The sequence below is a fragment of the Anomalospiza imberbis genome, chromosome 3, assembly GCF_031753505.1.
Source record: "Anomalospiza imberbis isolate Cuckoo-Finch-1a 21T00152 chromosome 3, ASM3175350v1, whole genome shotgun sequence".
Lineage (NCBI taxonomy): Eukaryota > Metazoa > Chordata > Aves > Passeriformes > Viduidae > Anomalospiza > Anomalospiza imberbis.
In genome coordinates, this window is record NC_089683.1 from 40,103,340 (window position 1) to 40,247,518 (window position 144,179).

The window sequence follows — 144,179 nt, forward strand, 5'->3', positions numbered from 1 at the left end:
CTCCAGCTGTGCCACAACATATTTTTCCGTCTCTTCTCTGCTGTTTTGAGAATGCACTCCATTGCTAAGTCACATAATATAACCTTGGAGAAGAAAAATCCTTTGGGTTAAGGCATTTGAATAAGAGAATTAATCTGATTTGAAAATCCTGTCCTTCTGAGGGTCTACTTTTGTCATTTACTTAGTTTAGAAGATGAATATGGCAAAATATATTATTTATTAAAGTTGATATAGGCACTAGGCTGTGGCTTCCTTTACTCACACACTCATACATTAAAATTAATAGAAAAGAAGCTTCTAGCAGTTTAAACAGAATTTGCCTATATGACAGTAGGAGTAGGAGTCTTTTCTTATTTTTGTAAATTATTTAGCACTGATAGAAATATTTTAAACATCAAAATTGTGTATCGTCTTTTTTTTCTTGCTTCCTTGTTAGCATTTTGAGCACAATTGTAATTTCAAGTCCAATTGGTATTTCCTTAGAGAAGCCAGAATGTCTTTCTTGCAGCATCATAAAATCTATAATGGCTTTGAGTTTATTTTGCCAATACTGATTACAGTTGCTAATTGTTACTGCCAGAGAGGCGAAAACCTAGGCACTATAATCAGTGTATAGATGGAGTGAATTCTGGAGTTTTAATGTAGGCACCAGGTTTTTGGGTCTAGATTAAACAAAACTTGAGTAAAAGTGTTGGAAATTGTGTTGATAAATATACAGATGTGTGCTGGTCTCGTACATGGAAGTTTGTGTCTGCCATATGTTGATGAGAGGTTTGCCTCCTTTGCACTGAAGGAAAGTTAGAACTGTGTTACAGTCCACCAGTGACTACTTCTACTACAAGTGAAAGATGTGTTTGGGAATTCAGTTTTCTTTACTTTGAACTTTTTCAGCCCTCAAATATCTGCTAAACTGTTCACCCAATTTTTTTCCATTCCTCCTTAGTGTGAGACATCATGTTCTGCTAGAGAACGTGGTAACAATGTGCTGCAAAACCAGTGTAGAAGTCTAAGACTCAGTTGGTGAGTGTTACTGAAACCAGATGACTTGTTCCATAGCCTTGTGTCACAATTTAGGAGTTTGTCCTGTATTCTCTAAATATAAATATAGATACCTACATTTATAGGTTAAATTCTTAAGTAGTTCAAGTAGTGACCAACCACCTGTTTAAAATTCACCAAAGTGAATTTTAAAACTGTGATTGTCACAAATAGCAAGACAAAGTGACAAAAAAAAATAGCTTTTAGCTCTTAAGGCCTTTTTTCTGCCTTGGAATGGCACAGATCAGGTGTGGGTCACACAGGGCACTGTAGTCAGATTGTGTTCAAACAATAGCATGAGTTGATTTGGCCAGGACCTTCTAAACACACTGTAATTCACAGACCTCTTATGCTTCCCCAAGAGTCAGTGAAGTTTATCTGCGTTCTGTCAAATGCCTACAAAGCATCTAGGCAGTATGCAGGGTTCTTAGCCCTGCTTTCTAAATTCATACAATAAAATGAAATCTTCCACAGCAAACTGACCTCAGACATGGAGTCTGGTAAGACACAGTAGCACCCTATACGAGAGACAGCCTGGGATTCACGTTGCCCTCCCCTCATGTTACCCTACTGCTGCTGCAGCTGCTTGTCAGAGAGGAAAGGTGGAAGTAGGCCAAAGTTGGCTTGAGCTGCAACACGTGGAGAATCCCAAGCAGGCTGCAATAAACTTAATTTGGAATGGTTCAAATGTTTTCATAAAAAGGTGCAGGACAGATGAGTGGGGATAAAATAGTGTGGAATGGATAGAGAAGGTTTAGGTTCAAGATTCAGAATAGATTGTATATCTCATATGAGTGCCAACAGAATCTTTGAATCACTTTGCAACCATTGCTGTAGTGGCTTAGGGAAAAGTTAAACATTACTGGTTTCAGTGAAACATTTTTTTATTAATCCGGGACTATTCTCAGTAGAGAAATAACTCAGTATGAATCAAGATGCATATGCCAAATTTCCTACAGCAGAGAAAATGTATTGTGATGGAAATGTCAATGCCTTCTGTGCAGATCATCACACATCCCATATCCAGAAATGAATGCAGGTACCATTTCTTTGAAGTTATGAATGTATGTGGTGTTGCTCGTGTGTTTATACAGTATTTATTGGGGGACCAAAGGCAGGATAATAAAGGAAAGCGGATGGATGAAGTTCCAAGATATTAATAAGGCATTAATATTAAACTTCCTCTAAAAGACCTGTGGTTACCAAGTCCTGGTTTACGTTAGTGCCTGTATTTTACAGAGTCTGTAATGTCTGTCATTGCAGCCCGAGTGACACATCTGTGATACCATTTTAGATGTGAGCAAAGGCATGAACTTATAGTTCCAAAAGTAACCAGTCTGTTGGATACAAGTGCTGAGAGATAAGAACTCAATTTTTGTAAGTTCTTCTAGCTCAATATAGTAACCCACATATCATTTAGTTGATATATGCTGAAGATAGCCTGAATTTCTCCTCAATTTCAAGTGGCTGAATGATGAGAGCTAAGTGTCCTTCAGGAATCATTCACATGGCTAAAGACACAGAATAGGAAGTTGCCTGATACAACTTAGTAGGAGACACCTGACACGTGGGTTTGGTGGATTTAGAATGTCTGACTTTAAAGCTCAATGATTTCAAGTCCACAATCGTTTTCATTACATTTAATTATTTTCTTTTTTGCTAGCAAGTCAAAATACATATAGCTAATGCATGTATTTGAAACTCAATACAGCATTTAACTGACTGAAATACTGTTGCATTTTTGATGCCCTTCATTGATTCTTTGTTTCACAGAGATTCACAGTGAGGAAAAAGTGTTTCAAATTAATCTTAACAAGAAAGAGGTTTTGGTTTTTCATCTTCCTTCTCTGACAGAATACAGAAACTGTTGTACTTTGGGTTGGTTTAGTTAGGGATTTTAATAAATGTTAGTTAGATTGGTTCACTATACCCCTATTTTCCCCTCACAATGGTTTGCTCCAAGCAGTCTACCACGGGAGCTCTCACATGTCAATCTTGTAACCACTCCCTGCTTCTTCAGAGAAAGTTCTGTATCAATCACCCCACCTGTGCATTCCCATTTGTCCCAGAACACTGTACCCTCCTCTGTTATGTACCCATAGGTTGTTATGTTCTGTGTCACTCCCCTGTTGTCTGTCCCCATTAGGGTGAGGGGGTTTTCCACCTCTGTCTGCCCGCCCCCTATTTAATCTAATGCAAGTTTTTGTTCAGGGACATTTTGCCTTGCGCAGCGCTGGGAACGGCCGCGCAGACCACCGCTGCAACCACGTGGGAAATAAAAGTCCTCGCCGGCAAAGTGTGCCTCTCTCGTCCCTTTGTTGCCTCTCAGCGTGAAGCTACCAAAGCTGCTAACCCATGCTGGGACACTCCACAACCCTGGAGTGCCCGTCCACGTGGCAGCTACAGTCTCTGCAAGGGCAGCTCAAGCTGGGCTTTCCTGCTGCCTGAGGCCGTAGTGGCTAAAAGCCACGAAACAGTAATAAAATTAATGCATCATATATGAAAGTTGTAAATAAGAGCAGCCTTTATTTTCAGCTCCTTTATGTGACTTTCCCAACAACAGTACAGGGCCATAAGATTTAGCTGAATTATTTTATCGCTCAGCTTGTTAGAAACACCCACTCCACAAGTTCTGTGTCAAAATGATTTTGAAGTATCAGGTAGAGTTAGTCCTTATCCAGAACTAGTCAATGGCTTTGATAATGATTTGGATTAAAGAATAATAAGGGATTAATGTTTTCAGAAAATCAGAAGGTGAAATGGTTTTCTAGCACTTTTGAAAATACAATTTCGATTGAGTATGATCTTGACTGGAGCAGTGGCCTAAAGTAATAGTACAGAGTTGGGTAATGACAGAGAAAGCATGACAGCATGTGGAAGTTCTGCAGAAAAAAACCCTAAACAAACAAACAAGGCACAAAAAAAAAAAAAGAGGTGAGAATAGTACTCAGTCACAAGCTTAAATATGGATCAGCAACATCATAGTGCACTGACAGTCTTACGTGGTGATGTACAAGCAAGAATGGCATATATTGTTCGAATCAAAGAGATTCTTCCAACCTATTCACTGCTACTACAGCCTCAGGAGGAATATTATGTCCAGTTTTCAACAGCAAACATTAAAGATTTCGATAACAGAGACACAGAGACCTGTGAGCCAAGCAACAGAAATTTAGAAAATACAACTAAAGACGTATTGAAATACCTCTATCGTTCACTGAAGAGGAAACTCAGACCAATATTAAAATGCATCTGAGGTGGAGAAGAAAATGTAGGTAACAAAATACTTTTTATCCTGTATGGTTGAATAATTTTCAAGGGTTGCTCTGGAATATGAACCCAAAGGTGGAAAATGTAGCGATGAGTTCAAGGGTTTAAAGCTTCTGCATATGTAAGAAGAAAATCTGTATGAGAGGATATCAGAGCATGGGAATAGTTTTCCCGAGGAAGTTTTGGTATCTTCATTACTGGATGTTTTCAAAAATAACTTACACAACAATTCCTGAAATGGTTTAGGCTGTTCCTAACCTCTTTCTAGAACCAGCTGGATTCAATGAGCTTTATGTGATTTGAATGCTATGTTTAATATTGAATGTTGATACTAGCTGCAGTTGCTCAACTGTTGCTTTCTGTCTACCCCAAATTAGCAGAGCCTCTTCTGTGCTTCTCTCTTCTCTGACTTAATTTTTTCCCCTTTACACCTTTCTCCATTTTATAAACAAAATAAATGAAGAAGAAAAAAAAAGAGAAGGATTCAAGGTGTTGTAATATGTTCTATTTCTTCAATATTTTGTCATAAATAGGATGAAATACGGAGGGCAGAAAAGGCTTTTCTTTGTAATCTTCTGACACTAGTCTTCTTTCTAGTGTACCTGTGGTTTCCAGTGATCCCATAGCCCCTATGTTAATATTATTTTTCCATCAGCTTGATTGAGGCATAGTATCGTCTCCAGCAACAGTAACAGATTGCACAACATGAGTATTGTATAGCAGCTGATAATGCTGTGGAAATTGTTTCAGGGAGCTGGTGCAGTACAATGCTTTTGTATATACACTGTATCTTTTTTTGCAAGCAAATTTCAAAAGACCATGTTTTGACAGAATTGTGTGCAAATAATGTGTGTCTTGTTTTTCCCTTCCTTCCCCCCACTTTTAGCTGGCTGTGAGGTGGTTGGAACACAACTGCCGCTACCAGTATCTGGATGAACTTCTCCAGTATGTCCGCTTTGGCCTTATGGATGTGGATACACTGCATACTGTAGCTCTTACTCATCCTCTTGTCCAAGCCAGTGAAACTGCGACAGCGCTCATTAATGAGGCCTTGGCTTACCACCAGAGCGTCTATGCACAGCCAGTTTGGCAAACTGCAAGGACAAAGCCTCGCTTCCAGTCAGACACTCTTTATATTATTGGTGGGAAGAAACGAGAAGTCTGTAAAGTGAAGGAATTGCGATACTTCAACCCGGTAGACCAGGAGAACGTTCATATCGCGGGGATCGCTAACTGGAGCGAGCTGGCGCCTATGCCTGTGGGGAGGAGCCACCACTGCGTTGCTGTCATGGGAGACTTTCTTTTTGTAGCTGGTGGAGAGGTAGAGCACTCCACAGGGCGCACGTCTGCCGTGAGAACTGTCTGTCGATATGACCCCCGCACTAACTCCTGGGCCGAGATCGCTCCAATGAAGAACTGCCGGGAACACTTTGTGCTGGGAGCCGTGGATGAGTACCTCTATGCCGTAGGGGGCAGAAACGAATTACGTCAAGTGTTGCCCACAGTCGAACGCTACTGCCCCAAGAAGAACAAGTGGACCTTTGTACAGTCCTTTGATCGGTCCCTCTCATGCCATGCGGGATATGTGGTGGATGGTCTTCTTTGGATATCAGGTAGAAAACGTTTCACACAATTTGAGGTACTAACAAAATACCAAAATACTGTCTTGAATTAAAGTAATAAATCTTTGGTTTATATGTCATGATAACTTTTCTCTGTGTAGAGGACAAAGAACTGAAGCCTCATTAGGAGTATAGGAGCATAATGTATCTTATACGTTATACTCGGTATTTCAGAGATGCTGATATCATATGTGCTATCTCCAGTTGCCATTCATAAATCACAGTGAACTGGAATGATAATGCACTTTTGGAAAAATTTCCAATGATAAATTCTGTGTGCTTCCTAAAAACAAACTAAAAAAGACATCGTTTCTGTAATAGGATCTGGTACTTTTGACAGTCACAGGACCCGAGGGAATGGCCTGAAGTTGTGTCAGGGGAGGCTTAGGTTGGATATCAGGAAAAGGTTCTTCAGCACAGGTTGATTGGGCACTGGAACAGGCTCCCCAGGGAGGTGCTCATAACATCACCCAGACAAAGTTTGGGAAGCATTTGGACAGCGCTTTCGGGCACATGATGTGGTTCCTGAGCCTGTGCAGGGCCTGGAGTTGGATTTGATGATCCTTGTGGGTCCTTTCCAACTCAGAATATTCTATGATTCACTTATTCCTGATGATGAAATGAAAAATTAAGTGCTTGTTAACTTGTGTTGTTCCAGGAGTTGAAGGTAAATGTATTATTTGCTCCCACTTGCTCTTCAGAATATTCAAACAAACTGAGATGACCGTTTTTAGAAATCATCCATGACTCTGTCCATAACAAGTGCACAAGGTTGTCTGGATGTAATCATAGCTTTATGGCACAGATAGATGAATGTATAGACCCTATAATCCTAGAAGAACCTGTCATTTGCAACTGAATCTTTAGTTGTTATGTTCCATTGATGAGGGTGGGAGGATTTAGTTACCTCAGTCCTCATAGTGGGTATTAGTTATTTTGGAATACGGCCAATGCTGTCTGCAGAAGATTTGACAGAAAAATATTCCCCGTTTACTAAGAAGTGTGCCATGGAAGGTTATATAGTTATAATATTTATTAAGGAAGCTAATGAGTAAATGGGGGCAGCCCTTAAGGTAAATGTTCAGTGATTGGCATTTTCACCAGAGATACCCTCTGGGGATTTTAATATGGTCTGGAATGCCTCTGGTGAAAGTATGGAATATGAATGGAAGATTAAGTTAGCTTCTTAGGCCTGTTCTGTGCTTCTCAAAGTGTGTCATTTAGGGTAGCGGATGAACCTTTCTGTCCCTATGGATTAAGTGCCTTATGGGAATGGATTCCCAAGCATTGGCATGGAAATTAGCAGGTATCTCTTTTAATACATATGCACTAAAGTCATGAATGATGACTTTGGCATTAAAAATAGGACAGAACACGGCAAATCACCAAGATCCCTGGCAGGTACTGTGGGTCATTTTCTTTAGCGACCATCATTTAGGGAGTCTTGTAGAGTTTGTGCTGTGTGAATCCTGAGGTGAGACCCAGGTAGAGTAGAGGAACAGGATTTCTGCATTAGGCTGCCAGCTGGGTGTATTCAGAGCATTATTGTGTTTATTCACTACTTTTCCTATTTTATTAGCAGAGAGGGATGTGTGTCTGCAGTGGGCACTTCAAATACATGGATGTTACTATTGCTGTGTCTTGATTGCTGGGTTTTTTTTCCTGTTTTGTGGTTTACATTTGTCAGTATTTATGAAGAATAGGACCTTTTAAAAAATGATGTTACACATTCTCACATGAAATCATTGAATATGCAATAGAAATCCATCAGTGTGGTCTTTCCTCTAGTAAATGAAAAAAGTAATATTTTTTTGTCTTAATCTTGTGGGAAAAAAACTCTAAACAACAAAACAAGACAATCAAAACTCAGAAAGTATTTGATAGCAGTTTTTAAGTCAAACAAGGGGCTGGTTGAAGATTAAATTTAATCTTTACAGATTTGCTAGGAAAGGGGAAATTATCCTAAGGATTAATCATGTGCTTAGTTATGTAGGTGAAATGCATGCCTGTGTATTTTAAATTCCACTTTTGTTTAGAAAATGATGCAGTGTGATACTGTGTTCAAGGATATGCCTCTAATAGAGCTGTAGAATCAGTGGAAGAGGTAAGTGGAAGCTTACTGGATGAATTCTTTAAAACTGGGCAAAACAACAAAAAACATTTTATCAGTATTGTTCCATTTATATTTGAAAGTGCTACCAACAGTGGAATAAGGTAGACATGGCTTTTCAGTTGTATTTTGATAGGTTCTGAGAAAATGCTTAGAAAGTTTTGAGTTTCTCAATTATGACAGGTTATTATGAAGTATGAGAGCGCACTTACTGTGCTATACTTCAGTAGATATCGATCTGAATTTTGTCCTCTCACATTGAAACCTGGTTGTGTATTGAATAAAGTTATTTTGAAAAGAAAATTGGATGGAGATGTAATAGCTATAGCTAGCTTTCTATTATTAATTAATTGCTTAGGACCAGAATGTAGCTCGTGATACATGTACATTTAGGGGCAGGGGAATAGTGCAGAGAGACGTTTTATTGTATCATAGTCACTGCTGGAAAATCCACTGTTCATCATTGAATATAAGATGTTAGCATAAAAGTAATTAGTAATGCAGGAGGGAACCTAATTTTGAAGTATGTGGCCTAAAATTAAGTAATTAAAAAATTAGTCTGAGTTAGAAATGTTTCTGAGCTGTATCCCTGCTGCTTTTTCTGGGAAATACAGGCCATCAGCAAAGAGCTCTCAAAGTCAGTCTGCTGCTACCAGCTGGCAAGGGAACCATGGAAATGTGCCCAGGTTTTTAGTGAGAGAATAAATTAAATAGTGATAATATAAGTTTCTAGCCCTTCTATTTGTGGAGAGCCTCATCAAAGCTTGATCTGCACACTGAACATTTACTTACTCAATGCCTCTGCTACAGCCCCATGCCCTCTTAAAGGCTTTGCTGATCAAAAGCTAACTAGACTTAAGGAATTTCTATTATTATTGGGATTCATTTTTAGCTTTGCTTTGCTGCTCCTTTGGGACAAATATGACAAAGATTCAAAACTAATAGATAATAAAATCATGGCAAAGGCAGCAGGAAAGGAAAATGGACAAAACTGTATGAGTTTTATGCACTGGCAATAGTAGGTGGGTGGCTGGTGTTCAGATGACAGAGCGATTCTTAAGCTGCTACCATCTCTTTGGGGTTTTTAACCTGACAGAAGCAAATTAAAAGAGGGAGCCTTTTGCACACTGGAACTAGTCAGTCCCTCTGCTCAGCAGAAGTGGGTTCAGCCCTTGAGATTTTCAAGCTCCATATTTTCATATTTATGTCATTATTTATTGTTTTTCCCCCACAGTCTTCATTTTATTTTCTTATTTAAAGAAAAACAAAACATGAGAATTTATTAAAATAATGTTCCTCCTAGCAGCTAGTCTGGGCAATGTTTTGGATTTGTGCTGGAAACAGTCCTGCTAAAACAGGGTTGTTTTTGTTATTGCTGAGCAGTGCTTCTACAGAGAGAAGGTGTTTATTACTTCTCACCCCACCCCACCTGTGAGGAGGCTGGGGATGGGAAAGGGGTTGAGAGGGGACACAGCCAGGACAGCTGACCCCTGCTGACCAAAGCGATATTCCTGATCATGTGGTGTCACGCTCAGCATATAAAGCTGGGGGAAGAAGGAGAAAAGGGTGTTCATAGTGCTGATATTTGACTTCCCAAATCATCATTATGCTTGGTGGATCCCTGCTCTCCTGGAAATGGCTGAACAGCTGCCTGCTCATAGGAAGCAGTGAATTAATTCCATGTTTTGCTTTGCTTGTGTGCGTGGCTTTTGTTTTACCTGTTAAACTCTCTTTATCCCAACCCACAAATTTTCTCAGTTTTACTTTTCCAATTGTTTCCCCATCCCATGCTGGGGGAGTGAATAAGTGGCTGTGTGAGTTGCTGACTTGGGTTAAACCACAACAAATAAGTTCTCTGTACTGACATTGCATTGGGCAGATAGTTTGGAAATTTTATAGAAAGGTGATTCCTCTAGGCCCCAGTTAACATCTGATGCCATGACCAAGTTCACAAACGAATTGTGTGCCACAATGCTTGTAAAGTGAAGTATTTCAGTGAAAGAAGAACTAAGTACACTAAACACTTTGGAGTTCAACATGACTAACAATCACTATCTATAAAAGCGGGGAGATGTTTTCCATAAGTGCGAGGACTTGAACTATGCCCATTTCCCAGCATCCTCTGTGGAGTGCACATGCAAATCTGGAGACCTGCTTTTCTATCCAGTTAACCTTCCTCCACCGGTGTAGGTCTAGTGCCCCTGGGGACATCGAGGGACAGGGAACCTCTGCCAGGCATTCCAGCTCTGAGCCATTCCTGCACCTGCATCTTAGGATAATGACACTTCCCTTTGCCTTAGGTGCTCCAGAGATTAGCACATGAAAAGTCTTGTTTAAAACAAAGTGTTACACTGGTGTTTTGCAGAGGCCCATGTTGTCTGACCTTAAGTGTGTCAGCTAAAATAACATCTTGACATGCACATAGAAACTCAGCTTGGGGGAAGGGGGGTAAACAAGCCATCCTTCTACAGTTGCTTTGTACTAAATATAGGAGATAATTTTTTTTTTTTCAAAATTCAAGATTCATTCTTTTGGTTTTTATACTGTTGTTTTTTTCCCTAATGGTGGAGATTTTGACCAAGGAAATGATGGTGATAACGTATCTTGAAGAATTATTCTGAGTTTGCAAGATTTGGGATGAAAAGTATGATGTTACTATCAGCATGCTGTCGTGAAGTAAATAATTTTTTCTCAGGAAAAGTCTATAAAATTACCTTATAAAAAATAGATCTGGAATAATAGGAGTTTACAGAATCTATCCAAATCAAGTTTTACAGTGTGGCTGGCACAGGATTTACTGGGAATGGGAGGTTAACAAGTGCATAAAAATTGCCTTAGTGGCCCAGTCTTAGTCTCTATATGTTCCATATATATGCAGACTTAATTTTTACTGTATTTGAATGAATGATCTCATACCTTTCAGTGATGGACATTATTGGTTTGATGCCATTGATTCTTCTTAGATTGAATGTAAACATCCAGCTTTAATGATTTAAACAAAGCTAGGGCTTGTGCCCCTCTTGTTTGTGGCTCAATTGCATCTGGAGTCAAAGAGCACTAAGCAGAGCTGCTGTTGGCCTCTCCCAGGGGACTCCTTACCTTGAGAGAACATGCTCCAGCTCAGCTGTCCTCACTGCACCTGGGCTGGCTGCAGTAAGAGGCAGCAGGTTTACTTTGCATGTTGAGGAGGAATTATCTTGTGTTTAACACCCAGACACCTAAGAGAGGAGCGATTTCTGTTTTAAAATAGCAGAGCACCTTAGGGTACATGTCGTGGGTTTCTATATATTCCCTGGATTTGCTGGAAGGAGCACACATGGGAGCTCTTTGCCAACGTGTAATTTTACACGTCTCCCAGTGAACTCGGATTGCTGTGCACAGCCTCGCGCTTGGGGACTGCGGGGATGGTTGTGATATTTTCTGGGGGATTTGGATTGGATCAGATTTCTCAAGTCATATGGGGCCTTGCTAGGCCACGTTATAAATATGGCTTATAAATTGTCATTGAGGAAATTGTTGAATCTACTGCCTCCTACCCTTCTCTTTTTAGAAGTGCGTCTTGAAGGTGTTTCTCAGTGTGGTTTGTGGATTGTTTGGGAGGACTGTAATAAAACAAAATGTGTATCAAGTGTGGGAAAGGGATGGACAAAGTATGTTTTGGTATCTTTGAGCAATTTCCCCATGTAGAGGGGCACTGTTGCATGAACTGGGAATTTACAGGTCTTGGAAGGCTTAAAAAGCAACACTTGCAGCCTACAAGGGAGTGAGCAACAGTTATTGTGGCAGTGTAAAAACATTGTGAGTCCATGGGTTGGATGATGGCCTTTCCATGAGGGTGTGCTCCTGTCTGTAAGAACAAGAAAGACAGTCTTGTCCTGAGGATGCTCCTTGCCTCCCAGGAACTGGAGTCCTCAAAGCAAGCTGCTTATATAAAGTGGTGTAATCATCACTCTGTTTATAAAAACAGCAAATGCTGACCAAACTGTAAATTTTCTGTCATTTAACCAGGCAGACTTTTTTTCTCTTTCTCAAACTGTTAGGTTACTACCACATTAGCTGTTATTGCTTGACATCAAATTTAATAGCATAGTTTGTGTTTTTAATTGCTTTCTCTCATTATGATGGCTCTCTATCCTCTCCTTTCCTCACAGAAAACACAACAGAGAAGTGTAAGAAATTCTCTCAGAACTACCCCATTTATTTTCTGAGAAAGTATGTATTATTTTTAGTATAATTTAAACTCTTCTTCCCCTTCTTTTCTTATTTTTAAGAGACATGTTGATGCTCTTTTGCCCTTTCCCAGCTGTCTGTAGTATTTTAAAAAATAGTTCAAGAGGACATTGCAGACTTGTTAAATCTGAATTTTGGCAGAAAATTTTAAACTTTTGCTATAGCACTTCAAAGTTAGAAGGAACTAGAGTTTGAAAATTGATGCAGATATAAGATGGCATATTTAATGACAGATGTATCTATAGAAACCTGTTAAGATGCAGATTATCCCCCTGGGGAGGGGAGATCAAAACTGCCAATCTATAAAATATACTTGTTAGGGGAAGGCATGGAATCTATCTCTGCAAGCACTTTGATTGCAGGGGACAGTGTAGCAGCATGTGGCATCATAACCTAAGAGCAGACAAATCAGCTTGATGACTTTCAAAGCCAAGAATACTGCTGGAGGCAAGGGTACTCCAGTCTAGAAGAAATTAAAACATATAGAGACTGTTATTAATTCCAGATCTATTTTTGTGTAGTCAAATCTGTATGCAAATCCTTAGCATCTCATTTTGGCAGATTAATCTAAAAGTGAAGAGCGGTATGTGAAGGGAATGTAATGATAAAACACCAGAGATGAGCAATATTGCAGGGGAAAAGATGTAAGCTGTGTACTTGATGTGAGGGGCCCTTTGTGAAGAGAAGGAAATAATTTTACTTATTTTATTACTTTATGAGGTAACAACACTCTTCTTTCTCTTTTTCCTTCACATCTTTCCCCCCAAATTAAGGCGTCCTTTCAGAATGGAAACATATGACCCAAAATTGTGTTTCAAATGTGTCTCCTGTAGTTTAACATTCTGGAGGTAGTAATCCAAATAACTATGATTTTTATTTTTCAAAATTCTAATCTGATGTCTCATTTTAGACACTGTGCTGGGAGTGAAAATAAATGTATGTTAAAAAAATCCAATTACAAACCAGATATTAGAAAAGATTGTTTTGTGTATCTGGCTGATGACCACTAGGAATGTGAAGGCTGCACAACAGTGTAGAGACAAATAACAGATTGTAAGAACAGACATAGGAGTAGTCTTTGATTTCCAATGCCTGTTCTTGTGTGTGCATTTCACATGTGCTGTGATGGGCAGGGTGTGGCATAGTGTGATGGAAACAGTTTGGAGAGACTGCTCTCATCCCAGCTATGTCTTAGCCTGTGAGCATCTCTGAGCTGGGAGTTTGGGCTGCCGTCCCTCTGGAGGTGCCCAGCACAGGCTGCTGCTTGCAGAGATGAACCCAAGTAACAGCATCATTTCTCCTTGCTGCTGCAGTTGAAGAAAAGACTCTAAAATAGATACATATGTAGTCTCTGCTATAGATTCTTGGCCCCATTCAAGTTTTTTTGACTGATCAGAGGATACTTCTGTCAGCAAGTAGCTCAGCCCAGTAGGAGCAGATCAGCAGGTAAAACCTTGGCACAAAGTTCTCTGTGTTTACTCCACGTACACTTCACATTTTTTGCTTTGGGCTAGGTTTGTTCTGGTCTTCTGGCTCAAATGTTCCCAGTTCTCAGACAGTACAAAGCTGAAAGACCACTTATTATTTTGCACTCTTTTGCTCCCATTAGGAACTGGAGTATGGCTGGTGCACATCTGGAGGAGAGCTTCTGGTTAAACTTGAATGCACACTAGTCCCAACCTACAGCCTAAAATGACATGGGGGAGGTGGCAGAGTTGCTTCAAAACCACAATATGGCTCTGAACCAACATGCTACCTTTGACCTAGTTGGAGGCTGGCAAAATGAGAATACACCAGCACAGAGCTTGGGGATAAAAGGGAAAAAACCAACCCAGCAACCTTAGGGAAAATGGGCCATAGCTCAGCAAGCAGGAATTTAAGTCACTGTGCTGCTGTCCTGGCTGAAACAGGGTATGCCCTGACAAAAAGGGAAGCATCCACAAAATGAAATGTAATAAGATTAAAATCCTTCCTCTCACTGCTGCAGATTTTGTCCACTCTTGGTACAGGCCATTAAAACTGTAATATAAATAGTTTGTCAGTATGAGTGTCACTGGTGTGTGGCCACTGACATGCCCTAGTTCTGCCCAGACCTCGTGGCAGGATGAAGGTGAGGCGCAGCTTGCAGACATTATTTCTGATTCCATCTTCCCATGGGCCCAGTGTGGTGACAGAGGGGGACTGGGAACTGTGGCAGTGCTGCAGTGACACCATGTCCCCAGAAGGCTTGAGCACATTCAACATGTTTGCACAGGTAAGATTACAGACTGAAGAAGTTTTCTGTGTTTACTTAGTGAAATTGGCCATTGAAAACACAAGAAGAAAGGGATGTTGAGGCATTAAATGTCTCTTTACTGTGTTGAGGTAAACAGCTGGTTTGCAGCACCTAGTTGGGTCAGAGTCTATTCTGAGCCCTTCTGAGGTGCTTAACACCATGTTTTCCTGATCACTATTGAAAAGAAAATGGTAGGGCTGTTTCTGGTCACTGTGGAGGAACCTTCCTATCTAAGTTTACAACTAAATGAGATGTTTTCTATAATAAAAAGTACAGAATTTCTTTCAAATGTATAGATAAGCACAGTTGCACAGGCTTGAACTGTGCTTTTAACTGGCAGTGGTATCCCCTGTCATGTTTTTGGTAAGGCAGAGCTTCTCTCTGACCTCTTCCTTCTCATTGATGCAAGCCCACCTCCTCCTCTTTTAAACCCTGTCACACACTGTATTTTCCATGGAACACAAACGGTTTTATCTTTGTGTCTTGATGAACGTTGAATGCACAGTTATGTATAAAGAGATCAATTTTGTACTCATTTTTGGCCCATATAATTAGTTCTAAAAAGGAAGTGTATGGGGGCTGTTTATTGATGCTGTTCTGTGTTTCTGTATATTTGACAAATGGGGCTCCTTTTTTCCCTTGTAACCAGATTAAGAAGTGCAGTGGAATGTAAGCAGAAATGGTGGCATGCAATGTAATTTTTATCTGCAGATGAACTCTAGAATTGGTTATTTTGCTGTACCTGATCTTGGTCCTGGCTTTGCCTATATGAAAAAATTTAACCTGTATGAACTCTTTTACAGGAGGAGTAACAAATACTGCACAATATCAAAATAGACTCATGGTTTATGATCCTAAGCAGGTGAGTAGCTGTGTTACATATGTTCTGTTTTGCTTCAAACAGATCTCTTTACAAATACATACAAAGATTTTGTAAGGCTAAAAGTGCTGACCATTTGAATTAGTGGTGTTTTAAATTCACTTTGTACTGATGTGTGAGTTTACCAGAGTGATGGAGACCCTGACAACTTATTATGTCTTTTAAGCCTGTAGGAATTATAAACATCCTAGATTAAATACAGAAATGTGCTTTAAATCTTTAAATTTAAATCCCCTGTATTTATCAGTATTTATTTTACTTTCCTTTCTTTCCTTTTTTTTTTTTTTTTTTTTTTTTTTGTAATCCAGCAGCCCTGGGCAATGTGTTCTCAAAGCTGGTGTTCCAAAACCACTCCTTGTCATTGGCATTTCTGTTTTGAATTGCATATATGGGCATTTTTGTTTCCTGAATACTTTGAGAACTGTACTACCTGGCCATGGCTTACTCTGCTGACTGCAAGGGTGCCTATCATTTCATTACCCAAGCACCTAAAATATCTTTTAGGGATTATTTCATACATAATGTATGTGTTTTGATTAGGTTAGCACAGCTCAGTAACCATTTCAGAGGGTTAGGGCATGGTTATGCCCTCTTGCTTGTATTAGGAATTAAAAGTCCTAAGCTTGCAATCAGGGTTACATAGCCTGATTTACACCCATGTGGAAGAGTATTGACTTTTCTGATTGTAGGATAGGGGCTTTGATTGCTGTATTTGGAACAAAATTATGCGAGGAGATACTTCTATGTGGTTCCCACTGACTATTTAAAGCATAGCACATACAGGGCCTGAAGCAGAAAGCAGGAGATGACGCACCTGCCTCGTTCTTTTCGAGGTGCAGTTTTGTCATTGACTACAAATGCTGACTGTCCTAAATCCTAGTAGCAGTTACAGGCAGCAATCTTACTTTGCTTGTGAGGGGGACACACATTGGGATATCCTGTCTCTATTGTGTACCTTTCACTTGGGATTCTTCACTTACTGATGTGAAAGTTGCACCCCAAATTACCGGTGCTTGGGCTGCCTCAGAGTGCCCTGCTGACGGCGAGGAACCCAGCCTGGCGCGTGAAGAGTTACGGAGGATTTGTGCACTTGCATTCTTCAAACAACGTCTGCTTCGTGTTTGTACACACAGGCTCTTTTTAAAAATTCTGCTGGCATATTGTTTACAGTGGGTACTGGAAACCATCACATCTGCTTGCATCTCACACGGAATCTCAATAGCTCCATCACGGAGCCCCAGCGCCTGCTCCTGCGCGAGGCCTTTGTGGCGAGTCGATAATGCCTGCCATCTGCCACCGAGCACACAGCTACCTGCCAGCAAGCCGGCTGCGCTGACCTCTGCTTCCCCACCACTGATTAGTATTCACACACTGCCTTATTAGAAATGACCCTGCCAGGCCCCTCTGTTTCGCTGCCTTTGCAGTGCTTTGAGGCTCACCTGGCAGGCACTGCAGTGGAGGAAGCTAAAGATATAATCAGGGGATGCAGGCAGGCTTTGCAAAGCAGATGGTGTCTATAGTCTGGTGTTAAGAGACTGGACTACTAATGCAAACATTAATGCCTAATATTCAACTATTACACATTGAGATGTATAGCTATATGTTGTGAAAGTTAAAAGGCAGAAGGCTTAGAGACTCTGGAGTTGCTGCACATGTATCACAAAAAATTTCCTCACAGATTTTTAACTTCCTCCATTTAAATTAATCTTATCCCTTGCTAGGTTGTTTGATTTGGTAGGCATAGCAGAAGCAATTGTTTTCTCAGGTATAAAATACTTTGCTTTAATCCCTTGTCTTCCATGTCTTCCTGCCTCTCCCCTAAACAGGTAAAATTCTTGAATATTGTTAATGAGTAAGAAAAATATGCAAAGGGTTGGAACTTTAAGTTGCCACAAATAAAGGGTTGACATTAAACCAAATGAATCATTTGAGAAGATTCTTTAGGAAATTATTTTTCCTGTTGCTTTATTCCCCAAGGATAAGATCAAATAAGCTTCTGAATAACAAAAGGCAGAAGAATTTCTCTTCTCACATAACAGAGCTCATTGGTACAGATAATTTTAGCACTGTATACAAAGGAGACATTTAATAGTCTGGTTTAAGGAGAATTTGCTACTGAGTTATAAAGGGAAAAAAAGACCTTTGAAACCTGATGAGCTAGACAGAAAAAATAGAGCAAGAAATGCCATTAAATTAATGAACTTAAATGTGAGAACTATAAAACCATGTGTTGAAAGTCCACTGTCCTTATTCAGTGTTACAACCAACACACATGTCTAGCATATGACCAGAACCAGTATATGCACTTGTGATTCCTGACCAAGGGTAAGAAGAAACCAGTACTGTGCTGCTGTTCATTGCACTACCACTGTAGGTGTGCCTTTGCGCAGTGCTTAGACAAGCTCTTTCTCTTTCCAGAATAAGTGGTTAAGCCGTAGCCCGATGCTGCAGAGGAGAGTGTATCACTCCATGGCTGCCGTCCAAAGGAAGCTGTACGTGTTAGGTGGGAACGACCTCGACTACAACAACGATCGGATCCTGGTCCGTCACATCGACTCCTACAGCATAGACGCCGACCAGTGGACCCGTTGCAGCTTCAACATGCTGACAGGTGAGCATTGTACAAAAGGGGAGCTCACTACTGTTGAACTGAAACATCTTTTCCCTTTAGATGCCTTTAGTATGTGGAACTCCATGACTTTGCGACAAGTGCTTCCAATTTAGGGACCACTGTTAGCCAAGAAGACACTTTTCATTACAGTTCTGGCATTCAGTGGTCTACAAAACATTTGTTTTCGTACATTGTACATTATATTTTGAAGAAGGTGCAGATAAATTTCATTTAATTAAGCAGTCAAAAATAATTTGTCATAATATTACACGTACTGTTTTTTCATTCTCCAAAAGCTCGCCTGTGGTATTGGTTTAGCTCCCTGTGTGAGTGTACAAGAGACTGATGTGTCTTTACCATGTAGCATCGTTTTGTAGTGGTTTCTGCTGGCATTATAGGGCAAAGCTTTCACTGAAATCTGTTAACTCTTGCTTATTTCTAAATAGTATCTTCTTAATAAATTACCCAAAAGGACATGTCCTTGTTGGAATTCCATCAAGTCAGAAATTAATTGAGCACTTAGTTAACTACAGGATCTGTAAAGTTCTTCTTGATGTATTAGGAAGTACTGTTACAGCTGGAACTTGGAAAACACTGCAGCTCACTGTACCTGCCACCCAGTCCACCAAAGTTCACCTCAACCTGATACAATTCCCAGATGTAGTATCCCCTTGAATCCCAGGGAGAGACACAGAATTGTAGAATGGTTTGGTTGGAAGGCACCTTAAAGATCATCTAGTTCCCACCCCCTGCCATGGGTAGGGACACCTCTCATTAGACCCATGTTGCTCAAAGCTCCATCCAGCCTTGAGCACTTTCTGGGATTGGGCATCCACAACTTCTCTGGGCAGCCTCACCACCCTCACAGTAAGGACTTTCTTCCTAATACCTAATCTAAACCTAGTCACTTCCAGCTTGAAGCCAATCCCCCTTGTCCTGTCACTACATGCCCTTTTAAAAGTCCCTCTCCAGCTTTCTGGTAGGCTCTCTGCTGGTAGTGGAAGGCCACAATTAGGTCACACTGAAGCGTTCTCTTCTTCAGGCTGAACAGACCCCAGTCCTATCAGTCTTTCATCCTTGGAGAGGTGCTCCATCTCGCTAATCAACTTGGTGGCCTCCTCTGGACTTGCTCCAACAGGTCCCTATCCTTCCTGTAGTGAGGTCCCCAGAGCTGGGAACAGCACTCCAGGTGGGGTCTCACCAGAGTGGAGCAGAGGGGCAGAATCACCTCCCTGAACCTGCTGGCCACACTTCCAGACAGGCATGTGACACATTCTTAGAGAAGCACCAACGGTAGGGTTGCTTGGTTTCCAAGTCAGGCCATCAGAATACTTGCTGGACACTAGGGAGAGAGGCATAGATTAAAAAGGAATTGCACATGGTCAAACAGAACAAGTTTTTCATGTGTCTTCTGCTCACTAGTTAATTATTTTATTATGTGGAGGAACTGACAGCCTTTGAGAAGGATGTCATCTGATTTGCAACTGCAAAACCCTGGCACTGCAGGTGCCCTTCTCATTCTGGAGCTGAATGCTCCCACTGAATGCTGTGAGGCAGCCTCCTCTCCACTGCCTCCAGGTTGTTTCCACAACCTGAGCCTTAAGAAGCTACCTAAGCTTTTCTTTCTGTCAGTACAACTAGCAGTAAATATGCCTGGTGAACTGCGTAGTGCAGATTTTTTTTGAGGCCATATTTTTCCTTCAAAACTTCCAAACTTGTTGGGAGACCGTTGCTATGGGGATGAACTTGCACAGCAGCTCCTGTGATTTTCACCGTACTTGTACCTGGAGGAACAGAGCTGAACAGGTGTGGGCAGCACGGGAGGGGCACTCAGCGCTCTCAGCCTCTGTTTGGTTATTCGTGTCTTAGGTGGCTGAGAGGCAGGTGGGGACCGTGTCTGTCATCTGAGACACATGGGAGGAGGGAGCGGATGGTCCCCTGCACAGCCACATTAAGGCTCATCAGGGCAGCACCAGGCAGGGCTCCTGCAGAGAGCAAGGAACTGCCCCCCCATGCCTCACCTTCACTCCGACACGTTGGGAATTCTGAAACAGTCAAGTCACTGCCAGGAGTGTTTGCATCCCAACACAGAACTCCAGCATTCGGTGTTAAAAGGGTTAATTAAACACTGAAAGTGGTTTCTTTTTACTTCTTTGCTTTAGGTCAAAATGAGTCTGGAGTTGCTGTTCACAATGGTAGAATATATTTAGTTGGTGGCTATTCGATTTGGACAAATGAGCCTTTGGCATGTATCCAGGTGAGTGATTTAGGTTTCCCTTAAAGTCTTTTCCAATAATCTTGCAAGTATAAGTTTTGCACTGTTGTTATTAAAAAAGGAAAATACATGTGAAAAGGAGAGATTAAGGGTATTTCTTATGCAGCCACTGAACCTGCATAAACAGAGAAGAAATACTGTAGAAATTACAAGTATTTCCAGATGAGCCAATAGATGCAATTCCTCTAAGATATACCAGTAAACCAGGGGTGAATTGTCTTTCCTTTGGCAAGGTTTGGATAAAATAATGTGTATATATTCACTGGTTACACAATCGAGTTCAAAATTAAAAGGGCTGCAGAAATGGATGATGGGGCTAAGAATTTTTCAGCCCATATTGGGATTTTTCTTTTCTTTCCAATTTGTGTTTCTGAAGGGCAGCCAGAGTTAATGAGTTGTTCATTGACCAAGTGCAGTCAGCCTGCTACCCGCCCTACTGCTTATTGCTTTAAAGATTCAGTGGAAGATTTTTGATCCCTGCCCTAGGCAATAGGTTGTCCAACAAACTCTTCTGCTTTCCCATCTTTTATAAAAGCAGCTCACCCACAGATCCATGGCTTTCAGGTATTTTGGTATAGAAATTAGGAATTCTTATCTTTCTGCATGTTTCTGAGTGAAGCAGTTCTGCATCACAGCCACTGCTTTGTCACCAGCTGGGCAGTTAAAGGCAGAAACTCCTGTTTATATCTCAGTTTCTGCACTTTTGCTGATAAATAACATTTTTATTAGCTTCCAACATTTTGGATTTTAGAATTTCACCTCCAAACTGTCCCATAAGACTAGAAGTTAGGCTTAGCATAAGAAGGGAGTATATTAGGTTGCCAAGCTGCTGGTCTTATACTGAGCACTTAGTAGCATGAATTTGTAAAGATTAAGATAATGCAAGCTAAACAGTTAAAAACATGTTCTGGTCATTAGTATAACTGTGTTTTAGCAAGTTGTTGGACACCATACCAAAAAATTTATTGGAAAAAGTCATTCAGGCTGGCTTGGATATGGCTGACATATAATGCTTAGATGGAGTAATAGCACCGTATAGAGGTAGCAGCTGTGCTCCACCAGTGGGCTCGTTTATAATCAACAGGTACTCTCAGTATTGCACCTGGGTTTTAACACAGCTTAGTGACAAGTAAAAATAATCCTGGGATCTTGCTTTCTTAAATGGACATTTGTCCACATCCCCAGACTGGTCGTGAACTGGCAGCCTGCCTGACACAGTCCCCACATAAAAGGGAAACTAAATATAATGAGTGATTTGGCAGAGCTGTGTGTGCTGTCCCTCCTCAGCTGTTGGCAGTGTGCCTGACTTCAACCAACAAAACTAGCCCTTTTATCTTCCAGCTGGGGAATCCTGAGGTTGCTCTCCCCTTTGGAAGAAAAAATTCCACTTTTTCTTTAAATTTCTTTACTTACTGTAAGTCAGTCCTTTATTTGGCATTCCCATCTTCCATAGAGCTTCTGTGCCCCCTAAATACCTTGGAGCTGACAAATGATTTGTGCTCTGTGCTAACAGGAGCACTTCTGTGCAGAGTAACCCACCTGCATGGCTGCACATTCTTCTGCCAGGAAAGAAGGATCCAATGTCATTGTTTGCTCCCAAGTGCTTGAACACTCAGGTTTTGGGTTGGGTGACGATAATAGCAAATGGATCACCGGATACATAAATGATCTAAAAATTATTTTAAGCTACCTTTTCCGCTGGGATTAATAGTAAATATATGAAGTGGGTGCCAGCAAATCTGTTTCAGCTTTCTTCTGTGATCCCAAAAATATTTTGTATGCTTTGCCATGCAGGTGCTGGATGTTAGCAAGGAGGGGAAGGAAGAGGTATTCTATGGGCCTACGCTCCCCTTCGCTTCCAATGGAATAGCAGCTTGCTTTCTTCCAGCTCCTTATTTCACGTGTCCCAACCTTCAGACTCTGCAAGTGCCTCACCACAGGATCGGCACAATGTGACACATTCCTTGCGCTTCACGGAATTGGAAGTGAAGGAGGAAAACATTAAACCCTGTGTATAGAAGTGTTTCTCTGGGTCAATGAGAAGAATCAATCCACTTGGGCTGCTGCTTTACCATCACACATTTGTCTTAAAGTCAAATCACAGCAGGCAGGAAGGAAGTTCCAAAGCCTGCTGTGCGGCTTCTCTCCTCAGCCTCAGACGTAGAAGCAGATACGTGAGCGCGTTGTGCATTTCTGCCGGTGACCACTTGCTACGTGTCTTCTTCATTTCCTTATGCAACTTTGTCAGCCATCGTGGATGCTCTCAGCTCTTCCTGGGCCGCTGCTCTTTGGAGTCTGCACATTCAGTTGTTCACCAGTGGCGCTTTCAAAGACAATAAAAAAGCTCTGTTTATGTTGACAAAGATGATACAATACTGTGCTAATTATGCAACTTACTCAATACCTTTGGCAAAAAGAATAACAAATGTGTTGACTTCCAATTCTGAACTCCATCGTTTACAGTTTCTCATTTAATAATACTTCATTTGAAATTTAAATACTTCAAAACAGATTAAAACAAAAATAAAAAACAAACAAGCCCTATAGGATATGAGGAACACATAAAAATTGTCTCAGCTGAAAGACAAAGAAAATGAAGCCTCACGGCTAAACTCAAGTCTGAACTGAATGTGTTTGTCTGAGAATCTAAAGATTGTTTGAGATGTCATTTACCAAGGTCTACTACTAAATAAATGTTACCTTCTGTCATATGATCAATTCTTCCTGACAGCTGCAGTTTTTTAATGGTGGAGATCAGCCTCTTTACTGTATAATTAAAATGTGCCATTTACTTAATATTTTTAATATCCAGTTTGCAAGGGGTCACCACATTTACAATTACCAATGAACAGTCTCATTTTGTCCAACATATGGTCCCACAAATCACTGGTCTCCAGAGGCTAAACAGGTGTAGAACAATGTCAATATTTATTTATTTATTCTTTCATTTTTTATAGCCTGTCTCCATTCCACTCTCCAGGCATATGCCAGCTCACAGCAAATACTCTAACCTGGTGTATTTCAGCTTTGCTTGGCTACTGCAGTCCCTATCTCTTATCTCTGTGTTTTATTTATTGAACAAAAACGTCAATGTTTGTAAATATTAACCAAGCATGTAATTAAATCTTTATTTCTGATTTATGGATATTCTGCACTTCTCTGCCTTACCTACTGATCAGCTCCCTGCCACTGTGCTGCCTGAGCAGACCTATCAAATTCCTGCTGATGCTCCTGCTAATGCCACATGTGGAATGTGCTGCAGCAGTAGCCCGTGCCTGCTGGATGGGAACAGGTTTGACTTCATCCAGTGAGCAGTGCTTTCTAATCAAAACTATCTTTTACCTTTTAAGAGTCTGATTACAGGGAGGTAACTTTATTATCATTTATGTCTCCTGCTAGGCAGTGTATTGGTGGAACATCACCTTTCCTTTTCCATACTTATCAGGTTAGAATGTTTTATGGGTCGGGGTTTTTTTGGTTTTTTTTTTTATTTCTCCTTTATTTTTTTTTCCCCTGAGCTTTCTCACCTTCCTTGCCTGGAGCTGAGCTGCAGCTATACAGTCTTTGCCTGGCACACTGGCTCAAGTTGCTAACATCATCTCCCTCTGTGCACCAAGCACGCCTGTATCTAGGCAGGACTTTTCTCTATGCTGCATGGGAGCTGGATAGGCTGTACATCAAGACATATTTTAATTTCTTGGTTTAATTTGTTTGATCTCCTGGAAATCTGCATGCAAGGGACAGCTCTCTGAACAGTCCATTTACAGAAATTGTTTTCCTGTGTGGGCTGCAGGGCCCAAGCCAGGCAAGTATACAAACTTTGACTTAGGTGTGGCTTTCAGGGACACAAACAGTACGTCTCATTTTCAAGAGGAGGGTGGCTAAAATAATAACAACCTGTGCAGGGGCTTTGAGTGTCATCCTGGAGGTCCCACAGCAGGTGAGTGATCTGTTTTTGTTTCGGGGGCAGAACTGACACTTCCTGTTTGTAAAGCCCAGGGCACTTCTGGACAATTTTGCAAAGTGTGTTTTCTATGTCTCAGCTTAGTTTGGACACTTTTATTCCTAGGTCTCATAGCTTACCACAGCTATAGCTATGGAATAATTTCTAAACTGCTGCTTCTGGAGAGTGGGGGAGGGATTAGGATGGATCAGGATGACTGCTGAGCAGTAGCAGAAAGTGGCAGAAGTGGCCTGGGTTTGAGAAGCAGAGGGGGGCAGGGGGCAGGGAGCAGCTTCCTTATGCAAAGCAGCATGTGCCTCTTGGTTTGAGGTCTGAAAGGCAAGAAAGTTGTTTATCATGTTTGTTCCGCCCTTTAGACACTTCTACTGCTCTTCTAGTTGTCACCAATTGTCTGCACTGTGAATGGCAGTTTTAAACAGCTGTGCAATTGCATTATATTGGTTAGGGGTACCTCTGCCACAGAGCCTCAGGACAACACATATGCTCCTATTAGTGTCAGGATCCTGCTCTGGCTTTTAATCATCAGGCTCCACTGATTACAGAGGTCTTTCACAGCAACCTCTTAGTCACACTCTCCTATCTGGGTTTTTCTGCTTTTGTTGCAGGATCTACAGGACAGATGGAGGGTGCTTTGCTGCACCTGAAGTCAGAAAATGCCTCATAGCCCTTGCCAGATGAGCAAAACCCTGTTAATTATTGCCAGGTAAGAAAAGGGAGGAGTGTGGATGCAAGAGGAGACAGAGAGCACCCTGCTGTGGCTGAGGGGTCTCAGCTGGAAGGAGCAAGGATGGGAGAGCAAGGCTGGCTTCATCTGCCACCTGCACCTGTGCAGGATTCCTGCAAAGGCTGCCTAGTGAGCTGAACTTTCTGAATCACCCTGTCCTTGCTCTGCCATCCTTCCATTGAATATCTCTGGCTTCTAAAACTACCACGGTTGCAGAATCCTGTGTGTGATCTCCTGATCCACCTGTGATGTTCTAAATTTTGTACTATTTTGGGCAGACGTACAACTCTGAACCCAACCTTTGTCCCTACCCAGCCTACTGGTTTTGGTATGTACCTCTGACACAGTTTAGCTCAGGTTTTCCACACAACCTTAAAGCTGTCCAGAACAATAATATTATTTCCATACTTGCTGGTTCTGTTGCCAGAGTCTGATCATCACAGTGGGAGAGCAGATGCCAGCACAAGTCATTTATCCAGCTGGGAGTGTGCGAGGTAAGGGGACAAGTTGCAACCAGTGAGAACTCGCTACTGCTTCAGGGAAAGAGGTGTTCTTGCCAGTGAATAATGCAGCAGTCACTGACTGTCCTATTTGGAAGAGAGTGCAGTTCTGTGCCCTGAATTCCTTAAATCTAAGGAATTCAGGGCACAGAACATTAAGGCTATTTATATCTGCAGCTAAGACTTTTGGGCCACAAGGTCTTGAAGAGCTGTATTGAAGAGCTGTTGTCTGATCTTTTTCAGGCCACACCCATAAAGAATAATATTCTATCCTTTATATAGCTTTAATTAATTATATAAATATATACTTTACCTTTGAGTCCTAAAATGTGTTACCAGCTTTTAGCTATAAATAACCACAAGTGAATCAGCTACTTTCTGCTTTTAATCCATAAAATGCCCAATTTTCACAAGCAGCAGCAGCACCAACAGCTTCTTCTGCCACTTTGGTATCTCTTGAGCATTTCACACCCAAGTGCTGACTAAAGAAACACTCATGTTATGAGCCAGGGTGCAGCAATTCTGCTTCTGTACAGTAATGGTTTTGTAATCCTTTGACTTCTAGTTGTGGCTTAGGATTTTCTTAGTTTAGCAGCTTTTGAGCCAAATTCCTGACTCTAAGAAGAACTGAAACTGCTGTAACTCTTTTTCATCTAAATTCTGCCTTCCCCTGTTACCCTCCCCCAAACCTGTACAGACATTTAGTACATCAGTTGCAGAATCATGGAGAAACAGATAATGGAATATTCACACATGCAGAAACAACCCAGGCAGAATGTGGAACAATGTGGAAACAGGCTCAAAAAGAGGCGGCATCTGTTTATTGAAATTTAAAATGTAGAATAAATTAAGAGGGCAAGGTTAAAACACTTCATCTGCAGACAGAGATTGTAGGGGAGGAAGACTGCAGGAAGTTTAGCACATATGACTGTGTATAAAGGACTTAAGCAGTTCTACTTTTGCAAAATGAGGGGTTTTTTTCTCCCCCAAGGACATGTTACAAAGGGATAAAGTGTCCACAAAAAGAATGGTTTTCCAATAGAGATGATTATATATAGCAGTTTCACAGTAATGCCAGAATTAAAATGCTTAAAACATTAATGTTGCAATGCTTCAAGTACTGAAGAACAGAGCAAGTATTTTTAGCAACATGCTCAATTCCTGTAAGTAAATGCTGTGCTAACTCTCCACCAGTGTCTATGCAGGTCATGCTGGGCCTTTCTAAACCAAATAATGAATTGAGCCAATTTGCATTTTTAATGCCTGTTTTGGTGTCATTCTGCAAGAAGGGTAGAGCCAAGATATTGTTTGATGGACTGACAAATGCAGTGAATTTGGTTGTAATGTGGAGTTACTCTGCTGGCATTTCCAAAGGCCTCTAAAGATACCACATATACAAATAGAGGATCTGAGCTTTTGCTTTTTTTTTTTTTTTTAATTTTTTTTTTTGTTATTGTTGTTGCTCTGTATATACCTTTGCACTTTGTACATTAAGTTTGCAAAAGGTTTGCCACTTTGAAGCTGTTCAAGTAGATAAAAGCCATATCCTAGTCATTCATGATAAAACAAGCTTAATTATGCTAGGACATATTGACACTGCATCAGATTTTCAATCTTCAACATTATTTTATAACCATTGCTAACAGATGGGCTGATTACACTGAATTTGAGTTTTAAGTAATAGTTAAAAATTCTAAAATATGATTAAACTGGAAATACCCATTGCATACCTAATTTTCAAAAAGCTTCTGAAAGAAGGAAAACCAGAGTGCAGTAAAAGCTTTTTTTTTTTTCCTGAGGGAACTATATTGCATTTAAGTGCAGTTACCAAAGTTACTTAGATGACCAATCAGTTTATTCTATTGGCAGCTTCTCTTCTGTTCAATTACAACAGATCTTTTTCCTTCCATGGGTCTGCTGCTCTATTCTGGCATAAAATGTGTGAATTTTCCTATTTCAGAACCTCTTTTTTTATCAAAACATGTACCCCCCCACCTTTTTTTTCCCATTGCAAATGAAAGATAAGAGTAATTTAAATTAGCATAGTTCTGCTCTTCAATAACAATAACAAATGTAAAATTCTTGTGAAACAGAGGGACAGCTTTGTGGGACTAATGGAAGTCATATGTGAATTCTGAAGGGATGGTATTTTTTCATGTTATCTTGTTAAGGTTACTAAAGGAAAGATAAGCCAGACTTCCCTCTGCCTGCCATTGTTCATCATGTGCTGGACACATGCTTCATGTCACAAGGATGATAATGGGTCAGAGGTGATTGGTATTCTGAAATCTGGAGTAAGGGAAATATAAAGATTAAATACTGTCTATTTGGATCTCAATTCTATACATTGCAGGAAAAAAATGGGTGCTAAATATATATAAACACACATCACAAAAAAGTGTCCTCTTACATCCTAGAACAGTCCTGTGGCCAAGCAGAGCAGCATGGAAAATTCTGGCATGGCTTATGATGGCTTGGTTTCAGACAGGTATCCCGTCACCAGTATTAGCATTTCCAAATGAAAGGACATTTTGGTCACAGACTAGGGCAAGAAAAAGCATACTAAGGGCACCAGGTTCAGGGCATAGAAAAGCATACTGAAATTAAAAATTTTGTTAAAACTCCACTGACAAACAGTCATTCTATAGCTATCAGTAATTAACTAAGATGTCTGCTAGTTTTGGCTGGAGTGGAGTTAATTTTCTTCACAGGGGCAGGTATGGGGCTGTGTTTTGGATCTGTGCTGAACACAGGGTTGATAATATAGAGATGTTTTTGTTATTGCTGAGCAGGGCTTACACAGAGCCAAGGCCTTTTCTGCTTCTCATACTGCCACAATGGGGAGGGGGCTGGGGGTGCTTGGAAGGCTGGGAAGAGACACAGCCAGGAAAGGTGACCCCAGCTGACCACAGGGATATTCCAGACCATGTGACATCATGCTCAGTACATAAAGTGGGGGAAGAAGGAAGAGATATTTGGAGTGATGGTGTTCATCTTCCCATATTACATGCTACACTGTTAGGTGTGATGGGGCCCTGCTGTCCTGGAGATGGCTGAACACCTGCCTGCCCTGGGGAAGCAGTGAATTTATTCCTTGCTTTGCTTTATTTGCATGCCATTCCTATTTATGGCTTTTGCATTCCCCATTAAACTTAGTCTCAACCAAGGAGTTTCCTACCTTTTACCCTTTCAATTCTCTTCCCAGTCACACTGGTGGGGGAGCAGCTGTGTGAGGCTCGGCTGCTCGCTGGGGTTAAACCATCACAACATTCAAAACAGCTTAATACCACCAACTTTTCATTATAAAGATGGGTTTGAATAGTGAAATTTCTCTGAATTAGGTACTCTAGCTACAATTATTTTCAGGATCTTTTCACCATCTGTTGCAGAATTTACAACTGCAGGAAACGTTCATCCATGCAGCAGTGGTATTTTCAAACGTACTGGGAGACACCCTTGCCATCGTATAAATAAAACACCCCTGCAATGAGTAGCAATCTTCAGATGAGTGACATTGCTTAGAGCCTCATCTTACCTGACCTTCATGTTTCCAGGGATGGAGTGTCTACCAACTCTCTGAGCAACCTGTCCCAGTGTTTCACCATCCTCATAATAAAAAAAATTCTTCCATGTATCTAGTCTGAATCTACCCCTTTTTAAACCAAATTATTCAGTACAAAATAATATAGAAAGATTTAATTTAAATAATGTTTATTGCCTCAAGCAGCCTTTATACAGACAGCATCTAATAAGATATGTATTTTTTTAGCTTTTAGGTTTTTTCTATATTTTAGTTAAAACCAACATTTTCTTTGTTCCTCCTGACTGGTTTTGGACTTCTGTTTGGTGTGTGCTTGGTAAGTCAGCATAAACTAGCACTCTCCAAGTCTTCCTCTCACTAATATTATTGGAACTATCAGTCACATCTGCAAATGTCCATACCACCCATCAGGTCCCCCATTTGGCACTGGTTGATGGCTATGATGCAAAATGCCTTGTTTCTGTTTGCATTAACTTTGTGACAAAGAAGAATGGTATTTTCCAAACTGTTTAAATTAGTTTCTCATGTGCCAGAAGCTGCTGTGCATTTACATCAAGTCCTGTTGCTTTTTCAGAAACTTCCAACCACTACAGATAGTATTAAATATGTCTTTAATAACCTACTAAGCACATAATTAAATACTTCATTGTAATATCTGTTATATCCTTTAAAATCACAGCTTTTACTTTCAGGAAGTAATACTACAGTCAGACATCTGTTCTGGGATCTGCTGTGTGGTAGGACTCAAATTTCAAGGGCATCTCAATTAATTTCTCTTGGAGAGGGGTGTTTTTAATTTTTTTTAAAAAAGCTTTTCAGAAGCAGAATCCTCCTGGGATGAACAAACTCCCAGGTACATAAGCTCACAAGAAGCTACAATGCAGGTTCAATAAGTTACTTTCATAATGAAAGGAACCTCCATGTTCTGCACTATTAAGTAGCCTAAAGAGGCTTTTAGTTACTGCATTATCTGAAGTACTGATAGCCGATTTAGGCAAGAAGATTATCTAGTTCAACTTAATAAGATTACGGTAACGAAAGGGAAGCTGCTCTGAACAAGATTTTAGGGATTTTTGTGGAGCTATTAGGCATAAAAATAATTTTTCCATTCCATTAACATTGTAAAATTAAAATGTGAATAACTTTAAAAGTAAGAGCCTGCTCACTGGTGTTGCCATTACTGGCAAACCCACTCTGAAGTCCAGTAAGTAGTTTCAGAAATTTTCAGAAAGCTTCAAAGTATTAAGGGAAGTGAAAAGTGTGGATACCACAACCATTAATGAAAGTTTCTTGAGCACTTCAGGAAAAAAAAATGTAGAAAAATTTACAGAGCTAGATCCATCCTGGAAAGACCCATAACACAGCAAAATATTTGAAAAATCCAACGTTCCCAGCAAACAGTAATAATTACTATCCTATTATCAAATGATGAATATTTTAGTTGGAAGTCTGTCCTCTCTTCTTTTTCCCTCACACCTTTCACACCTAGTATAAGTGGATAACTAATAATGTCATGACCAATTAAAAAACCATTGGGACCCCTGGAAAATATAGATCAATTTTAAGAACATAGCATTGAAAACGAAGGGAACAGGAAATCTAAACCTGCCTTTTCTTATATTACCCATAAAGAAAACAGACAAGATTTTACAATGGAGTAGGAAATACTGAAATGTTTTAATACAGGTGGAAGTTAAAGACAGCTATATACATTCTGTGCAACATAAACATATTAAAAAATACTCTCTTAACACAAGCTTTATCACACTGGCACAACCCCTGGTGAATGCACTTCATTCAACAAGTTGAGTACTAGAGAGCACATGTTTTTCCCATTCTACTAAAAAAATAAATTAGAAATTACAAAATTATGATTTTCTTAAGAACAGACTGAGTAAGATTTTCAAAAGTACACTATTAAGAGGGACAGGTCTCATTCAATGTGAACTAAGTTGTGAAAGTCTATGAAATCCTCTCTTGTATGTTGCAATATAGGCTCTGTTCATACAGATATTTGAATCTGTAATAAATTAGCTTTCAATCTTTCCATTGCTGTTCATCAGGATATTGAGTCAATCTTCAAATGCATGACAATAATAAAATACCAACTTTTTTTTTTAATTAATACATAAATTGGGGAAAAAACAACCACAAAAATTGATACATGTATTTCCATTGTAAAGATAAAGAACTTGTCTAGTGTGTCATAGTCTGTAGTTTTAGGTACCAACAATGTCATAACGTCCAAGACGAAAGGATTAATCACCAGCACATTACTGATCTGTCTCATTTTCCAGTTTTTGTATCTCATTTTGTCCAGCCTCTGCAAGGTGAGATAAGAGTCTCTTATAGGCTTCTCTGTTGGGAGGAAAAAAACCAAAACATATAACATGTTACTTTAATAATCTCACACATCCTAGGAGTTAAAGTGTGTAATTCCTAAACACATTGTTTAGATATTGAGATATTAAACCATTTTAATTTCCCCCCACCTATTCAACTGCTTTTTTGCTGTGAATCTTTAGCATGGCTAGATCAGAGGAAGAATAGGGACTGCACTGTTTACAGGTAGAAGTGTAGTGAAGCTGCTTAGAAGCCTACTCGTTTAGTAAACTGCTGTGAAATATAAGTTCCTCATTTAAAAACGTGGAGTTTCCAAGGCCTAGATGATATTAGCGTTCAGACTTGATGATGCTTGCTCTCTCATTTCTGCCTAAGTAATCCCTGTGACTCTCACCACAGCACAGTGATGTGAGCCCCTTGCACTTGGGTGCAGCCCAAGCCCTCAACCAGATTCAGTCCACCATTCTCAACCAAGGACAATGACTGTTTTAAAATAAATCTGGAATTCAGAAAGGAACTGTCACTCAAGTGGATTTTCCAGAAGAGTGCATATGTGTTGATGAGCTTTTTCACCTTAAGTTCATTCTAATACTCTCCAACCCAGACAATGTAATTATTGTTAAAGCACTGCCTCTGACATTTAGTTCTTTTCTAATTATCTATTTTTGTCATGAAGTATTACCTTGAGCAAACAAAACTGCAGTTTTCATACTAGTTCCTTGCAATTACAACACTGGACATCACCACTAGAAGTTGCATTTAATGCAACTTCTGAACCTTACTTATTTTATAGATATGGATTTGCACTTTAATGTCTGCAGTAATTGCATTGAATATTTTATTATCATGTTATTTGGAGTCTGGGGCATAAGAGAGAAAATCAGGTGTTCTTGAAGAGAGAAAATTAGTGTTCTTACAATAAAATGCTCATGGATCACCTCAGCCTGCTGGGTAATGGAGCACATTCTAAATACAAATTACTAATAAAAAACATTGACAACAGATCAGCTAATATATATGGTTTAAGTGATGAGGATAAAGGAAATGTAGCTCTTCAGTAATCTCCAAGCATGTATTTCAGGAAGCTCAAACAACCTGCATGCTTTCAGCATTTTGTATATAATGGGATGAACGTTACCATATTAACAGTATTTAACAAAAGAAAAGCAAAAATTTTAGCTATGAAACACATTATCAAAGGATGAAATGCAGGTCAAGTGGAAATCCTGCATATAACGGTACATCAGGCTGATCCTGGGCAAATTCTCTTAAATAAAAGCCAATGCAGTTGTTGATAGTGAACAGTGTTGGTATAAAAAGTCAGTAATACAATTACAAATGAATTAAATACATTTTTCATTAAATGGAAGATGAATACCCTGTGAGTGCCCATCAGTGTCTCAAGAGTTATTATTGCACAACTCTGTCTTTTGGACTTTTTATAGCCCAGGCCCTGCCAACACACAGCTCAAAACTTCCCCAGTGTGAGGCATGAGTGGATCCTCCCCTTGGGAGTAGTCCCAGGACGTGTAGCAGTGTAAACACTGGGGCCAGTTCCTTGCCCAGATCACAGGAGAGTCATGGGCAGCCTTCCAGCGAGCAGCACTAACAGGAGAAGCTGCACACAAGGCAGAGAGCTTCCTGGAGTTTGTAACATTACTTGCATAGATGCTGACAGGTCAGTGCTGCATCTGCACCCAGACACCACCATCCCTGCAGAGCTGCTCTCCTCCTGTGCCATTTCTCCTAAGATGAAATGGATTCACATGTCAAATATTTCTGGTTTGAGTTCTTGGGGGGATAATGGAAGAAGTGTGAGCCTGCTGTGCCTATTGAAGCCAGCTTTTCCTGGACACCCACAACTCTTCTAAGTTTAGATTATGAGAGAGCTCTTGATATTAAGTTGGGGGGTATTTGTTTTCCAAGCACTCAGACCATACCTGATTATACTATAATTTCACATATGACCCATAAAATCCTCTAAAATGGGAACTAACAGGAAAATTTGTTATGTAAGGAATTCTTAATTCTGTTTTGCAACCTACATTGTAGAAACAACCTGGCTTCACATAAATTGTACTCTGTGGACCCTAGTATCAAAACATCTCTGAAAATATTTAGCAAATACAGATAGCGTAAAATCATGAAAAGCTTGAGTTAAGGGAGATTTCTGGCTGAAAACACAGAATAAACCTCTACTGTTCATTGTCAAAAACAGTATTAAATGAAAATCAAACCTCTGTGCAGCATTTCTTCCAAGGCCTTGTTTGTGCTCGGAATCCTTCAGAGACTGTGTGATTGTGGGAATCAGGCTGGTAACTAAAGTCTGATCCAAGACTGCCACTGTTTCCAGTATGCTGAAAACCCGGTGATCATAGACAGCAGTGTAGTCCTGGATAAACTGCCTGAGGGGGATACAGGGGCATTTAATGCAGGGTCAAAACTAGATGCAGAGAGCATGCTGACAACAGCTGAAGAGTCTAATCAGAACAAACAAATCTGGCTGCATAGCAATTTTCATATTGTTACACTGGAATACTCTGCCTGGAATACTTTCTCTAAACAAACCCATGGTTTTGAAACCCAATGCTATAAATTCCACACATTTATTTTCAAGTAATTTTGAAGATTCTGTGGCTGTTTCACCAGGATTACCTTGTTCCAGAGCACTTTACTTCGTAGTGATTCTGAATGCAAAACTAATCCATATATTTCTTATTTAATAAATAATTGTAATAAAACGACTAACAAAACAAGAGTTTAAGATTCAAATTTGCAGAAACAATGTTGGAATTTCATATAAAGCTCCCCTGGATCTTAAGTAGGGCAGACCATTAGATGGAAGCACATCCATTTGCCATCCTGAGGATCTGAGGACTTTATGGCTCACAGATTACATTCAAATCAAAATTAGCATCCTAGGGCTGACACATCCCATGAAAGTGATGTAGCACATACAGACTGGCATTCCCACAAATACCCATTCTTTTTTCAGCGAGTCTCTCTCAAGGCTTTCACCTAGACCTAGCCCAGTACAGCAGCAGTGCTTAAGGTTTGCAGAATGTCTTTGAGTGCCAGGTCATGCAGCTCGTCAACTGTATCCATGCAAGATACAGGATTCATTTTGCAGAGCTATGAAATAAGGATAATTTACATTATAATAATCTATTAGTGTCACAAAATCAAATAAAAACCCCTAAGCTTATTATATGAATATTAGCTGCACTTCAAATTAGGCACACACATCTTTCACAGCACCATCAGCATTCCCAAGGTGTTTTTTCCATTGCAGGAGCAACACACCTCCCTGCTAATATGCAAAACAGTACCTCATCCATGAGGAAGCAGCTATGCCTCTCACTTCTATTTTTCTGCTCTGGCTTTTTGGCAAAGCTGTGTTCAAATCCAGTGCCAAAAGTACCATTACTAAAATACCATAAACAAGCAACAATGCAGCATGTTAGGATAATTAGTTATTTTAAAAAAACATGTTTGCTGTCAATTGGCTTGCAGCAGCTTTGCTGCCAGTTGGCATATTTTCTGGTTACCTAAATACAGAAGTCAGCTGGGTGGCATGTTCTCCTCCTGACCCTGCTTGGCAGCCTTCTACCAAGTACTGTACAATGTCTGTGGATATTTTTTTAACTGCAAAAGAAAAATCACAATATTCACACAGAGCTCTTGAACTGACCATCTGGAGAATGTCTTTCATAAAGACAAAAATTTTTAAATGAGAAAAAAAAAGGTTTTATCTTTTTTTGATGCAAGTGAAATGATTGTGAGAGCACTTAGTTAGATTGGCTATAAAGAACAGAATGAGTCATGCGTTTATAGAAAAGTCTTATTTTCACCACCATTATCCTTTAAACAGATTTTTAAATACACTATGGTTTTTTAAAGTTAAAGCCAAGAGATATACATTTAGAGGAAACAGAGGTTTTATTTAAATGTAAGTTCTGTTTATATTCTTTAAGCATTTGATTCAAAAGAAAGGCCATCACAGCATTATATTCTGCTCAAAGCTATGTAGATCTACTCCATACTTTCAGTGGTGGAAATTGTTGTGAAATGCACCTTAATTCTTTTTTTAAGGGAGAAAACCCAAAAAACCCAATAACCTTCCCCACTATTTTCTCAAGAATTATTTCCAAATAAATACCCAAGTTGCAAGATACAGCTCTTCCTTTATAAAAGTGGAACAGGGCTGTAAGGACTTTTCTAGAAGGGTGTGGCACAGCCCTCTCCAGGCAGGCAGGGAGCTGGTGGCTACAGCAGCACAGGACTTCCAGCTCATTACCCGGCACATTGTAAGGTGGCTACTTGGCTTTTAGCTGATATGGCTGTGATGGCAAAAGGGGGAAGAAAATTGGTCATGACTGAGCCAATTTCCTAAGCACATCTTGTCCCTGAAACTACTATAGAGCAGAATCAAACAGTACTTTATCAGAGAAAATTCACAGGAGACATCAGAGGTGAATCCAAATTTTGCTTAATGCCTCTCTAGCAGTAAGAAATTGAAATTCTGAACTCAGGTACATTCGTTATAGAATGGTGGGGTAAAAAGAGTGCTGCATTCTTTAAGTACCTAAAAATAAAGGTGTTCTTGCTACAAAACAAAGCATGCTAAAAGAAGAAAGAAGACTCAAAGATACCTTCAGAGAGCAACATGCTACTTTTAATCCATTTATAATGCCTCTATGGGGAGAACATACACTAGTCTTATTTGGTCTCAAAACTTTATGTGGAAGAAAAGTGCCACAACTGCTAATGGAGGAGATTATATGGGAAGGATGGGGAAAAAGGAAATGCCTTCAGATTCCTGAGAAGTTGATTAGTTTATTAGAGAGTTAAATGAGGCAGGACTTCTCTGCCTGAGAGGCAGAAGTCCCAGAACAGTTAATGAAAAAAAAGCCTCATCCAGTTTAGCTGGCCAGATTGTTTTATTCACCTCATCTGAGAGTCTTAAATACTGGTATGAAAGATGCTCAGCAGGGCAGAAATCTTGCAGGCATGGAGAAATGTACTTAAAGCAAACAAACAGCTCACCTTGTAGCTCATTAACCAGTACCAAGCACTTCAATATGGCTGGGAGAACCAAGTCTATGTCACACAGTTCAGTGCTCTGGGTTCTCTGAAGTACTTCAAGAATGAAAGCAAGAACAGAGGCCAAGCGAGGAGGTGGAGCATGCCCTTTGAACTGCAGGTAGTTTTCCCTGGGAAGACAAAGCAAGCCGGAACAAAGCCTATGATTTGGGGTTTTTTTTCCATGCAATGCAATGCATGGAAATAACTTAAAATAACTGTGATATTTCAGCAGGAGGCCTATTACATAGATTTTTATCTTTATCTAGGCTTAAATAATGGCTTCTATTTATCTTAGTCGTAGCAATGACTCCCAGTTTGTCAGAAGACAGTGATATCTTCTGATTCTTCTGTTCAGAGAGGAGTGAGAAATACGAGCCATCATAATTACAGTTAAAAACCCAAGTGCGACTATTAAAAGCTCAATACAAAGGTAGCTTCCTAATATAATTGAATTCATGAAGGAATCAAGATTCTAAAATCCTAAACCAACATGCATAATACAGCTGTTATTTTAATTACATTATTTAGCTTTATGTGCTTTTGCAAACTCACAATCATACTTGTGGTAACAGCTCTGCTATTGCACTGGTACTGTTATTTTATTTTTGTCAACAGTATGTTGTAACAGGACAGCCAATGACTGATTTTGTTCTGTCAGAATTAACACAAACATCTCCAATATAAAATCTGGCACAAGAATAAAAGGTGATCTGTCAATCTGCAACAAGAGCAATTTTTAACATAACACACATGGAGTGTTCCAATTGTAACACCTTGATTTGTTCATTTTCCAAAAAAGAATACAAGAATATGAACTACTGTTGGTTTGGCACCACAAATTAATGGAATCTGAAGACAATAAATTTCGCAGGTGAAAGAGAACACAGCATTTATTTATCAGTCAGCAAGAGCACTCCCAGAACCTTCAAAAAACATTTTAAAATATTTAATATTAGGTACTGTTATCTACTCAAACAAGGCACATATGTTGGCTGAGCAATGCATCAATTAAAATCCAGCATCCTTATTAAAAACTCAGTTAAGAGTGCTTCTATAGCTTTCAAATTAAATGTGACTTTCAGAGCTCTGTGTACTTCATTGCACCGGTGTGCCTTGGCAAATGAAAGCTGTGACACCCACAGTTCTTGTATCGTGTGCTCCGTCTTATTTAATATTAGCAACTCTGAAATCTTCTGTCTCATTAATTACTCTGAAAATTTCCCACAACTTTTTTTGTGTGTTCTTCCACTACAACAGCTCTCTGAGTCAGACAGTCCTGATGGTGTGGTTCTCTTTCCTCTCTGCAGCAGCAATACATTCACTGCTTTCATACGGCCAAGAGGCAAACAAACTGCACCTATTTGTGTACAGACCCTGTGACTGCCTCATGACCACCCAGCACTTTGCAAAAAAGAGTGCTGCTGTTCTAACTCATTCTTCCCAGACCACTAAGGAATGTTTCACACATCTAAAAAATCACCAAGTGCTATTACACCTTCTGAAATTTCCACTCTCAATCCCCATGTTCATACATGCATGCACACATTCAAAATAACTTTAATAAGATGACAAAGTTTGGGTATCCAAAAATATGTCAGAACTAAGATTGTGAAATCTTAATTGACTCCCTTAATAGGTGATAATACGTGTTTTACTTTCAGATTGCCTATCATATTTACCCAAGATCAGCACTGACATTCTTTTTCTGATCAACATGTATACCCACTCTTTAACAAATAAAGATCCAATTACTGTGGATATAGGCCTGTATTTGAGGGGGTTTTAATCCTTTCCCAACATGGAGAAAAAGTACAGATTGTTCACTGTTCTGTAGTACATAAACCCAAGTGTCAGCCTCTAAGCAGCAGGAACAGATATTTGTAGCTGCTGCTGACATAATATGAGTGGTGACAGCGCAGTGAACAAATACTGTCTCCCTGCCTGTCTTCCTCCTCCCACACCCCCAGTTTTCCATGTACCCTGGGCAGCTGGCACACCTGTGTATGCCCTGACACTTAGAGAGCAACAAGGCCCCCCATGCACAGGTAACTGTGGCAGCTCTAAGCACTACAACTCTGTGCCCCTAAGTACAGCCTGAGATACATGTGTGATGATGTCTATTGGAGCACAATTTTTCTAGAAAAGGACTTGCTTTTCATGTGACCTCCTGCAATATATTTTGTTGTGGCCTAAGACTTTTATCCTTAATTACTCTGTCACAAATCTTTCCAATTTTACTCTCCTGATATATAAACACTCTCCTTCCTTTGCTCCTTGCCCAGCAACTCCCAGACTCTTCCAAGAGCCACCATCAGCTGAGAGGAAAGCAGAGGCCTGAACTCATGAGCTATTTGTGAAATCTGAATTTGAAACCTGAGTAAGTGATGTTTCATATCCCACTGGTCCTTACCTTATGACATGCAAAGTGGTCTTGCGGAGACGGAGCAGCTGGGGGGCTGTGATGGAGCTGCCTAAAGCAGTGAGCAGAGGATGCTGCCCGGCACCAGGCGCAGTCGGGGAGGAAGGGAGGAATCGTCCAAAATAATGGCGAATAATACTCCCAAGGAGTTGATTTAAATAGGCACCCTGTGTTTGGGACTGACAACATATGAAGGACAGGCCCTGTAGGAGAAAATTTTAGAAAGTGAGGAATTAAATAAATGTTTACCAATACAGTTGAATAAATCTTTAACAACTGTATGCTAAACACTCACTACATGCTGTGTAAACTGCTGCACACAGAGTAACTATGCCTGACAAATAAGCATCACTGATTTGCTGCAGATAGGATGATCTACAAATGAAGACAGAGGCAGGCAAGGCTTAAAAAGGAGAGAAAAATCTTTCACTAGACTAATATATTGGAAGACAAGCTTTGGGACATGCAAGTTCCCATTCAAATTCAAAATAAAACCTTGGCATTTCAGAACTGAGAAAGTTTCTGTGCCCAAAAGCTTTTCGTTTCTGTTTTCAATCCTGTACGTGGTCTGGTCAAAGTATGTTAACCAGGTAAGATTTAAAATGAGACAGAAAGAATAAATACCTCATCTGCTTGTAAAGGACTGTGTGAAATTTCTGTATAAATGATATAGCAGAAAAATGAGCACTTAGAATTGAGCTCCAACAAGAAAAGATGTACTCATAGTATGAACAAATTAGGGTAAATTAGGCACCATTTATAAGGGATTTAGAGGAGGTTTTAAACTCTGTTTAAGATAAGGCCAAACCTGCTGTGATTTATCCAATATAAGCTATATTGATTGAGAGAAAAATCCATAATGAAACTACTTGCCCAGAAAGTGCTTATCTGAACTCTACCTGTAGTTATAGAAAATATATATGGTCCATCCCTGAAAAAAAGAGTAGTATTCTTACTGGAATGGGTTCCCATAAGAGAAAGTTAAGATCTTGTTTCCTTCCCCCTCCTCTGATTACTGAGAGCAAGAAGAACAAATCACTAAGAAAAAAATAAAAAGGTCCCGTGATCTCCTATCTCAAGGGTCACAGTCAGCAGCACAAACAGAAGCCTCTTGAGAACTCAGTTTTCACAATAGTTTTGTCCAACAAGAATAATGGTGTAAAACAAGGTCAAGCACAGAGCTCCCTAGACAGCAATTTCAACAGTACTTCAAATTTCCATTAGTATTGCAATCCAGGCTCTAGTTTTGGTAGGTAGAGTATCTGTCTGAATATTTATGGTTGCTGACGTAAACTAATGCCCCGAATATAGGAATGAACAGATCAAGTCAAGCTGCTTTTGTTTTCCAGCTATGGAAAAAGTATATCTCTGTTGCTTTTTGTATAGAAGTCCCTCCCCAAAAACATTTTCATCTATACCTGTCTGTGTGAATGTGACAGAACATTCAGGGGGGAAAAAAAACAGGCTGAGGCATAGCTGAGGGTCCCACTGAATGGTAAGTTCCCACCTTTGGTTCCACAGTAAACAAACACAGGAAACATGAAATTTCAAGAACTGAGGTGCCTGAAGCTTTCTGTTGGTGGCTCTCGTGAATGCAGATTTGGATTAAGGGTTTCACCTCACATACTTCTGGGGCTCTTTGATAATTCTGGCAAGTCTCGATGATAAAAAACACTCTGAACTGAGGCTTTGAGTAAAACTTCACATTTTCTCCTCCTTTTGTGTACATACAGTAGATTATTGTAAGAAAAAACTGCTGCTGTATCAGAATTCTTAAAAAAAGAAGTCTGCTACTTCTTGGCAAGGAGCAGACTCAGAGACTGTTAGAGATGACAGACTATTTAGTGTGTAAACTTAAGTGTTTGATGTTTTCAGTAGGATATTGCAGCAGGCATAAAGAAGAGTTGCCTGTGCTTTCTGTAGTAAAGCTCATACAAAAAGACATATTATATTCCATAATCCAAATATCTGAACTGGCACCCTTAAGACTCTAGACTGTTTTAACACTAAAAAAACCCAGACATCTATGACAAAGTGTATTAATTTACTGGATAAAAGGGACACAAAGAACATCACAACCTTACAGAGGATACCTGCAGGAATACATGAAGAATGCAGCACCTCTGAAGAACTAACAATGACAGTTGCTAAAATGAGTTCTTCCAACTGAGGATGAAAAAAATGATACACAGTATCAAGAAAACATCAGTTATTAACTAGCAATAGTTATTGTTTTTAAGAATGATCCTAAACTTATTAAATAGCTGCAATAAAAAGAAAAGAATATTAGAATTTAGATGTCTGAGGGAATGCTGACTAATTTCTGCAGGTCTAATAATTTCATTTCAAAGTGAACCAAAAAACCTAGCCTGATCCTTCATAAAAGCATTTTCATTTTTTTAGGTTGAAATAAATTGATTTGGAAACTGAATCCCAAAGAAATTGGAAAAGAATTTGGATTTCTCATTTGAACAAAAAGGTCTACTGACTTCAGGTCAACGCTGTGTCCTTTATTTTGGACTCCTCCCTTTCCTTACAAAGTGCAGAGAGCAACAGACCTGGACATGGTCTGACAACCATATCCCAAGCGGCACAAGGCATGAATTACCAACACTGCACAGCCTGTGCAAATCTCCAGCTACAATGGCACAACATCCTAGGCAGTGCTGGCCAAGGATGTGATTGCAAGGTAATCACACAGAAATTTCTTCTTTTAAATCCCACCAGTAATTAAGTGAGATGAAGGAAGCTACCATTCAAATGAGAGAAAAAAAAACCACACGTGCAACTGGACTGTAATTCTGGACCAGAGATTTGAAATCAATCACATCAGGCCCCCAGGACAATCCCTACAAAGCAGATGGACTTTAAAGGGTTGATAGAGTTGCTGTCTTTTCCTTAACTATGCTCTTCAGCCATCTTCTGAGGCTAAGATTAAAAAAAAAAGGACATTTTAAGGGGAGCAGAGAAGCATGACATCATCTGCTCTTCATTTTAGCAGAAAGGCAATGGATTCCTGTGTGTTCACTGCAGGAACCTTTTGTGGCCAGAGCTGCCTCTTCTGATTTATCTGTATATCTGTAAATCACCTGTGGAGAGCAAAGAACCGATTAGTGTGGATTACTGGAAATATTCACTGCAGAAATGCCAAGCTACCTAATGATGACTTACACTGTAAGTCCGGCTTTTGGAATAAATCTGCTGTCCTCCAATTAATGTTGTACAATTCCTATTAAATACATATTGTAATTCACAAAATGTACTAATAAGCTTGCTCAAATATCAGACCACAGATGTGGCTCATGGGAGGGCTTTTAAGGTCTGCTCTCTGACAAATGCTGAGCCTGCACAGAGCCATTACAATCACTGGGAAGTGTATTGGCCAAGCACTACTCAGAATGAAACTCTTCTGCTGTTCTCAGTACTTAGACAGAAATCAACAAATCTTCTGTCTTTGGACAGGATTAACACTGATAAATCAAGCAGGGTATCTTACCTTCCCTGTCATCATGTATACAGTGCTTATTCCATGCACCCACACTGTATTCTGCAAGATATATTTAAATTAATATTTCTTCTCCAAAACAAGTTCCTTACACTGCTTCAGTTCTTTCCTATGGTAGATTTTAGCAATCCACTACCACACAAATCAACTCAAATTCTTTTTGCAGTAGTGAAATACCTACCGTTAAAATTTACATGCCTCACTATCTCATAATTAGGAACAGTCCCATACAATTGTAAAATGATTGTTCATTCACATTCTTCATGCTTTACTTTCCAAAGTCAGTCATTCAAATAATTCTGAGGGCAATTTTTATATCTCAATAAAAATCTTTCTTAGGTCATCAAGTATTATCAAAACAGATGTGCCGTGAAAGAAATAGTACCCAGACAGTAACCCTTTAGGCAAGATAAAAAACCCCAAAAAAAAAAGTTTAAAAGTTGCTAGAGCTAAGCTATTTTAACAAGGCGGCATCAGTGACTGAGTTTGAAAAAAAAAAAAAAAAATCTTGATAAGCTCCCTGTAGAGTAGAGACCAGACCAGCTGCCCAAAAACTGTCAAAGGCAGGGGTATAGCCCAAAGTTCTGTATAAGCACAAACATAACAAGTAAGCACAGTCAGTCTGAACTGAGGAGAGAGAAATGCAACATCCAGTCTTAATTAGTGCCTTTGACAATTATGTGTGCTTGTGTAAAATTAAACAAATAAATTTGTAGGTTTGGGGTGGTGAAGGACAGTGAAATACAGTCATTAGTTCTGATGAATTGTGTAGTAATAAACTACATTGTGTGGAGAGACAGAGCTTTGTATGTTGTCCTAAAAGATGAAAATACTGAGGAATTCTACAGAATTTCATAAAACTGTTGCATCAGTGGATATGTAAAATAAACTGCTACTAGGACTGACTTCAAACCCCTTTAAAACCCAAAAAAAGGATCAAGCAAACCAAAAAAAATAAGATTAGCTGTTAAAAACTATGGAAAGAGGGAAATTTTTTTCAGGTCATTGCTAGAAAAGCTAAAATGTTTTCTGAGATCTGAAGCAGTCTTTTTGAGCAAAGCTGGAGAAGCCTGCACTGTAGGAACTGAAGAAGAAAAAAAGATGAAGGAAAAAAAGATAGAGCCTGAACTTTTCAGAAGAAAAAAAAAATAAAAAAGGAAAGGCTGCTGAGTAGAAATTCTACTCAAGGGCTTTTATACTTTGACTACAAATAAAGAACTCGCATGTATAAAATGCTTTGCATGGTCTCCAAATTCCTGTTTCTTTATTTTCATGTAACTGTGAAAGGATTAAGTTGTAAACTGGAGTATTAACAGGGACAGATCTACAGAACAATGCTTGTCTAACATTAGGGTGAATTAAGGCTCCTGCACTAAAATACCAATGCTCTACCTCCACAAATGAGCACCAGGCACAGGGCAGGTACCCAAGAGGGGCCTCAACACACATTTCACCTGCAGTTTAGGTTAGTTAAGGTGAGGTTATTCCCAAAGAATTCTGTTTCTCTATCTTCTCTTCCATATATATTGTTTCATCACTTATCTGATATGCTCATTTGGGTTTTTGGGTTTTGTTTGTTTTGTAAGGCTAGTTACTATTTGATTCAAGTCACAAATTGCTATTCACAGAAGCATTAAAGCAAATTAAATGAGAATGTGTATGGTAGTGAACGGGAATGAATGTAGCTTTAAGCCATCTGTGAAACAATAACCTGAGATTTCAGAGAGTGCCTAAAATCCATTCAATCTCAAATGATCTCAGAAGAGTTATTTTTTTGTTGTTGTTTTTAAACTAATCTTGAAATATTTTTGTTTTGAGCTGATTCTAAATTGGAATTTTCCCACTTTTACACATAAAAGAGAAGGAAGTACTTTTGAATAAATGAAGCATTTTGAAACACTTAAAATATTGAAACCTTGTAAATACAAACAAAAATTAATAAAATTCTAAAGTGTCATATAGAAACAGGAAAAATAACTCACAAATTTTCCTTTTCTTCTCCCCAGAAGTGTTTATCAAATTAAAAAATTACTTGTTCCCTACAAGAAGTGTTTGTCTAAAATAAAATATTTGGTCACACAAGATCATCTAGCGTAGCTGAAAAGCACATGGACAATGCAATAGACTGATGAAGAGTACAAAAGTGAGGTGTGGAAGTCAGAATCTGACAAATAAAACAGGAAACAAGGGTACACAACACTCAAAACTTCAAAACCAACTCAAGTGGTTTCATCTGAAGACTACATCTGTCTGTGCCAGCTCCAAAGAAACGGGCTCTACAACTGAAATACCAAATTAGCAAATGGACACACAATCCAAGCTAATACCATTGTCCAGATGGCCCTACATGTACACAGCTTCTGAAAATACCTACAGAGCAATAAAGCAAAACATACTGTGCAGAGCATTGCATAACCATATTCACTTCCATACGACATGCCTTCAATCACAATGAACTGCTTTTGAAACTAATCAATTCAAGTGATGTTTACAATGCCACCACTACATTGTTTCACAATACAATCCTGCAAAATAGTGAGCTAAGACTGCAATCAAAATGAAGACTAAAGGAGAAGGGAAAATGGTAAGCAAAAAAGACACAGAGATTTATAAGGAAAACATGTCAACTTATTTATTTTAAAATACAGTCTTTTCTCTTTCTCACCAGCAGATATTAGTCTCTTTCTACAGCATCAACAAGCCTTACAGAGTTTCAAGAGTAACTGACAGGGTAAGTGAGGGAAGAGTGGGACAAATAATAGGAAAGAAGGCTTTAGTCATGCAATCATAAGCAGCAGGAACCTGATTTAGCAAAACATATTCTCCAAGTATTAAGACAAACCAGTGGCATAATACACCAAGGATTTTCTTTTGTTCCTAAGAGCAACAAAAAAGGGGTATCTCATTTATAACTATCTACAGTTAGCCAAGTCAAGGATGATTTAAAATACTTGTTCTGTATCTTAATAATTTTCTCAGTCCATGTTATGATTACTTAATGCACTGTTTGAGAAATCCCTCACATTGGAGACCAGTGTAACAAGCAGGTTGGCTAAAGGTTTACTATATGCAGTGATGAGACCAGAAGCTCTGGAGTGTACCACAGCATAGCTGCCTGCAATGAGGAAAGCCAAATGGGTGGCAATTTTCCTTTCACTTCTTTAAGAAGAAAACAACTTCTCTTATTGCTTCAGTAAATTCAGTCAATGCTGGTTCTGACTAGGGAAAAAGAAAACATCCCCTGCAATATTTATCTTTTCCTGAAGATTCATTTGTGTGCTGATAATAGAGCTGAGATATTTACCTGGAGATAAAGAGGCAGGCTTTCCTGAATGGCAGAGAACAAAGACACAGGCAGCTCCTTGTCCTGCTGGAGCACAGAGTGTGGCAGCAGTAAGCAGTCCACGATGCGAAACAGGAGTTGCTGTGCCTTGGAAGTAGCCAGTATCGGTGCACAGAACTTTACCAGACATCCTGTTGAAAAAAATTTTTAAAATTCCAAACCAATTTACAGTTAAGAAAAAAAATTAAGAAAGCCTTAAGAAGCAATTATGTTAAATTAGATAATCTGAAAGTAGCAAAAGCAACTGAATTGTCTCAAGCCTATGTACTCATTCCATGGCATCCCGTTAAAAAAATCCCAGTCAAAACAACTCAAAAGTCCATTTACAGTTCATCAAAATAAAATACTATATTGATTCAACACATTACAGTTAGAAGTTTTTAGGCAAGTGAAGATGCTTTAGGAAAAGTACGGCAATGCTAAAGATAGGATGAGTCTCTTGGATCCCTGCAGAAAACTTAATTAAACTTGATCCATAACCCTACTGCAATCAACACACGTGCACTTGAACATTTACCTTGCTGTGTGCATTCATTCCTTTTACAGAGAAATGCTGCCTTTGCCTTTCCTTTACATTTGTCTAACACCACTGTGGCAACACCACATCAGCAACTACTCACAGAGCAATTTAACATTAGCAAAACATTAAATACCCTTCAAATTGCATTTAATTTCAGCAGATTAAGAAGAACAAGGGGCAGTCAACTCAATTAAGTCTTGCCAGGTCTTTGTGGGCTGACAGTTCACGAACTGAGAGCCTAGAGAACCTCTTTCTTATTTTCAGCACAATAATGTATCACTTGCTCAGCTTTGAGCCAGTTTTAAGATTGTTCTTTTGATTAAAAAAAAAAAAAAAAGTAAAAAGGTGTTGATTTGTAAATACCCCAGCTTTGAAAAACATCTTTATTGCAGGCAAGGTGTATTCTTCTTGAAAAACTAACTCCATACTCAGAAGTGTTAATACTCAAAACACATATTAAATAAAACAAGATTCTTATGTCAACATTTTCAACTTCATATTTTATTAGAGGCAAGAAGAAGTTTTCTGGGTTGAAAATACAGGAATATCCCGAGGAAACATGTTTAAGACTGAAAATAATGGAAAATCAAAAGTAGGCTGTTACAAGATATTATTAATCTATAAAAGTCATTCATTATCATCTCTAAAAACAACACAAAACAACATTAATCTTGTGGAATGAAAGAAAACACAATGATCAATCATAGAGAAAGAGAACGATCACCTAACAATACTTGTAATAATGTTGTCTAAGCTTCCTGCTTTGAAAGAAACATGGTCATTCCAGCTGAAAGTACTCCTTCTATTATCACTGCTGTGATGTATGGACAGTACAAGACACAATCTGCCGACAGACAGGAGGTGTTTAGGTTTGTTAAGTTTTGTGCTTTGTCCTTATAATTTAACAAGCTCACAGAATGTGAAGCAGTGATCGAAATACACTTGAATATTTTTTTTTCTTTTAAACCTTCTTTATGTTTTCTTAAATAAAAAAGAAAGGACATTTTCTTGCACACAACAGCATGATTGAAGATTAATCGTTTCTTACTGCAAAGAACAAAAAGGACAATATCCATCTAAAAAGGAAAATACCAATCTAAAATTACTTTCCAAGGCTCCAACCCACATCTGGGTATCTAAAAATGTTTAATTTTATATACATCTTGTGTATCAAAGTATGCCAATTTTACAATATAAAAATTAAGTATTTTTATAAAACTCTAATTCCAGTACATTTGATGCACTTTCTGCATCTTGGTCATGTTTTCCCTGTGCTCCTTAGAATCACGATGTAAACTGTGTGTGCATGTGTGCATGCAAATCATTATCTCTGTTTTAAGATACATAAAGTTTACTCTGTTTTTAAAGCTAAGTGGGTCAGATTGGTACATTCATTGATAATTAAAGCACTCTTCTTTTTCCATGCTATCAGTGCTTCCACACTTAATGAATAAATACTAGAATTGCATTTTAGTAAGGTACAGAGTGCATGTCAGAGAAGCAGTTCCAAGAAAGAAGTGAAGTGCATACTTAAGCCAACTTGGCCACTAAGATAACTCCACTACATACCATGTAGCCTGTCATAATACTGCTTATCACAGAATATCCTCAGCTGAAAGGGACCCACAAGGATCACCAAGTCCAACTCCCAGCCCTGCCAGGACACCCACCAAAAGTCACACCATGTGCCAGAGAATGTTGTCCAAACACTTACTGAACTCTGTCAGGCTGCTGCTGTGACCACTTCCCTGGGGAGCCTGTTCCAGTGCCCAATCCCTCTCTGGCTGAAAAACCTTTTCCTAAACTCCCTAAAACCAGTTTTAAACTCTACCTTACCCCTCCACATTGGCCCTAACAAAATCTGCCTACAGTTTGCTGAATTCTATGACTCCTTGGCTGCACTTCCACTTCTACCTTAACTATTCAATGATTGAAAAAACCCATTCAAATAAGTGATTACTACAGTGTTTTCTTTGGTGAGTCAGGCTTTGCCCCATAGCAAGGATACCTAACACCAAAGCTGCAAGTTGTCTCAATCCATGTGGCTTAAATTTTGGAATTCTTTCAGAAGGGTGCACACTTACTTTTATGTTCTACTGGAACAATTCAGAGCTCATCACTCTGTTTAAAATTAGTGGGCAGAGGAAGGAAACAATAAGAGACCTCATACAAAAAGATTTCATGACCTTCTCTGGGAAGAGCGGATCTACTGTGGGTATAAATTGCTGTAACTTCAGGAACTGCTATGACTTACAACAATCCTCACTACAGCTAAAGAGCCAGAAACCAGCTCATGTCACTGTTTCTGAATTTGTTTAGGTAAAACAGGTGGTTTTCAGTAATGAAAAATGCAAAAACATCTTCCTTTTGAAAATACTGATTTGCAGGGATAATAAACAAAAACCACATGGAGGTTAGACATCAGGATCTAAAGAAAATCTGGAAAAACAATCCAACTGTAGCATCTTGATGACTTTCTTTTTTCGAACATTAAATAGTACAGAGCAAATATATATCTGGATAGTATAGAGGGGAAAGAAGTATTATGAATTTATTTTACTGATTCTTTAAAACTATTTCCCAAAAGATAAGAGGTATAAAATAATTACCTATGATCCAGTATGTAAGCTGCAGACCTTCTGGAGGTCCTTTTGCCTTCAGATAGGGTTTTACATACTTTAACACATCACCCAAATACTCCAAAGTCTTTGCTACCATGGCAGATTTCTCAGGGAGTGTCTGAAGACCACTGTAAGTTCTACCAACAGCCTGAGAAAACAAAAACATTGAAATAAATATAAATCAGTCTCTCATGAGACTTCTGCGAGTAATTTCTTTTTCAGCACTCTAAATCTGATAATAGTCTCTTTTCACTGAAATTGTCCTATGAAACTAACACAGGGTAGATGTACAGTACCTTAATGAACTGGACAAGAGCATTTTTTGGGTCTTGCTTGAAAACTGACTGTCCAACATTAGCCTTTAAAATAATGTTTTCTACTTCTGAGAGTTTAAAAATCAGTCTTGTCATTTCCGTCAGCTGCTCCATGTAGGCTTTTCCTAAAGAGAGCACATCAGTAAATACAGTATACAGTTATGCTTTTAGATTTAATTTAGTCCCAAAATCATGAAGTGAAGCATTATTTTAAAATATCTAAAACAACAACGATTTGGCAATCAACTGCATTTCTCCAGACAAATAAAAAATTCCATACCAGTTATACTTTTCTGATATAATTTATAAGAGAATAAAGAGTTTTAAGTATGGCTAACCAAGCTGATGGGTTTCTTTTTCTTTTTCGAAATCTGCAAAATGTCTATGAGAAATAGTGACTGGAAGACATGTTCTACAGATAATGAGAGCTGCAGTGGTTTTAGAAGAAGGGATGAAGTACTGCTCTAAGAAAGCAAAGTATTCCATGTAAAAAAGGGGAGAATTAATTGCAGCTAGGTTTCCCTACCCCTCCCTTTTCTTTTTCTTTTAGGCCATTCACAGCATGATTTCTGACTATTTGCTTCAGATTTTCACTTTTTTTAGAGCAGTTTCTCCATGGGGGAAAAATAACTTGTCTCCTTGGGAGCAAGTTTTTATTCTTTGCTTCCAAGGAAACAAGCTCTTTTATCTTTGTTTGTGATAAATTTGTCATATGCAGAGCAGGCAAACTATCAATAAATAGCACAAGCAGTGTAAAGAAACACATTTTGTAATTAGGTAAAAGTAAAGGAATACAAACAAAAATACATTTTGTAATTAGCTGAAAATGTTTGCCAGCTTTGCAATATAGCCCCGTTACTGCAAACATGAGGGAAATGTGAGCACTTACCAACTGTTCTCTCAGCATCTGTCTTAGCCAAGGTGCCACTTGGTTGATCAAGGAACATTTGCAAAACGCAGCGAAACCACGAACGTACTGTCAAAGCTTCATAGGATGTATAGCCCATGCTAGAGAAAGCTTCACACAGTGAACTGTGTAGGTGGAAGAGAAAGAAAAAAGGTACAGAGATCTAATAAAAGTAGGCAGAGAGGTGACAGAGTGGCTGATTTGGCTGTAGATGCATATATATACGTGTGTACATATGTTTTGGTTACAAGAAAAAACAGAGGGAGGAAAATTCACACAATGGGAAATACCTTACTGTAACAATAGATGATTTGACTGTATTATCCAAACTGACAATGTACAATGCTGGAAATAGTTTATCTGAATCAGCTTGGAACTTCATAGTGACACTGCTCACACTGCTCCAGCCTTTCATATAAAGCCAGCCCAGGTGTCCCATACTACTCTGAAATCTGCTTAGTTCTAACTACATTAAAGATGGAGAAGACAAGGTCTGCTTTAGCAAATAAAGATATGCCATGTTCAAAACAGATCCAAAGTGAAACATAAAAGGGCACCTTGGAGATGAGAAAGGAAACTGCTGTACTGCAGTACACTTACAGACATATTAATTTAGTTATGTATACACACACAAGTATGTCCATTCCCACACAAACGTGCTGTATATACTTTGAAACGCTACCATTCTACCAGTCAGTTGTCAGACCAGAGTCACTCAATGCACAGTCCCTGTACTTTATTGCTCTGTATTCCTAAAGTTTTATTTGCCTCACTACCAAGAATAGCTGCTGCAGTTGTTTTTCCCATGCATATCAACCTTGCATCATTAATTCTGGAGAAACTCCTTGCTAAAAGACAGCACATGTGTGCTGCACACTGTTCCCAATTACTATCAAATGAGGTGCATGTGTGCTTCAGGTCAGGGATAGTTCTTGAAAATAGTTACACCTTTTATTTGAGAGACTTCCTCCCTGGCCAGTCCTAGATACTTCAACTTTAATGAAAAATGCTTGTACTCTTTCTTGATATGTGTACATGTAAATCTACCTATTTTCTACTGATTTTTTACTCATGCTTACAACAGAATGTCAACAAAGGTCCAGATGGAAACCAAACTGGATTCTACTTCTCACTAAACAACATTGATGAAGTTGAGGGGTTTTTCTGCTTCATTTACTTAAAACCAGTGATATCTGTTGTGTATATTTAGTCTGAACATCCCTGCTGAAGTACTATTGACAAAATAAGTAAGGACACCAAATGAAAGCAAATAAAATAAAAAAAAAAAAACCACTGAATTCTAGGACCAAAAGAAAACAAATAGGTTGCCTATGGACTTAATGCTACTTGCAGTATCATGTAAAGAGGTTCAGTCTCGTGTAATCTTGATGTACACAGCTAGTCTACTTGGTCCCAAAGGCTGACAAAAAACCACTTTCTGTTATAGTCTCACTCTTGTTTCTCTTGTTTGCTGGTAGGTGGGCCACTTAGGCATCTTCCTAGAACTGGAAAGGAATATGCTCCTAATCCTTAGAAAGAAAGGAACAATAACTCCCTGCCAGAAGCATGGCAAGAGGTCCTTTTAAAACAGTGGGCTTATTCACCTGCTCAAAGTTAGTTTAGACAGGTTGTAACACTATCATGCACTACACAACATGGATCTGTCTGGAGAGGAAAGTTTAGGCTCTACTGCAGAAGAAATTCCAAAGCTCATGCATATGCTGCCAGAGCATGCAGGGTATAACGGTATTGGAAACAAAAGAATATTTTTACTTTTTACCTGAGAATGTTTGATGAGAAAATTATCAGAGCACAGTGACCATGAGGTCTTAAGACCCCAGCACTTAGATAATTTGATAACTTTTGCTATAAAACTATGTAAGGTAAATAAGTACATGAATCATGCTACAAAAAAGTGCTTTCAAGACAACAGTGATACCTCTATATTCTACTAAAAATATCTTGCCTTAGGTACTCACTGTCCTTTCACAAGGAAGCTGAGCCAGGATAACAATGTATCTATGTATACACTGTTAACAATATGTCAGGTGCTTAATGAATATTGGTGACAAATACTTAAGTAATTGCTTTCAAACACCTACTTGAGTGAAGAGAATTGGTAATTAACCTTAAGACCTAAATAAAACCAAAATTCAAGTTTAGGAGTCAAAATTTTTTTCTTGAAAAAATTCTTTTTCTCACCCAAAGAGCAACAAAATTCAAAATTACAAAATTCAAATTATAAAAGGAATTTATATGCCTCTTATTTCATTCAGCACATGCTAGGTATCTGCAACCTTGAATGAAACCCATCCTATAAAAATCATGAAAGAGAAATATAGCGGAGGACTGAACACTCCTTTCCCAAGCTCCAAATTGATACACAAGGAACTAAATTCAACCTTTTCTAACACCTCCCTGCAAGAAGGCCAAAGCCTCATCTTTGTCAATCACACTTAAATAATCTTTACCATATCCTGATTTACAGTTACTGTCCTTAGTACACTATGTACCCTAAAAATGTGCAACATTTTTCACTTTCAAATAGAGTCCGACACAGAAATATTCCCTCTTTCTCTCTCATTTCTCACCTCCCCTGCTTCTAAAACCCGATTCAGAAGTGGGCAAGGCAGGCAAAAAAAAGCACACAACAAAAACAACCACCTCCCGTCCATCTTAGGTTCACAGAGACTTACTTAGTGAATATAAAATTTATCAGGTGTATAAAAATTTGACTGGATTGTCCTGGGCAATCTGCACTAGCTGATCCTCTTTGAGAAGATGCAAAGAATCTGGACTATTTTAATGAAACATTACAGTCTGAAGCAAGATTTTCCTCAAGTCTAATGAAGGATGAAAAGGTACTGGAGAAACAAATAGTCACAATTTTTCACCTGTTTTCAATTAGATGACTTAGATATCTTGACACCAGCTGAGGCCACACCATGTCATCCCACCCAAACAGCCGCATCATTGACAGAACAGGCTGTGGCTGCAGATCTGACAAGGCTTTGCTGGGTATATCCAAAGCTAAGAGAGTAAAACCTGTTTTTAAAGAGAGAAAAGCATGGCACCATTTTGATCATTTCTCAGTATAATCCCTGTTCCATAAAGAGTACTGAAAATTAATTACAATTACTAATGTGCAGTCTGGAAGTACCAGAAATCTCAATTAAAACTGGGCAACTGTTCCAACAGTGATTGTTTGTATCCACGTTAAAAATGTAGTCTCTATCCCAAGCAGTTTGTAAATCATCAAGACACATGGGTGGCAAAGGAGGAAAAATAGATCCTAACACATGCAATTTTAAATAGATTCACAAAACCACAGTTTATAAATCCTGAAGGCATAGTTTTACCACCTCTGCAATGTCTTAAAACCTGCTTTTTCATCTTCTTGACTTCCTTTTCTTACCTCCATCCACTATATCTTGCCCTGTACACTTAAGTATTACTGTGCTTTACAGGGTTGAGTTTTATTTATTTGTTTAGTTGTTTTTACACACTTCTCACAGTGAAAAACTGTATCTGGAAAGAATTCACTCAGTAAAAGCTGGTACCTCTCTATTTTTAGAAGACTTTCATGTATCAAAAGTTACTGTATAAATAAAGCACTACAGAAAAAATTACTCTTGAAAAGGATCTCCATATAACTGCTGCAGATCTAGAAACTGGGGCAGTACTTTGTGCAGAATTTTGTTAATGAAGCATAACCTTTTGCTGTTTCTGTTAAGTCTATTATAGAATCTGTATCCAACAGTACCAGAATAAAAACATATAATGCATTATTAATACTGCAAATAACAAGTTCATAAAAACTCAGAAATTAGATGTAATCTTAAATGCTGAACAGTTATTGGGTTACAGGAAATGAGAAGCATCAAATGAGTCAGGAAAACTGACTTTGGAGGGCAGTGAAAAAGGGGCTCATTAGTTCCCAAATTCTCCAATTCAAATAAATATAAACTTGCATGCATTGACAAACTGACTTTAAATTAGACAGAAAAGGCTAGTTTTCAGAAACAACAATAAAATTGTTTTAATTAACAGTACAGGGACAGACTACCTTAAACCATGAAGGACTTCCCATTTCCTTATGTGCCTCAGAATAAACAATAAGGTCATACAGAGTCCCTACTCTGCCTTAGGTGAGGAAACAATTTGTACCAGCCTGCTTCCAGATTATCACCACGTTTCTGCAGCATCAGCCATAAGAGAGGCTGGGGAGAAATGGGAGGCAGAACAGTGCTGTGAGGCCCAGGCTGTTTGCCTGGCAGGGGGAGCAGGAGAGCTGTGACAGCTGCTCTCTCTCTCCTCTGGGCTGCAACCTTAAGGCAAGAAGCTCAAACAGCATGGGAAAGGTTTGCCCATCTCTGTAGTGCTACCTAACACATCTCCACAAAGCAGGTCACAACTGCACTCCCCTCCTTCTCAGAGGAGTTTATAATAGCTTGCTGCTCTTGCTATTTTACTGTGCTAATAAAAAATAGAAAAAAAATCTATGTCACTGTAGGAAATGAATGAAAGTTTTGACATTAACAACCTTCTCCTTTGATTTGTATTGCTGTTTCTCACACATGTTTCAGCAGTGTGAGACCACTACTGTTGCATGCTGCCTCTTTCATTAAAGCTGCCTCCTAACTACCACGGAGCTGCTTCAAATGAAGGGTCTTTTAGCTTTTCTATTACCAACTCAGTACTCCTGAGCTTGTAACTTTATCTAATTCATACCATGATGGGAAAGACTATTTTATGTTTCTCTCTTCTGAATTTTAGTTAACTGGATACAAGATTTCATTGTAACTGCAGAATGCCCTGTTAGCTACTGATGTGAAAGATCAAACTGGGATATCTTTCTATTCACTGCCAAGCTGACTCACTGCATGTGGAGTTCACACACATATGGAATGTTGTACTTCAAGATTAAAAGCCTTCAGTGTAAAGCAAGACAAATAATTAGAATGAATTATGAAATAGTTTTATGACCACAAACATAAGAGTTTGGCAAAAAGCAACAGTCAAGTAAGCAACCTTTTTAAAATTGCTTTCAAATGAAAACTACTTTCAAAAAACTAGTTTGACTCTCAACCACTGTGAACAGTTCAACACAAATAAACTTCTACAAAAACAAGTAAATTCTGAATATAGTAAAAAACAGTATTCTTATTTATATTTTATAACACTTGCATGTTGATTATAATCTGTGACTAGTAGTGAAAAAGAAGTCAGGTTTTTATAGCTTCAAACCCCTTTGGCATTCTCAATGTGTTTGTAACCTATAAAGGAATTCAACACTACAATACTTCCTTCTGTCAAAACATTCAGCACAGATTCTGGTTCTTTTCATTTATACACACTTAAGTTACTACATGGAAGGAGAAATATCCCAAAGTACAAACTCCTTGAAAGTTTGTGACCCAGAGAATAGCACCAAATCCAGTAAGGTCGCAGGCAGAGTCAGTGCTAACCTGCAGCTGTATCAGCAAGCTGAGGGGAAGGTGGCGTCTGTGACATTCTCTGGCTCTTCAAGTAGGGAAAGAAATTTCTCCAGAGAGCATTGGCGACAGCAAGGTGGTGCTCTTTAGCCACTAATGGAAGCTGTGCGTCTGGGGCTGTGTTTCCCAGTTGAGGTCCCTGGCTTACACGTTGGTGCACGCTCCTAGGGAGAAACAAAAAAACAATGTTTACGTTCAATAAATGAAAAATTCACATCTTTTAAAAACGCATTTACAGCTACTTTAAACTGTAGAGTCTGAGAACTGAAGGATCATTTTGAGCAATTAAAACCTTTATGCAAAGACATTATGCATACCAGTTATTTGATGGATGAATGATGGCATATTAAGCACCATAAAGTTAATGTTAATTACTAATGTCAACCATTAATTATATGCTTCTTAATATGTCAGATCAAAATGAGAAATTGGCAGCTTTAAAATTAATATCTGCATTTTGCAACTGTTAGCATGACAAGCAAGTCTGCTTCCAATCTAAATGCTGGTGCTTCTTTAAAATTTTTGTCACTAGGATTTTTAGGATTGAGTTGTGTACAGCAAATAATGGCAAATGATTTTGATCAATTGTAAAGCTTCCTTCTGAAATCTACTTGTCACTTGTAAAATCTCACGAGGTATGAGTTTAGATAAAAGATTCATTTTATCCTGATGCACTGCAGACAATTAGGTTTGACAGCAATGCCCACAGCTTTGTTAGTACAGTAAAGACAAAAGTTACCACTACACATAACTCCCATCTCTTCCTCAGACAATGTGGCATGAATTCAATAACACACTCAATTTTCTTTGATTCTTCTAGTACCATTCCTGCTACTTAATCTAATTTGGAAGTTGTGACTTTCTAGAGGTTTAATAGAGATATGTCCGCAGGGAATCAATGTTCTCTGAGAAATGGGGGGGGGGGGGGGGAACATTAATAAATTTGTCTAGTAGAGCAGGATAGGAGGCATTAAAGTACTGGGCTGATCAACTAAATAACATGCTTATTAAAAACAATCTGTAGGAACGCACTATCATTCCTGTTCCTATTTATCTTCTGGTCAACCCAATTGAGATTGTGCATTAAAGCACAAGCAGCATTATTACATTTGCTTTATTAAATTCTATAAACAGCACTGTAAAGTCAGAGTCAAGATATTTATAAGATAATGGCAAACCACAGAGGCATTTAGAATTGCCTTAACACTAACATTTCTAGACTACAATGTTTTTTTCTTAACTGCCATTCTCACAATAGCAACTGTTTCACAAAAAACTTCCCCTAGATCTTTATTTTATGCTTACCCTAATTTGAAATAGACCAAAACAAAAATAGAAAAAACTCCAGCTCCTAGTCCCCTTCTGGGAGCAGAGGAAAATTATGAAAGAATTACACAACTCACAGCACTCATTAGGACATCTGAAATGGAATAATTTTAAATAAAGAGTAGGTTGGCTGCAAGGCCTTCCTGTACTACAGTTGATATTAGAAGCGCATCTCATTATATCAAATTAGTATCCAAAAATTCTGCCCAACACATAATTTAAAACATAAAACATACTGGCTGTCAAAGGTAACGATACCTTATGCCTGCCTGCAGGCATTCATTAGTTTCAATAGGACAGACAGAGAGAATTGAGTACCAGCTACTTTTCGAATGGCTACATTTAACAGACAAGGAAAGGTATGCAGCATTAGGAGGAATCAAGGATTTCTTTGAGAGATGGCATAAGTCCAAACACACGAACAGAAGCCAGGAATTCTAAACCCAACATTTATTCCCTCTGTGGCTTCACATAAATCATACAGCCTTTGTTAGCCTCAGTTTCCCAGCCATGATATTTGGATAGTGAGACAGCTTACCCTTTAAGGATGCTGTGAAAACAATCAATGCTTAGAAACTGAGGATTATATTCAGTATGCCAGTTGGTATTCCTATTTACAAGGCATATTCTCCAAGTCAACATGAACTGAAATAGAAGCAAGATTAGCATAAAAAGTCAAGCAACACTTCTTTGGGAGCATCCCCTTATAAAAAATAGACAAAGAAAAGAGTGTAGAAACAGTGAGGTCTAGAGGTCAAATGATGAAAAGATAAAAGAAAGGCTAAAGACACAAGTAAAAAAATTATTTTCATCTATTGCAAAAAGAAAAAGTTTAACAGTAAAAACAAAGGGCTTTTCTGTTCTATTTTGTTAGGAAAGGGAACACGATGCCTCATAATGCAGAGACTAAAACTTCTGGGACCAAATTCTGTCCGACTTACACCCACACTACACTGTAAAACTGCACAAAGACCTTTTTCTCTCCTCTAAATTGCCTCTCCAAAGACGAGTGCCTTGCATCTCCTTTAGCCATCTATGCAAAGTAGAAGGGTGCACAGACTTCCAAAGTAAGGTAATATATCTCTGTGTCAGTGGAAGGGCAACACGTACAAATCAGTATTTATGTTTATTCATAGTAACCTACACAAATGCTGGCAATAAGGTAAATGCTTGGAATCGATGGGACATCAATATATGCTGCAGCTGATGCAGCCAGATACTTCTACAAACTAGCACAATTTTTAACTCCACTAAAATATGAATAAATGCAATTTTATTAATATTTTAGTAGAGTTACTTTTTATTCAGGTTTCTACTTTTTTCTAACACTAGACAAGCATACCATCAAACATTACTCTATTTCTAAAACTTTATACATTTAATTATCTATTCTGTTAAGAACTCTAGAACCACCAGTTGCCTTATTATTGGTAATCACTTGGTGTGATTTTTACTTCTTTTAAACAATGAATTTTCTATTTCTTTAAAAAAAATGTGGGTTTTGTTTTTTTTTTCATTTTACTATCAGATCAAATAACCCCTGGGTTTATTAAAGAAGGGAATGGCCTGTGCTACCTGAATGACGATTGTGCTGGATGTGTAGGTATATTAGTAGCATACAGGATTATTTTCTATATCCTACACCTAGGGTAAGGAATTGAAGCCATTTATCTGGATGTAGATACTGTAATCATAAAATATGCCCTTGCAAGCCTGCATTACTCAAAGAGAGCCAAACTTTAGGTCAAGCCAGAAGAGTAAAACACAAAACTCATCAGCCTGCCTATATAATGGAAACTTTCAAGTCACTACTAGTCTATAATCTGCACTGGATGCATAATAGCATCCAGACTTAATGCAATGTCATTTAATTTAATCTACAAGGGTTCAGTACTCCCCAGCATGAAAGAAGACCTCTCTCCTACCAGCATTTCCAAGGGCTACCACCCTCAGGGTCTCACTGGCTATGAATACAGATAGTGGTTTCTTCACAGATAGTATTCCCAGCTCCTTGACTCCCAGTCCAAGGTAGGCCATCCACAGTATCTACAAATCTCAGCTGCCCAGTACAGCCAAGATTATGCTCAAGAAAGTATTTTTAAAAACCTGAATGACCTTTTGATGTTGAAACAAATAAATAATTAAAAACCACCACCTGAAGGACCAACATGCTTGGATAAAACTAGGGAGATTGGGAAGAGATGTATGAGTATTTCTAAAATGCTGAATGGTTTTGATGCATAGAATTTCAACTACAGTCATCAGTTATTTCTAGAAAAACTCAGGCAAAGTGAAAGGAAGCAAAGCACCGTCACAATCAGATCCAAAGAGAGGTAGTATGTGCTTTGTGCCCTTTGCAAATCAACGGAACTTGCACAATATTTAGATTTTGATATTTCCCTTCCAAATATTCTCCCTCTTTTATATAATTAAGATTATCAACACAGTTCATGGAATCATAGAATTGTTTCGGTTGGCTGGGACATTAAAGACGATCTATTTTCCACACCCCTCCGTGGACAGGAACATCTCCCACTAGATCAGGTTGCCCAAAGCCCCATCCAACCTTGAATACTTGTGGGGCATCCACAACTTTTCCAGGCAAACTTTTCCAGTGTCTTGTCATCCTGCTAGTAAAGAATTTCTTCCTAATAGGAAACTTAAATTTCCCCTCTTTCAGTTTGTACCCATTACTCCTTGTCTTATCACAACAAGGACAGTTGCAGAGTGCCTCTCTGGCTTCCCTGTCGGCCCCTTCAGATACTGGAAGGTTGCCATAAGGTCTCCATGCTGTCTTCTCCAGGCTGAACAGCCCCAACTTTCTCAGCCTTTGTAGGGGAGGTGCTCCAGTCCTCTTGTCAACTTTGTGGCCTCCTCTGCCCTTGCTCCCACAGGTCCATGTCTATCCTCTGCTCAGGTCCCCAGATGATGCCATGATTGACAGGTCAACCAGGGCTTGGGGAGGGCCTGGGGGTGGAGTTGGGCACTGCCTCACCTTCAGCAAAGCCTGGCCTGCTCCTCCCACCAGACACAAGGATTCCAAGGTGTTTCAAGACATAAAACATCCAGTCTCTGACAAGCAGTACACTCAGCTTTTAGCAACCCAACAATACTTAGCAAACAGCATTGCAAAATTACTTACAAACTACTCATTCAATTACACTTTCTTCAAATGCCATAAAACACCCACACTTCTTTAATACCTCTACTGATTTCTTCCTGCCATACCACCAGAACTGCTATTTACAGTGACCAGAACTGCAAGCAAGGTTTCAGCAGAAGCCACACACATTTCCAGTAACTAAATCTCTCCAAGATTAAGCTGAAAAAGTTCCTTGTGTGCCCTCCATACACCTTTGAAAATCTAGTATGAGTATTCAACTAGTTGACTATTATGTCAATTATATGTTACAGAAAATTGCAACTATAGCACCTATTTCATCGATGCCTGTGGATACCAACTCTCATGTTAACAAACTTACTGTTCAACTTCTACTTAGTAATTTGTTCATAGGCATTTATTTATTTTTTGTCTGTGCTTCCAATATACAGTTAACACTAAATACATGTAACATTCCTGAATCACAACCATAAACTATCATTCAAGGTGTAAAGGAAAACACACTTTTAGAATGAGTTAAATACTTTTATACAGCATTTTTTAAAATATTAAAAGAGAAAAACTAACTTCAGCCTGAACTGTAGTACTGGCACTCAAAAAGGCAAAACCAAAATGGTTGCATCCAGGTTCAAGTCTGCTTTCAATGCAGTATCATAGCACTTTGCTAACATATAAGTAAAAAATTATGATCCTACCTCTTACAAATGCAGATTAATGCAAAAGAAATGGATCTGGATTCACAGAAAAGGCACACACTGCATGGTGGTACAGCTTAGAGAGTGGTGGCAAGTCAGAGATGTGGATTTCAGGCATCTTATGATAAAGGCTTTTGGTTTTCTTTTCACTGGTGAATGATTGTGACCATCTGACCTAATGTGTGAAAAGGTGAACCTCCTTTCTCTTGGCCCCAGTTATGTATGCAGGAGTGCCAAGTGGCAGAGCTCCGCACTGAACTCCTGGTTATCAGTATGTTTAGTAAGGGCACTGACAGTATGCTTACAAGAATGTTAAGTGCTAGAACATTTCCTTTATGGCCTCAAAGTGCCCAAGCTGGATGCTAAACGGCTAAGGCCTATCAAAACAGCCTTAATGTCTCTGGGCACACATTTTGGTACCTAGGGAAGTTGGGTGCTTAAAACGGAGTCACCTACACACTGTTAGACACTTCCATATTCAGTCTGTTTTAGTGAGACATGCATGAAGGAAGGTGCCTAAATTCTACCCAAGTCTGATTCAAACATCCAAGCCTTCTTTGAAATCTGTTTCTAAGCTCTCTGGGATACAATTTATTTTTTATATCCCTTTATATAGCACCCAATATATCGAGACTGGTATGACTGCAGTAGGAACTCTCAAAGTGCACAGAATTTTCACCCACCTTTGTGGAATTAAAAGCTACATTTCAAAAAGCTAAGCAAGATGAGAAACTTAAGACCAAAAATACATTTTCCCATCCATTAAAAGAAACATTTGGAAAAAGATCCCACAGTTTATAACATGTCAGCACTGTGTAAGCCATAACAATAGCACTACCATCACCACCGAGCCGTACTGCTGTACAGCAGACTGTATAAGCAGAAGTGGAAAAATCATGACAGAATATTATCAAACATCAACTTACCCCTATGGTTCAGTATTTATTAAATGATGTTTTAGTGTTCTCCATTTTAATTTGCTTCAATAAACCATTTGTTTAAATGTTAACTCAAAAAAGGAAGTCCAAATAACATGCCTGGTTATGAATGTGTATGATGATTACTGACATGCAATGGAGTAGGGAGGGCTAAGGGAAGAGGGATGTTTCTAAGAACTCCAATATACAGGACTTTTATCAAATGCTTAAATTCACTCATGGCACTTAAATTCTTTATAGTGGACTTGCACAACACCATTAGTATCAGTGTTACAGCACACCTTAATCCGGAACAACATGAAGCATACAAAAAATGATGTCTCTTAGATGAGATCCAAAGGGATACAAGGATGTAAAGGTGAAAAAGCAGGGCACAAACAGATATCAGATACCTGAATAATAATTCCCGAACTGCTTACTTAGTCAGATCACCCTTTTTTGACCAGAAAGTTCCCCAGGTGCCTGCAACTAATGTACACAAAAGCCTTGAGCTGAGCATCTGATTCACAATCTCTGTTTACTGGGGCCCAGAAATTTGATCATGACTAATCCACACCAAAAAAAACCCAGGTAGGTTGCATAAGGTGCAGCAGTAGCTACTTTCATTTTCAAACACATTTCTATATGTAACAACCAAATGAATCACAATATCAGGACGTAGGGCAGCTGGGTCCAGTTTTGGTACTATTTTGGGCTCTACTCTTGATTGTGAGTTCTACATTAAGTCAGTTACTGGATAAAAATGTGAAATACCAGAACAAGGAATGGAGCCCGTGATACTCTTCTCTCCCAGTATTACATACTAACCACTAGACAGCAGATATTTAATCATTCCAGCTGCTGCCTGTGATTTAAATGACAAACAAACAACAAAACAAAACCCCAAGACACTTAAGCACACATCTTCAGTAGTTGGGCTCTACAAGTGTTCCAAACAGATTTCTGTTTCCACGGCACTAAATCAGATGTCTCTGGGCCCACCAGACACATGCTAGATTCAATTCTTTACATTTTCTGTAGGTTAACAGGAGACAAAATCCCAGAGAGGAGGCAAGAGTGGTTTGTTGTACAAGACACATTCACTACACGTGTCAAATGATCTGCTAGTGAGCTGGACCTGTTACTGTAGGTCATCAGACCATTGTATCTTGGAAGACTCCTACACCATTTGAGAGCAGAATTCTTCCAAGTGCTGGTAACCTTTAAGCTCACCTGAACAGAGCTGTCAGGCAGAGAGATACCCAGGAATAAAAGGTCAAAGGAAGCCAACATCACCACAACACTGTAGAAAGAAACTGATGCACAGAAAGTTCCACCTGAACATGAGGAAGAACTTCCTTATTGTATGGGTGACTGAGCACTGGACCAGGTTGCTCAGAGAGGTTGTGGAGTCTCCCTCACTGGGGATACGGAAGAACTGTCTGCACACAATCCTGTGCCATAAGCTCTACAATAATCCTGCTTGAGCAGGGAGGTTGGACCAGATGACCCCACTGTGGTCCCTTCCAACCTGACCCAGTCTATGATTTCAATTACTACTGCTTCTCTGTAAAACCTTAGCTAACCATTGCTAAAATACACTCTACTTTTCTCCACCTAAAACGCCTACTCAGACTGTGTTTGTTTGGTTTTTTACCACATGCACATTAGGAATACGTCACAAACATCTTAAAACATATTTTGTATTGTGTTGCCTTAATAGAAAAAAATGCCTTTAAAAAAAATAGAAAAGGCTACAGATCCTTTCAATTTACCACACATCAATCTTTGCCTGTGTAGAAGATCACATGCTCTTTCCTACTGAAGATGCAGTCAGTTTAAATAGAGCCATTCCAGTTCTTTCATTGGTGGTATAAATCTTCAAATCTCAGTGGAAGAGCGTAGTATATTTCTATTGTTAGTGAATCATTGACAGAACAGACTCAACAGTTAAAAAGATTCTAATGTGACAATTTATATAAGCAGAGTAATTAAAGTATATTAGAAATCCAGATAATCTCTCCCAATCAAGCCAATGAAGGGCAGCCCATGGGCATTCAAATTACACATTGCAATTTAGCTCAGGGTCACCTTCCCAAGTTAAATAGTACCAACAGAAAATACCTTCAACAAAATGATCCTTACTCATAACTAAAACGATTCAGGAAATTACATAAAGCACTTTGAAGATATACACATTTTAAGAAGTTAACCACTTTAAACCACTACTTTTTTACTTCTACTGATTTGAAGACCAGGGCCAAATTTAATTTCTCAGACATTACTTGAAATATTCACTAAAACATAGGGAAGAGAGGAGAAAGTGTTTCAGATCACTCTAAATGTTATAGTGAAGTATGGCAGTAATATTTTCTCACATTACCTGAGAGGTGTTAAAACAGATGATGCAAGATGTAGTAATTAATGAATTATACTAAAAACAGATAAGGAATCTAGTGCTTATGCTTTTTTAATATTCTCATAAGCGGGTTTTTTTACTGCTTTTGTTTAATTTGTTTGTTTGTTTGTTTAATGCATCTTCTGCAAATCAATCTATGGACTACACAAGTAAAAGCAACTGATTACATTTTGACTTAAAATGAAAAGTAAATCAAAACCAGTACATATAGTTTTCCAACTTTAAGGTTGTCTGAAAAACAAAACAAAGCATACAAAAAATTGCCCCACAATACAAAACCATTTCAATTGAACCCATAATACACAAAAATGGCAAACATACACTATTAAAATTTTAAGTCCAAGTTCCTAAATTTTTTAATACACAACTTAACTGCTACTTCTTTACAGAAATACAATTCAAGAAATGGGGCTCTGTCTGAAACTAATACAGAGGAATTTGCTAGATTTATGTTCTTCACTGAATTATTTAGATTTGAATGTAAGAGAACAAACTGTATGTACCACAGGAAAAAACTGAATTGAAACTCTCAGGCTTTTAAGACAGTCATTTTTTCTATAGCAATATGAAAACAATATTGTGCTATGATATATAAACAGCAAAGTTCTTATTGATTAAATGATCTTCCCAAACAAGGAATCACTAAAACTGGCAAAAGCAGCCATGACCTAATCCTCTTCAAAGCTTTCAAACCAAGCATTCAGAGTAAGGGATGTTAGTTTGTCAAACTGCAACAATTCGGAACACAGCAATCACTTGAAACTTCAAATATTCTTTGGGAATTCACCTTCTGGACTTTTAGAAGGAAACCATACACTGGTGTGACAAAGACAAAATCTAGGTGTAATTCATATATACTCCTTTACTTTTTTTCTACTGGAGTGCAGAAGCTGCACAAAGGCCAAAGTGGTACTAGCCCAAATGTTCCTGCCCTTCACTGAAGAACAGTGAAAGTTCCCATTGACCTATTGACTTGGCAGAGACAAGAGAATAAAAGGAGACAGTATTTTTAAACTCATGAAATTGCAGGAAGAAAATTGGCTATTCTTCAAAGAGGTAAATGGGCACACAGCAAATCCAATAGAATTTAACTAAGAAAGAAAAAAAAATACACAAATGATGTGTCAAGCAGAGACACTCCCTACTATATTATACCACATTCACCCCATTCTTCCTGCAGTGACTTTTACCCCATGCACTTACATAGAAGAGACACTTGGATACTCAGTGAGACTTGCAATGATGCAGGCCAAAGAAATTATATAATCATGAGATCCAAACGAATACTCCATACAAACACTTACAAGAACTTTCCACTGATTGCTTGATGAAAGTCATACATAAATGGAAAAATGGGTCAGCAGTCTACCTGAAGCAATTCCCACTAAACTACAAGAAACAGCAAGGATTTGGAAAAGAACTAGCATATAATATAATTTTGGACAAAGTAAAGGAAATCAAACTTGGAATTCTTTTCTACTGACTAGATTTTCTTTATTTTAAAGACATGCAGTACAAGTGTCACCAAAATTCTGATTTTATAATATGCAATATTGAAGATGGGGCAATAAGTTCTGATGATTTTTGTATGCATTTAGCATCCAATTTTAGAGGACAAAGGTTTATTACTAAGTCTGCATTAATGACAGAAAATATGAACAAATCTTATGGTGCTCCTTCAATCCACTGATTCATAGGTAGTTTGTGGATGGGAAACACAAGGAAATGGTTTTTCTTAGTTACTCCAAAATATTCTAGTGTATTTCTGTTAGAACACATATATTTTCCAAAAGCATTCACTATTTTGTAAACAATTAAACAGCATAAGAGCCTCTTAGTTAACTGCTAATTCATTCATCAATAAATTGTTTTACCCATTTTTGAATGGCTAGGCTTTATGATTATTCCCTCTATATGCCTATGTGAAGAAATGTGCAAGGCAAGAGTTGAAAGACCACACAAATAAATTTTAAAAAATTATCTGCCCATTGAGGGACTCATCTCCTGATATAAAAGATTCTAATCTTCACTGGGATTGAAAGTGTTAATGCTGTGAATAAAATATTTTCAACTGCAACTGAATCATGTGAAGATTATCAGTATAGCAGCAATGTACAGAGGTGCTCCAGCAAGGTTACAGAGTTTAATATAATCCTCTCTATAGCTAAGCACAGTAATAGAGAACCCTGCGTTCACTGTGACAGCATGTTGTGTGCGCTCAGTAATGCTTTTAAAATACATGGGGAGAACAAGAAATCCCCAACATCCTTACCATTCTCAAAGACAAAGTAAAGATATTAACCAGAACGGACACACAACCCTAAACACAAAGGTATGGAAAAGTCAAACATTTAAAGCTGCAGAATATTACTTAGCACTTTCTCCTTAACCCTACTCAGTGGGTTTAACTGCATCACTGAAAAGATAAGTTTTTATGACCGGAATTTAAATGCAAGCAACAGAGCTTGATTTTGCTTTGTCTAGGTCTGCTATGGGGGAATATTACATCTGCCACAGCCACCCTAGCAAATTTGTGTTAGAGAGCTGTTTTCTTTTCCTAATCACATTTAGAAAAGGTAAGATTGCAAGAGCAGCAAAGACAACACAACCTATGTTAATTCAGTGCAGCTAGTTCACATTTCAGTTTGTGGAATACTGTTGGGGAAAACAGACACCTGATTTGAGCCCAACTGCAATTTTCCTTCATTACCTTCACTGGTGTTCAGCCATGCTAGCTTCTCCCCTGTACTACACAGGCATATACTAAGATTGCAGTTTCCTTTGTGTCTGTAATGCAAAATACAAACTGGAAGGCACAAACACAGAACATGACCCTTTGCTGTCCCAAAAGCTGAAGTTCTAGGAGAGTGTCCAGATACTCATTTTAGCATAAGGGCTCAGCCATTCACAGATCTCAGCCAAGTAGTCTCCCCTAAATTCTGCACTATTCAAGGCACTCAGAGTCGTCTTGTTGCTTTGAACAGGTGTTTGCTCAGTTCTTTTGAAGAAACAACAGAAAAAGTAGCAATAAAATGACATTTAGTTTCCCTAAGCAGACTTTCAGTATAGGTCAGATACAGAGTTTTTTAATCCACTAAAAGAACAAAGAAAATTAAGAAAAAAATGTAACAAGCTGCATTGAAATGGATACTATTCTAGGCTGTTGTAGTCCCCTTTTTTAGTTCACATATACGCAAAAATCCCCACCTAAACCAAATTTAATATTTATAAGTCATTGTCATATCACAGAACTTAAAATAGCTGCATTTCAATTTTTAAAAGCCTTATTTTGAATATAAATATTTTGCCACATTACAATTAGTTTTGATCAAATTAAGACAAAATTCCCTGTCACCTCACAAAGTTAGAGTTCAAAAGGAAAACACAAAACATACTCATTCACAACTGATGGGAAGGAGGAGGCCTACAGAAATCATTGGAAGTTCTGTGATCTGCCCTGACCATGAGACACTTCAGCCTTTGGTTTTGAAGATTTTGTTAATTTTTTTGTTGAAAAGAACTACTAGTAATCTTTTATCTAAAATATTTCTTAAAGAACTGAGAAACTGTCATTACACTTTTGTAACTTTAAGTTATCAGGGACCAAAGTTCTTTTTCTTTTTTTATAACAGGAGATTTTGTTTCCAAACTATTTTCTATTTAAAAGAACAGGGAGCCCAGATCACTTCGGGTTATATTTATTCAAGTTCAGACTTTATTAGGAACACAAATGCTAATATCTGCCACATAGGGAACAGAAAATGTTAAGTACTTATATGAAAACAACACATTGGTGCTGGTACCGTGATTCTTCCTTCTTGCCATCAGAACAGAACAGTTACAACCAAAGACTTGAGGGTCACAGCTAGTAAGTTTAGCACCATTTGTTCCTTGTTAAAGAGTATCTTCCTTCAAAATATTCAAAAGAAAGATCCACTCAACCCCATCAAAACCTTCTGAGTGAACTCCTTGCTTGCAGAAGCTGACTGCCCATGACTACATCCAGATGGCTTTTGAATAGTTCCAAGTATGGAGACTCCACAATATCCCTAGACAACCTGTACCAGTGCTCAGTCACCCTCACAATGAAAATAAAAGTGTTTGCTGATGTTCAGAGGGACTTACCTGTGCCTCTGGTACTGTCACTGGGCACCAGTAATAGCCTGGCTCCATCCTCTTCGCACCCTCCCCTCAGATAGCTCTATTTATTGATAAAATCCCCCTTTGCCAGTCCAGGCTGAACAGTCTTGGCTCTCTCAGCCTTTCCTCACAAAAGAGATGCTCCAGTCCCAAAATCATCTCTGTAGACCTTCATTGGACCCTATCCAATATGTCCATGTCTCTCTTGTATTGAGTAGCCCAGACCTAGACACAGTACTCCCAGCTGTGGCCTCGCCGTAAGCAGAGGGGAAGGATTCCCACCCTGAACCAGCTGGCAGTGCTCTGCCTACTGCAGCACAGGATGCCACCAGGATTCTTGGTGGCAAGGGCATATTTCTTGGTGGCTGAAATCCCTGATGAAGCTATATGGAAATCTTCCGCATCACTATAAAATGACTCATACGTGAATATAATTTATAGTGAGAATCAGAGTGCCAGATTATCTGAGAAACTAAATGCTGAAGTGAGGAGCAAGGGCTTATATAAGTCATGTTACTTAATAAACAAAGTGCAGATTATGTTAGATACTGCAGTATCTTTCCTAAAACTCTTTCATTTAAGCAGTACTTCTAAAATTCATCATACTCTAGACATTGTGTTAAACAGCATTTCCATTTGTATTTTGTCACTTGTTGGTTTTGTTTTGTGCATGGTTTATTAAAAGCTAAAGTCATAGAAAAAAACCTTTTTGGAAGAGACCCAGGGAGGTAAAACCCTTGGCTCAAAGGAAAGCCAATCTTCAATAAACTAAGGAGAAAATTCTACAACCTGTCTTAGAAAATTGTTCCAATGCTTGTGAAAATTTTATCCTTATTTCTAATAAAAACTTCTTTCCTCACAATCTCAGGCCATTGATTCCTACAATCTTTGTGACAAATCTGATTCCATCTTACCTACTACTCTCCTTTCGTAAGGATGAAAACCTCATCTTTCTCTGTCTCTCCTCCTAAGAGCATTTGCTTCTGCCCTCTAATTATCTTGTTCATCCTCTGCTCACCTTAAATTGGTATTTCAATGCTTTTCTTTTACTGGGAACCCAATATACTGCTTACTTATATAACATAATTTATTTGAACCGTATTCTTGTAGAACACCAGGAGGGCAATGAAATGTAGCTATAGCTAAAGCTATTGTCTATAGCTACACAACAGCCCGCACTCAGATACAACATATTTTCTGAATTCTTAAAAGCCAAGTCTTTTTTACCAATTCCTTACAATCTTTTTTTCTCAGAAAAAAATTTCATGAGAAACAATAACTGTATAGTGTGACTGGAATGCCAAGTAATGGTGCTGAAAGGCCAGCACTGAAATCCAGTTTTAGGTAAAGTAATTTCCAAAATCCTGCCTTTAGTTCTTCTGTGGGACTCTGAGATCAGCAGCAGCTGACAGAGAATTATAATGATGGGAAAGGTTCATCTCTTCTCTAAACTACTGTTTACACTTTTAAAAGTAATTTCTTTCAGTACTGATGGCTGAAATAAAAATTAAAGCTTAAAGGTTGATCCTAAACAGATAAGTTCTTACAATTCAGACCCCAGTAGTAAATCAGACTCCCAGTGCTGATGGACTCCCACACTGGGAAAGAGATACCACACACTGTACTAAAGTGGATCTCTCTTTAAGCTCACAGTGTTTCATTCAAATATATCAAAAGAATACTGATAATTTTGAAAGAGTTTACAATCTTAGAAATGTGATGGCAAAATTATGGCTATGCAAAGATCATTAAAATTCTTCTTAGCCATGCTATAAAAAATTTAAGAAATAAAATTCAAAGTTCAACAAATTGTATGAAACATTCACTGAGGACAACCTCTCCATTATCTAGCACAGCTTTAGAAATGCAGTTTCTCTCATTGAGCATGTCCTCACCCAGGCTCAAGTAAAAAGAAACAAAGATAAACTGGCAAAATTGTTATTCTGGCTGCAGATATTCAGATGCTGAGTTGGTGCCACCTCAGTTAAAATTTTCTGATGGGATCAGATGTGAAATGGACTCTGAAGATAACTGCACAAAGTCCTGAGGAGAGTATCAAAATATTAAATAATAAAACCCAAATACTGAAAACAAACCAACTAAAAGAAGTTGGTTTGTTCTCTTTACCACAGTTTTACCCACAGTTCTCTCTTCAGATATTCTGAAATAATTCCCAGTAACAGACCCATCACATCTGTAACACTGCCAGTATTATCACGCAACTCTTTTTTCAGGCAGGAAGCATGAAAAATACTTCAAAAATACTCTTAATTTAAAGCAAGACAGAGAGAGGAACTGTAGTTCAAATAAAGTTTTTCTTTTCTAAAATGAAACTCTCTTGCTCTAGCTTCTCTAGCTGTCTTTGCAAAAAACCAAAACCTATATAGATACTCTCTAGCAAGCTGTTTGGAGTCATACACTGTAAGTGGTTTAGGAAAATCTTCATCTCAAGAGAGAAAACATATTTTGGAAGGCAGGGAAACTTGTACTCAAGATAATGAACTAGCTTGTTTCCAAATTCGAAAACAAATTATTTCATTTCCTTCCTGCAAAATCAATTTTGTTCCTTATGGAGTATCTGTTGCAAGAAAGGATGCTGCTCATGTAACTTATCTTTTTAGTGGAGGTGATTACTTTGGATACAAAATATCCCGTACTGACATTGTTCCCAACACTGGGTAACACAGACAGTAGAGCTAATCTGTCATCCAGGAAGGATGGCATGCTTGCTAAACTTGTATCATCATCCCCTCTGAAACACAGTAAAAATCACTGTTAAAACTGATCGTTTATTAGATCAAAGGTACCATCAACAATATCAATTCTGCCTGGTAGTGTTAACAGGAAAATGTTTTACAAGTTCCACCACTGGGCATCCATTTAACTTCCAGCACCAGCTACGCTGTAAAACTATGCACATAATTTATCTTGCGACCTGTGTGTGTGTGGAAAGCATTATCCAGGCAAAACTTCTCACAGTCTGACAAAATGCTGTGATTTGCACTGTTCAGATGCTTGAACAGACTTTAAGCAATCATCGACAATAGTTTTTGTCTTCAACCTAAATGTGCTAAAATGTAACACTACATGAGAGCAACCTATTGCTTTAAGACCAGATTTGATAGAATACAACTAAATGAGCAATTACTACATTTTAAACTTGTCCATATCTTATCCATTAGGCTTAAGTATTATTAAAGTTCATATTTATCTTCCACATTTACAGCAATTTCTCCACAAAATACTCCGAATTCTTCCATGGTGTCCATGTTAATGCCTTTGCTTACATATAGCTTGAATAGACATTCATTCCAATCAGGTGAAATAAAGGGGAAACAGCCATTCATAATTCCTCAAGTTACTGTCATCTTTTCTTTACAGAGCAAGCAACAGCCTTCAAATAGTTTCCAGTTTAAGTCTGTCACATGCAGTTGATGACAGGTGTGCCAACAAATTCTCTTTTCCACACCATGGCAAAAACAATTTAATTACTCCCAATAATATACAAAAAAGTTTAATCTAATTATTTTTTATACTATAAAAAAAACATTTGATTATAATGACACATGCTGTAATGCCTTCCAAAAGACTCACTTCAGATAGAAAATATGCTCAATAAAATAGGATTGTAAGAAATTGTGTTGGTTTTGCAATATTGTATTGCATTTAATATCAAAACAGAAAGATGTTTAAAAACTTGCAGAATATAATTTTTTAAAACATTCTGATTTTATGTGCCTGTTTGTTACTTAATTTCTTAAGATGCACTTTCCTAGTTTGCAATATTTGTTTTTTTTTCACTGAGAAAGTAGCTGATGAAGGTGTTTTCTGATATTTTTTTTTTACAAAAAACCCACTATAGTGAAAAACTGGCATGAGCCCTGAGACACCTACCATCTCCTACTACTCTGCCTATGTTCAGCAAGTCATGTCCTTGCCATGCAGCATCACCTACCACAGGCAGACAACACTTTGTTAATAATGTCACAAATAACTTTTAAAGTTTTCTATGCAGCCGCTGAAAGAATTCAGAGACAACTTCAAGACACAGAGTTAAATGTTGAAGCTGTTTTTCCTATTTTGCTCTTCAAAGCCCTAAACTAGAAAATCCCTTGAGTGAAAAGTCAGAGAAAGGCTACCGTCCCTTCTAGGGTTAAAAGATGCTTTTGTAAGATTTTTAGGTCAGATTAACCTTTTGCTCACAATAGGGCTGGTTATTGGTTTTATTTTTTACTGTCTTTAACACAGGTAAAAAAATCAATATGAAGCGAGACAAAGGGCTCTGGAGGCCCTGGCTGCACCAGCTTTTGGTTTGGCTCATACACAATCCTACAACATGCTGAGGCTGGGAAGGATTAGCCTGCTTGTGTTGAGTAAACCGATGATACTCAATAAACAGTTTCTGTTGTAAACCCCTTAGGACGTGCAAAGCCACACTAGTTGGCATTAGACCAGATAAGCTGCCGAACCAGCTGTAATCTCATTTAGACCTGAGCTGATCCTCCTGTCCTTTCATTCCACAGGATCAAAGCAAACCACTGAGGAGGCAGCTGTATTATAGCAGCAGTGCTTGCTGGATGCGGCAAACATTTCATAAATTCCTCTCCTTGAAGCAAGCCTGCACATAATCTACCCAGAGCCAGTTCAATCAATGGATTTCTGAATTCATTAGTCTTATTATTACAGGATAACTGTTTTCTCCACATAGTGTTGTAGCTTTTGCAAGCCAACTTTGCAAAACAGCTCTTATTGCTGACCATTTCTTTCTGGTAATGTGCCTTTGCATTTTTGCAGTGCCACATGAAAATGATTTAAATCACTTCAATGAAGTATTTTTTTAAAGACTAGAAATAAAACCAAATCACGAATATACAAGTAGGAAGCCTTGAAATATAGTACACTCTTCCAAGCATAATTACTGGCTACCTGTTTGAATGCTTCCATGCATCAGTAATAATGACCAATGTTTTCTGAGCTCAAATAATAACAGGAAAAGTAGAGATTATATCATTGTAGCAGCATAAATACAGAAAAAAATACAGATGCAAAAGCAGTAATTCTAAGAAAGATATTTCTATTTGCCTTTTACTCTTTGTGTTCTCTGGAATTAAAAAGCAGAAATATTTTCATTGTTGAAGAAATGAATAGCACAACTTAGGAAAACTAGAAAACCACATAATCAACAAGTCTTTTTAAACTAAGCAAAAATTAAAACCAAGGCACTGGATCAAATAAGACTATAAGGTGCAACATTTGATTTCTGTATCACATTTGGAGTTTTCACTCTAGTTGCAATTATAGATAAAAAATATTATAGCATAACCTTAGAGCTTTAGAAGAACAGAATGTTTAATTCAGAAAATGCATCAACTGATCCATTTCCCACCAGTGAACTCTGCAATATAGCACATATTCACAGATGAACAAAGTAAAATTAGAGTTTCTACTTACAATGGAATAAGGAAAATATTATTAGAATATTTTTCAGTCCTTTTAATTGCTAATTATATTAATCATTAATGTAAAGATTTAGGTTTTCTGAAACAGGTGCATTGGGGGAAAAAAAAAGAAAATTGATGTAATAAGAATTATGCACCACAGAGCAGTTTTTTTAGGTCATATACAAGTAACTACTGATTCTTGGATCACTCCTTGAGCAATGAGTAGTAGCCAGAAAAAGAAGTTTGGTCTGAAAAATAAGGAAGGTCAGGTAACCTTTACAGGTAAGGTAAAAATAGCAGTGCTTATGACTTACTGTTATTTTCAGCCAGTATAAATATGCAGCACATTCATGCACAAACTGAAAAGTCAGGAAGATCCCTCACAGAGAACTGCTCTGAGTTTACAGAGTGCAAGAGAAAGATCTGTATCATCTTTGCAGGCACACCCTACCCTACACTGCACAGATCTATTGTACATCTGTATATGGCTGCTCATGTTTTTATAAGAGTATAAAAAAAAGTTCTTGTAATAAAAAGATTCAATGAAGTAGGATAAAAATCAAAGTTTAACACATACAAATGATTTTTAACAGATTACAGAGATGCTTAGTATGAAACTTTTTCAAGCACTACAGCACAGATGTGCTAGAGCATGTCATATGCAGCTGGCAAAGATGAACAAAAGGTATTTGCACCTATCATCTACAGATGTGTAAAAAAGTCACCACACATCTCTTCCGCAATCACTTAGAAACCATCTGATGTGCTAGTTAATGATTCCCCTCTCTCCACTTCATTCTTCAGACATAAAGGGGTCCCATTTAACATAATCACTTAATAACAGCAAAGTGATGGGTATCAGAACTCTAATTCTTCTAATATTTGCAAAATCCAGCTCTTTGTAATAATAATAACACCATGATAGCAAACTGTAAAACTGTGTAATTATACTTTAATTGTATTGTGAGGCATGCATTAATCACAAAGTTTAAGTACCAAGGATGGAATTATAATAATTCTGTAAAACAAATTTAAGCTAGCTAAGTAGGTCAGAACCACTAGCATGCAACAGGAGACCTCTGGGAATTTATCAGTTAATGGCTATTTATGTGCAAATGAGTGCCCTCCAACCCTCCCAAATCCTGTGTAGCTGAAGGGTATTTCTGTTAACCAGGAGCATGCTTAACTGCTGAGGCATAAATTAAACCATTTATTGGAATGATTTTAATTCTTCTCTCCCCCCACCCACTCTTACTACTCCCCTCCACCCTCACTAGCAGCAAAATTTACAGTATTAATTTACATGGAGATAGGATTGCTGAAGAGTTTTCAGAAATTACTCTGTTTCAAGAGAGAGCAGGAAAAAGAGAACAGGAAAAAAAAAAAGAGCAAGAGACAACCTTTTAGTAAGAGACAGTAGCAATGCTACAGTTAATCTTCAAATCTTGGCAGGTTGAGCTATTAGAAATTCCAGAGGTTCAGTATCACAGTAGTGCAGTGGAAACACTTTCAAAGTGAACTTTAATGAAATGAAATTCTGTTTTGCATCCTCACAGAATCATGGAACCTTTCAGGTTGGAAAAGACCTTTAGGATCATGAAGTGCAAACACTAACCCAGCAGTGCCAAGTCCACCAGTAAACAATTTCCCCAAGTGCCACATCTCCTTTTTTAAAATACCTCCTGGGCAGCCTGTTCCAATGCTTGACAACCCTTCCCAAAAAGAAGTTATTCCTAATATCCAATCAAAACCTTCCCTGGTGCAACTTGATGCCATTTTCTTACCTCACATTCTAAATTTGGAGAAGACAATGAAGCTCAAGGGGCACTGCATCCACTGTATTTTCTGTCCTAACATTCAGACTGTACACATATCAAAGGTTTTCTTTCAGGAAAGAAAACAACAAAAATTTCTTGGCTGCAAGAAAAGAACACCTTCAATTTTTGAGTTTGACTTGGATAAAGCTAGTCATTTTTCATGTCTTGGGAAAATAGATACCTTTACAAACTACCTGGAATCAAGATGTATTGAATTTTCACTGTGATGTAAAATGGGGATGATTTACAGACAATATAAATGATTTCTCAACACTTATAATCATAGCAGTAATTCAGTACAGCAAGGCAAGATAATGTAAGCATAACTTCAAGATTCACTTTTAGGCTTATAATTTCATATGCTTGGGGTCTCTTTTTTTTTCCCTAAGTGCATGCACACATATTCTCGCAAAGCCTAGGGTCTCGGGACAATAAAACAGCAAAAATCTGATTATCCTAGCATCAATTAACCACAGCTCCCCATTACCCTAAACAGGGTCACATCTCCCCAGTGCCTAATAATTATATTGTAAAATCCCTTGATTGCCTGAATAAATTCACTCTTCCTATGATGTTTGGATGATCATGGTTGTGTTACAGTTAATTATTATTTAAGAGATAATCGCAGTACATTGACATCTTTCTGATGTCATCTTTACATCTAATACAAAAGTCTACATAAATGTAACACACTGGACAAATACACACAGTTTTGCCTCACCAATTCAAGCTGTTGTAGAATTCCCTTTATATAAATAGGTGTGGTATGAATCAGAGGAATTCCCTGTCAGCAAATCTTTAGCAGCTCTAAAATATTTTTAATTGGCAGATATGTGGAACACTTAGTCAAGTATTTCCAAAGGCACATCTCCAATAGCTAAACAATATATTCCTGTCCAGAAAATCAAAAGAATATCAATGAAAATACTCTGTTTCATTCTCATGGTTGACTTTTTGTGAGGAAAACAAGACTGCAAAAAGCAGTAGAAGGAAACCTCATTATCCTGGCAAGCACATCTGTACTTGCCTGCTCTTCCCTTCTCCTGCCCCTCAGTAAAGGTTGACACATCCCTGGCAGCAGGATGCTCCTGCTGCGTGCATAATGGCTGCTGTGGCTGCCCGTGCAGCCCCTGCATTACCACAGAGAGAGCCAGGAGCCTTCTGCCTCTTAACACAGATTTGCAAGCATGCACGTTAAACCAGACACTTCATACAACTCTTTGATAACAGCCAGAAATTAATGAATGAACAGAACTATCTGACCAAAAATAAGTTCACTCCTGTATTTTCAGAAGCATTAGCACATCTGCATTATCAGAGCCTGTGACAAGCCCAAAGTTACCTCCCCCTTCCCTACAGTGAGGGGCTGCAGCCTGGATTATGTCTGTACCTTACAGTCATTGGCAGGGGCTCAGCACTGCCCTCAGGCTTTAATTAACCCCAATTAGCGATAAACAGGGCCTTCTGGTTGTGAAAGAGGGAATAGACAGCATCTTCAGCTTAATCAGACAACTATGTAAACCACAAACTGCTTTTACCTTTCTCTACTTGCTCATCCCAAAAAAAGAAATGTTAGGAAGGGGCCCTCAAAAGATCCTGAGATGATACACAATGAACATGTTGCAGAGCATGCCTTCCTCTTTCCAGTTTGTTTTTAGGGAGGATATATATGGTGACCTACTATTTAGGGCTCATTTCCCATTAAACACATTTTCCCTGTCCCTGTTTTAGTACCACTGTAAAGAAAGCTGGAGCATTTAGCCACTGGCAATTAGTGACACCTGGACTTGCTCCAAGCCAAATAAAACATGGCAATGCACATCTACATGCCTGTATCAATGCCTAAGAAATCATTTGCAAAGTGATTTTCTAGACAGATTTCAAGACTCAAACAAAAAAGCCACCAAAAACCCATCACCCTTTTCAGCAGAGCCACTGTCCAGTGCATACAGTAGAAGCCATCTTTGCACTCCCACCTCAGAAATTCCAACAAGTACGTTACAGTAGCACTAAACAGGTTCAATTCTCCCCCAACAGAACAGGGAAATTTTAAAAAGATCTAAAAAAAGAAAATAAGTTCAGTTCCACAAGACTCTCCTGAAGCCTGCAAGAGTACTACTTTTGCAGCCTACTCTAAATAACGACTTTAAATTTCTGTCCAAAATTAGCCAATTCTGTCTCCAGTAGCATGAAGAATAACAGAAAACCTGTAACATTCTTTTACATACTGGCTAAGTTCAAGCATGTCTCCCCTTAACTCCTCCTAGCTGAAATAATTCCCAAACTAATACAAACTGCCTACTCTAGTCATTCATTTCTGTGACTCTCTCAAATTTTCAGTTTATTCATAAATATTTTATAAAATGACATATCCAGAACCGCATACAGAACACTGCAGCTAAAGAGAGAATAAGCAGCTCTTCTCACCTGCAGGAGTTTTATTAACCCACTTTACAACAACATTTAATTTTTTTTGTTGTTTCTTCCTAAAGCAGAATCATATTAGGTCCTGCTTTGTAATATCATACAGACTGTGTGCATAAAAAAGTCACTGTTAAAAATTAGTTAGCCGATAGATTGCAGTCAAATTTCAGATTTTCTTGCAGATACAGTGGTCTTAGAAACTCACATAAATAAACATCATGTAAACAGAGGTGGAAACATTAGTAGATTTACTTCCCACTTCTTGCAAGATACAAGGGAATACACAAACAATTCTAGCTTTTCCCCCTGCACTAAGTGGCAACTGTGCTAGTGCAGGGACAATACTGGACCTTGCAGGAATCTGTGCTGAGCAGACAGGCAGCAAAGTCTACAAGCAAGGGCAGAAATGGGGTAAGAGCAATGGTAGCTTACCTCACTTCAACCAACCCCAGATGTGAAGACCCCTGTTTCTCTCACCTCCCCATATTTTGACAGTATGGCTGCAAGTCAAGCATTCCATGCTCTATTTCCATGTGTTCTTCCTGATTTCGGTACTCGGCCTTCACTATTTCCTCTTGTTGATGGTAATTTATTTTGAAATATCAAAATAATTTAAAATTCAGGCTTTCTTTTCCATTTGAACACAGAGAAATACCCTCTAATTTCTGGCTACATACAAACTCAAACCCTACAATTTTTCATCTAGTCCAACTTGTGCTAAACAGTTTTTCATTTTCAGTGATATGAACAAATGCCATTAAACACTGATAATACTAAGATTACACAAGTAACACTGAAGCCTTACACTACCAATGATTTTTGTGAAAATTTTCTCTTTCATTCCCATAGAGTCACACCATTTTACAGAAAAATTGTTTGTGCTTTTAAGGCTGCTGTTTTGGTTTTTCTGCCTTTTTTTTTTTTTTTTTTCCGTTTAGGATACCCAGGAATGAGTACACTAGAAGTTGTTTATGTCCAAGAAGAAATTCAATCATAAGAAAAAGCATCCTAGGAGATAAAGAATCAAACAGTATATACCCAGAAAAACACTAAAGAGTAAACAGAAAACACAATGTATTGAGATTCATCCCTTCTCTTCACTTGGTCTTTGCTTTCAAGAAAACACACCAAATTGTTTTTGCTGATTAGACAATCCCAGAAGTTAGTAGCAAGAGTTTATTCTGGTAGGTTACAGCTGTCAGTAACAGAATCTGAAACAAATTTGGAAAAAACTAAGGAAGTGGCTATTTCTCATCACTGTAGCTATTACTCAGTTTCTGAAGTATGAGAAATGGTGGGGGGGGGAAAAAACCCAAAAGCTTGTTCTACTGAACCACTGAACTGAATCTTTCAAAACTGCACAAAGTGCTTCAATCTATGTTGTGTCCAGCATCCAGCAGGTGCTTTCCTTGATTTTCATTTTCGTCCATTAAGACAAGTACGTTTTTCTGTTCGGTTAGCATAAGGAATCTTCCTTGGAGTTTGTTCAGATTTTTTCCTCCACTTTAAATGTCAACTTTCTTTAAAACACATAGGCACAAATTAATTCACCTCTCCAGAGATATGAACTCCCATCCCAGGGGCTAGCAATGGAGAGAAGAGCACAAAGGGAAATATTCTGGGTGAAGCAGAGCCAGATGTGTCTGGTTCAGTGCACATAATTGACTCATCTAAACATTCTTGACACATCCAAGACAGGGGCTTGCCATTGTCCCAAAATGTACCCCTGCTATTTAATGAGTCAGGTTTCTGATTCTCTGCCGAGAGCCTAGAAACCCCGGGCACAGCTGGGCACCTGGGCAGGCAGGGCCGAGCCCTGGGCCCGGAGCCAGCTGCCCGTGGCTCCTCCATCCTCCCGCGCAGGCTGTCAGTAGGAGGCAGCATTGGCTCTGCCAGCAGCAGCTCCGCACCGCAAAGTACTTGGGAGCGGGCTTCATTCTTCTGTCATTATATAAGCAAGATGACACTGTTCTCTAATCCAGCCAAAGCTGATAAGTACCATCAACCTGTCACTTCCTACATTTCAAATTCTAACATTGCAGCATCAAAGAGTTTTTACATTTCGATTTCTTTTGCTGGCAGCGGTCGGTAGCCTCTCATTCTCCCACGGTGTTCTAATGCAGCATTTGCACACCGGGGTTACTCCCAGCCTGAATAGCAGGTCATCCCCTACTCACTGAGCTCATCTGCGGCCCATGTGCTAGGCAATTTAGATCCAATCAGCCCTTATTTAGCTCAAGAGTAATGAGCAGCATAGTGACACAGACTTAAGCCTGACCCTCAGGACACTGCTCATCAAGCAGTAAAACTGTGACAAAATCATTCATCTTCCACCCGCTGGCAAGAAATAATACTCGCACTCACTGTATTACTTTTTCAAGACATAGAAAAAAAAAAGGTCCTGAATTTTCATGATGTGAGACATTAATTTGCAGAAAGCTGAATTCCCTTAAACCCCCCTGTTGCTATGAGCTCACCAGGGGGAAATAGGCCTTAGGAGACTGAAATGGAATAAAGAAAATTGCTTCAGCTTTCTGTTCATTTTAAATAAGCCTTAAATCTGACATGAGATATCCTAAAGAGAGAAGATATATAGATCTTGTAAGGTAACGAAGAAACAATCAAAATTAAGAGATTAGAAGGCTACTTGCATATAATGATTTTATTGGCAAAAATATTTCTTTTGTTTAACATCCACAACAAAAAAAAACACTCCATATGAAAAGCCATTTTCACACCTCATGTGAAGAATAAAAGGGAAACCAAGATGAAAGTTAATTTAGGGAAAATAGTTTCAGAAGTGAGACACTTCCATCAGAAAACAAATCTGTGCTTTATGTCCTTCAGGGAGCACATATTTCTCTAAACAACTGCAGGGTCCCAAGCAGCAGGTTCTCACTACACCTGGATATGGTTTTACTCTTTTTTTCATGTATTTACTCTTTCACAACAGAAGTCTTGTACTGTTGTCAGGTAGGCTACAGAAAGCTTATGTGGATTAATCTTTGGAAGATAAAATGGATACGATGGAACACAAGAAGTGTTTCCATCTGTAGCACAGGGGATTGAACTGTGTATCTTCATGATTCATGTCTCAGTACTAGATTTGTGTGAGTTTCTTTAGCTTTGGGTACCTACCAAGACTGACTTTTTTTGGGCATCAACAGCTGGAAGGTTTTTTGATAGCTTTTAATGTTTCCATTTGCTCCAAAGTGATTCTAGAATAGAATATTCTAAGAATAGAAGGGATGCAGAATGACCATCTAGTCCAACTGCCTAAGTAATTCAGAGCTGATCAAGAGCTAAAGTAAATTATTAAGGGTGTTGTCCAATTGCCTCCTAAACACTGACAGGCTTGGGGTAATAGCCACTTCTCTAGAAGTTTGTTCCAGTGCCTGACCATTCTCTCAGTAAAGAAATGCTTCCTAATGTCCAGTCTAAGTCATCCCTTGGTGCAGCTTTAAACCACTGCCACATGTCCTGTTAGAGGAGGCCAGGAAGAAGAGCCCAGCATCTCCTTCTCCACATCCCCTTCTCAGGAATCTGTAGAGAGCAATGGGGTCATGCCTCGGCCTCCTTTTCTCCAAACCAGACAAGCCCCAAAACCTCAGTCACTCCTCATAGGACAAGCCTTCCAGCCTTGTTGCCCTCCTTCTAAGGCAGATGCTCTCTATCACATCCTAAACATCAATGTGAAATTGATGTTAATCAATTGTTCAACTTTCACATGTCTACCTACTGATTCAAGAAAATGGGCACTGAGAAGGGAAGTGAAAATTCTTGCAAACCTGAACCAGTGACAGACATATACAGGAACTTTCTATATGCAAAGTATTTAGGGACACATTTCCAGTGCATGCTGATGTCTCATTTCATTTCTTTACACAGTAATATTCTAAGAGCAGAGGAGAAACAATCAAAACACACATAAGTTTTAGCTAGTCAGCTGTGAAGGTCAGAATACAAGGGACAAATTTGTGAAACATTATTTTAGTCTCCAATAAAAACCTAAAAAAAAAAAGACCTCAAATCCCACAAAGTAAGAAGAAGAAAAGAAAATTCAGTGTTAATTACCAGAGCCACACCTTAAGGCAACAACTGTAGCTAAGAACACACAGTATTTGCTCAGAAGGTGGTAACAGATTATTTTTAAGGCTTTAGACATAGGAAACCTCTCAAGATGCTGCTATATTCTAAATCTGTGTTTGCTTCTCATGCATTAGAGCGTTTAGAGACATGATTTTCATTACACTCATTTAAACACCAGTTTTGTTAATGGAATACCTGAACTTAAAAAAAAAAAAAAAAAAAAAAACAAACAATAAAAATACTTCAAAAGATAGGTCAAGTTACCATAGCAAGACATGCTTGGCCCCAAGCATAGGATGTTTGTTGCAAAGTGAAAAAGGAAGGATTTATTTCCTTTTTTTTCACACAGGTGAACAAAGTTCAGAGCAACTTTTAGTGGTCATTCATTAAGTGTGGGAAATCTTAGAGCTAAACTAACATCTTCTGACTCTCAGTTCAGTGGCTTAGTCACAGAGCTGCCTTCTGTGCTTATCAGGACATCACAGCTGGTAGCCCTAAATATCCTCACAGGATGGGATGGGTAAGCGAAGACTCATGATCTTCCAAAGTCTTCTGAATACAGTTTTCAGAAGCTCAACATCAGAAAAAAGATTTTACAAAGACTAACACTATAACCCCTGAGGGGGAAGAAAAGAAGGAGGGTGGACCTTTCTATTCTCCTCCTGAGCTTATCTACTGACTTACACAGTAACAGAGAGGGGGAGTAATGCTTCTGTTGGTCTCAAAAAAGCTTCCCACAGGCTGTTTTGATGGCAAGTAAAACTCAAAAAAAATTACAAATGACTGTACATTTCCATAGCAAAGATATACTGGATAATCCATTCCTATTGTGGTTTCTCTCACAACCTCAAGGCTAAACACACTCAATCAGATAGAAACATTCATCTCTCCTGTTACCCGTGGCCCAATTATTAATGTAACTTTCTGCTAGAGACAGTTTACTTGGTCAATATTGCTGTAAGAGCTTATAAAATATACACATTGAAATTTTCAAAAATTAGCAAAGAAGTATAAATAGGCACATATGCATAAGAACAGTTTTCAAAGCAAAATTACCATTTATTATGGTATTAAGTTAGTGGTACTTCTCATTTCTCCTACAGGAATTAGTACCAAGTCTCCCTGAAACTAGGCAAAGATGTTTGGAGCACAGCAAGGTATCTACTCACATTTTATAGTCCTCTAACTCTGTGCTAACACTCAACAAAACCCAAATGCCAGGATAACAATAATAAGAGAAAGCTCATGTCAAAGCAATACCCCATTACAATACAAGACATTTTAGCATGTTTGAAACACTTCTTTTAAGTATTGCAGATACTACAGCCAATTTCTCCGGGCCTTCTATCCATTTTTACAGCAAGTTCTGTCAAATCTATTTAATGCCTGTACTTTTATTAACCTAGGGCTTCTTTTTGTGCCATGAGGCACTCAGATGACAGATAGTGCTAGAGATTTGGAACAAATGAAAGCACACATGGGCAAACATCCTGCATTTACCTTTCAGTAAAAAAAGGAAAATAGAACCAAAACAAAACAATAAGTGTTTTAAACCATTGTTTAAAAACAGAAAAAAAAAGGAAAAAACTTATGACTGAGCTAGAAGCAAAATAAGTAAGCATAGGAAGGAAGCACTTCACATTTTGATTTAGGGGAGTTTCTTGATTATTTACTGCTTTTTAAAAGGAGACAGTATTAAAACACAATCTTACACTTCACAGTGAATTTAACTATGAAGACCAAATACTTGCAAGTGCCAGCAAGTAGCATTTGATTCCAATTACCCACTCACCATGTATCAAAAACCGACAAAAATGAGTTCTCCTGCCAAGACATAGTTCTATTTAAATATATGGATCCCACAATAATCAAAATGATAACAATCAATAAAAAAGTGGTTTAAGAAACCTTATTTAAAATAGTCTAACCATAGGTAAATACAACAATCAAAAGCTACCACTGCTTTTCTAGAAGACAAGAAAAATACAAAAAAAAAAGCTGGAAAGGGTTATTTTAAAACACTGTGGTGTAAAAATAGTGAAGGCGGGGGTCTCTTTTCAGATGTCTTTTAAGAAAAAAGAAAGAAAACAAGCACACTTTCAAATCCTTGTATGCCAAGTTTTAGCCCAGAGCAAGTTTTCACTGCTATGTTACAAACCCTTGAAAATAAAGGTTTATAATGGAAATGCTGACAGACCCTTAACCACAGCAGCATGAATAGCTATAATTAAAGAAGAGCTTTTGGCTACACCTCACTCTGACAATGAAAGACTAGAATTTTTACAGTATCCTCAAATAAAAACAGCTGGGAAACCTGGAATGAGATTCCAGCAATCCAACAAGATATGTTAAAGGAGATTGCTAAAACTATTTGACATTTTAAACTTTAAATATTGAGGCACTTAGTTAACACAACCAAGTCAGTATTTTCATAATGCTACTTAATCAGCAATAAAGAATGCTCCTGTGAGCCATCATCTGGGGTTAGCAGAAAGTAACACATGAAGTTATTATTTCCTAACAGCCTAGAGGGAGCTGCTTGTCTCTTTAATCAGTGATCTCACTTCCTTCCTACCTGTAAATTCCCTGTCGTACAGTTATAAAATTATTAAGAGTACAGTGTACAGAAAAATTACATTCATGAAAGGCCTACTATCTCGTATCAGCCTGGATTTTAAAAATAAGCATTACATCCTTTTCTGAGTTTGAAAACAGACCAGGCCTAATCAGTCTGGTCAATTCAGTAACATTCTAGCATCTGGTTAGCACCAAGTTATCCATATCTTCTGAACTAAAAAATGGTTTTAGTGTTGTTTTATTTGCATGGCAACAGAAGACTGACTGTTTTCAGTAAGTCTGTCAAAGCAGGAAGATCACTAACATTTTCCTGTTCCATACATCCTGAAGATCAAAGTCTTTCATAAGTGTGAAGGAATTTAGTTCCTCTGGAGATGGGATAAACAGGCTGGTAGCAGTAACCAAATGTATAAATACAGAAACTGAAATAACTGCTAAAAGCAAGGCTCTAAAAATCTATCTCATACCAATTACCATTTGAACATGTTGGTAATTCAAATATTTCAGCAGAACTACTTTTTGTAAGAAAGGTACTAATACTGTCCTGCACCTTGTATGTAATGACCTGAGAAGTCTAGATTGAACTTCCATGCCCTCCTCTCTGTGTTACAAGAGGCCCCATAAGCCCCAGTCCTGGAAAGCTTAAAAATAATGCCAAGTTATAAAATAGACAATTTTTTCACCAGTCTGAAATTTCTCCCTATTTCATCTTTAGAAACAACACAACAAATGCTGTGTATTAGCTAATAGAGAAAATGTCAAAGTATTTTTGAAGTCTCCAATTTATTCCAGAAAATACATTCACTTGAACTGAAATAATAAATAATAAATCAACTAAACTTAGTTTTGTGCTTCATCTTTTTTCAAAAGACTGCCTGAAAAACAGTTGCCTTTGGATCTATAAGCTATTGACAGCTGCAGTCAAACTACTAGACTATAACAAAGAACCTAGTTAAAGAGAGATCTTGCATATGGGCCTCAGTATTCCTATTATGCACTCTTCCACAGCTCTTTACACATATTTCAGTCTTGCACATTTGAAGTAATGGCAGATCAATAGGTACCTCTTAATATCTTATGAAAAAAAAAGCAGTTTGGGCTTCAAACTGGAGGACTGCTTCTCAAAGGCATCAGTAGACAAAAAAATATGCTTATTGAAGGGCACTGTGGATGTTGAAAAATGAACTAGTACATCAAAGCAAAACTGCTTGGAAGTGGTAAAATATTATTTCCTTCTTTCCTATCGAACCCCAGACAAGTATTTAAATCTCCCTAACTGTAGTATTTGAATGCAGTCTTGGTAAAAGAGGAAAAAAAAAGAGAATGAAAAGTTGGGAAAATGAACACATTCAATGAAGAAACAAAATCAAAAAAACAACATCCACCCCAATTAATTAACACAATTTCCAAATTTCTTGTACCAAAGAAAAGATATTGTCTGAAATAGAAGCAACTGGATGACTTTCTAAAAAGACACTGATTAATAACAAAACATAATGATGTCAAACCTTATCTCCTGAAATAGTAAGGAAACATTTCAAAGATTCTACATGCACTGAAATATTGGTGGATTTTGAAATTTGACATATCATTCATAACCCTTCAGAGATTTCTCTTTCCATTTACTGAATTTCGGTAAAAAAATTAATAGGAACTTCAGTTTAACCCTAAAAACAAAATGTTAGTCTAAATCCACAACTTAACTAAACTTACCGAAGTCTGGCTAGAACAACCTGAAGAAAATTCAGCACCATGCTCAGCTCAGCTCCTCGACATGCAGGCAGCAGCATAGTAAAGCCATCATTTAGCAACTTTTCCTCAGATAGGCTCAAGTAGCAGCTGGTCTCAAACACTTCCTGGACCCCATCAATGTAGGTTGATAGCAGAGTCCAGAGATTTTGTCTCTGTGTGTAGTCATTTTTGGTTACTAAAAACTCCTTTGCCTTCTCACGGAAAGCATTTGAGACTTTCTCAGCCAGGGCACTAATGTCCATGTTCTTCTCAACATAAATTAAAAGGAAAGCAAAATGACCTCTCCAGATGAGAGCTCTCCGAGCTGTGGTGATGGAGGATGGAGTCAGGAAATCCAAAAGATCCAACACCCGACTCACTATATCTTCTGTCTCCACAACAATTGCCAGCACGAGGAACAGGCTAAAAAAGTTCTGCAGCCCCACTTCTGTCAGCTCCTGCATTCTTTTCCGATGGAACTTGGAATAAATTCTACATTAGAGAAAAAAACCAAACAAACAAACAAACAAAAAAAAAAAAAAAAAGGAAAAAGAAAGTTTCTTAAAGTATGCAATTTTCTATCTTCTTGAGTGACTAAAACTGTATTTTTATGCTTTTAGTTTAGGGTTATCCACTTCCAGTAACCCTTAAATTTTAACTACTCTTTTTTTCTCATTATTCTTATGGCTACTGGAACAAACATGCTCTTTCAGTTTCTGCTTTTGATTTAAAGCACACATTGTTTCCAATTGGAGGTGCAGCCTAACCCTTCCCCCTTATCTAACCTCTAGTACCAAGCTGAGCACATTATGAGCAGACTCTCTATTCTGTCTGTGATGGATGTCTTCCATACTGTGCCTTCAAATCAATCAAGTTTAGCCCATGAGGGCTCCTAGGAAAGAGAGCTGTCAAGTGACATCTCTTTGCAGCAGCAAACCATTCCTGTACACCAACTTCTTCCCTGGAAACTTCTTCATTTCCACATGGAAACCAGCTACTGGTTTCTGCTAGTATGTTATAGTGCTGCAACTGCAGTGATCAAAGTCTTACCGACCAAAGCATCATTGCAGTAAAAGGAAGATTTCTGTTGGAAAATTCCTTTTCTCCACAGTGCTTTGCCAAAGTCTGTATCAACTTGTACTGCTCACCTATGGTATGGACAGATTTGAAACAAAACAGAGAAACTGAGGCATTTGGAAGAGAAACCTCTCTCCAGGTAGGAAGATGCTATGAAACTTGATCTGCATTGCTTACAGGAAAATGCTCAAGTCATACACAGCTGATGGTGATAAGCACTGCGACTTTGAAACTTTAAAGTGGTTGACAAAAAGGAAAAAGCTTATACAAAGACATCTTTTCTGGGACCTTTGCTTGGATGTGGACTTGTATTTAAAAATCACCATTCCTATAACAGAAGAGTAATATGAAAATGGCATAACTTTTTGATTTTTGTGTTAAAAACCTTGGGTATACCCTTCACCATTAATTTAAAATAAGTTCCACCTACAGTAGTTAAACATCCATAAGTGTTGTTTTCCTGATCTATCACCTGGAAAATAGTTGGAAGTGGTGTTGAGGTTATCAAATCTAGCCACCAAAATTACAGCAAATCCAATTAATGTTGTTTAGTAGTAAATTACTACTGACAGGCATTTATGTTTTTCATGCATCAATTAATGCTTGGTTAGCTGCTGAAAACAGAGTTCATCCCAAAATCATAGCTGTAGGCTGTTAAATTTTGCTACTTGTGTAATTGATTTTTTCAAGGTAGAAATGAAGAAAAGTGCTTCAGCAGACTGATGCACTGTGTGTTGTATATTATTATTCCCCCTCTTAAATTAGGGAATGTAACAAGCTATAAGACCACAAAATGTAAGTATAATAAGAAAGAGTAGGCAAATTAAAATTCTTTTAAAAAGCAAGACACTGATACAGAATCGAACAATATATTTGTTTCTACGTAGTTGCAGTGATTCATAAAGCCAAACTTTAGTGACTATAACAACTTCTGAAGTGTATATAGACATGAGGCATACTGTTCTTTTCTGATAGCTAAGATAACCCTTCTTTTCTGGAAGAAAAACACCACAACTTTGTAAGGTGTGTATACACATGGGCATTTTTTAATGTTTATTACTTGTGTACATGAAGATCTTACTAATGCTTAATAAAGTTTTAATTAATTATACTAATAGTTAATAAAATATTTTTAAAAACTTAAAAGCCTAAACTACAACTATTTCTGTTTTCTCTATATAATGAAAAAATTTAACAAGTCTGTACTAATCATTACAACTGCTATCTCATTACTATAAGAAAAGTCTTACAGATTAGTACGCATCTAAAACATCAAGGGTTTCATTTAGAGCATATATATTTTATGGTTTTTTGTATCATGACTGACTGTACTTAATTAGTATATTCTAAGATTAAGTGAAATATTAAAATCCTCACAAAAATATTATGAGAAATTTTGAAAACCACTGAAAATAAATATTTAAATTTAAATGCAAGTCTAGCATGTGTCAGTCTGCATGTTCTTGAACAACACATGGCTCACATGCAGCTCAAATGCAATTTCTATGCTTTAATTACATTATCTGTCTGGCAACTGGGTTGTACCACTGCACTGGTTGCCAGTCTACCAAATTCCTGGCCAGTGGGACAAGGTAAATCATCCCACTCTGTGGATGCCAAGGTGATTCTTGGACCCAATTACAGCCTCAGCTGGCAACAGGAACTTCAGGGAACAACTGCTTTCTTCAAATCCCTCAGGCCCTTTACCTAATCATGAGCAGAGTGCCCTCTGCCTCACATGTGGATAGAAAGGCCCCTAACCCACTACACTTGTTACAAAATGAGACAAACTAAATAGCACCCATACCGTCCTTTAATCTGTTTCCAAGGATGCACACCATTGTTTTCTTCTTTCATAATCTGTGCCAAAATGCTGAGGAAAATGAAGTAACTGTTGCTGGAGTTGTACAGAGAAGGGACCTGCTGTTCACAGCAGCAGTGTTTCACCAACTCAAGCATTGACAAAGAAGTCTTACTAACATTTGCCAGATCCTTCAGACCAAGCCAAGGAACAGTAAAGCAGCTGTTCTAAAAGAATAGATGAAGACAGAAGATATTATAAATAACAATAAATGCCAATATTACAAAGGCAGTAAGATGCACTTCTTCACAGGAACAAAAGGATATGTTCCTATCACAGCTAAAACAATAAAAATGCATCGTAACTGTGTGCAAAGTATTTTTACAAGATCTTAAACTGAGTAGTCCTGATGAAAAATAGGACTTAAAATATATTATCATATTCTATAATTTCGTAATGTAACAGACCATAACAAATTTAAACATGATTACACAAACATAGCAAATTTAAGGATACTGTCATTGATTAGGTAGTTTTACACAAGTATAGCAATTAAGCTTGACTACAGGAAAATCAGAATTAATTGGCAAAAATCAAGGACTGTCTACATGCAAGTCTACATTTTTATATACTAATCTACTTACCAGATTCTTGCTGTAATAATCCCAGAGTATGGAGATGATAGATAGATTCAAATCCCAGAAACTGCACAAAGTCAAACAGCATTGAAGGTGCATTCGTAAGTGTTCCTCCAACACACCAGTCTTGAAAAGGAAATAAAAAATTAATTGTAGGATACATAAAACCAGTATGACCAAACAATTCAAAGTAATTTCCTAATATAAAAAATATTTTTAATTATATACTGTTGAGTAAATGCATCTTCTAATACAAGCAATGAACTCGAAGAAAAAAGCTGACAATTGCACCCTGCAAACCAGCCAATGCTGGTTCATCCCAGAAACACAGAATCATTTAGGTTGAAAAGACTTCTGAAAAGGTTCAAAGGAAAGAAAGTAGGAAATACCAAACAATTTGAACACAGTGAAGCATTCAGGTAGTAATTGTGTGATAATGAAAGTGGAATTATTCTCATCCAGCTTTTGGTAACAACAAAACAGAATTTTCATGGGAGGTAGGATATTAAGAGCTCCATGCTCTGAACTAAAATTATATGTTTAACCTAGCCTATTTTAGGCATCCTACTTTAGGGTGATAATTTCTGTAAGGGCTTAATTGTCTCCACTGGCTGCAAAAGTGGCCTAATGGACCAATTTGTGTGCAGTTGTCTTAAGAGTAGACTTTTACATGTGAGAGTCAGTCCAACACTTCTACCCCATGGCAGGGGTGTGGAAAGTAGATGATCTTTAAGGTCCTTTCCAAGCCAAAACATTCCATGATTCTATGACTTGCTCACAGTGCTACTTCTTATGATTACTATGTCTTGGAGTGGTTTTTTTCCTGTTTTCAATGCCTCACAAATGAGTCTAACTCATAACTTGTCTCTACCTGGCTTTACTTTCATGTGGAAAACTCGACTTGCTACACTTTATCACAACACTGCAAACAATTGTACAGTCACCTACAAGAACTCCTACCATGTCTGCCTTCTCTTCTTATGAACAATTAATGTAGGGCATATGGCTTCTAAAGTGGTACATTCCGAAAACAATTGAAATTGAAAAGACATTTTCAATTGTCATAGAAAATTATATATTCAAGACATTATGTGTAAGATACAAAACCCAATGAAATAGGAAAGTAACTTTCCAGTAAAAACTCATTAAAAATATTCAGAATAGTAATTCAATTGTAATAAAAATGCCTACAAATGAAAGGTGATACTCAACTATTTTTTTAGTATATGACATAACTATTAATTCTTTCAAAAAGACTTCCCAAAAAAAACCCAATCTTGCACAAAAACCAAGGGAGAGAACAGCTGGTTTTTTTTTTTTTTAATAAATAAAACAAGAGTCTTGATGTAAAACAAAAAAACCTGCAGCTGAACATATCTATTTCTCTAGAGGGATCTACCCAGTTACAAGGTTGTAAAAAAAATAAATCAGACAAAAATGAAACAAAAAAACCAAAACACACACCATTAAAAAAAAATCCCAGAAAGGGAATGCTTAGTCTTGAAGTTGTATTTTGAATCTAGGGTTATGTTTAGAATCTAATTCAACAAACAATGACTGCTTCAGTTAAATTAATTCAACAATAAACACAGCAGTTGAGAAGCTTCAATTTGAACCATTATTTATCTGTCCAACATTAGTTTTAGAAGAGTTTCCCAAACCAAGATACCATTGAAGGCTTTATCTCAAATTTAATATAAAAGAGTACCCAGACTTCAAATATCCCTGGGATTAATGGATTCTCTCATTGCTCTTTTGCTTAAAATGGTCTCTTACACTGCTGGAAATACTATCAGAACTCTTGAGGTAGTCAGCTTTTAATTTATCACAGAAGGGAGCAACACCTGATACTATCAAAATGATAGTACTATCTAAACGTAACATTTTTCTCTTATGACCTCCTACTGTAGTAACAAAATTAGTTTTCCTAGAAACCCAAGAAATACTTCTCTATCTCTCTTAAGGTAGAATTAACCAAAAATACAGTGAAAGTATAACAAAACTGAGGCAGAAATGAAACAGCACAAAGCATTTATTTTTTAAAATGAGAAGTCTAATAAGATAGACTATTATTAGTTCTTGTGAACTAAAAAGCTTTTGATTCTCACAATAAAACTTCATAAACACAAATTCTTATTATACTGACAACCCACAAATCTAGTCAGTTTGATGTTGCCTAGTAGACAAATACAGTTATGATAATATTACTACTACAACAATTTTCAGTTTGTAGTACAAAAAGAATTGTAAACCAGCTTTTTTTCTTTTTTGGACAAGAATTCCAAATTACAGAAAAGGTAGGAAACATCTCATACAGCTAGTTTCCCCAAAAATGCCTTTTTTTTGTGATAGAACTGGGAGTTTTTTCACAGAAGCAATTTTTTTCAACTCTTATACACCTGGAGTTTAAGAAGAGAGCAACTTGTGGCTGAAGAACTCAGCAGTGGGGCGGGCAACTGTTTGAAGCTGAAAGGATATATCCAAGGCAGAAGCACACTACACTTGCCCGGGTATCCATGATTGCTCCTATCTTCTCACAGGGTGCCTTTGGTTCCGATCACTATTGATCCCGCAGGATGAACAGCACCTTCACATATTTTCCTTGCTCAGCAGCAGGCTGACTGGATCTTAAAGGAGTTCCCGTTGGGAACAGGGCATTAGGACACCCCTCAACCTCCTTCACCTGGACATGCAGCACCATGTTCTGGATTGACCCACCTGGATTACCATGCCTTAGGCTCTCTACTGCCTGTGTGTGGACCACTAAACACAACAGTATTACTGAAACTACCAAAATGCTGCAGATTTACCACTGGTTAGGCATTTTTGTATCCCAATGCTTAGCTGTCCTAAGGATGTTAAAGCTAACTCCAGCTTCTGCTTCTTCATGATGCTCTGCTACCCTCAGTGGCCACAACACCTATTGAATCATCTTTTCACAACATAGAATTTGAAGCTCAAACGAAGACACATTAACAGTGATTGGTAGGAGATTATCAACTTACCTTACAAATGTATGTTCTGCACCTTTTTCAGATGCTATTGAACACAAAACTATACATATTTGATTTCTCCTTCATTTCCCCCCCATTCAGTGTAAATTGCCATTCTTTTGAGCATGTACAGTCTACAAGCTACAGAGAAATTAGGGAGTAACAAGTACAAGATTATGAGGTTGATGAAGACAGTACTAAATATGTTTAGTTTTGAAGTTGCCATATACCTAAAAACAAAGTCTTTAACTACCAACTCCTGCCCTCTCTAGCAAACAGACAATTCAAGACTACTATTTCTTATAATTTATTTTGCACAGTTATTGCTGTGCATCTTCAGTAGATAACAGGCTATATGCTGAAAAGGATGGCTCAGATAGGATTAATCAGCAAAGTCATGCCAAGTGTTAATAGGCAGTATCATCAATTATGTCCTGCTGGTCATTCGAAGAGTACTATTATCGGTTTTGCTTTTTCCCATTTTTCAACGTTTCCTTTCATTACTGGCTTCTTGGTATCTCATTGTGCTTCTCATTACTACATTTTCTGGACTCAAAAATACTTGAGATGCAAAAACATAAGTTAAAAGGCAGGAGTGGCCACTTGAAGCTGACAGATCAACAGAGATGGACATGTCTACTGGCAAAAGAATTCTCCTTCCTAGTCACTGTCAAGAAGGCTGCAGTGCAGGGACAGGGAGCAGGATGCGTGTTTTAATAAAGTACTCCATTCACTCGTGCATGCACATATAGGAATTAATGTTCCCCAAGGAGCACTTCCCTTCGGCAGCTAACTCCATAATGCAAGAAAAAATAATGAACAAACAAAAACAGGAAATAAACTAGATGGCTCCTTAGATGGTTGGTAATAGTTACAACCACGTCTTTGGAAAATGAGGGTTTGTTTTAATTCCAACAGCGGTTGCCTTTGGAAATTAAAACACATATTTGCTTCATATTACTGTGTCATGACTGACTCAATATGCAAGTAGTCTCAACTTGGCCACTTAGCTGCCTTTCTAAACTGTCTACAGTTCAATACTTTTTTAACAGAAGCATCAAAAACTGTGTATTTTATGTATGTTCTGCTTCAAAGTAATCTTTATTCAAAATAATAAACACTGACAAGCAAAGGGGATTATTTTGAAGAAAAGAACACTAGAAATGTGTCTCAGGTTGCTGCCATACAGAAGATGCAAACAGGAAGGTGGCTAATAAGCTACTCAGTTTTTATGCATCTTATCTAAATCTCTCCAATTTCTCTCACAGAATTGTAAGCATCCAATAAGTAATGTCATCACTTGTAGGTTTAATGTATATGCAGTTTGTATTTTTAGTCATATACTGTAAAATCATTCAAAAAGACTTAATCTTATAAGCTGAAAGACTACAACTACAAAGCCAAGCATTAGAGTTTATGTCTAGAGAATTAAAAATCTGAAAAATCATGCTATCATTTCAACTCTCCTAACAGCCACAAATATTTTCTTATTGAAAGATTGTAACAAGTATTGTTCTGCATTCCAGCTTTAACTATGGTTGTTGCTACTCCATGAGAAACACAGTTATAATAATTTAAAAAACTGAAAGAACTGATTCCCCTTCTGCTTCCAACAACAGAACTTTTCAGGATTTTTCTTAATTTCATATACCAAATGAAAAAATAAACATGTTTATTCTTGTCTTAAACATACATAAATAAAAAAAATATTTTTACAGGCATTGCCGATACAACATTTGCAATTTGTACCATGCAACTTCAGAACAATTTTATAGAGCTACAATGTAACTTATTTTAAAAACTTGATGAAAAGCATATTTAAAAGCATATTAAAAGGAGGTCAATTCTGACCTCTGGGCCATGAAGCATTGCATTAACTGTTCTGCAGAAAGAAAAATGATAAGGTATGAAATGAGTGCTCAGAAACTAGAACCTTATCAGTAAGAGTTTGATTCAAGCCTGTAAGACAAATTGCTCAGCAAGGCAAGTCACCTTCCCGCTGTGATGAGGATATAGCTGAATTTTCAATGCAACTGACTATCTCCTTCATCATGTCTCCTCAACTTGATATCCTTACATTCAGTATCTGATTTACATTTTCTAAGCATCCAGTTCTTATTCTGAATACATCTTGTCTAAGAAGCCATATACTACTCTTCCAGGATAATTATCTTTTTCCTTTATCTGACAATTTAGCACCAAGCACAAGCACTTTAAACCAAGTGGAACTGCTAACAAGGAGGGAACTGTACACTGTCATAGTTTAGCTATGTCAAGGTTGTTCACTTACCAGTGATAAAAACACTACAACTCTAAAAATACACTTGTTAGTTGGACTTTGTTTCATGAACTGTCTTTTCCTGAAAGCATCCCTGACACTTTCTTCCTTGTTCATTATTCTTGCCTTTATACACTTACTTGAGCATCAGTGGATTTTTTAAGAAGTTCCTCCACAAATTTCCAATTGGATTCCTTCTGTTTCTGAAAAATAATTATGAACATGAAATAGCATTTGTATACTTTACAGGAAGCACTATGTAATAACACAAAAGTAAGCAGACAAAATATTTCCAGAAATATTTAATATTATGACAGAATACAACAGTCATCACCAAAAAGAGCTTTTCTGTTATTTGAATGTAATTGATACCTGTCCTAAAAATTAGCCCTCAGAAAGCTAATAAAAATAAGACATATGCAACTTGAACCACTTTAGGTGACTCATTTGCAATCCCAACCTTCACTTTTAATGGAGATAAGAAAGAATCAGGCATTGTTTATTAGCTCAAGCAGTATGCTTTACAGTTCCTTTCTTTAATGTTCTGTAAAAAGGAAGCTATAAGGGGTAAGAAGGAAGAAAAGGTATAATTTCATATTTTCTTGCTTTTTTCTTTTCCATCTATATATGCAAAGTGGTAAAGAAAAGGGTAGAAGGCCTTGCAACTAAGGCCCTTTTCCTCAGGAGAAAAAAAAACAAACAAACAAGGCCAATATACTTACATTTCTAGGATATTCAACAATCATCTCTTACATACAGCTACATATATGGCCTCTGTAGATAAGTAGATGTGTGAACATAGTACTTCCATCATTGTCCTGCCTTACTTTTTCCCTCCACTACCACAGCTGTTAAGTCTTGTACATTATTCTGCAGATAGCTGTCCTTTAAACATCAGCTTAGAACTTCCAATAATGAACATTTTATGCTTTGGTAATTGAAATATAACTATTTTCCAGCAGCAACACCATTGTTCTCCATTCTCCTCTGCTACTGATTAAACTGGTTAATAGTGTGGCTTGGTGACAGTTTCACACAGAACTCCAGAAAGCACCAAGAAAATTTTACAAATTGATTATTTTAAAAGATGCACTAATACTCATCCAACACTATTTGACTACTTGGTGACTACATTTTTGCACCACAAGAAAAAGAGAATACTGAAAGACAAACAATGATAGCAAGTCACAGCCCAGAGGCTGTTTATGGAACAAACGTAAATGAAAGGACAGATCTACAGAAAATTACACTACAGCTGTGATTTCATGACTCAGGAACTTGACCCGTATCAGTTAAGAAATTCCCACTGCTTCTTCCTCATCCTGAGCTCCTCTTTCTGCCCTCACAACTATAGCATGCCACTGCTCAGTTATTCTGGTATTTCTGTTTGTGGGACTCTGAGCCAGAACAGTGAATCAACACAGAGCTTTAGGAGAGGAAGAAAGAATGAAAAAGGGAATAGGGCCTGACTTACGTCACAGGAAATGGACACCAAAAATTGGGCCAGAAGAGCAGAGGGCATATCATGCCTAGGGTGGTGAACAGGATTTAAGCTGTTACTGATGCCAAAGGCTCTGTATCATGAAACCAGAGCTAGCATTGTGTCAGGACAGGACACTGCATCAACAGATAGTCAAGGAGTAAAAGCAGCACTTCAATAACAGCAAACCCAGGACGTGAACAACCAGCATTTCAAGACAGATCTGGCCATTAAGTACATTCGATTTCTGACTGTATTTTAGAGCCTGATGTTATGTGAATACCTACACACAGACAACATCCTACTGCAGGATTTCAAGGAAAGCTAAGGAACTGCTAAAAGGCCAGTTTTGGCAGCAATAAATAGATATTAGAATTATGGTAAATGTCTGTGAGAGCACTTGAATATTTGAATCAACCTGCTTAGAATGTTTTTAGCAGCACCATAGACCAAGGACACATGTTTTATACAGCAGGTGTTTATTGCCAAAGTTCCAGCTCAGCTGCAGTATGCAGATCACCTTACAAGATCTTGGAGTAATCTAGGGCAAACTCCTGACACCAACTGGGATTGATTACAAGAGTGTGCCCAAGTTCAGTCTGAAGTCAGGAAAGAAGGACACCAACCACCTGCTGCACTCTTTTTAGTTACAATTGTATCTATATTTTAACAGACTTGCTTCATTCAAATCCCAATAGATTTATATCCAAACAGTATTCCCTACTGCACTGGCAATATGGCACAGCACCCGTTTATCATTGTTTACAATCTGTCCCTGTCAAAACATACATAGAACTTACATCTTCCACTCCAAACTGTGTGTTGGAGTGGAAGATGTAATATCCTCCCTCCACCCCCAGAGTCCTAGAAATTGACAAAACCCGGAGACCTCACAGTGCATAGAAGTGCTGCTAAAACCAAAAACTTGAGCTGAGTTTGCAGGAAGAAACTTTTGCAACTCAGCCTAACAGCTGAGTACCTGGAAAAGCCATATTAGGCTTCTTTGCTGGAAGTCCATGTTTGCATATCTTGCCACATAGTCATTTCAGATTATTCTATTCAAAGGCAAGAATTCGTAGCCCCAAGTAACTCTGCCTATATTACCTTAGCCTACAGGATATTAAAATTGACCCCTGCAATGTTCACAAGTAGCAAATTTTCTCATCAGGTCTCATTTGAGTTTTAAATATACAAATCCTGCTTTTCAGAAGAGTGAAGTGGGACCTGAACAGGGGAATATGGAAAGAGACACATCCCTCAGAACAGTCTCTAAGAAACCTGTCCAAAACTTTCTAGTTTAAAAATGTGGTTTCATGTATGTGAAATATATATTCAATATATATGAATCATTGCATATTTAAAATTGCGTTTCATGAGCTAAAGGGGGAAAAAATAAAAAGAAGCAAGTCTGAAACCTATTTAGAATTTTAAAAGCTTTCTTAACAACCTCACAGCCATGCAGACCATATTAAAAAATTGAAAATCTTCCACAGATGACATAGGCTTAGAGGCAATTTTTGCTACAGAGCACATGAATAACCATCATTATGACACATCACACTCCCACCTCTGATCACAGTTAATTAAAAAAAAGCATGTGTCACAAAGCCATTGCATCCTATGTTCAATCAACAAAACAAGACTACAGAGTTCTCATGTAATTCTACTGACTTCACAGATTCATATCACAGACTGTTTTACCTTATAATGTTCAAAAAATATTTTGAGGTTGCAATTCAAGGAGGGTAACAGGACCCAAAGGGATGGTTACCATCAACCTTTCTATGACAGATTATAATACTGTGGTGGGTGAGAAGGCCCTGATGTTACTGATAAGATATTTTTTTACAAGAACAGGGATCCCTGGACAAACAATAACTCAGAAATGCAAAGCACAGCTAACAGTTTGAACATAAAAACTACTGGAAACATCAAGAGAACCATGCACAGGATGGTCTCATGATTTACAAATCAAGACTTGTAAATTCTCTTCTCCCAGGTGAGGTCTAAGGCAAAAGTATTATTTAATTTTGGGCAAGTCACTTCCTGTCACTGTGTCTCAGAGTCCTATTTTAAAATAAGAAAAACAGGAATCCTTTATTCCATTCTACATTTTTGGCTTATGTAAATAATATAATGCCTGGGGCAAAAAAATAATCTCTCATGAAGCTAAATACAGAGTATCTATCAGAGTGAGATACAGGAAAAAAGTCCCAATGATAAAAGTAATCAGTATCACTGTATTTGGATTAGGGCATTAAATATAAGAAACCCAGTATAAATGTGTGCTTCACACTGATTTCTGTATTTCACCTAGGAATAACCTTTTCTCACTTTCTAAATTCCACTAAGAAGCAGAAGTATAGTAATTCTATCCTGCAAGTCCCTCTATAACATGCTCTAGACTGCGTCCCTCTCCCCCACCAGGTAGTAGTAACATGCAAAACCAAGGGAAGCTTTGGACAACCTTCAGTGTAACTATCAGACCTAGTCTGCAACTTTACATGGTATAAATGTGCAAGAAGTTGCTTCACTTTGCCACATGCTAACAAGCAGCCTGCCATGGCCTCCTAAAGGATTGGTAAACTGGCAAACAGAAGAAGCATAAGTATCCTACATGGGCCAAGTCATCTAGAGAACCGACGTGGTCATGAGTTTTTCATTGAAGTATTCAAGGACTGAATTAACACACCTTTGCTACATTGAAAATTCTTTTAACAAATTCGCAGATTAGAAAATCCAAGTATTTCTTATTTTCTTTGGAAAGTCTAATTTTACTTAGGATTGTAAGCATTCCCAGAATTTCAACATTTTTCTTTCATTCTCTATAGACTTAATGCTTTTAAAGATCTAAAAACAAAGAGAGGGATTTTAAGTTACCAAAATTGCTCAACCTACATGATCATTCTTCCCTTCTTACAGATTTGCAGTTCACAAACACATTTCCAGGTTTTAACCTTTCATCCTAAATTGGGAATAGAAATCACAGTACCAATTTTAACAGAAAGAACAGTTTTAATACACACCATTAAATTACAAATAATAAAGACAATTCACAATAAAGGGCAATTAAGCCCATTTTGTGGAAGACGCCGTAAAGTTTATGCTTGGAAAATAAGGGAATATGGGCAATGCAGCTGAAAGGTTAAAAAAGCCACCACACTAAAAAACCCCAGAATCAAACAAAGAGACCACCAACACCCCCCCCCACAAAAAACCCAAACAAAAAACCCAAAACAAACAGGAAAAAAAATAACAGTAAGAGCACAAAAGAACAGAAAGACAAATAACAGAAGATGGCATGACCAGAGTCTCCGTAGTGCAAAAAACACTGCTGGGGAGAAAAAACCCAAGCAAAACACTACACCAAAAACACCCCAAACCCCTCAGTTTCTGGGTCTTCATCCATCTCACTGGGTTCTAACAAGCTTCCTCTATAGACAATTAAGAAAAATGGTCAGCTTTTATACATCTCAAAATGGATGAACTGCCTCAGCAAGAGCAAGTTTCCTAAGCCGAACCCTGAATTCAAGTTATTAGACAGTTTCTATTGGTAGCATACCAACATAAAAGTGAAGCTGTATACACAAATATATATATATCTTATGATGTTATGGCTGTGATGCAAATGTAATGCAATTAAATTGAAATTTATCCAGAGCAGAGCTATCACTTTAGAAAAATAAGTGACATTAATAATTACACAGTGTTTGAGATTTTTACTTCACAAACCACAAACTCATGTGCTCAATTCCTAAAACAACAAACTCAGTGAAGCATTTATGCTGCAGGCAGTCAATCTTAAAACACATGCTACATCATTAAGTATGTCTTACTAACTAGTTGGGATATTTCAAGTTTCCTTCACACAGTACTCGACTGAATATGTGGTATGTAACATGAATATGTCTGGGGCTCCTAGAACATTTACCAGCTTGTACAAAGCACATTTTAACACTTCCAACCTAAAAAAAATTTCCTTTAAGGAGTATGAAAATTCCTGCATTACAAAACTAATTGTTTTCTGAAAATAACCAAAGAGATCAAATTCAATTATAATAACTCTTAGGCATTTAGCAAAAAGCATACCCACCTTTTCATCTAGATTTCCATTACGGTCAAACTGGTAGAGTGGTGCTAGATGACTCATCATCCACCAGCTAAAACTCAATGGGTCTTTACACTGAACTGTTTCAAATCCAGACACACTTTCAGAAGTACTTGGCTGTTCAAAGATATTCTTCAGGGTTGTGTTCACCAAGCTCCAGAAAGACTGTAGAAAATGCAGAAGTTAATTTGAACTGTCTTCAATAACAAAACCTATGGTAACAATTTTCTCTACAACACTGTCCTACTGATTAATTTGCTTTTACAGAGAACAAGCAAGATGACAGTCTTTTAAAGAAAATATCAAAAAGCAGTGGTGAGTATTACCACAGAAAACTCAAGGCTACCTTAGAAAGTCCTCTCTCAAATATCAGTAGAAAGCAAAGTGAAAGGATAAGCTTGGGTCACCAGGAAGAATCCAGTGCAATACTTCACAAGCAAAACTACAAGCTGATGGACTGATGACATGCAGACAGGATGGTGCCCCAACACTCAACAAGAGAAAGGTTATAGTTCTTTAATGAAGAATTGTTAAAACATATTTTTGAAAAACTTCTAGTGGCAGACTATCCTAATCAAGAGCAATACAGTAGGTGGTAGAGAATCAATCTGAAAGACAGCAAACCGTTTCCAGTTCCCTGTTTTGTCACAGTCTGCTCCAGCACTGACAAACTGATTAATTCTCATTGACTCATACCCTTGCCTATATCACAATATTACTACTTCTTTCAGCCTGTGCCTGTCTTTCCTAGTTTTAAGGAAGCTCTCTAGGACTTCTTGGCATGTGTATTTCACCCACCTTAGCTGGGTCTTGATCCTAACTTAGCTGCAAAGTGCTCTTGCCAGTGCAAATGCTTAACAGTAACACAGTAACACTTGTGCTGTCCTCCTTTACATCTGTTGGCATTAACAAGTAAACAGCCATCAGCGCAAACCCTCTACTCTGAAATACTTAATTCTCTACTAAGTGAACTGTACTCATGGCACAGATGGCCACTTTGGTTCTTATTAAGATTATTTCAGAGAACTTTCAAAGGGTTTTGTCACTTCTTAGTATTCATTCAGAGAAACATCAGTTCAATCCCAAACAGCAGTCAAAGAAAAAAAATTAAAATGCTAGAAAATATCAGCACACCAAAAGAACAAAAGAGAAGACATCATTATGCAATGTATAAAACCACATGACCTCCTAACCCATGTTTGGAACACTGAATGTCATCCTGGCACTCTGTTATTCAAAACAGGATGCAGTAATATGGAAAAAGGTTCAGAGAAGGGTGACAAAGATTACCAGAGGTTAAAAATGGCACCTGAAAAAAAGAATTACTGTAAGAAGTAAGACTCATCAGTCTAGAAAAGGCAGAAGGTAGGATATATCAGAAAAAAAAAAAAAAAACAAAAAACTAAAGAGGCATATAAGGTTGTACTGGTATAAAGAAGGAGAACAGGTAGTGATTTGCTGATTTCCAATAGAGGTATAAGGGGGCATCTAGAGAAGTCAGCAACTACATGATTCAAGACTATACACAGGTTGGTCTTGTACAGATGGGTAACAAAGACAGCAACATCAGCTAGCTGGATCATTGTTCATGTTTCTAATGCCTGGAGATGACTCATTGCGTGACATATCACAGAAACTATAAATAATTTTTTTAAAAAGATGTAAGCATGGCTTTTTGTGTTTTGCTCTTCCGTAAAAAGAACAGAACTTTCACAGTATTTTCCTTTGCTTTGCTTTCTTTAGCACTAGGAGTGCTCCTTATCAATGCCCTAGGTCATAACCCAACAGTACACTGCAAATCTAGAGTCAGGGTTTCATGCACATTTACGACAATGGCCCAAGGCATCACAGTTAGCATGTAGTTCTCCTGGAGCAAATAGGAGGTTCAGTTCTACCATCAGATCTGTGCATTCATGGCCATATGGGAACATTTGGTGACTGTACTGCAAATATAACAGTATTCTTCTTTTACCTCTGTATTAGACCCTTTATTTCTGTGGTCCAGCAATTGAATAAGTAGAATCCATAATTCTTTAATGCAGGTACAGAAATAATGGCTACTGGTAAGAGCCTCAGAAGGCCGCACCTGAAAGAGAATATAGAATAAAATTATTCACAGAAGTGTTAATTTTTGAAATGGTGTTTTATGTATCAGTATTTCCTCTTGTCTTGGCTGTTTGGCTTGAAGGGTTTTTTTCAGGTAAATAATATAGTTACAATTACACATTCAAAGGTGCATTATTCACTAACATCCAAAATATCTCTCTCAAACAACATAGGCTCTTTCCTATTTCTACATAAATTATAGGTTGTGTTATTTCCTCATAGTTTCTCCTGATCCACTCTCAGACATTAAATAATCACATAAAAATGGCATTCCATGTTGTAAATGAAGTTACAATAAATACTAATTCATTGTCTGATAGTAGGAAAAGAAAATGATTGATTACATTTTCTTGATGTTCTTGAGAAGAAAAGGATTTCAAATTATTTACCAGCTATTATCGTTATTTTTAACTGAAAAATCCTTAATGACTCGGCCTAATGCTAGTAGAGTATGTTGATGTTGGCATGATGAGGATGTTAATGTTCCCACAACATTTCACAAAATCTGCTTTTTGGTAAATTCACTGCAAGGCATTCTTTTAATATGCAGAAAACAGCATATTCCAAGTCATGTACATTACTTGATTACTATTCCATATTTAACAAAATTCACTCAGACTGATGCATTTCAAATGCAAAATAGTCTTCTTGTGATTCATCTTTCAATTTTACATTCTCTGATTTGTGAAACAAAACAAAACAGCAAAAGGAAGTGCTAAATACATAAAAAAACTCTGTATGCTTTAATGATTTTAGGATCTACCAGACCTGTATTTGAAATAATCATGCTATAGATAAAACTTTACTTACTCTACCCTTAGACAAATGAACCACCATTCAGAGGTGGCAAAAATTGTGAGAAAAGCTTTGCTTAAACAGCTCAATTCAGCACCTTTTACCTTCAAGCAAGGATGCAATGGCAGAAATGTAGGAAAAAAAGAGGGAAAACAAAGCAGCTTATACTCATTTTATCCCTAAACAATAAGTAGTCCAAGTTTGAATAATCAACCTTCACCTCTCTAAAGCAAACAGAGGGGAATAGGTACCTAGAGAGATTAATGAATCTCACTGCAGAACAGTTGTTATCCTTCCATAACAATACAACACAACAGTTGTTATCCTTCCATAACAATACAAAGTACCTTGGGTGACTAGTTTAGCCAACTAACTCCTATCCATCTACATCTGATGAGATTGAGCCTGAATTTTTATATCCTCATGTTTTTTCTGATCCATTCACACACAGCTATTCTCAAATCACACTGGCACTTAAAATAATTTCTGAATTTGGAAACCTAACAGTGCAAATTAAAAATTAAATCAAAATATGCAATGCCAGTGACAGCAGTGGCTGTGTGAGACATTATAGAAGTGGGAGTGAATGACTAAAAACCTACACTTTCACAGTTAGAACAACAAGTATATCGCCAATAATTTCAAATCTGTATAATATTCTATTCGGATGCAAACTTTTTATTTATCATACACCTTTAGAATATGTTTACAACTACAGTTTCATACAGCTCCAAATAGGTTTAAATAATTTTAATTATAAATATGAACTTACATTCATAAATAAATGTGAAACAACTTGTTTTTTCTCTCTCTCAAGAATCCTCTTTATCCTATGAAATTGTCATGGTAGACGTGATCTATTTTAAATAATGCTTTATTCACTTTCCACACATACTCACAGTATTTCTTGTGCCTCTCTCTCTCCTCACACTTTTAGTTAAAGATCTGTTACAGGAATTTCTCAATAACCTGAACTAATTATATGTAAATATTATCTTGAGAATAAACAGTATGGCCACTAAAGTCTCTTAAAAAATTTCATTATTTAACTACTAACTTTCCAAAACTGAAGTGCCTCAAGAATAACTCTGGTTATGACTTACCACCAAAGACCAAAACAGAACCATTGGAGATGAGAAGTCTACTCATTACAGATGCACTGCAAAATTGGAGGGTTTTTATAGTAGTATTAGGCATAGAAACTATTTTAGAAATGAGTTTCATGCTTTCTATGTGGACTACCAGCTGTTGCAGCAAGGTTTCTTCATCTACTGTTTACATTTGTTACTGTGCTACTCTACAAGACTGCAGGATCTTTCCTGCAGCAAATGTGCATATCCACTCAGGATAGGGTCTGGGTAGTAGCATCAAAGCAAGACACCATACAGATATTGCTTAGACTAAGGATAGCAAAGGTACTGCTTTCTTCAGAGATACTCTGGATTTCGTCTCACAACATCCTCATTTCAGTATCTTGGTAAGAATGTTTACAACCCCAAATTGCGGTGCTGGTGGGACAATACAGCTCTAGTGCCAGAGGTATAGCTGCTAAAGACAGAACAAAGATATCCATGGATATATATTTCTCTGTCAAATGTGTCTCAGAGCACACTGGACTCAGTACATGATCCAAGTCAAGCATCTTGATACCAGAGCTGCTCAAGAAACCAATCTGAAAACATGAGTCTGGAACACTAGAGTTTATGTCCCTCTTTCCAAGGATATCCACAAATGTTAAGAACTGCACTCGAGAATGCTCTCAGCCACAAGCCCAAGGACATGTTTTAGTGATGAGCTGATGGTGCCACTTACTACCTACAGGTATTAGTTGCATTTTCAAGAATACTGAGGGATGCTATTTCCATTATGGGATGACAGAAAGGCTGCATACTATAGGAGTCACCAGATCAAGCGCAAGCTTCACTTCAGAAATTAATCTCAAATAGAACTAATTCAAGCAGTGTGGCCCATACCTAGAGAAAGCTTAAGAAAAAGCAGTGGCAAAACAATCTTCTCTCTTTGTAATGTGCCTCTGTGAAAGTATGTAGAATCTGTCATTTTATCATCTGACATTTCCAAGCCTACCATCAAGCACTGTGTTCAACAGATACTATTTGAATTTTCTTTTATAAAACATTATTCTCACCTATTTGCCTTTTGTCAGGGGAGAAGGTTGCAGTATTATCTGATAATTTAATAGATCAAAACTGATTTTAAAATGTAACAGTTTTCTACAGGAAGGTATTTTAAAAGAACAGTTATCAAAGGCTAGTACAGCCATCCCCCCCCCATCCTCAAAAGTAACATGAAGAAGAGGGACTCTATTTCTTATGCTTTTGTACTAGGAAAACATAAATTATACAGTGGTCACTGCTACCTATTCTCAGAGTTCAGTCCTGTATTCATGGATCACACATGTCCATCTAAAACAGGTTTCACAATGACACAAAGATTACACAGCTCTTTTACTGGCTGCTATATGGAACTATTATGACTTTCTAGCTTTGGAGTGCTCAAAACAAGTGAGAAAAATACTGCAGCTATAGAAGGAAAAAACAGAAAAAGAGAAGACATGAAAAAGTTTTCCCAAGACAAACGCAGAAGTGCTGTAACAGAAAGATGAAGCAGTAGAAATAGGCACAATGCAATAATAAACCATAATACGACATTCTCTAAGAGTCCAGTTAGGTTACTGCCAGGATAAGAGTTATCCTCTTTTTGTTGCTGTTGAGAGAGTTTGAGAAGACCTTTTTTTTTTTTGCATTTATCTAAACCTTTTAGACTGTGCCATGTTTGGCATTAAACCTGGAACACTGAACTTAGAAAATGTGGCACTCACTTCTGCTCTGTACACAGTGCATTTCAATATTACTGTCTCATTCAACTGCCAGATGGTCATGAATAAATATAACACAATTTGAGCTCCTAACAAATAACACTCTTTAAAACATGGAAATACAAAGCCATACGTAACATTTACAATTAAGCACTAAGAAGTCATCTATGCAGTGGTGCAATACCCAATTCACATGGTTCCCAGTACAAGCATCTAACTGCCCATGGCCTGTATAAGGAAAAAGAGTTACCTTTGTATACTTGTTGATGGCCAACCTTATTAAATCAGATATGAGATTTCCACAGTGTTTTTCAAATAAACTGATATTGGTTAGATTCTCTCCGGTTAGATTAATGAAATGGTTCGCATATACAACTTGTCCTAAAACACAAAAGGAAAGTAGAATTGTTTAGTTCCAGGTTTGGTTCTAGCAATATAAAACAGATAGGATTTCTCTTCTAAGATATGTATATATATTTTAGAATGCGCTTGTTGACCTGTACGTAATTTTAATTTAATTTATAAATTCATGTGAGAAAGCTCATCCTAAATTCAAGCTAATCTCCATCATCATTGCGCTAAAATCTGGTATTATTCAGGTTGACAGTAAAAAAGCTTGGCACTTTACAGCCTTTTATTGGCACAGATTTTGCAGAGGAATAAAGATTTATTTATCTGCGAGTTCCTCTTTGTCACATGGCAGTGCGCATGTTCTGGAATCATGACATGTTTTGCAGATATGCAAGTTGATGACAAACAATTCTGGAGAGGTCTAACACTTTCCTTTGGATGTGTTGATGTAGAAAGCTGGCATGATCATGTTCCAACTTGAGCATTTGTAGGCATTAACAGATAAAATGGTGAAGTTAAGAGGCTGTAAGATCTTATCCCACAAGCTTTTCAACAGTACATCTCCCTTGACATCAGTGGAGCAAACAATACGTAGAATGAGACTGTATTTTATCCCTGGAAATATAAGGTGAAGCCCTGAATCCACTACCCTGCTTACTGGTCTCAGCAGTGTGAAGTTTCCACTCAGAACACTTTACAGAATGAGATAAAAACCTAGGAAATTCTAAGCACGTAAGAATACAAGATAATGTATGTAGAGATATGACTTCCTTAACTAGAAATTTTGTTGTTAAAAATCACGAGCTTTCTCTTACAAAGACAGGTGACTGCATTATAACTCAGAACATTATTTAGAAATAAATACTGAATTCTGGAAAATAAATTGCCACCAACAGTTTCACTATCCTTTCTCCAAAATGCTCTAAAAATGGCAAATACGCTATCCCACAATGGATCATAAAAGAAACTTAGAATTATGGAACAAAAAGCCAACCTACACACTATACAGTAATGTAGAAACAGAGAAAATGTGTTAATGGGAGCAAGGCTGTGTTGTGACAGCGCTCGGAGCAGGCAAAAGCTAATCCAAGAGTTCAGATTCAACACCAGTTACTGGGGTAAGCATATAGTGTGGTCTTCCTATATCAACATTACTTCAACTGTTGCAATTCCTATATGGAATTTATATTCACAACTTATAATCAGGTGGTGTGAGGGAAGGTATGGTTGCAGTGACACACCAATTATAAAAGAAAACACTTTTGTGATTTATTTTGGTAGAATGGACATGGAAAACAGATATAAGCCTCACAAAGCAAATAAAGTTCTCTTCTGTATTTTACCAATTCTTCAGCAAACTGAACTACTCTGAAATTGAGTTTTTCAATTGCATTCTATGACCTTTTTAATCTAACTTCTATGAACAGCTTACTCTTATCAACTTATTTTTTGCCCTTTTAAAGCCTTATAATTTTTTTAAAGATACTGCCTTGTCCTTTTCTTTCTGTACTTTTATAAGCTCCCCTGACTAAGTTGCCTTCTTTTGCCCAAGATATTGCTGGTGTTGCATCATGGTTAACAATACAAACTCTCTCCTCCAAGGATCCTTGTGCTGGTCCATCCCTGGACACTTTTCCTACATTGTTGTCATCCAATTGCCATTCATTGTTATGCACTCTGGATATCTGTAAATGCATTTTTATTTGTGATGTCAAGAAGTGCATTGTTATTATATATTTAGTATGTTGCATCAGCTGAGTATGAACTCTATGATCTTTGTTTTGACTGAAAAATTCCTGATACAATTTTATTTAATTTGAGCACACAATGATTCACAAAGAACCTACTTTTACCATATCTGAGTTTACCCCATTAAACACAGCTATGCTTAAAATCTACCAAAAGTAGTTTTGATTCTGGACAAATCAAGATGGGAAAATTAGGTAAGTCATATGTAAAAGGATAAGTTCAAGAAAAAGGCCTGCATACTTACTCTTCAGTTTTTCACCTAGTACATGAAGAACTTCTAACACTAGCCACTTAATATCCAAATGGAGATGTAGTAAGTGCCATGATGGAGGAAAGACCTGTGATTAGAAATATATTTACATATATTTAACATTTCTTTAGTGAATTCTGGATACTGTGCTGAGACAGGGTGGTCAGGCTTTGGAAAAGCTGCCCAAGTTTAGTGGTGGAAACACTGTTCCTGGAAGTGTTCAAAAACATGTGGATGCTGCATTTGGGGACATGGTTTAGTGGACAACGTGGAGGTGCTGGAGTAATGGTTGGACTCGACATTCTAAGATGGACTACAATAAATATTATTAATATCTGTGATCAAATACAATCTAACATACAAACATGTCATTCAGTTCAAGAAAAAAAAAGAAACAAAAAATTTCATTACAATTCTGTATGTAAGAGGCTATTTACGAAGTTTTGATTCAAGCTTGACAAATTACAACATCCTTTGTTAACCTTTTCTTTACAGAGAAGCATCATGAAGCACAAAAATTGCTAAAGTGAGCTCTTAAAATTTTAGTGAGCTCCAAAATTTTAGTATTCTCTTCCATAAAGTTTACTTGAAATTACTGTTTTTAATCAGCTCAGCCACTACTGACAAGCTAAACAAACATCCAAAATGCTGCTTCTCAGCAGATCATTGCTCTCCAGATACTAGTTTATACAACACAAGCCAGAAATTCCTTTTCTGTCTTTATAAAAGATTTGAAAGCATTAGTTATGTGTATGCACAAATCCTAATGGTGTATGCTTCAGTGGTATTTAATGCTGCTGTGCCTCCTTCCACATCTACACTTTTCTTTGTATAAAAGATCTTCTCCCATTCTGATTCAGATTTCCGAATGTATTTTTAAAGAAATGCCCCTCCTAGTGGGATGCTCAGAAATTTTAAATTACTACAGACAAACATCAAAGAATTTTTAAACAAGCTATGCTAATTTAAGCCTACGTATCTACCTGTGATTGGTATTATCATTTGTATGCTATAGGAAGAATTCTAAAGCTATAGAACAAAAATACATAAATAAAACAACAACAGAAAATCCAGATCTCAACAGTTGTGTTTACCAAGTACAGGATGGCACATAATACAGAAAAAAAAAAACCAAATCAAAAAGATAAACTTATATTAAGCCAAAATTTTTCAAGTTGAATACATAATGCCACATAAAAAAATAAAATTATAAAAAGACACCAACCTTTGCCTGATTTTGAATAGTAAATGCTGCCAGAACATTACTAGGAAGTTCACAAAGGCGACCAACATGCACGGTCAAAGCGTGAAGCTCTTCCACCAACACTGATGGTAACTGAGCTTCTAGGTCTTCATAAGTATGCAGCACTCCATCATTTTCCACTTTAGGGGGTTCCAGATACCTGAATGTAAAGAAAAATACACACAACCAGAAGACAGGTAAGTAGCAGCTACACAAAGCTCAGTAAGCAATTTAGTAAAATGTGTGTAAATCTCACCTGAAGATGAAAACTTTCACATAATGCAAAAACTTAACACATTGATGCCTGATGTTCTCTGCTTCAGAGTGCAAGTGTGCAGCTTGACCTGAAGTAAAAGAGATCAGTAGCTTAAAGCAGATGTGACCACACCATGACTTGTTTAACATTTGCATTCTCCACAGTAATTAGACCAGACCACTGGAAAGACATCCTCTGAGGACAAGTTGAGAGGTGGTAAACACCCACTTCTAAATGTCATCTTCCCAGAGAGATCCATTCTTTATCTTATTATCTCAGGCACATATCCAGATACAGACAGAAAAGACCATCAGGAAAGGTGAGGGTAACTACTCTCAGTGCTAGAAGAAATCATTCAGCCCTACTGCCCTGCTTCCAAGACACCTTCAGTAAAGACATGGGTAAAACAATTTATCAGTACCCTTTTCTCATGGCAGACTTAAACTGTGATAAGGCTCATAATAAGGTACAAGTAAGTTCAATAAGGTGAACTTATTTGTAAATATGCTTTGTGACCTTCCCTTGGAAGCATCACTGTTGCACAGAATCTTCAGCTGTATAATACTAAGAGCCATCCATTCACAATCCTGCCTTTCACTTGCAGCTCTGTATGCTTTCAGGTTGTTATTCTGGCTACATGTCTCCTTCCCTTTGTTCTCTGAAGCTGTTGTTCTCGTGGTGTTACCATCCGCACCTTGCGCCTACAAGCTCAAACACCCTGATTAGAGCAGAGATTCACTGGAAGTTATTGCCACTGTGTGAAAATCACTTCTTATTTATTCCTACATCTTTCCTTGTAGCTTTCAGATTATATTAGAGAAAGATGAAACTTAGTGCATAACAAACAAAATACAGTAATTTAAATACCAAATAAACTACTGCCCAACAATATATATACACACAAAAGCTTAGCAAACAGTCAGTCTGCAACACATGTACCTAATTACAACACATGCTGATTATTCAGAGCATCTTCAATGCAAGCATCAAATGAGGACCTTGAGCAGGACCAAATCAAAGTGCATCACCCTAGAGGAGATGCATGGCAAAAACTCTTGGTCACCTACTGCACTGGACTGCGCAGCCAGGGAAAGACAGTTCTCCTTACCCTCACTCTCCCTTTTGTTTTCCCCCATCTCCTCCAATTAACCTGGAAGTTCATATATGACACTTCTTACAAACGCCAAAAATAAAGCTTTGTGCACACAAGCCTATCTCAACATCGTCTGAGCAACAACACTCAGTGGGCAAAGCAAATCAACTGATACAAGCACCAAAACATTCCAGTGTACAGCCTACCTGTACCACATCAGAAGTTATAGCATCTGCCATGGTAATGAATCCCAAGTTTAGAACAGAGTGAATTGATCCTCTTAAAGTGATTATTTATAGATATTACTGCTGATTTATACAAATAACAAATACTGTATCTTAAATTCTCAGAAGCTCTGTTTAAGCAAAATTTCATATTACAGTATTTTCACATGCCTTCTACATTACACAGTTCTCAGTACGAAGTCTCCAAAGCTCATCAAGACTGATAAGAAACAAAATTTAATGTACAATATTGATATCCATATACACACACAGTAGGACATAGATTTACTGAGCCAAAACTTAACTGGGGTTTTAAACAATGGTGACAGCACATTTATTTAAGACATCAATAATAACAAACATCACCCTGCTGACCATTTTAAATACTTCAATGCTCAAGACACCCTTCTACTATTAGACCACTTCTATAAAAGGTCTGAGTCACCGAGTCACAGCTGAACCAGTAACTTGCTCTGATTCAGAAAGAAAGCTTGCTGCAAAGCACAAAATTCAAGTTCATCATTTTACTAGCTTAATTGACAAGTGGAAGAATGGGATACAAAGAAAAGAAGACAATCAGGCAGGTGGTTAAATTTAAGTGAAAAAACCCCAACAGAACAGTTTCTTGATGTCCAGCTACAACATAAAAGTTCAAATGCAATTTAAAACAGGCTATTTCCATTTACATCAAAAAAATTAGATTTTTTTTGGATACTATCAATAACTGCATATGAAAGAAGCTTGATGATAAAATTCACATCAATGATTTAAATGGCAGAACATCACGATATTAAAAAACCAATAGTAATGTGTAAAAATATTCACTCATTGAACACTAGCATGTTATCTATAATGAGAAGACACTACAGTTTATTTCTGAGTAATTACTGAACTTCTTAACTTGCTAAGTAATTCAGCCTCCAACTTACAATAAGCCCAAGGCTGCAATAATCCTTCAGAAACATGCTGCTTCTCATGCCTCAGTATTTAATTGAAACAAAGCATTTTGTAGTGATCCTGTTTTATCGATCCTACTGCAAAAATAAACTAAGTCTGTAAGCAACTCAAAACTAAGCAAATCTAACTAACTCGTTTAAACGTAAGCCAATGAAACACTGAAAAAAAATTCAAGACACTACCTTTGTAACTAAATAATTGTAGGGACGATCGATGAAATTTTCTGGTTTTAAGAGAGTTAAGAGTTTTGCCAAATTCTGCTCTAGGGGTGACACCTTAAGTCAAATTAATGCAAAATGCCCCACTAAGGATTGTTCTGTCCATCTACCATTACAGGCAAATCTGGCTCCAAACTGACTCCCAGCATTTCCACTACCTATTTCCCTAATATTTTATCTCATTTGGTTGCCTATATTTCTACCCTTACTGCAGCTTTATGCTGCTTATGAAGGAGCTGTTCTGATGCACATTCCAAAAGCCCTTGGGTCAAGAGTCAAAGCACAAGCATGATCTGTGAGAATTTATTTCTTTAATGAAAGGTAGTCAGTTGCCTATTGCAATGTCAAATTGAATTTGTAAAACTTACCAAAATCAGATGAACTCATTTGTACTAGGTTTTCCAGTCTGTATATCTGTTGCCTAAAGGAATACAAAGATTTATGGTATTTATATAGGTAAAAGTTGTTTAACTCCACTTTAGTAAGCGCAAAATAGAACCGAGAAAGGCAAGAGGTGTTTCTTGCTTTGTAGTTCTGAAAAAGCTTATAGAAATGTAACTCAGAAAAGAGTTTTAGTGAAAGGCAATGGACAAATCTACATGTGAAGAATGACATTGAATAGACTTTGTGTATGTTTAAAAATCATTAAACACAGTAAAAAACCCCCAAACCATTGATTGAATATTGGGGAAGGCAAAAAACAATAATACAGACAAAAACTCCCAAAAGCCATTCCCTGCAAGTGATCTTAGCACAAGCATAACTCAGCTTCATATTTGACTACAGATTAAACCTAAAAGTTAGCCCTCATGGCATACACTTAGTACACACTAAATTAATACTTGTGAATGTGCATTAGTACATCCTGTCTGCAGCTTCTCCCAATTCCTGCTTTAGGCAGTCAGCTCCTTAACTCCAGCACAAAGCATAAACAGCAACAAATAAAGTAGAGTAAAAGGAGGTGTCTTTAGAAAAGTTAAAGCTCAGTTCAGTTTTGGAGAGGAAAGAGAACATTTTCAAAGAAGCTAAGTGACACTGCAGATGAATAATTAAAAAAAAAGCTGTAACATAGGCAAATACTCAGCCATATTCTGTAACAACAACTGGTTTTCCAGTAGAATCTGCACAGAGATAAAGCAGTACTAAACTGAATATATGAAAAGCACAACTGTGTTAGACAGACTTTTGAAAGAAAATGCTGCATAAATTGAGGAGGGAGTTCTCTGCCTCATTTCTTATACAGTCAAAGCAATAACTACTGAAGGATTCTAAAATAGGCTACTTGGATCTAACACAAATTAAATGTTCTTATTAAAAAAAACATGAAAATTAGGAAGCATCTAAAGGCAAAACTACAGTTTGTAACTTGCATATTAAAGTGCATAAACACAGTAAAATGATCTCCCTTCACTCTATCTTGTTTTCTTGGATAAAGCCATGTCAGCTACCCTTCCATCATTTCAGTGGGTGTAGAGTTTTTTGTCTGTTTTGAAACCGAAGTTGAATTTCTGCCTGGATTTTTCAAGGATTTCAACCATGTAAAAAGGAGGGAAGTCTGAAGCAGGAGGGCTTTATGAAACAGGGCTGTTGAGACTGGTGTTTAGAGAAGGAAGGTACCAGAAATGAGCGACAGAAAAAAAAAAAAGGAAAATACTCTCCAGTGAATTGACAAAGACAGAATACAGTAGGCTGATAAAATTAAAGCACAAACTAGGCACAAGAAACATAACAAAAATACCATTATTTAAATAAATTATTTTATTTTCAATCTGCATTTGTACCTCAAGGATTGAGCCTCATGGCTGTTAATCATTAAGTCATTTGATTTGCAAATACACATTCTGACAGATAAACTGGTACTTCTGTTTTTTAATCAAAAACATTATCTTAATATACCCACTTAAATGGTTACATAGTCTCATTCACTTTGACTCGTACTTCTATCACATGAAAACCCATAAGTAAATTTTTTACTATGCAATTACTATTTTAACTTGCAGTTCTGCAGTATACTATTATTTACAATATTTAAAAATTGTAAATAATTTTAATTACAATATTAAGTATAATCTCAGACATTAAAAGAAACTAGCTTTCTGTATGCATATATTTAAATTATAGATATTAACTGTATTAATAAATATAACTATTTACAGCCACCCTATCCTCAAAAACTATTGTGACTTGTACTTAATATATTCAATTTCCACAGTGGAAAAAGGAGTTTTTCTACTTTCAGTTGTCAACTGCTCTATAAATGAAACTGTTCCATTTTATGACTGAACAAATGAACTGAATGTCTTTGCAGAGACATCCTCCTTTGCAGAGGGACTTGTCACACAAAAAGACAACTTGGCAACCAAACACTTGGCCAAGAGTTAGCTGAAATCCATTATTCTTACCAGGTCAGTAGGTTTTAAAAAACTTACAGCTGGAATAACTTAAAAACCATATTATGCCTTATGTTCATCTCTATTGCAATTACAGAGAAATTTACATTACAGGAAAAAAACTTTTAAAATAGCCATTTAATTCAACATTCCTGTGTCACTGCCCAATGATTTTATGCTAATGAACATTTAAAATATCAGACTAAATACTGAAACTTTTAACTAAATTATACTCCTGTCTCCCCCTTTATCACTTTGGGTTTTTTTAAAAAACACAGCGAGGTCAAAGCTTGCATCAAGCAAGCAAAACTAAATAATAGTGGTTTTAATATACTTCCAGTCATCTATGTCACCATGTTCCAATAAGCCAGACCCTATTAATGATGTTGCACGTCATGCCCTTGGTCATACCCTAAAGGGATGGAAGAATCCCCTGAAATGAAAGGAACGATGGAATACATCACATATATTTGTGAAATCATAGAAAAGCTCCTCTCCCATCCACTCTCTGTATGTGCTGTACATCCTGAGGATTATCAGTAGTAAAGAGGATTATCAGTGATCTGTGTATTTGCATTGACCAGATTAAGCATCTACATTGAATTAGTCAAACACTGAGTAACTGTATCTGAAGAGATTGCTGAAGCTATCCTAATCCAAACAATTGAAGAAAGCACTGCATTCAGCATTTAAAGTATTTGATTTTTAACCTCCACTTTCCATTATACACAGAAAAGGACTAAAAATCTTCAAAAGACAACTTCAATTATATGGGTAGCACAATCCCATTTAAGGAAATCTTATATAGTCAATTCATATAATTCTGAAGCTAGAGCCTTCTAAATTAACCCCAACACTCTGTTGTAATAACTATACTTTTTTTTTTTATCTGGTGATGCCTCAGATATGCATCACACTACTCAGAAACTTAATAAGTCACATACTAAGAATCTGTGACACAATGTACTTCTTCCTGCAATTCCATCTGTGTCTTATCCATCACTTACTGGAACATTAAACAGACAGCATTAATCTTTTTTAGATGCATTGCATAGCCCACAGTGTTTTATGATGTTACTTTTAAAAATGTGAAAAGTTTGTTACACCCTTACAGCAGGTATAATTACAGATGTGGATTAATTATAAAACACAGTGTTATCATACCTAAGTAATCCAAAGAGAAATTCACAGGATTCAACTAATGCCATTTCAGTAACCCACTGAAAGCCAAACAATTCCACTGTATTTTCTTCATAGTCATTTGGAGAAGGATCTAATCTCAGCAAAACCCTGCAAAATAGAGCCAATGGTATTCATACATTTTCCAGTAATAAACCTATGGAGTACAATATCTACAGCTGGCTTATGTATCACCAATACTTTCTGACTATATCAGTAACACATACGTGACAGATGTCTCAAAAATTCAAGTGATCTCAAATGCTGCTGCCCAACAGTCAGGTTTTCCAATTATCCTAACAGACTTCTAAATGTCCATTACATTAGCTTAAAAGTAAGTTCAGAAAGCTAAGAACTGCATCTAGAGCACTGTTCAAAGCTGTTTATCAACACAACAGCCCTTCCCACTTTGGTATCACCAAGTTGATTTCAGGATCAAAAGAGCTGGAGAGCAAACTGGTTTCAAAACTTGTCAGCATTCAAGGGCACCAAACATGAGTGGAAAGAACATCTTAGAAGGCTTTTATATTTGTAATTCAAAAAAATCCCATACCTCTTAAGAGATCCACTTGCTAAGTAAGACTCTGCAGAGAACCTTCTCCCTCCATTTTGGCTGTCAAAAGCACAAGAAAAGAAAGACGGCCTTGAGTTCTCATGCTCCACTTCCATCGCCAGCTCCAAGCTTTCAGTGAGAAATGGGGATGTGGAGGAAGCCCCAAATTCATCCTCCATTGTTTTCACCTGGCCCAGAAAATAAATAGATAAATACAAAAACACTCATAGCATTTCTTCAAATAAATTTCTCATAGTTACAACTCCATGTCATCCTTCAGCTCAAGTGAGGACACAGATCTGACCAACAGTAACATTGAAGTAAAAGCTGAGAGACACCACCAAGAAGGGCAATCATGGTCACATGCCCTGTCACACAATTCCGCCACTTCGTGGAACCACATCTTCTTAGCTGAACAGAGCCTGTTCAAGAAGACACATCAGTGACTTAAAAAAGGAAATCTAAACATTTTCTTCTGGTTTAGCTCTCTGAATTAATTAGTGATGAGGTTAGACTAGCAGTAGGTTATAACACGAGGCAGGAATGCATTACAAAGCTACTTCCAGCAACACTTCATTTTATGACCAGAGTAGCTATTCTATGGACGTACATCATGTATTACAGGCTCTCAATATTTAAAAAAAAATCTAACTACCTGGGAATCTGAAAAAAGAGAAACAAAACCAAAGAAGGATTACCATGCCCAAAAGAAATTCACTGTACAGTTAATATTAATGTACTCCTACTTTATACAATATACTGAAAGAGCAGAATTAGGCAACAGGTGTCAGAGAGTCCTCTAAAAATAAGCAAACAATATAATTAAAACGCTAAATTAAAGTTTTCAACTCCTTTGCTGGTAGATTTTGATATGATTCTTGCAGAAACTAGCTTACACAATGGCTAGAGGTTGGTAATACAGAGGCTTAACCAAAATATAAACTCAAGGGGAAAATAAAAAGAAGGAAACAGTTTCTGTTCTACTTTCTCACATTCACTCACATTCCTGGAGAGCAGGCGGTTGGGAAAATAAGCAAAGAATGACTTCTGTGCTCCAGTTTACAGCAGGACCCCATGTACAGGTGTTGGGACAGCTGGTGAGGCAGCTGAAGGGACTGCTCTCAGCCACAGGAGGTGCTAAGGAAAGCCTGTTCAGTTCGGGGAATCAAAATCGCCCCAGCCGACAGAAAACCCTGGGGAACAGTTACATAAGAGGGCACCTCCTCCCGCCCATAACTCACATCACTTCCACACTTGTCTACCGCATCCCTGATGCAGCGGAAGCAATTAAGAACTTTAAGCACCTCAACCTCCTTGTCCTCCAAGCAGAACCTTCCAGGTGGCTGCAATCCGCGAGCAGAAGCCGCAAGGCGGCGGGAGCAGCGCGGCGGGCCACCGGGGCACACTCACGAACACGACCCGCACGTGTAACGTCTCGGCCCCGCGCCGCCGCCCTCTGCCCGGAGGCGCTTCCCTGGAGGCGCCTGCCCGCCGGCCAGCCCCGGGCCGGCCGCAGAAGGACTCCGGCGGTACCTGCGCGCCGCCCGGGCCGCCGCTCCCCTTCCGCGCCCGGGCCCGTTCCGTACGGCCCGCGCGCCGCCGCCAGCCGCGCACTGCGCAGGCGCACGGGCGCCCATTGGCCGCCGGCCGCTCCGCCCCGGCCGCGCTCCCTCCTCCCGCTCCGCCTCCTCCCGCTCCGCCTCCTCCCCGGCACGGCAGCGCCTGCCGCGGCGCCCGCCCTCCCGCTCCCCTTTCCTCTCTCCCTTCCGCTCCCCGTGCCGCCCCGCCCACCCCAGGGCCAGGCGCCGCCCGCCGCTCCTCCCAGGACAGACAGGCCAGCCTGGGTTTCCCTCTTTGGCTGGGTGTCCCTTGGCGGGCCAGTCATCGCGAGTGGTTCTGGCCACCTCGCACATGAACGCCACCGTCTTGCCACTGCTGTTCAGCTGCCTCCCTTGTGCCCACAGAATCATGGAATCATAGAATGGCTTGGGTTGGGAGGGACCTTAAAGATCATCTACTTCCAACCCTCATCTAGTGACTTCAACTACACCAGGGTGTTCAGAGCCTCTCCAGCATCCAGCCTGGGCTGGGACCCCTGCAGGGATGGGGCATCCACAACATCACTGTTCAACCTGTTTCCAGTGCCAAACCACCCTTACAGTAAAGAACTTTTTCCTAACACCTAATCTAAACCTACTCTCTTTCAATTTGAACCCATTCCCCCTTGACCTGTCTCTACGTGCTGTTATAAATTGTCTTGGCCCATCTTTGCTGTAAGTTCCCTTGTGCTTCCTGTCCCTGTCCCCTACCTTTCTCTGGTGTCTTTCTTGTCTAGGCTTTACCTGAACCTCATTTCCCTTCTTCTCAGCTTTCTCAGTTCACTTATTCCCATGTTCCCTCACAGAGATGGGCATGAGGTTCTCCTGGTCTTATCTGATGTCTTATATATGGAGATCCAACCTTCCTATATCTGTAAGGTAATGCTCGTATCCCCAAACACACACAATTCTCATGGAGCTTGGGAAGTGGTGTTCAGTTCATTTGAAATTCAAGCTGGATATCACTCCTATAATTTACTGCAGTATCTCCACTGAGTGTCACAGCCACCACAGAATGGGGGCCAGGGCAAAAGTCCTAAAACCTGTGCCTGGCATATCTTAGCTTAAAGTGCATGCTGTGCACCTAGAGGCTTCTGGGTCTTTTTTAAAAAGTGTTGTATTTTTTTGGATTGCCGTGGTTTGATTTTGTTTCAAAATGAATGTTTTTCCAGTTTTGCCTGGATTTTGGGTGCAAAATAGCAGCAGTGCATGAAACTTCCTTCTAGGAAGAAAGTTGCTATAAAAAGTTTTGCTGTTGCTGCCACAGCTTGCTCTGAAAGCTTTGCTGTGATTTAAAATGCTTCATTTGCTCCTGTGTCTGTAAGAATCTCTCATTTCCTTCTTTAAATTCCTGTCTAATTAAAAAAACAGAACATCATGGTTAAATAAAACTGTACCCAGGATAACCCTGATTTCCATATGCAGATTTATCTGCACTGACAGCCCCCTCTCCCTCTCTTAGTCTTTCTGTTTCCTCTCCCTCCCTCACTCTCCCTTTTTCTCTTCCCCTCTCTTTCTCTCCTTGTCTTTTTGTCTCTTTATGTCTATTGCATTATGCCTGAATAATTTTCAGTCTTTTTTTTTCCTCCCCTCTTGCACGCACATGCTAAAATAACTAGACAAAGATACAAGGTGGTTGCTGCAGTCCCTGTCTCTAGGACAAAACCAAGAAAGCTTGTGATTGCAATGCCACCTTTCCTTTTTTTTTTTTTTTTCCTTCTTTTTTTCTTCCCCAGCCATGCTTGGTGATTAAACTTCCTCAGGATGGGGAAGAAAAAGGAGCTGGAAATGAAATAGGGTTGAGGAAAAATCCCATTGCAGCAGCTGCAGCCACTGGTGTCTGCTGCCAGATGTGCGAAGGTTCCTGGGGTCCTTGTCACTAAAAGGCAGTATTCAAATATTTGGAGACAAAAGCTGCATCCTCAGTGATCATTTTCTTTATTTAACATGGCAGCAGGCATCGTGTGGGGAAAAATCAACACGCTGGATGTTGAATCGGACTTTTCTCCTTTCTGGGATGAAAGGATGTTATCTATCCCGTGCCAAGAGGGAACTGAGGTAAGAGAGCTGATCCAGCTCGATTTTTTTCCTAGTATATTTCCTAAGCATCTTTTCTGAAACAATTTATATATATATATATATATATATATATATATATATATATATATATATATATATATATATATATATATGAGTGTGTGTGTGTGTGTGTGTGTGTATACATGTTTCTATGTTTGTATATTTGTGTATTCGATTTCAAGGCAGTGAGTGGTAATGCTTTTTTTTTTCCCTCTGCCTTCACATCAACCCAGAGAAAGTTAATTCACAATATATATTCAGAGCTTGTTCAGAAGGGTCGTTTTGTGGGATTTTTTTTTAATACCTTTTTATTTCCAGAGAAGACTTCAGCAGTGACATCATGGTCGGTTGCTGATATTAAACCCTATTTTCAAATTCTGTTAAAAAAAAAAGCCAGCAACTTTGTGATAAGAAATTGTGCAGAAGATTCATATACTCTATTTTTCAGTTGCACTCTAAATATTGGAAGTCTTATTAAAGCGATAGTGAGAATTTTTTATTATTATTATTTCTAGCACAGAAGCGATGAATGCTGCATAATTAAGTACAGTATTTAATTTGGCTGTTGTGAAGCAAAAGAATAAGGTAATAATTTTTATTGTACTAATCAGACTCAAGATGTTCTCTGTGTTAATTGGGTTAAAAAAATTGCAGTACTTATTAGAAATTCTAATTTCACAATGCAGCACTGACAATAAGCTCAGCCAGTGAATTATTCACATCTTTAATTTGCTCTCTTAATGACAGTGTTCTGTAATCAGAGTGCAGCGACTGCTTCCTATGCATTATGTATGATGTTCAGGACTTAAATGCAGGACATTATGAAGCCTCTCAGTGGCTCAGTAATTAGTTTTCCACAAGACAGGGCTTAGATATTCACAGATAAAAGTCTACAGCTGAGATAATGTTAAGGTGGTGACTCATGCTAACAAAAGCAGGGAAGTTCAAATTTAATGCTGAAACTGCTCTCCATTCTCCCTCATTGTGCGTAGGTGCAGGGGGAGGGGAAGAAAGTCTTCCAAACTAGCCCGCCATGGTGAGTACACCGCGGACAGCCCGGAGGGGCAAGCCCGGGCTCCTTTCACTCCGGGCCCGTGTTTTTGGCAACTTTGCTGATCGGAGGGTGGAGGCGGAGCTGCTTTTGGTGCCTCTTTGTAGTGGTTGTGAAAAGGGCAGCAATGTACACACTATCAGAGAGCAATCGTGTATAGGTGAGATGTATTTTAAAGGATTTCATTTGAAGCACTGTCGTTCTTAACTTTGTCAAATTACGGTGTTTTGTATGGGAGCTACGTTGTCATGTGCAGAAACTTTGGGAACACCTGATACTTTCTATAATGCTGTTGTACCTGTTTCAGCTGTCATGGTCGTAACACATTTTAGAAACTTTATTTTCTAATAGTTTAGTTCTCACCATCCAAAAGATGAACTGTGATGCAGGTTTGTTCTTTTTGCCTTGGATCGTTTACCTGGTGTTAGATCAAGTGATTTAAATGTAGGGAATAAGTATGGCTATGTAACTTTCCTACTACTACATGCTGCTTATTATAGAATAATAAGCACAAATACTGACATGAAGCTGGAAAATAATAGTTTTTCCATACTTAGTTGCTAGTCAGACTGGGAGCTATATATTTGTCCTGTGTTCTCCCATTAATCAGACATTTTTATTGGAAGCAAAATAACTGACTAAAGAAGATTCTTTACTTTGTGTTAACTCTCCAAAGACTCCAAAGACTTGTGGCCTTTGTACAGGAGTGTGATTCTAATTATTAAAGTTGATATGCCTGTAAAAAGTTTTAGGGTTAAATTAAAAACAAACAAAACACTAACAAGTCCAACTTAATAGTAAAGTAGAGATATAATAGTAAGAATTTGGAGTACATCTTGATTTTTAAAGCAAAATATTGTAAAACTAATTCCTTTAAATTTTTCAGCAGAGTCTACATCTGGAATTCAGTTTTATTAGCAGCTGTTGCTAATGTTGTCTGGCCTCAAAGCCATGGGTCATATTACTAAGTAATTCCTCTTAGCAAACAAAATCCTATATCCTATGGCTGGATCAGATATTGGTTGTATATAGTCCAGCCCTGAAAGTTGTTTTCATCAAACTGTTGAATAAAGAAGCTGCAGATTGGATCAATGGAGCTAGGTGATTCATAGATTATATCAGAATCTAAGTGATTGTATATATGAAGAACTTGATTTGGTCTTTTCCGGAAAAAAGACTTTCCTTCCAAGTCAAGCTGTGGGATCACTCACTACCTGGCTACATTTTGTCAGTCAGTTCAGCATGGAATCATACAATTGAAACTTATTCCCTAAAGGCGTCATACCTGCCCCCTCCCTCTTCCTCCAAAGCCACGATTAATAAAAGTTGTCTTTTTAAGGGAGCACTTGCCTGTCTGCCTAAAGATTTGTTATGATTACTTACCTAAGTAAGTTATCTATTACAGCATTTCACTAGTCTTCCCATTAGAATGTTTTTTGTGCTTTCTGATCTTAAACTTAACCTGCTAACAGTAAATTACTTGAGCCCATTAGCTTTTGTTAGCTAGTAGTTAACAGGGATTTATATTTTCCTCTTTGCCCCAGACTCACATATTTAAGATTCTCAGTCATGTTTCCACTGTGTTGTTCTTTTAAACAATCCCTGGTTTTTGTTTTCTTCTTTATAGGAAAAAAATACCCAATATTATTCTTGTATTTCTTTGATTTTTGTTGCTGTGATCTGGACGCTCATTATTTCTACTTTCTTGAAATGTAGTGTTCTCGACTTAGACATGATTTCATATGCCATGTAAGTTCTATATTTTCACTTAATGAAATGGGGTTGTCACTTCTTAAGAAAATCCAGTTTCCCTAACAAAATGATTTGCACGTGGTTGGTACAAAGACATCTGTTAATTCAGGATACAGTCTAGGGTATCTACAGTACAATTGGAAAAGGTACAGCATGTGTTTGAACAGGTTTTTAATTCAAGGACTTATGTTTCTAGCAGGAGTCTTTATGGATATTGCTTCCAATATCCTTATCTCACAAGATAAGTACCTGTGACTGACATAATTAATGATGTCCAGATATGAACTATCCAGCTGTAAAGAATATCTGAAATGTTCAATCCTCAGGATTGTTTCAAGTTGTAGAAGTACTAATGCAGAGTCAAAATTTTATAATGCCGGTGTTATAAAGTAGATTGGTGTTTAGAAGTTAAAATCTGAACTTTTCCAGTCAGATTAGACAATCTGAATTTGAGGCACTATTACAGGCAGGTGAGAATACTTTTTTACAAAAGTGGCAACGGTGTTATTAGCAATCAAAAATAACAGTCCAGGCTTAACTGTGTAGCAGTATGTTTTAGGTTAAAAAAAAGAGAAACATTTAGAAAGTTATCCCATTCTAACTAGCCTAGAAGGTTGTCTCTACATCAGAGCTATGCATCTGCAAAAGGGCCAGTAGTTGTCTACCCAATCTGTTAAAATGGAGGTCCATTCAATTTTAGCTCAGAGAAAGGAAGGGCCTAATATATTTCCCGGGTCAGAGGAAGACAGTTCATGACCACCTTAAGTGGTCATGGCATGGGAGGAAAACAATACTTAAGGAGTCAAAATGGAAGTCATGTGTCTGAAGAGTTAAAGATGACTGGCTATGCTTCCAGATATCAGATTTAATATGTTAAAAAAGACATATGGATACCAAGAAAAATTTTGAGGACCTTTACATGGTTACACAGACATCTAGTTCATATATCTGCAATGTATTTTTAACTTTTACTGTCCTCTTACTGATATGTGACTTATCTGGTTTACGAATATTGCAAGTATTTTGGAGTGATCTGATTCATATTTCTTTATTGGTTCATATATCAAAAAGCAAGAAAAAATAGTTTTGACTCAGTTCAATTTTATTGAAAAAACTTAAGAAAAATCCATCCATAGTATATTTCCAGGAGTTATGTTTTGTACTTTTGTTTATATTGCTCCGGGCTTAAGTGCCATTATAAATATTAGGATCTGAAGTGGTATGATGAGTTAAGTATTTCTGAATGTCTTCTCTTAATCTAGCCTAATAATACTTTTTCTTTTCATATGCATAAATCCTGTGAAAGCCAGTGGGAGTACTACATTATAGAAGGACTAATAGATACATATGCCAAGATGTCTTCATTTTGAGTCATTGTTTTAACTTGATTGACAAAGAAGAAAGTTGACTAAAGGAAATGTATACTGAGAGTGGAAAGAAAGTTATTAATAGTATTTTTAATTACAAAATTATCTGTTTCGCCACTGAAACATATATGCCAATAGAATGACAGTAATCAGAATATCTGATAGGAACCTCAAATGAACTTATATTCACTAATGCTTTCTAGGAAATATTTCACAAGTAGAACATATGCATTCTAGTCTGTAAAATTCCATATAATTGACTCACTATTAAGAATTACAGCCTGTATAGAAACCTATAATACATATAATATATATGTATTATATATACATATAATATATGTGTATAGTATATATATATGTACTATATATATGTATATATAGTATATATATATATATATATATATAGTATATGTATATACTATATATACATATAATATATATATGTATATATTATGCAAAATAGAATAGCGATAAATATTCATAATATAAACCAGTTTGGCTTTTTTTTGCAAAGTCAAGCTGGAAATAAGATTATATACTGGATGAGTTCAAATACTCAATCTTCTGTAAAATGTAAATCCGTAAAACTTTGCAGTTCTTATCTGCATCTCTAGTAGGCCAGAAAAAATAGTAGTAGGAATACTTAATACTGTACAAAAGCATCTCACTGCTTCCAAGTGGTTTTTCTTCTGTGTTATCATCTATTCATATTTTCTGTACTGCCTCTCATCCAAGGAACTACTTCATATCCTCATTAAACCTGAGTTTTCATTTCTTGTGTGCTATTTTTTCTGCCTTTCTTTTTAAGCTTTTCCTCATGCTCTTTTTGAAGCTCATGAAGTATTTCCTATTCCCAAAGCATCCCTCCTTAAAATTCTTGGTTTGTTTCTACATGTCTTTTTAACAGCCCTTCAAATCTTCATATCATATTACCTTTTTTTCATTGTTTTCTTGAAGTATCCCATTTCTTGTCTCTTGCAGTATTTAGATTGCAAGATCATTGGTGAAAACAAGGGGTTTTTTTCTGTGCTTCTAGAGAGGACAAAATAAAGAGGTTTAGACTCTTTCTAGTAGTAGGAATACAAAAAGTGTGTGAAGTTAATTTTAAATGCCATCCTTCTCATCCTTAGTAGCACAGTCTTTTCAACTTTTAACAGCTTCTTTGCAATAGAATTTCATCTGGATTCTAGGAAGTTGACAGGTTAGGGCACAAGAAAACTGAGAAATAAAGGGGCCACCTACAAGCAGAGCAGAACGTATCCTAAAATATTTCTGTTCAATGCCCTCTGTCTGCTATCTTTGCTCGTCCAATATATTACTTTGTCAGAGAGACCCTAAGTCCAATAAAATATTCAGAAAGCTTTTTGTCTCTCAAGTGTATAAATTCTTTCTAGTGTGTGGTATACAGTGACAATACAGACTCTGTTGGTCCAAATAAAGGACTGTATCAGTCCTGCTGTAGACTGAGGGGTTTGGGTTTTTTTTTTCCAGAAGGAATAGCTTTAGCTGAGAGTAGTTGTTGTTCAGCTGTCTATCAGCATTTTGGTGCACTGTGTTGGTAGTATTAAATATGAAGGTGTACTTGGAGAAGTGGAAGTTATAACTATGCACTCCCATATGAAGCTTAGCAGAAAGCTCTGGCTAAACCACATCACAAACTTTTTGATGCTGAATTTTTTAAACCAGATTATTTGCTTTGCCATCACTGAATGGATTTTTAGTTGACTGCAATGATTTTTAGTGTTTGAATGAAGGTAGTTAATTTCAAAATGCTGCAGTTCTCTGAGTCCAACTATCACTCTTCACCTTGCACTGTCTAGTGTTGGGACAAAATGCTGGGCTCCCACTTTGCTAGTCAGCAAAGCTCTTTCTCCTGACTTGTCCAGAGGCTGTAAGTTTAGAAAGCAGACCAGTGTTTTGTGTGGATGTGAATGTGGATATCATACAAAGGCACTCAGTGTAAACCGTATTTTCAAAGATGTCTATAAAAAGTAAAATAGCTAGCTTTGACCAGTGTAATTTGAGAATTATAGAAATCATTCAAGAAAGTGCATCTCCAATAAGCTTCAGCAGTGGTTTCCAACCACACTATTGTGGTTTCCAACCACGCTATTTTGTCCATTCTTGTGCAATCTCAGAAATATTCCCTTTTCCTCTTCTTAGTGCTTTGTGTTCTTTACCTCAATGTGACCTGACAAAAAAAAAAATCAGATGACTATTGGGTACTTAACATAACTTCAAAGATTTTGTATTTAAAAATATGTTGATATTTTTTCCCCCTCTGAAGATTACAATAATATTTATATAGTGGAAGGATGAAAGTGCTCTGCATATCTCAGGCCCTCCTTTATCAGCTTAGGAAACTGAGATATAATTAGCAAAAATGATTCAAAGGTGATGGCTCATATTCAGTTTCTCATTCCACATAATTCATCTGCATGATTTCAGGAACTCACTTCATTCTTGCATCTCCATTCCTCAGCTGTGTAATAGAAAAGGAAACCTTCCTACTTTTCACAGATTCTAAAGTTCAAATCTCGTTGGACAGTATGAATTTGCATGCAGGTTTTGTCTCTTAGTATGTCATTAAAGCACACCAGTGGCATCTTAGGATCGTTTAAAGACAATGGGAAGCTTCTAGAGACTCTAGGACTTGAGCAAATGTATAAAAACAGGTTGGTATGAGCAAGTATGGAGATTAACCAGTGTTTCTAATGATCATTGTAAATGAGTTCTGATGAGAATTTTTGTAGTGAGATTCTTGAAAGGAGGTGGAGAAAGAGTTGATTTTTAAAATGATAAATTCTTTGCAGAAAGGGTCATTTAATAAGCTGTATGTGAAACATCTTTTACATAAAACATCTTTTTATAACTCTATTTCAAGATTTGCAAGAGAAATTTGTCAAAATACTAATTATTAGAAGGAGGTCTGCATTGAAGCCTTCAAATTCAAATTGTGTTCTTTAGTTTTATTTTGCTTTTTATTTATTTCAAGTCATGTTTTTGTGATCATATTTTGCACACCTTTAATATGATTTCCCATTGCTCTGTTTCTTAGAGCTTGGTAGGAACACCATCATATAGCCCTCAAGCTTTTCCTTGCCCATTTAGATTTCATTAACCATGGTACTTACTTCAGTGTGTGGGATAAGGCTGTCTGAACAGTGTCATAAAACAATTTTTAGCTACCTATACTGTATATGTGTTTATAAAACTATTTCTTATTAAGTTTGTGGAGTTTGTGTTTGTTTTTTTTTTCCCTCTGAAAAAGGGATTAGTGAAGAAAGGATGACCTTTCTCTTTAAAGGCATTCTGAAACATAACAGGAACCAGTAAAAACAAGTGCTTTAGAAAATGTAGCTAGAAATCAGGTTGTCCAAATATGAGCTGTTAGCCAGTACATTAAGAACACTGTATGCAGATACTGTTTTTATCAGTTCATATCAAAGCCTTTGCTAAAGTAAATGAGCTTACCCTTGGTTTTGCAGATGTCTTGGCTACCTAATTTGTAAAACATGGGTGTAAAATGATGTAATCTTTGTTTTGACAGCAACAACTTCAATAAATATAGCTGATACAGGCATTCTGGCTGAAGAGTTCATAATAACAAACTTTAACATGACTGTACAAAGGAACTATTCTGCAGTGTCTGTCAGTCATGAATAAAAACCAGAAGAGTTTTGTTCCTCTATCTGGTATCTAACCTTCAAAGGCCTCAGTCTGTGTGATAACTGCAAATAATGCTATTTTGATGATCCTATTTCCAGATGTCCATGGTAGGATGTGAATAGGAATTGTATTATCCTTTTGGCAGAGAAGGGTTATACTAGATAGAAGGGTGAGGACGATGTTTGATGACTAGATCGGAAATCTCCAGAGGGAAATTTCTTTCTGGCAAGGGAGAAGAGGAAGTTTGTGTCTGAAGTAGTTTTCTGCTTTGTAAAATCTCTTAAATTTTATTCTGTCTCCACTACTTTTAGTAAATACACACACAGAAGCTGAAAGGAATTATATGTATTTTTTAGAGACTTCTCAGTTTTCCTGATGAGAATTTTCTGTTGTAATTTTCCAGGTATGTTTGCAAGTCTTAGAAGTACATTAAACTTTCCTTGTTGTCAGTCTGACATGCAGTTTAAGCTTGGAGCAATAAAAGTAGTGAGCAATGAGAATAAATTGACAGCTGTCTCACAGCAAGCTAAAACTAGAGAAAAGAAAATACATTATCATTAAAAAGGTATCAGAAAATGCATCTCAAATTAACTACTGGGCATAAGTAATGAATCATACCTAATTGCATGTTGCATATTCTAATAGATTTAACAATGCTTACCAAAATAAAGAAGCCAGTCTATTTGAAAAATGAAAATTATGCAATGGTGTGATATAATAGATTAGACCTAATAATTTCAAGTAGGTTGGTAAAAGCTGTAAAATTGTGCTGTAATTACATTTAGAGCTAGATGCTTTTAGTCAACCTTATCCAGTAAAACAACACTCCAAAGATATTGTAATTTATCCCCTGCTCAGACTGATGTGGTTTTCAGTATATGGCTATCCTTTGTGGACTAAATTAGAAAAATAACCTCTCCCACTTCAATACTGTGTACAAATTCAAGCTGAACGTTCCAGGAGATTGTGGAAGTCCATCGTAGAGGAAGAGCTGAGTCAATGTACCTATCTTATCACTATGTCTTTGGGAAAAAAATCCCCAGGTTTTCAGAGGTGCATTGAATGAATGGTATTTGTCTTTCACCATGGGATGAATTATAAGCAGCCCTCACCACTCTGAGCACATACAGCTGACTCTTGCACTTTGATGGGAATAGTTCCTGCAATTCCTTCATAGTCCCTTGTCCTGGTGCATGAACAATTATGGTTCTTAGTAAAAAAAAAACAAACAAACCCTAAAAATTGACCATTTGCAATAGTGGTGAAAATTTACAGTTTTATTTCAGTGTGATGGACAGCTGCTCACTGAGGCAGACATTTGAATAGACAGATATTTGAGAAGAAATTCTTCCTACACTAATAAAATGAAAGAGATTTTTTGTTGTTTGTTTGGCATAATAAACACCGCAGACAATATTGTTGGTTGAAATTATGAAAATAGCTTTGAACTCATGTAGAGCCTATTTAAGCTGAATTTTAATTTTTTAATGGAAGGTATGATATCATAAATCATGCAGAAAAAATTAAAAAGAAAGCCAACAGGAAAATCACCTAGAAATTTCAAAAAGAGAATGAATGTCATGGTTTGACTGTCATTCAACTTTTTTTGGGTGTTTACCAATAGAGAACACCTTTGTACTGCTCAGTAAAGCAGCTGCACAACAAAAACTTGCCAGCTTTATGGAACAGAATGTGTTGGAGAATTTACAGTGAAAATCTGACAATTTAATTCAAAATAGATTTATTTTAGAGTTTTTAAAAAATAACAGCTAGTTATTTAGTAACAGCATTTTGAGATACTTCAAGATCAGGTTTTCTGCAACTTTATTTTGTGGAAATCGCTTCTTGTTCCTGACATTTCAGAATTCACATTTTTGACTGCTTTTGAGTATTTTGATTTTGATTTTATGTATTTGGCTAAGTTATACTTTAGATATTCACTGTAGAGAAGGGAGCATTTTTAGATAAATGTTGCCGGTCATCATTACTAATTGAATAATCTCTTGTATATTAGCACAGTGGTTTAATCTTTTTGAAATCAATACTATATCTTAATACTTCTTAGAGCGAGCTGTTATTAGCAGAGAATCAGCTAGATATATGAGATAATCACAGCTACACAAAAGCTACCAATCCATTATAAATAAACAGTAGGATAATTAACCCACAAGATTTTTCCTGACCCTAAACCGAGGGTCAGTCAAGCCAGTTTTGTTATATTTAAAGTGCAAGTACACTGGCTAGGATCTCAAAAATAATATCACTGAACTAGCATATTGGTTTTTTTGAGCTGCTGTATTGTACCTCTTAACACAGCAGCTAAATTAAACACAGCTTTGTGGTGATGCAATACTGCTGTCTACTTCTGCTTCAGGACATACCTTGATCTGAATGAATATTTGGGATATCTTTGCAGTATAAACTGTTGCAAATACAAATTGCAACCTGTCTCCATATTCATTTTGAATAGTAGATTTTTGAAACTTGGGGTTCAAATTGTTAATGCTTCTCAAAATATTATTAGTTGACAAGACAAAGCACTATTCTATTTTACCGGTGTTAATACTGTTTATGAACTTTCTCTCATTCCAGCTCATTTGTAAAGATTGTTAATAAAGCCAAGTAAATTTGTCATGGGAGGCTCAGTATCATACAAGTCTGCTACGAGACTTTCTCCCATTTAAATTCTGCATCGTTACGTTAGAGTAATAACAGCAGTGATATCATCTATGTCTTGTTACTAACAGTGTTCTCCAACTGCTGCTTTCAACTTATACTGGATATCGAGCCAGTTGGACTTTTGATCTGATCCCATTCAAATGTTCTTAAAGCAACTGTTATACTAAAATCTGATCCAAAGAATAGATGAGCTTCCTAATGCAAAGAAAACAGTGTGGCATAGTAGCAAAATGCACGTTTCCTTACACATTGCAGATTTCACTAGTTATTTGCAGCATTTTTTGGCAGAATGTTAGAAAAAGTAGAAGATATTAAAGATACTTCAATTCCATACCATTTTTGGACATTTTTTTATGTGCATGTTCAAGAGCAGTGAGAGCTAAATTGCCTATCTTGGTTATTAAAATGAGATTTGTGGAAGTTTGGTGCATAAATTCTAGAAAATGGCAGTCAGTGAAAATCAGTGCTCTTACAGTTGCCTAAACCAGCACATCCCTTAAACTCAGCATATATATATTACTATGATCTTAATTTCCCCTTAAGTGTAGGTTCTTGCATTTAGCTACCTGGTGCGACCACTGCACTCTTGCTTCTCTTCAATGTCTGTTAAAATCTAGTGATAAAAAGTGTGGCACTGAAATGCTGCCTTCATCTTTGGAGGTGTCTGATATGTTTTGGGAGAGGTACTTGCTACGCTTTCAGTGCAGATGGGCAGCACTAAGCTCTGCAGAAATCCCTAAGTGTGATCACATCTGTGTTTTCATGTAGCACGTTTTAACTACCAGGTTGTTCAATAGTCTGAGATGGATGATGGGGGAGCCAGTGGGTGCTGCGCCACACTGTAGGCAAGAATGCCAGATTCTTAGTGCAAGGGAGAAGAAGAAAGAGTGGTGGGCTGCATGCCAAAGAGATGGAGAGAGTGGAATGAGCAGCATATTGGTTGGTTTTATGCTTTGAATTAGAGAGTTTTGGTTTAAGAAATAGTCCTGTAAGACTAAATGAATGCATATTGCCTATGGGTTTGGATTTGTGAGTTGATATTTTAATTGAGTAATACTCAGGCTGTAATACAAACTTACCCTGTATTAAACAAGAGAGAATCCATTTGAAAAGGGGGCCTTTACTGAGAAGTGAGGTTTACACTACTAAGTAAAAGTTGCATTCATGTTGCATTTTCTTTTTCTTGTAGCTAGCAGACACCCAATACAGCTATCTGCTTTCACAAAGTTTGTGGGAATGTTAAATCTTTGAGACCTTTTCCCATGTATTGGACTTAGATGGAATTGGTTACTGGAAGTGATCAAGAGGAGCTGAGCAAAGCAGCTCATTTTTTTCAGGAAACCATGTAAAAAGGAACAATAGTCTTTGGTTCAAGGAGCTTTTTGTTCTCTCTGAGTCTACAAAAAATGCTGCCAAGCTTGGTGTCTTAGTAAAGATATGGCATTTCTTTCATTTAAACTAATTTAAATATACTCATTATTTCTTATTCATAGAAACTTGATCCATATCCTGAAGAATCAGGTCAGGTGCCAGGCTTTTAGGTGTAAGAGCTTCTGATGGGAAGCTATTACTGATGTTTCTTTCTACTCTTACCCTAGAAAACTGAACCACATGCCCTGCATTCCTATTTCCTTACTGTCCTCTGCTCTTCATATCGCTATTATTATGTGGTCTGCAGTATTCACTATTTTCTTTTTTCAAGCAATTATTTTATTATTTTGCAATAGATTATTCACTTTCCTAGCCCCAAATAATCCATTCATTTTCCTCAATTATTTCAATAGCAAAAAAAAAAAAAAAATCACCAGTTATTGCCAGGTAGACTTTTTCTGAGCTTTTAAAAAGCATCAGGTTTCTTTCTTATTGCTATAAAAATCTTCTGAAATTTTAGCTGAAATTATGTCACTTTGTTTTCTCTGTATCATCAATTTTCTTAATCTAGGAAAAGAAAAAATACTGGAATATACCTACAAACATGAAGTGATAAATAGTAAAAAGTTGACAGTTGGTAGTAGTAGTTTAATAGAATCATCTTCGATAACAACTCCTCTGGTACCTGTTATATGTGCTCATGAATAGCCACTGAACTAACACAAAACATCTGCTGCTTTGGCTGAATTTAAATGCCCCAATCTGATAACCTTGCCGAGAAATTTAGCAGTCATCTAGAATGGAAATTCACGTACCGGTTGTGATCCATCAAAGAGAATGAGACTCCACACACAGAGAAATACATGTTAGCAGATCCAAAGATTTTGTATTGAGCATTATTTTCTATTGCTATGTTTTACACTGTGGTTAAATGGTTCAGAGTTAGGGAGTATTGTAATTATTCAGGTAAATATCAAGCACTACCTACAATGAATGTAGCCCTGAAAAAATAGGCAGAAAATGTGTTTATTTAAATTGGATTCACTGATGCATGCATGCATAGATTTTATAGAGTAATAAAGCTCTACATGCAAGACCTGTTCATATTCCAGATCCTTAAAATTTTCTATAATTCTTCACTTAAAGAAAATGGTAAGAAATATTCCTTTTACAGTATCACAGGCATTTACAGTATATTTTGGGGGAGTATTTTAAATGATATATGTTGCAATTAATTTTCCAAGAAAAAAAGCACTCTTACATATTTATAAATTTCTGTGACTTTTCTTGCAATATCTTTTTTCTGATTGTGTGAGTTGTATGACTGAAGCTTCTTACCGCTTTTATCAATGAAAGTGAGTGATACAGGTTTTATTTTTGGAAATTATTGAGTGGACTTAGTGCTTTCTCACTGCTTTTTAAAAACTGAGTGTAATGGAGATTCTGTTTTACATATCGAAATCTAAGCTTTCTGATATTTCCATCTTAAACCTTTTAACTTTTCCAGTTAGTTTTTAGAAAAAAATTTTGATGGCTTGACTTAAGAAATCTTAAGGTTGCCACAGTTACTCTTTTTGATCTTCAAGTGCCTTTTTTTCTAGCTCTTCCATCCTAGCTTCTTGTGGTGGGCTTGAAAATCAAATATACTGGAAAGTAAAATAAATAAATCTTTTAATGAGTATTGCAATGTTACCTGTTTCAAATGCTTCAACACTTAGAAATAAATAACCAACTTTAGTCTGTCAAAGTCTATATTTTTTTTTAAACAAAAGGAACAGCATGGAGCAAAAAAAAAAACTATGCTAATTTTATACTAAGGGGAAATATTCAATCCAATTTGAGATTTCATTCTTGAATCTCAATAGCACATATGTGTGACATGGTTCTGCAAATCCAGACAAGGTAATCTGTAGAAAAGTAATGCAGAGTCCTGCGTCTGGAAAAGAATAATCCTGGCACCAGCACAGGCTGCAGGCTGACCTGCTGGAACACAGCTCTGCAGAGAAGGACTTGCTGGCTTGTGGACAACCAACCAATGTGCAGAAACTGATGCACAGGGAATTCCATCTGAATATGAGGAAGAACTTCTCCACTGTGCAGGTGACTGAGCACTGGAACAGGTTGCTCAGAGAGGTTGTGGAGTCTCCTTGACTGGAGATATTCAAGAACTGTCTGGGCAAAATGCTGTGCCATGTGTTCTAGGATGACCCTGCTTGGGCAGGCAGGCTGGAGCAGATGACCCCCTGTGGTACCTTCCAACCTCACCCATCCTGTGATTCTGTGATTCTATAAAGCATAGCTTATTAAATTCTAAGTTGTCTTAATACCATAACAACTGGAACAGACTTGAGACTGGATTTAGAAGTTCCTGAGGCTTCTTCTTGAAGGTGCTTAGCTATTTTTCTGTGAATTTAAGTACTTGAAGTACAAAGTTTCTGTAATTCATAGTGTTGCCAAAAATGTAGTACATGAAGGAGAAACAATTTAAAGAGCAAGTTGTTTGTCCTAGCAGTGCCCTGCCTGACCTAGACTTATTGCTATGGTCTTGTGGAAAAGTAGCAGGGCCTAATTTTTACCAAACGTATGTATATGAAGAAGTATAGTGTAAGTATACATATTTGTAGATATGTGTATGTGTTTGTGTACAGTTGGCTATATTATTGTTCTCTAGAGAGCTCTGATCCACTTCAATGTCATCCTAATTACACAATAGATAAGTAATTAAGGCTTTTTTTTCACTTAAGTTCAGTCATTGAATTGCTCTTCTTTAACCTTCTATTGTTTGAGTGTGTGTGTGTTTAGGTGACCGAAAATTATAAGAATTTTCAAAGACAGCATTGACTCCTAGTATAAAAGCACATATTTTTTTATATTGTTATCTGCACATCTTTCTACATTATCAAACATGGGCACTCTAAGCTAATTTTGCACAAATTAATAATTCTAAAAAAAAATGAATTCAAAGATATTTTGCAAGATGCTTCTTCTTCTTCTTCTTCTTGTCTAATTAATAGCTGTATGACCTACAAGTAAAATCTAAAGCAATCTCATGAGTTTCTTGATCAGTGGATCACTCTTAAAAAAACCAAAAAACAACCTAGATCAAATCTATAATTACTAAAAAGTTACAAAAGATAGGGAGTGTTCTGAAGAGGCTATATTGAAAGATCTTATAAACTTCCTTGAATATTTTATCTCTAAAATTCACAGATTTCTGAGCAAAGAAAACAGTGCAACTGAAGAAAGCGACAGATTTTCTTAGAAGAATTTAAGAAAAATAAGAATGAAGTGGAGTTTGTTTCACTTTTGGTTGGGGACTTTTTGTGTTTTTGTCCCTTCAACTGTGCAATTAAAAAGAGTTGGCAGCAAATGAAAGAGTTTGAGTCCCAACATTGGGATATGACAAAATGCAAGAATAGTGCAAGGTTATCAATGACTCCACGTCCTGATGGATGTTGGTGACTAGTGGTGTCCTATAGGAGTCTGTACTGGGGCCAGTGCTGTTAAATGTCTCCATCAGTGACACAGACAATGGAATCGAGTACATCCTCATCAAGTCTGCAGTTGACACCAAGCTGTGTGGTACTGCTGACATGCCTGAAGGATGGGATGCCACCCAGAGGGATCTGGACAAACTTGAGGAGTGAGCCCATGGGAATATCATAGGGTTCAATTGTACCAAGTGACCTGGGTCCAGGTTACATGTGATGGAGATGAACCTAAAATTTGCAGGATATTTCCACACTGGTCTGTGCAGTATTAAAATGCATTAAACTAACAAAAGGTAAGCCTCACCAGGCTGGTCTCACCAGTGAGACCCTGATGTTTCCTAAATACTTTGTTAGACAGACGAACATCTGAAAAAAAAAAAGGCACAAAAAGAGACTTTATTAATAAAGTTGTCATATATGTAAAGAGGAACAAAAAGTACAAAACTAAGGAACTGAGGTCAGTACTATTTTCATTTATCTCTTTCTTTTGACATTTTTGTTAGTGAGCTAGGAAATCAATAAAGACTAATTTCATTGGCAAGGATTAGAGAGTACATAGGAAGGAACACTATACACTCAGGATGTGTATAGTTGCTTTCAAGGGCATTTTGAATAAAATGTATTTGTTATAAAGTAAATTGAATGGTTCTTTTTGTCTAATTGGCTCATATATCAAACATTAATTCTTTGGAAGACCCACTACACAAAACTAAGTTTGCAGTATTGAATATACTTAAAGTATTTTGTTTATTTCAGTTATTTTTACACCCTCATAATGAATGCTTGTCTGGTAACCAAAGGCCTTTCATAGAAATAATAAATCATGTAACTCAGTGTATCAATATAATACAGGAAATGTCCTTTTTAACACCCTCTTAATCAATAATGTTCAAAAGTTAAATCTATTCCATGTGCATAATCTGTGATGTAGTTTATCTGAAAGAAAAATGCAGGGGTTTGTGCCTTCCGTAGGAGATTAACTAATCAGTATCCGGAACTGTTGGAACTGTTGGTTCTGGAGCTAACAATGTGGTTGCACACTGGATACCTAGGAACAGAAAACAGGCTTTGGCAGGAGTAAAAAGAGATTCTTCAAAGCTGAGGGGGATTCAGGTGTGCTTTCCAGCAAAGCTTCTGGGCCAGCTGACCCTGAGCTATGCAAGGTTTATAGGAGGAAATGGGGAGTGATGGAAGTAGGAACCTCCATGCAGTGGGGGCTGGAGACATCTGTTAGCCAACCCAAACTGTCACCTAGAGAAATGTTCTGCTTGCCTGAGATCTGAACCCAGGGCTGTGTTGCCAAAGCTTGTCCAGACCTGTGGCTGTTGTTCTTCTGTGTGGGTACTAGTGATACTGCTGGTGGCAACCTTGAGAGTATCAAAACTGACTGCAGAGCTCTGGAGCATATAGCCAGTGATGTTGGGGCCCAGCTCTTGTTCTCAAACTTGCAAGGAAAGGGAGGGCTGCAAGGATACTGCACATCAGGCTTTGGTTATAGAGCTGCTGGTGGCAACTGAGATTGGGTTTTTATGACCAAGGGACTCTGCTTGAGGATCAAAACCTACTTGGAAGAGATTGGAATCCACCTCCATAAGCAGGCCAATGGTGCCTTTGCCAGCAGAATGTCTGACCTGATATTAGGGCTTTCAAATACCCACGTCAACAAGTACAAGAGTTACCACCAGCCCTGTGAGAGAGTGATGGTCAGGGTTAACAGCAAAAAGCTTGGGGTGATGTGAATGAAAGGGATTGCAAAATTAACAAAAAAAGGCTAAAGTGGGGGCCTTTCTAATTCAAGCATTTGTGTGTAAACAAGGAAGTGCCTTAGGAAAAGTGACTTCATGGAAAAAAACCAACAGCCCAGACTCTTTCTGAGAAATCTGCATGCTGGCATGTCTCTATGATGGTCTGTACACTAGTGTGGAGAATAAATATGAGGAAAATTAGAGATTTATATGCAGTTGCAGGGATATTATCTTGTTGAGATCAATAAGATGTGGGATGGTTGCATGACTGCAGTAGAAGAATGGATGGCCCTGCTTAAGCTGGGCAGGTGGACCAGATGACCACCAGAAGCCCATTTCAACCTCAGACATTCTGTGATCCTGTAAATTCAGCTAAAGTTAATACATGTTACATTAAACTCACTATTTCTGATCATATATTCTTAATAATCTAGGGTAACAAACACTGGCAATAAAGGGCATCGTGACTTGTGTTTTCCAGTGAAGTAATATTGTCTTAGCTTGTAGAAGAAATGCCTTCTAATGGTTTTCTTTGGAAGAAGTAAGCAGAGGAAAAGGTCCAGTGTCATGCATATCGAAAGTTTGATGCAATGCATCCCAAGGTGTGTTCGTTCTTTACTTACCGTCTTAGCTAGGCATTACTGAGAGGAGAATTATGTTCTTCACATCCACTTTAAAAATACTCCTGTAGAAGCGATAAGTCTGCTTCATACTTCTGGTCAGATTTATTTCAGAAAAAATTAAGTGCGCAGTTTAGTTCCAATGCATATTTTCCATAAAATCAAGATTATTTAATCATTGCTATAAGTCAGTGTAGCTTGCAGTCATGAATAAAAGCATGAGTACTTAATTCATTGTTGACTTCTTTGTTGGTGCCCAGCTGACATAGAAGACAATAAGAGCACCAAGATGTTTTTAGTGATGATTTACATATTTCTCATATGGCCTCACCCTAGCTATAGAATAAATCTGTAAAGGCAAAACATTTGAAGACAAAAGATCTAATTCTATACTTTAAGGTGTGCTGTGATTATTGTAATTGTGAAGGGGCAGACAAGGGAAGAATTCTGAAACATCCTTACTGTGCTTAACAAATTCAAAAGGAAATTTTAGGAAAAAGGACTTATTATCACTTACCAGTGCAATACACGCCCCCGCATCACATGACTTGATCACACTTCTGGAGTTGCATAACTTTTCTATTCTTCCCATTCAAAATATTGAATAGAGTATGTATGCTGCCAGGTAGTTGTATTATGTGCTTCTAAAGAACGCTGGAAAAGATAATGTAGAGAAATCTGTATTCCCTTCACAGTATCAGCTCCCTGCTGAGCAAGTACCTCCTCTTATTCTGGAATAGCTGCATTCCATTAAGTGTTTCTGAGGGAATTTTCTAATGTAATTGCAACAGAAATCTAACAAACAAATGTCTTGGATAATATTTTTTCTGCTTTAGAAAGTTTAAAAAATCTAATAATTGTCCTTTAGAGAAAGTATTATATTTTTATACCTGATTAACGCTATTATACAATGTAAACATACTACTCGTTTAGTTTTGTTTAGTTTGTTAAACTATTGAATTGAGCTTGTGATTGCCTCAACATCCCACATTAAATCACTACTTTACTCTAGGAGATGTTTATATAAAGATGTGAAATGATGATTCCTTTAGAGAGGCTACATACTAAAGACACCCATATACCCATATACTACATATATTACTAAAGACACCCATATACCAACGCCTCATTGTGACTTCATTGGAGCTACACACACATTAAAATTAAGCATGTGTTTGCAGTGAGCTGGAGAGTCAAACAGAAGAATGTCAAGAAAACGAGATACAATCAAAATATGTAGAGTTATAGGCATATATTTCCCTGGGTACTGTGTAAATATGCAAAACTTCAAATCATTAAATTTAATACAAGCAAAAAATTTTAGAGGCAATGTTGTTTCTGTCTTTGTTGTCTCTAAATCTTTTTTCTCTTTGGTTTGTGTTGTTTTCTTTTTGATCCTTCCTAGTCTGTGTTATGTATTCACTTACACATAACACTGAGACCTTCAGTAATTACATGGTCAGTCAAATAGCTCTAGACACTGGGATTCTGTTGGTAGACTGTCACTTTACAGTAACTGAAACAACAGGTAGGTTCAACAAACATATTTCATATGTTAAACATTTATTGTGCTACATGATTTAATTATAATGATACCTTTACACCTAGATTTTCTGTCATCAGAATGCCTTTTTTTTTAAATTTTTAATACGTGGAACAGACCGAGCTAAGAGTTAATCTGGCATTTAATTATACACTGAATTATTATAATAACAAGACTTAAACCCTATTGTATGGAGTCCAAACAAATTTAGTTAATGCATATCATAATTCTAAACTTGGAACTTGGACTGAGCAGAGCTTGTAGCTCTTATCACTTAATCTTTGTAAAAGTTCATCAGTTACTTATAATAGTGTGTTTAGCATGGTGTCAAGCTTCATTAGTTGATGTCTGCCTGTTGAGACATGCATCTTTGTTACCAATAGTTCTTTAGCTAGGAAAAAGCCCAGATACCTTTTTGCAAATGTTAGAATTTATCAATCTGATTGGCATTGCAACAGAAAAGTAGATGGCACAATTTTTTTGAGCAGCCATGGGTTGATATTGAGCAATTTTTCTGTGGGAAATTCCGTCAGCATACTGCAATGTTCTCATGAGACTGATGATGTTGAATCTGCCATTTTTGATGCCCTAAAATCTGCTGCCACCAGAATTTCTTTTCTTAATGTCAAGGTCTGCTTTGGCAGTGAAACAGGGGTCATGTTGTGGAGCTGAAGAAAACACAGTTTCAATGCCAAAAGACATGAAACAATTGGTGCATAAGGTCAACTGATGTTCTTGCCAAATGCTTCATGGCATTAGACCCTTCTAAATCTTTCTTTAAAAATCTTCCATCAAAAGATTGGAATACATTAATCTTGTCCTTTAGTACTCCACAGAAAGGATGAATAGTCCAGTATTAAATTTGAAAGTAATTTTCTAATGAAAAAGAATCTAAAGTTTTTTTAGAATGGCATTTGCATCTTTGAATAAAGCAATATTCTTTTATGCTTTCTAACCCAAGCTGGTAGCTTTTTCATGAGTTTGTTTTAATTTTCCTATGAAAAATTGTGAACTATTATTTTTGTTGTTAGAAATATCTAGATATGGACAATGAATAGAGTAAGAGGAATCAAACTAAAGAATACTTCCTTTCATACAGTTTTATCTAGCACTTGGTAAAAATGGCAAACAGTAATTCCTATTTACAGCCCCAAGATACATTATTTTTGTAATTGGTGATATATGGCTACTTTCCTTGCAAAGCTCTCTCTAAATTGATTTCATCTTATTTCTGTTTCTATTGCATGCAATTCTTCTAGGACAATACTTGGCTAAATTCTTCAACCCTTGTGTGCCTAGTATGGGTCTTAATCAAACCTGTAACACCATATTATTTAATTTATTTTTAGGTTAATATTTCTTATCAGTTTCAGTGGTAAATTTAGTAGGACTGAAGGTGGAAAATTGGTGATATGTAATTTTATACTTTTTAATATACACTAGAAATTGTTAGAGAATTGTCTTCATATCAACATCCTTTAAAACTTTTTTAAGGTCAAATATATACAGAAGGTCATCTCAGGGCACTAGTTAAAACACTGTGCAAAAACACAGAGTTGAGTATAAAGGGGAAAAATGTATTGGCAATGTTTTCAGTTGCTTTGGTTGCCATTTTATACTGGCAGAATTTACTCAATGGCTTTGCTTTCCTTAGTTGTGGGTGCAAAACTGAGCCAGAATCAAGCACTCATCTGGAAGCTGGCAATGGATTTGGTTGGCTGGCCCATTTCTTTTGATAGGAAGGGTGTTTTTCCTTAGCATAAGATATAGTTGACCTTGAGTTGTCTGGAATGTTGTTAATGCTGAAGAAATGGCTGACAAACAGCAATTATGGAGAAACATGTGGTTGTTGCTATTCTTATGCTCTCATCAGGTATTGTTACACAGTTGAGGTCAGACCGTGAGAGGTAACATTGTAGATGAAACACTGAAATAGTGTTATTTTCAATCTCTTTATTCACGACTACAGATAGTTTCTATATGATTTGCCCTTTCTGTCACAGTGACCTCTACAGATATGGTGATGAAAAATATTAACAAAAAGATAACTACTAATAGCTGGCATAAGAAGTTATTCACAAACACTAATCTAAAAGCAGACAAATAATTGCATAAGTTGTTGTTGGCATCACAGGAAATATAAAGTCAGAACTGGTTTTCAGGCTTACTAGTACAAGTACTCCCTGATAAAGCATGTAACAGATGCAGGATTTTCTCAAGGTTAAATGTGATTATAGTGCATGCACACATACAAATTGCAGTCAGGGATTGACTCACAAAATAATGAGATCTTTTCAGAAGGTAGTAAACTATTCTGATTATCCTTTCTACCTTTAAGATATGCTTGCGTTTTAAGTCTTTATACACTGTGTTTATTGGGTAACTGCATTTAAGCTGCTATTATGTCATTGAACTTGAAGGTTTCTGCATTTTATTGTATTACCTGCAAAAAAAAAAAAAAAATTTCACGTAAAGGATCTATAGTTTTACTTCTGTGTGTCAGCAGTCAGAATTATCTTAATCTTTTTTTATTTTTTTTTCTTCTTATTCCTTACACATCTGAAATGAGATAATAAAAATCACAAGAACATATTAATGAAATGGAAACTGCTGTAAGAAAATGAAATAGATATGAATAAATAACATTCTGTGCCCCATACTGAAAACAGATTAGTTTAAATTTATTGCTAACTGTCAAGTGACTTCAAAACTCCAAAATCCTATAGTGAGGTGCATTAAAGAAAAAATATTTTATTATCTAATATTATAAAGTGATGGTTTAATTCAAATGGACAATAACAAACTGGTTAGATTGCCATAACCAGAGGGTGTCTGAAGGCTTTGTCTGCCCTAGTGATTTGTCTTGGTGCAATAAAAAATATTCTGCATGAACTGCCCAATGTTATCCATTTGTCTTTTTCTTGTTCAGGTTTCTATGTAGTTTGATGCAGAAAAATAGAATTCCTTTTTGAGGAAATGAAATCAGAAGTCACGATCCAAACATATTCCAGTGTAACACTTTTACATTAGACCCCTCCATTTTATGGTGATTTAAGAGAAAGTATCTGGTAAACATAACTGAAAAATTAAGTTATGCCAAGCAATTGTGAAATTCATGAAATGATGGTGCAACTGAGGACTTAAGCTGATTCAGTGTGATACTGCAAAGAGTTAATTTTCAAATTAATATGTTAAACAAAGCAGTTTCTACTGTATTCTGTACTTGGTCCCAGCTCTGCCTCAGAAAGGACTGAATGCTTCCTCCATTCAGAGTAACACCATATTGTGCTATCCAGAAGTTTTTCACAAGCCTCCACCAAAAGAGTGCTATGCCTTCAAGGCATAACTAGAGCTCACTGGAAAGCTGTTCCTTTAAAAAATGCTCATTGAAAGATGCAGTTTCATTGAAATGGAAATGTACACAGTTTCATGGATTAAAAAGCCAGAAGGGAGTACTGTGATCATCTAGCCTGGCATACTGTACAACAGAGACCTCATGGCTGTCTTAGTTTCTTCCCATTTGAACTAGGTCATGTCTCTCTAAAGATAAAAAACCTCTCTACCTTTCTTTTTAAAAAGCATACTTCAAGGATGGGAGTGTCTGTCACAATTTTCAATGAGGTACTCATCATTGATAATTAAGATGTTAACTCTAAGTTTGTCTGTCTTCACTTTGTAGCCCCTGGGTCTTGTTATGCTTTTGTCTGTGAGATGGAAATGAATTTTGTCTTCCTGTGTATATATTTATAGACTGTAATATAGTTATCCATTATACTAAGAAGGTGAAATTTCTCGATTCTCTCACTTTAGGTCATGTTTTTGAGTACTTTGATGGTTATATTGTGAAAACTTGGCTACTTACTGATGTTATTTTTGATTTGTGGATGCAGAAATTGGATGTGTTACTTGAATACTTAAGTAGCTGATGCTAAGTAGTGTCTCCATTCCTGTTTGAGATTCCACTGTTTATACATCCATGTTCATGTTCTTTTTTGACTGAGATTAAGAAAAGTTTGGAGCTATCCAGATGGTCTAAACCTGCAGGGAGTTCTTTGCTTGACAGCTTGTATTGTAAGCTTATAGGTGTTTGTAGTTTACAGCTCTGTTGTCACCTCTAGTGACACTAAATCATACGTTGTTGCATTCTTCCTTGATGCCATGACTTTTTTGAGTTTACTAATTCTGGGTGAAGCTTTCTTTTAAAAAAATCAGAGATCTACTGCATTTTTTGTTTACTTAAATGCAGTCTAGGTCTCTGCTTTTGGTTTACTTAAAGCACATCATAGTTTGCAGTTTGCGATGGACTTACCCAAACAACAGGCTTCAGAAAAAGTAGAAAAAATTAAAAAG

The 144,179-nt window shown here is 37.5% G+C and overlaps 2 protein-coding genes and 1 long non-coding RNA gene across 16 annotated transcripts in view; 2 read left to right on the forward strand and 1 right to left on the reverse strand.

Moving 5' to 3' along the window:
* Nucleotides 1-23,029, forward strand: part of KLHL32 (kelch like family member 32) — a 121,651-nt gene extending 98,622 nt beyond the window's left edge. For 6 of the 10 annotated variants that reach the window (XM_068184098.1, XM_068184103.1, XM_068184101.1 and 3 more), the window contains 5 exons: nucleotides 5,195-5,921; nucleotides 15,349-15,407; nucleotides 17,844-18,036; nucleotides 20,199-20,293; nucleotides 22,106-23,029. In XM_068184098.1, coding sequence (XP_068040199.1) covers nucleotides 5,195-5,921; nucleotides 15,349-15,407; nucleotides 17,844-18,036; nucleotides 20,199-20,293; nucleotides 22,106-22,267 — 1,236 coding nt within the window. In that variant the 3' untranslated portion in view covers nucleotides 22,268-23,029. Of the gene's footprint in view, nucleotides 1-1,392; nucleotides 1,539-4,199; nucleotides 4,314-5,194; nucleotides 5,948-15,348; nucleotides 15,408-17,843; nucleotides 18,037-20,198; nucleotides 20,294-22,105 lie in introns of those variants that run through there. The other 4 variants (XM_068184105.1, XM_068184106.1, XM_068184108.1 and 1 more) reach the window with 4 other exon arrangements.
* Nucleotides 23,030-24,884: 1,855 nt separating this feature from the next.
* Nucleotides 24,885-32,770, forward strand: LOC137470583 (uncharacterized). The gene is made up of 2 exons (XR_010997145.1): nucleotides 24,885-24,978; nucleotides 31,783-32,770. It is a non-coding gene; the product is annotated as an uncharacterized lncRNA (long non-coding RNA).
* On the reverse strand, nucleotides 29,635-118,268 carry MMS22L (MMS22 like, DNA repair protein). Of its 5 annotated transcripts, XM_068184109.1 has the most exons (25): nucleotides 118,119-118,268; nucleotides 116,865-117,052; nucleotides 116,297-116,422; nucleotides 113,111-113,163; nucleotides 110,251-110,338; nucleotides 109,977-110,154; nucleotides 108,746-108,839; nucleotides 106,652-106,782; nucleotides 102,637-102,750; nucleotides 100,650-100,829; nucleotides 95,217-95,279; nucleotides 89,812-89,931; nucleotides 89,174-89,394; nucleotides 86,272-86,781; nucleotides 55,566-55,756; nucleotides 52,992-53,142; nucleotides 50,080-50,222; nucleotides 49,173-49,315; nucleotides 48,865-49,024; nucleotides 45,697-45,866; nucleotides 38,879-39,090; nucleotides 36,430-36,596; nucleotides 34,932-35,028; nucleotides 33,621-33,788; nucleotides 29,635-31,398 (listed from the first exon to the last, which is right to left on the reverse strand). In XM_068184109.1, the coding sequence occupies exons 2-25, from the start codon at nucleotides 117,041-117,043 to the stop codon at nucleotides 31,314-31,316; spliced, it is 3,744 nt and encodes a 1,247-aa protein (XP_068040210.1). In that variant the 5' UTR covers nucleotides 117,044-117,052; nucleotides 118,119-118,268; the 3' UTR covers nucleotides 29,635-31,313. The 5 variants fall into 5 exon arrangements, with proteins under 5 accessions (XP_068040210.1, XP_068040213.1, XP_068040212.1 ...); XM_068184112.1 differs by lacking the exon at nucleotides 95,217-95,279; XM_068184111.1 differs by lacking the exon at nucleotides 118,119-118,268 and having other exon boundaries at nucleotides 116,865-117,055.
* Between the last annotated feature and the right edge of the window lie 25,911 nt (nucleotides 118,269-144,179).

Coding starts and splice junctions, on each gene's coding strand:
- MMS22L (XM_068184109.1), bottom strand. CDS start 117,043: ATGGAGGATGAATTTGGGGCTTCCTCCACATCCCCATTTCTCACTGAA. Junction 108,840..109,976: donor CTATTCAAAATCAGGCAAAG/GTTGGTGTCTTT, acceptor TTCTAATCACAG/GTCTTTCCTCCATCATGGCA. Junction 86,782..89,173: donor TGGAAACAGATTAAAGGACG/GTATGGGTGCTA, acceptor TCTCTAATGTAG/AATTTATTCCAAGTTCCATC.